General features: G+C 40.8%; 1 long non-coding RNA gene across 1 annotated transcript; it reads left to right on the forward strand.

Moving 5' to 3' along the window:
- The first annotated feature begins 5,327 nt into the window (after positions 1 to 5,327).
- LOC146789738 (uncharacterized) lies at positions 5,328 to 97,544 on the forward strand. The gene is made up of 3 exons (XR_014969858.1): positions 5,328 to 5,545; positions 84,417 to 84,532; positions 97,496 to 97,544. It is a non-coding gene; the product is annotated as an uncharacterized LOC146789738 (long non-coding RNA).
- Positions 97,545 to 144,179: the final 46,635 nt, after the last annotated feature.

Here is a 144,179-nt window from a genome sequence, read left to right on the forward strand (position 1 = left end):
TCAGTGAGGAGTTCTAACATTACCTCACCCCGGCTGCAGTAGCAGGCCTGTGGTGTCAGATTTAGTCTGCTTCCCAGGGGTGGCATAATACATGCTGCAGCCCCTGGTAGGCCTGTGAAGTGCCTATGCCCTAGGTACCTAAGTTACCATATACTAGGGGCTCATAAGGTACCACAGTATCCAATCACTAGTGCATCTAATATGCACGCCAAGTCATTTAGAGGGAACAGAGAGACTGGGGGCCTGATTAGCAGGGACCCAGCCAGACTATAGCCAGAAACCAGTGTATACATAAGAAAAAAAGTGGGGGCAACATAAGTGCAGATCCTACTCTCCTACAAAACCTGAGTGTGTATATGGACCCCTTGTGAGTGATACGTTGATTTGTGAAAAGTTTATCCTGGCCTTTCGCTGGATCACTATTATTTTAAAGTCCTATTTAGTATAACCTCTGGGTCTTTGCAGACTCTAAAAAAACAACAAAAGGTCAGTATTTTCTTTTTTGGAAAGCTGGCAACCCCAAGGTGCGCAATGTTCATTGTGATGCAATGTGTTTCTGTCTTTTATTGTGAGCTCTGCAAGATACCCTGCTTTTCATTCATGCAGGAGCAGGGCTCACTCAACGCCTAAGGGCACTTTAAATACCCACCTAATGGCTGTTTTCATGCACATGCAGCTATTAGATTACGGACGCCCTTTCGGACCAGCTGGAAGGCCCAGGGGAGGGGGCTCCCTCCCTTGGGCTTCACAGTACTATGAACAAATCCTGTGCACACGTGACAATTCGGTTAATTGGATCACGGAAAGAACAACAAAATTCAACAGAATGAAGAAATGTTGTTTTAATTCAAAAGATGAGTTTTCATCAGTACAAAAGGCGCCCGCCGACACGTGTTTCGTCAACAGTTAAAACACTGTGACTCTTCAGGGCTGTAAATATCGATGCGACGATGTGGTTTGAAATAAGTTGTTGCCGAAGTGCGGGAGCCTGTATGTTCGGCAGCGATTCCTTTCCAGTTAACAGCGCCACATACAGGCTCCCGCACTTCGGCAACAACTTATTTCAAACCACATCGTCGCATCGATATTTACAGCCCTGAAGAGTCACAGTGTTTTAACTGTTGACGAAACACGTGTCGGCTGGCGCCTTTTGTACTGATGAAAACTCATCTTTTGAATTAAAACAACATTTCTTCATTCTGTTGAATTTTGTTGTTCTTTCCGTGATCCAATTAACCGAATTGTCACGTGTGCACAGGATTTGTTCATAATTTTGTGGCATGGGCTCTTGCCCACACCTTACACAGGGGTTTTGGGTTTCCCCCTGACCTGTCGCACCGTAAAGCATTTGTTCTTTGTTCTTTCTACTTCATTTACTCATTTACCTGCTTGAGCGCCTTCTTATCCTGTTTCTTAAAACCCTCCCTGGTCTATAAAGGCTTCACAGTACTACACCACCATCATAGCAGAGTCTCTTTAAAGACACTGCCGCAAGGCCCCTCTTATATGTTAACAGGCATGGAGCCCTGGGCAGCTGCCCACACTACCCATGCCGAGCACCAGCCCTGAAACAACACACCACATACATCCAATCCACACCATAGAATTCCACATCATGCCACAAAATTCAACAGCACACCACATAATTAAACACCACTGCATACCACTCCACAACACAAAATACCATTCCACATAATTACACTCCATAACACACTCAAGGAGGCTGCCAGAAACGCCATGAGGCCACCCTGCGCAGCAGGGTGCGGGAGTCCACGGACATACCCGGTATATAGTTTAGGTTATTGTGAACATACATGAAGTTTGCGTGTGTAAACCATAGACACTCACTACAAGTACTTGGTGTGAAGTGTGTTAAGCCACTTGGAAAGACAGAACCAAAACTCCCAGAATGCACAGGTGTGTTGAGTGCATGCCCAGGACTGGGCACATCTGCACCACAGAGGGAAAGAAAAGTAGAGGTGCACACTCTGACTGACGCTCAATTTATCATGTATAAGGTGATGCTTTCACATGTAAAGATCACACATGTGTCCTCAGAGACCGGCCCCAGGCGTGAGACCAGATCTAGCTCCTGGGAAGCGGCACCTCCTGTACACATCCCCCTGGGCTTGTGCTGCCCCGGGCCCGGCTATCCTATCCTGCTGGAGTAGCGAGGCCTCCTCTTTCCTCCCTTCCTCCCTGCCTGCCCTTCTCCTGCCGTCCCTCCTCCCTGTCTCCTGACACCAGTCCATGCAACATTAAGCACACTTTTATCTCGCATGGTGAACCATGGTGGTGACGTCTATCTTGACGAACGGAACGAGGACGATTCGCAAAGATTTTGGAGTGAAAATGCTTGACTTACACTTGAAAACACATGAATTGATACATTTGTGAAGTATACGCGAGAGTACTAGCAAGCCTCACTGTACATGGTTATTTGCAATAGCTGCAAATAGAATTTACCGACCAACGATACTTACAAATCCTTAATATAAAATTAGATGCACCAAACAAAATGTGGGTACCTCCTGCACACGTAATTTCAATGGGGCTATGCACGAGTGAGCATTGCAATGGGAATGTCTGACAAGTGCCATGTTCACCATAGTAATTATCATAGTATTCACAAACATGTAAAAAATACTTGCTATACTTCTCGCCGTGGAAGGTACACCTTTCGGTCCATTTTTTTCTGGAAATGTGGAGGTGAGGATACCATTCATTATAAAGATATGTATGGACAGATACAAATCTGAACAATTGCTCAAAAGGAAAGTACAACTTTTCCAGATCCCCTGCATGGTCATTATTCACATTGGGTGCTCTACGCACACACATGGCACACATGGAGTCTAATAGTCATGTGGTGGAATATGCCAAGAACACTATGTAGACTGACACATCCTTTACAACATGTGCACCTTATGCGTGAGTTGCAAATTAATAAATGTGACCACCCAAAATGTAGCGAACTATTAACATACCTACGTTAAGTATAATGTATGAATTGCATAACTTATAGGCCTAAGAGAATATCTTTGACTCCATGTCTTACTGCAGAGCTACTTGACTCATACCATACTCATTACCTTTGAGGTTGTATGTCAGAAACATGAGAACATCATCCTGCTAAAACCGAGTATGGTTGCCAAAATGCCAACTACCACAGTATCATGACAGTAAGTTAATGTTTTTTTTTTTAAACAATTATTGGGTTTTCAAAAAAAAACTATACAAGCAGCCCCATGGGCATCATAGAAATATAGCTGGGAAGGGGACACAGAGTACAATTATACACATCAGTATCCATGCAGTTGTCCCGGAGCTGGCTGCAAGTCAAAAGTTCTCCAAGGAGTGCTTCACCAATTCCCCACCATCTTCCCATAGATCATGACAGTAAGTTAATATAGATAAGTAGAGATTGACTTGCCTTCATTAAGGTACAAACAGAAGGACAAGCGCCAAGAAGCAGCCGGCGCCTGTCAGCTCACAGGTTAGGACTCGAGTAGTCTGCCGGACACGTCATGAGGCCACCATGGGCAGTGGGGTGCTTGAGTCCACGGACATACCCAGGGTATTGTTTGTGTCAATGTGAACAAACAAGTTTGTGTGTGTAAACCATAGCCACTCTTTACAAGTCCTTGATAGGAAGTGCGTTAAGCCACTCGGAAAGACAGAACCACAACTTCCAGAATGCACCGGTGTGTTGAGTGCACGCTCAGGACTAGACACATCTGCACCACAGAGGGAACTCCGACTGACGCTCAACGTTTCATGTATAAGGTGATGCTTTTACATTTAAAGATTACAGGTGTGTCCTGAGGGACCAGCCCCAGGCTGAGACCAGATCCGTTTCCTGGGAGGCGCCTCCTGTGCAGAAACCCCTGGGCCTGCGCTGCCCCAGGCCCGGCTATCCTATTCAGCTAGAGAACCAGGCCGCCTATAGTATCGTCATTGGCATCCTTCTGTACACCCCTCCAACAATATATACATTTCCCAAGAATAAACACACAACACAGATTGCTTGTTTAGTTACAATTGCTGCAGGTTTATTACATACTCCGTTATGTAATAGGTGCGTTATCTTACAGGCGATCCAAGGGCAGGCAACCAACTGGGCCGCCTGCCCGCCTGATGAGCCAGGCAGCACTGGGGCGAACTCCGCCTTTGCTGCCCTTACTAGTGATCCTCTTCCCGGATCACTTGACCGTTGGTACCTTCTTACTCACACCCCTTCCAGGGCGGAGCGTCGCATAGCAAACCCCCCGGTTGTTCAGGCCCACAACCGCCCAAAGGATTAGCGGGGCACCAACATGGTTTCAAGAACCCTCCCATGAGGCTCCTCGGATTTGGCTCTGGCACCCCCTATGGTGCCGTGCAGAGGTACCCTTGGTACCGGCCTGCTTCCAGATCGCCCTGTAACTCCGCCTGCAACAAAAAAGAAAAACATGACAATATTCTCTGCCCCCCTCCTGCCTCCACCACGGTAGGGAGGGAGACGGCGTGCACGGCTATTTCCTCCCTCCTGCCACCAGTCCTTCCTTGCTACACATCCGCCTGTGAGAGGTTAGTTCCATGTTTGTTCCTTCTGCGTCTGCAGCTCCTGTACCTTCATATATTTCCCCAGCCTCCGGTACCTGTTGCTCCTCCTGTGGCGCTAACCTTCTGCACGTTGTTTCCATTCCATCTCCCACACTACGGACTGGAGTCCAGCCCCTTGTACCCTCCTTCTCCCCATTCTACTACTATTAGCTATGTTCATAACTATGGACACTCTGATTTCGGTTTAAAAGAATAAAATCATTGATTGTGATTGGGAAAACTCGAAATGTTCACAATTGCAACAAGCACAGTGCACCGGGGTGTCGTGGGTTCCGTGATACAGTTCAGATGCTCGTGGAACTATGGTAATAGCGCTTTGTAAATATCAACGCTCCACTTACAAGAAATTAATGTTCTCGTGTACTTATTTTTATTGGTGATGTAATATCATACCGTGTAGTGTACTTAGTTTTAAAGTTTTTCTGCAGTGATACGTTCGGAGGTGACCCTGACAAGCATACAGCAAGAAAACTCATTGAAACGTTTTATCCGAGAAATTCAGCGGGCGTTGCGTCCTTGGTGTTAAAGCCCTGTTAGCCCAATGAGCGTCAGTCCATCAATCAAGGAGCCACCAATGACAGTGTGAATGCTTGTAAATAGACTATACACCCTCATTGGTAGCGTCGGCTCGTCAGGTGTACGGAGTCGGATTTAAAGACCAGGGTATGGTCCCGCCCACGCCTAGTCAGAGTTGATTGAAGGACGATGCACGTCCACGCGCCGTGTGCGTCGGACAATAGAGATTCTAGCGTTCCGCCAGCAGGTCACTGCGAGAGCCTGAAAGAGGAAGTCTCTTCAGGTATCCGGCTGGTTGTACTAGAGGGCCTGCCTGACGTGAACGGATGAAGGGCTGCACTCGGGCACTGATGTGGCAACACACTAGTAAAAATAATATCTGCAGCTGTGGGCGAAGAAGGCTGACTACGCTAGTACACGACAGGTAGGGCATCTGTGCTGTTCATTACCAGCATAAGTCGTCTCGTGGCACGTTTCCCCAAATGCATTACACCTGCAGGCAGTGAGGATAAGCAGGGCTTTAGTGGGCTGGGTCATGCGTTCTAAAAATCAGGTGCTGAGATGTGAGTTTATCGGACTCTTCATTTTGCCCTCCGTGTAAAATAAATAAATAAATAAATCTTACATGGCAGGCAGTACCAGATATTATCGGCCTTCCAAGAGGCTCCTCTGTTGTTTGATAGTTAGTTGAAGTCCACAGGTGGCAGGAGGGGAGGAGGACCGAATTTAGGCCAGAATGTAGCACCGAATCAGCTATTTACTTGACTGCTGGCACGGTCACTGGTGAGTGGGAGAGGTGGGAGGCCGATGGAGACGCTGGTTGGGATTACACCCTGCGCAGACTGCTGAGGGAATTGAATAGGATTTGATTTTGCTCACATTGGTGGAAAGGCTGATGTAGAGACGGGGAAAAGAAGGCAATTTTGGATTTGAGGACTACATGGGCCATTTTAGGGATTGCCTGAAAACTGCACAGGTGACCACAAACACACCAGCAGCCCATCCCTGAACCCAGGCAGGCAACTAGAGCCAAATTTCGGGGGGGGCTGAAAAATATTTCGGGGGGGGCTAAGTCTTCCAGCCATAGGCAGAATGGCTGTAAGAAGGGGTGAAGACACAACAAAAGCCTCATTAACGAGTAAATGGTCTTTTAAAGACCCGTGAAGTACTCTGGTGCGGCTGCAATTAGACGGACGCCAGCCCGCGAGGCTGTCTCGGCCGGGCTGTCACACACGACGGGGGGGGGGGGGGGGGGGGCTGAAGCCCGGTGAGCCCAATGGGTGTTGCGCGCCTGCCTGAACCTCTTGCACCTCCAAAACCCCTCGTCTTTTGTTACTGTCTCAAGACTTGTGATGCTGTTGTGTGTGTGTATTTTTAAATGGTTTCTAACAAGCCTGCCCCACATTTATCCCTCTTTGCAGTGCTTTAAGTGGGAAAAAAAAACTGGGGGTGCTCTAAAAGGGGCGTGGTTAATGTCTTGAAGAGGCGTGGCCTATCCGAGTAGGGGCGTTGTCTAAATCAAAATAACTAACACTGTGTGCTTAAGAAAATCATGAAGTCGCATCCTCTGTCATTACACACTGTAAATAATGGGGGTTTTCTCTACCCAGTGTAATGACACCAAAGATGTCCTTTTAAAAAGCGCAGATCATTTAGCGTAACTGAGTGCATAATATCACACCAACAGTATGATTACTAAAGCAGTAATGGAAAAGCACTTTTTGAAAATGAATGCTGCAGCCACGCCAGGAGAAACACCATTGCCAAGTATCTATGATCATACTTAGATTTTCGCTGCCTAATGTTTCCAGTGGCCTCGGACATGGAATCTCCTACTATTTCGGGCCGCCCCTTTTCCACTGCAGGAAAAAACGGTTCAATGTTGTTGGCAAATTAACATTGCAAGTGTAAGCATATGAACAATGCCTGGCGCGGTACAGTCCTGGTCAGGAGGCATTGGCTTAATGTATATGTTCCTCAAATCGTTATGAGCTTTAGGTCAGAAGGTGACACAGCATATTTCTTTTGTAGAGAAGGGACCTGAGTGATTAGGCTGTTCATTATGGCTTCAGTAATCGCACGTCTTAATCTTTACCTGCCTGCATGGTGTGATCCTTGGCAAATGACGCTCAATTCTGTCTTCTACAGTCGTGTCATAAATGTAGAAAAAAGCACAAATGCTCCAGAACAGGTGTTTTTGTAACACCTTTTGTAAAGGGTGGTTCTACTTTAAAAAAGAATACGTACGGCCCAGTTATGCTGAAAGAGCCGCGGCTTCCTGCCTTTGTATTCATTGCTTCTTTGTGGTGGTGTGTAATGCTTGCATACAAAGCGATGACCACGTAGTTCCAAAAGTTTGTCAGCCGTGCACCATGCAAGGAGCATTTTCAGTCCTGTTTTCTTCATTGTGGGGCCGGTGTTCATCTGCTCGAGTCCCATCCCCCAGCTGACAGCTGGTGTAATCCTCGGCATGGGTTGGTGCTTACAAGCAGCCCCTGTGGCTGTAAAACCAATCCCTTAAAAATGACAGATACATTTAATTCTGGTGATTGTGCAGGAGGACGTTTGTTATGTGATCCCTAACAGTGCAGCAACAGTGGGCAGAGTCTGAGCACCGGCAGTTTTTTTTGGGGCCCTCAAAACGGGTCCGAAAAAAATAAAAAATAAAGAACGGACTACCTTTAGTAGCCACGAAAATAGAGCCTGATAGAGACCCGTTTCGAGGGCCCCAAAAAAAAACTGCCGGTGCTCAGACCCGGACAGACCCGGCCCACTTAAAGCCCTGCCTCTTTGTCTACTGTTAATGTATTAGGCAATTCGTTTTATTTTTTCTGACGGGGGTGCTCTTACATAGTACCTGAAATAAACACTCGGGCGGTTTGGTTTCTTCTGGGCTTGTGGTACACACAGCCCAATAAATAAATCCACCCCTCACCCCCAAAGCACAAGCTGGCGACCTGCTCTTTGTTTTATTATTAAATAACAGAGCCCCGTGCATACGTTTTCAATTACAAAGGTCAAGCGGAAAGAGTAGAAGATACTATTAAAAGGTAACAATCCTATAGTAGAAGTAGAGGTGGACCAGGCGACGAATGAGCGCGTTTTACATAAAGATAATGCGGGGCCCTTGAACCCTCGCAGCTTCCCGTGGGATGTTACACGCAGTGCTTAATTTGTGCCAGACCGGTGCTTAGCACTGGCACTTTTTTCCTCAGGGCCGTGTCTACCCTTCACATGGGTCTTTCCAGTGAATGCCTAATAGTACCCCCAGGGGCACCCCGCTTTCCCCCCTCCCCCAAATTAGGTTACCCAATGAAAACACAAGAAACAGTTGTAAGTGGGTAACAAATGCTGCAGGTTTTATTACATAATTCCAGGGTATGTAATAGGTGGGTTATCTTACGGGCGATCCAAGGGCAGGCGGCCATCTACTTCACCTGCCCGCCTGATGAGCCGGGCAGCACGGGAACGACCCGCAAGTGCTGCCCCCCAAGTGATTCTTTTTTCGATCACGTGCCGTTGAAATTCTACTCACACCCCCCCTCTCGGGGCGGAGCGTCGCATAGCAAGCCCCTGGTTGTTCAGGCCCACAACCGCCCGCAGGCCTAGCGGGGCGCCAACCGGCTTCCGGGACCTCTCTGGAGGCTCCTCGTTTTGGCTCAGGCACCACGTGGTGCCGCGCAGAGGTACCCTTTGTACCGGCCTGCTTCCAGATCGCCCTGTAACTCCGCCTGCAACGAAAAGGAAAACATTACAACGCTCAGCAAAAACCCCACCCCACCACGCCTACGCCGGGTAAGCGGTAGGGAGGGAAAAAGGCGAGGTGGGCGACAGAGGTCGCCAGTGAGGGTGGGGGAAGGCTAAATAGCCTCCCCCTCACACCCGGGCCCGGAAGTGACGCGCATTGCGCGTCACTTCCGGCCCTGACACGAAGGGGGGCACCAGTCGGAGTCCCTGCCCCCGCCCCCCCCGAAGGAGGGAGTGGGGAGGGGAGACCGGGGCCCCGGGGCCACTAAGGCGCCGACCGCCGAGTGGCCCCCTGCGGGGGCCGCGGTCAGTGGCATAGTACCCCCAGGGGCACCCCGCTTTTCCCCCTCCCCCAAATTAGGTTACCCAATGAAAACACAAGAAACAGTTGTAAGTGGGTAACAAATGCTGCAGGTTTTATTACATAATTCCAGGGTATGTAATAGGTGGGTTATCTTACGGGCGATCCAAGGGCAGGCGGCCATCTACTTCACCTGCCCGCCTGATGAGCCGGGCAGCACGGGAACGACCCGCAAGTGCTGCCCCCCAAGTGATTCTTTTTTCGATCACGTGCCGTTGAAATTCTACTCACACCCCCCCTCTCGGGGCGGAGCGTCGCATAGCAAGCCCCCGGTTGTTCAGGCCCACAACTGCCCGCAGGCCTAGCGGGGCGCCGACCGGCTTCCGGGACCTCTCTGGAGGCTCCTCGTTTTGGCTCAGGCACCACGTGGTGCCGCGCAGAGGTACCCTTTGTACCGGCCTGCTTCCAGATCGCCCTGTAACTCCGCCACAGCCCTGGAGGCGGCTAACCGTCGCAGCCAGGGCCCCCCACCAACCTAGCTCTTTACCTGCACCCTCTGTTCACCAATGCTTCGCTTAAATCCAATAAAACAGGTCCATGCCTATTTGGGAGAGGTGTACTCCATCTAAGTCGAAGTACCCCTTTACATTCCCCCGAATCATCTCATGGCGAAGAAAGCCCAAACCCCTTTGGGACGTGAACTTACGCATTGCTCCATTAATGCGCCTCCTGGAGTGCTCTACCGCTTCTAAGGATTTAGCCCCCCGCCAGGACCTGCGGGGGATGATCTCCGACCACACGATCTCACACTCGCCCAGACGCTTGCAGATTTCCCCTAAGTCTCTTTTCATGGCTAATAACAGCAATCGTCTCCCTAGGGTAACAAGGTCGTTCCCACCCAGGTGTATCACCAACAGGTGGGGCAAGGTGGATCCGTGTGCTCTTAGTCTCTGCTCGATCTTATTCCTGAGTTCGAACCATCTCATCCCCGGCACCCCCATCCATTCCACTTCAGTCTGAGAGAAGTGTCGCATCCAATTCCGGTGCGATGCCCATTGGGCAGCCCGGGCGACAAATGAATGCCCAATCACCCACACCACTTGTCCTAATAAAGAGGAGACATGGTGTACACACAAGTTATTTAATCAGAAAGGGTGATTCCAACGATACACACTACAAAATCACAAAACACATTAACTAAAGGCTGCCTCACGGGCGAACATATATCTTATAACAATCAGATTCCCAACGCCCCAATTTCTTCACCTGTGCGGCCTCTAATCCCGCCAGGTGAGCGGCGGTGGCTGCGCCAATGCGGAAGGAGTGGCTGGAATACCTTCTGTCCGGCCGGGCGAGCCCCGCCCTGGCTAAACTGGCCCTGATTACCTGCTCGAACTGGTATCTAGTTACGGGGGTACCATTTGAATGCAACAGAAGATAACCAGGGCCGGGCGGTCTGTACTCCAAAAACGCCTTTACCCATTGTACTGGGCAGAACCTGGGGTCACCTAGGGGCTGAAGAACCACCCTGATCCCCCGCCCCGCCTGATCAGTCTTGGACTTGCGTAAATGAATGGTCAGTGACCCGGAAATAGACACATCTGCGCGTCACTTCCGGCCCTGACACGAAGGGGGGCACCAGTCGGAGTCCCTGCCCCCGCCCCCCCCGAAGGAGGGAGTGGGGAGGGGAGACTGGGGCCCCGGGGCCACTAAGGCGCCGACCGCCGAGTGGCCCCCTGCGGGGGCCGCGGTCAGCGGCAAATATTTCAAATTGGATGCCGCATGCCTAATGAGGCACATTCCGCCTCTCTGGGGAGGGACTGTTCGAGAGTGCCTGCCCATGCTCCTGCCTAAGGCTGATGATGGAACATCGTTCTCCCCGGTTGTAATCTAGTTCCCCCTGCTTTAAAAGCTGCGTAGTCCCCAGGGCAGACTCAAGCATTCTGGAACAGGCACCTTCCCCCACTCTCTAACTTCCACCCGCCTCTCCGCTTCCTGGCCCTGACATCCCTCTAATAGCAGCAAAAGGCGGGTATTTTCCTTTCTAGCAGCATATTCTGTAAGAACATTTGAAAATAAAATAATACAGTGGCTCCCGGCCTGCTCCTCCCGAACCCTCTCTGCCACTTTCTTCCGAATCGGACACACACTTTTGAACTCATAAACCCTGGTATAATAAGAGACTTTCAATGCTCTCCATTTTGTATAAACTTGCCTGGTCTCTCTTTGGCTCTAGGGGTCTGTCTTTGAGAGTGCCCGGGGTTACCTGCCTGCGGGTATCTATTCTCCTGTTTTAGTTTGTCTCCCTGCGCCCAGTGTCAGCCTCAACCCTGAAGGCGGTCTCGGGAGATTCAGTGCTGTAAGGAGACTGGCCTTCGTCGTTTCTTTCACTTTCAACAAAACATGAGTTGTTTGTGGACTACAGGCCTGTCCTGTTTCCGATGTGCAGTGGGGGAACGCGGTCTAGTCGTGGGCATAGGGAATGTTCTCGAAGACTGAGGGGCAGTAATTGAAAGCGAAGCCCGAGAACCGGCTAGTTTGTGCTTGAATTCAATGTGTTTAAGCGTTAATGGTTCTAGGGAGTCCTTCTCCGTGGCTTTTGTGTGTGTGAGTAAAAGGGCAGGGGAGTGTGAAAAGCTAGGACTTTGAAAGACTTTGAATTCTAAAGGTGACAAGAATTCAAAGTGACATCTACTTCACATAGGGGAAGTCACTCTAAAGCAGATTGGCTGACATATGTAAACATTTGTTTGGTTTTAAATTGCTCTGAACACACCGTACATGGTGGTGTCACCTTGTTGTCCGGTGCTTCACAGCAGAGGACGTTTAAAGCATAATTACCTTGATAAACATCTCCTAGGAGGGCAGCATGAAAAAGAGTCCCCTTTGGAGGGGCAAGTCAATTGCGATGGGTTGTGTAGCCGGGCTCACTCGCAGAATGTGACGAAGGGGCCTTGAGATTCCCATATCAGGGGCATAGCTTCCGTTGGTGCAGCGGGCCCAGAGGCGCGAGGGGCCACTGCACTAAAATGAAATTATGTATTTTAAAATCCGAAGAGCAGCCAGAGTGCACTAGGGCCCATGACACACTGGCTACACTACTCTTTGGTATTTGATTTTATGGGAGGCCCGCTTAGAGACTCAACCCCCCCCCCCCTTCCCCCTCCCAATGCCCTTGCTTGTACAGGTGCAGGCTGAATTTGGGATGGAACTGGATGAATAAAGTGTAATGCTGCCATACTGGGCGGGGGGTGTTTGTGCTGTTTTTCACGTTGTAGTTGTGTTTCTTTATCATTCCTGTCTGCCCTGCATTAATTGTGGGAGTTCTATGCTTTCGTTACCAGAGTAAAGCAAGTTTACTGTTGAGGTGCATTAGCAGAGGAGGTGTGTGTCGGTGCCATGTTTTGCTGCTGGACACGATTGAAGTGCATTGTGCTCAATGCTTGTCTTGTAAACTATTAAGTGCCAGGGGTCTCAAGGATTTCTGGGGCCTGTCGGCACAGCCAGATGGCACGGTTGCTTTATTTCCCTCATTCCTCTTTCTGCACCTCGCTCCACTTCTGTTCATATTTCTCGCTCTTGCAGGTGCTCTATTCTTCATGTTCCTTTTTCCAATCATCTTGCCCCCCCCCTTATTTCTCCCTATTCTGCCCCTCTCTTGCTATATCTGAGGCCAACACTGCCCCTTACTCAGTAAAATTAATATTCCTTTACTTGATCTTGGAAGGTTAAATACGAACTTGTTTACAGTCCTCTCCCTGTATCACCTTTTTACAAGTCTGTTCTGTCTTTATTTGCGTTACTAATCATTTATGGATAGATGAGACGGTTCTAAAACAGATTTGAATTGTATTATTCCTGTGTGTATATGTATATTCATGTGTGTATATATATATATATATATATATTTTTTTTTTTTTTGTCATGAAAGGGAAAACGCCGGTTTTGGATTTCCTCAGTTGTTGTTTTTTTGTTTCCCTCTATTTTTATTTTTGTTTCCCTCTATTTTTATTTATCTTAAAATTAAAATCCCAACCGTGCCTGTAAAATTTTGCCCACAAGAGCACAATTGTGTTTAATAAGTCAGAATACATAAAATAGTCTGAATTGTATCACGGTTTAGGAATGTCACTGTCATTGGCAGCGCTGGCATGAGGAATGTGTGGTGCAGGCTGTCGTGATCTCCCGAAAAGGGCCCTGGCACTTATTTTTTTTTTATACAAATTAGGCACTGGGGTGGAGCAACTAGAGTAAGTGGGTGGAGCCATTGGTTGAAGTGGGTGGAGCCAAGGGAAGTGGGTGTGGCCTCCTAGAAATATTTGAGCACCTGCCCTTCATATTTTACAAATTAGGCACTGGTCACATGGGCATGTTAAGTTTCGGCCATGGGGAGACAATGTGACATCACGGCTTGTGCAACGACTTCTGAGTGGGGAAAACCAGATTCTAATCTCCACATCCTGTGATCAGGGGCGAATCCTGTTACCTGCCGTTGCCTACAAAAAAGCGAATTTGTCCTTGTGTAATGTAACTGCTGCCATGTAAGGCGTTCCAATAGCTTTGAGTTCAATTTGCGCTATATCAAACCTGCAAAAAAAAAAAAAGACTGCAAAAAAACAAGTGTGCAACAAGGTTCGTTCTGTTGTGCAGCGAACTGCAGTATAGTCAGGAAAACAGGAACGCTTCCAGACATGCATATTAGTTCTTTAGATGAGCGTTTGGGCCAGGGTAAGTCACATATCAGGCTGTCTCCATGGGGCTTCATGGGCTGTGGTGATGGCAGTCACATTATAAACCTCTATGCAGCTTCTGGGCTGGAGCACAATCGGACACAGGTCAGGTTGGTGTCTCTATGCGGCTTAATGGGCTGGTGAAAAGCCAGAACAACAAAGTAGGTGGGAGAGGCACTCCCTGAGATATAATTCGTGTTACAAAACAAAGTTTTACTCGTTTTACTGTCTTTTTAGATAGCGTGCTGTGGAGTGGCATCCAACAGTCATGGATTCCAAAAAATACAAAACTCCAATTATAGGACCAGTGGGGCCCTGATCTCCACGCACAATTGCGTTCAGGTAAAAACCTTGAAAAAATTCTCGAGATAGTAAACAGACTGTTTTTTGCTTAAACAAACTCAATCCAAACTTGTGGTGAATGAATAAAAAAAGTCAAATCAATGTGTCAATGATTGTAGCAATTTATTCATTGCAAAAATGTTAATTGGATCTCCATTCTTTTCTTCATACAAATCCAAATTCCAATCTTTCAAAAGTTAACTTTTGTGAATGCCCAATGCATTTCGAGCCTACTGGCTCTTCGTCGGGGGCTGAGTATCTAATAAAGAAAATAAATCAACAATATATATTTTCAGAATGAACGTCACAATGATGTCTAAACGTCAGTTTGCAAATACATGATCAAATTCCTGGTATAATGACAACATTTCATGCTGAAACACAACTAGGTGGGTGAACTAAGTGAACGGATAATGACCAGAAGTGACCAACATCAAGAAGTGTTTGAAATAAAGTTGTGTGAAAAGTGAAAGAAACGGAAAGAAATGAAGGGCTTACTAAAACTGTTACCTTATTGTTCAACGGAAAGGAAGCGCTCTTCAGAACGAAGAGTCCAATCTGAAAAGAAAACCCAAAATGATGTCGACTCTGAACAATGTGAACGAAAAAACTTACGGGGGCGATCAGGTGAACAATCTTACCAACAGAGTTCAATGTCGTCGAACAAATTTAGAAGCCAAAAAGGTGGAGAAAACCTGACGGACTGCTGGTTCAAAAACCAACAGGTGAGACTGATAACGGCAAGGTGGGAGCTTGCGCGTATATCAAAGCGTACTGAAAATAGACGAGGTGACTGAAAGCGTGAACCCAGAACAAGATGAGAGAAACTCTCGCGTGTGTTGATACTGTACTGAAAATGAACGAGGTGACTGAAAGCATGGGCTCTAATCAAGATAGAAGCTTACGCATATATCAAAAATAGACGAGGTGACTGAAAGCATGAACCCAAATCAGGATAAGAGAAATTCTCGCGTGTATCAATACTGTGCTCAAAATAGACGAGGTGACTGAAAACGGTGTGGAAGGTGCCGCCATCTTGAAAGAGAATGAACCTTGAATGGGAAATTACTATGTGGAAAAACAAGATGGAAATAGAAATTTACGAGAGATGGTGTAAAGCAAAATTCAATGTGTACCTGGGGAAATCAAAAAATGCATTGGTGAGGTCTCTGGTCATGGTAGTGAAACCCAAGGAAAGTGGGTGATCACATAAATATGAATATGCAGTACTATCCTGATACAAAGAGCTGTAACATGAATACATTATAAATAACAAGCATAGTCTATTTTATCATTGATGCCTTTGTCCATTAAGGTGTCCAAACGCTTAATCCAATAGGTCTCCCTCTGTAAGAGACTCCTAGTGAGATCTGTGTCTTGACATTGCTCAACTCTTTCTAACACAGAGAATTTGAGTTGGGTTATACTGTGCTTTTCTTCATTCCAGTGCATGGCCAAACTGCTGTTTATTTGATGTTCTGATTGTACTTTTGTGCTCAGATATCCGCACTTTAATTTTTCTTTCGGTTTTTCCCACATACAATTTGCCACATGGGCATTTAATGTAATAGATGAGTTTGTTTGAATTGCAATCAGAGGTATGGTGAAGTTGAATAGTTTCTCCAGTGAGTGGATGGTTTAGTGTGTTGCCAATGATAACATTATTACAATGGATGCAGTTATGACATTTACTCATTCCTTTGTAAGCGATGTTTCCTTGCTTAATCGGGGTATTGATGATTTCTTTGATATTTTTTGCACGTTTGTACGCAAACATAGGAGGATCTTTGAAGATGTTGTTAAAATCCGGCTCATTTTGTAACATTTCCCATCTCTTGGTAATGATATTTTTCACTTTACCAGATACTGTGCAGTATTTTGATACAAACACTTGTCTAGTTGTCTGTTTGCACGGTCGACTTAGTAAGAGACTGTCTCTATTGAATTTAGATGCGCGTTGTTTGGCTAATTCAATCACTTCTGCCGGGTATCCCCTGGCAAGATACATCTGCTGTTGGAGTAATAAATTCTTCTCAGTGTCTTCTGTGGTGGAACAGATCCGTTTTATCCGCAGGAATTGAGTCAGTGGTAAGTTTTGTTTTAAGCTGTTTGGATGAAAACTTTGAAAATGGAGCGCACTGTTCACATCTGTTTGTTTTTTGAAAACCTCCGTTTTTATATAACCCGCTTCTTTAGAAAGGATAACATCAAGGTAAGATATTCTTGTCGGGTCAATTACATGGGTAAACTGAATATGTTCATCAATTTGATTGAGTTGTTCAATTTTGCTTTCCAACATTTCCTGAGTATTGATCCAGAGTATAAATATGTCCTCAATAAATCTGCAATATAGCAATAAATTTCCAGTCCATCCAATGTCGTTGTAAATGTAGTCTGATTCATATTTAGCCATGAAAGTGTTTGCTTATGCCGGCGCCCCGGCAAAGCCCATAGATGTGCCTTGTTGCTGCAAATAAAAATCGTTATTCCAGTAAAAATAGCTGTGATGTAAACAAAAATGTAAAAGTTCCAGAATGAAAACTTTGTCTGCTCTGAGTGAAGATTGGCGCAGTAGAGCCCATTCTACCGCCTCCATGCCAGCTGAGTGAGGGATCAATGTATACAAAGACTTGACATCTATAGTACAAAAGATGATGTCTTCCATAAAAGTGATTTTCTGTAGTTTTAATAGAAAATCTGTCGTATCTCTGACATACGAGTGCCATTCTTGAACCAGAGGTTGTAAGAAGTAATCAATGTAGTGCCCCAGAGGCTCAAAGATGGTTCCACAACCCGTTACTATTGGTCGCATTGGTGGATTAAATAAATTCTTGTGGATCTTTGGCAGCATATACAAGGTGGGTTTCCTTGGATACTCCACTGTCAGGAATTTTTTGGTGGTTTCGCTTATCCATCCCATTTCCAAAGCATGATCTAAAATGCTTTCTAGCGTTTCTTTGAGCTCTATTACAGGATCTTGATCCAGTTTCAAGTATGTTTGAGTATCAGATACATGTTCTTGTACCGCGTTAATGTAAAAGGAGCGATCCATAAGGACAATGGCGCCTCCTTTATCCGCTTTTTGAATCTGTATTTCTGTGTTGTTCTGAATGGATTTTAATGTGTTTTTTTCTTGTTGAGTCAGATTCGATTTCTTTGTTTTTCTGAATTGCAGTTTTTGTAAATCTTTCCTCACTAAGTTGTCGAATGAATCTATGATTTTGTGCGAAACTGGTGCCTGATATGTAGATTTAGGTTTGAATTCAAGGAACTCTTTAGCTTGTATATCTTCTTTAGCTGGTACTACATTTGTAAAAAAATGTCGTAGTCGTAGTATTCTGGTGAATCTGTATAAAGCTAGTTCACATTCCAGTAAATTGGTGTCGTAGGTTGGGACATATCCAAGGCCTTTACTTAATGTTTGAATTTGTGTGGTGGTAATCTCCTTGGAAGAAATGTTGACTACTAAATTTACTTCTGGCTCCTTGTGCGTCCTTGCTTTGTGGTGGCTTCTCCTGGTTTTACGGTTTTCGATGGTCCCGGTGGTTGACTTGTATCCTGGTCCCTGGATAAAAATTGTGTGGAGCCAGATGCTACCAATTCTTCAGTGGTGTCTTTGGTGGTGTCTTTGGTTGAATCTGAACTAGATAGTTGACTTTTCGCTGTTGGTCTGATGGTTGTGGTGTCAGTATCTGTGGCTATACTTTCTTCTGATGAAGTGTTCGTTGTTGGTTTTCTAGTCTGTGGTCTTCTTTGTGCATAGACTTCTGCCCATGTATAAACTTCGTTGAGTTTATAATCCAACGTGTCACGTTTATATTTTCGTAATTTTCCTTCCTGTATTTCTTTTGTGTATTTATCCAATCTCATGTTGATGTCATCTAAAGCATTTTTAAATTCGTCATCTTTCATTCTTGTTGATAAGTTGTGTTTGATTTCTGAAATTTCCTTAGCAAGTTCATTGATGACTTTAGAAAGTTCTTCTACTAACAGTAGAATTAAGTCAAGTGAACATTTGTTCAGTATTGAATACCACCGTTCCATGAAATCTTTATTTAAATGAAACCTGTATAGCATGGGTTTAATGGACATCCTCAGTCCTCTTGGAATTCTTTTTGCTCTATGATATTGTATCAGGGTAGATGCATGAAGTCGTTGATTCATTTCTCTCTTAACAGAATACTCTAGTTGTTTTAGTTGTTGAATGACAGTGTTTCCTTGCAAATCTGATGTTTTTACATCCTGTATCAATGCATATATTTCTGATGCTTGTTCTGTTGTATAAGCTAGAGTGCTAGCTCTGTTATCTGTCAAACTTGAAATGGTGTCAAATGACATGATTGGGTGCTCTCGTACCGGTGGACTGTAAAGACTAGAACAACAAAGTAGGTGGTAGAGGCACTCCCTGAGATATAATTTGTGTTACAAAACAAAGTTTTACTCGTTTTACTGTCTTTTTAGATAGCGTGCTGTGGAGTAGCATCCAACAGTCATGGATTCCAAAAAATACAAAACTCCAATTATAGGACCAGTCCTTATGGATCGCTCCTTTTACATTAACGCGGTACAAGAACATGTATCAGATACTCAAACATACTTGAAACTGGATCAAGATCCTGTAATAGAGCTCAAAGAAACGCTAGAAAGCATTTTAGATCATGCTTTGGAAATGGGATGGATAAGTGAAACCACCAAAAAATTCCTGACAGTGGAGTATCCAAGGAAACCCACCTTGTATATGCTGCCAAAGATCCACAAGAATTTATTTAATCCACCAATGCGACCAATAGTAACGGGTTGTGGAACCATCTTTGAGCCTCTGGGGCACTACATTGATTACTTCTTACAACCTCTGGTTCAAGAATGGCACTCGTATGTCAGAGATACGACAGATTTTCTATTAAAACTACAGAAAATCACTTTTATGGAAGACATCATCTTTTGTACTATAGATGTCAAGTCTTTGTATACATCGATCCCTCACTCAGCTGGCATGGAGGCGGTAGAATGGGCTCTACTGCGCCAATCTTCACTCAGAGCAGACAAAGTTTTCATTCTGGAACTTTTACATTTTTGTTTACACCACAGCTATTTTTACTGGAATAACGATTTTTATTTGCAGCAACAAGGCACATCTATGGGCTTTGCCGGGGCGCCGGCATATGCCAACACTTTCATGGCTAAATATGAATCAGACTACATTTACAACGACATTGGATGGACTGGAAATTTATTGCTATATTGCAGATTTATTGATGACATATTTATACTCTGGATCAATACTCAGGAAATGTTGGAAAGCAAAATTGAATAACTCAATCAAATTGATGAACATATTCAGTTTACCCATGTAATTGACCCGACAAGAATATCTTACCTTGATGTTATCCTTACTAAAGAAGCGGGTTATATAAAAACGGAGGTTTTCAAAAAACAAACAGATGTGAACAGTGCGCTCCATTTTCAAAGTTTTCATCCAAACAGCTTAAAACAAAACTCACCACTGTCTCAATTCCTGCGGATAAAACGGATCTGTTCCACCACAGAAGACACTGAGAAGAATTTATTACTCCAACAGCAGATGTATCTTGCCAGGGGATACCCGGCAGAAGTGATTGAATTAGCCAAACAACGCGCATCTAAATTCAATAGAGACAGTCTCTTACTAATTCGACCACGCAAACAGACAACTAGACAAGTGTTTGTATCAAAATACTCCACAGTATCTGGTAAAGTGAAAAATATCATTACCAAGAGATGGGAAATGTTACAAAATGAGCCGGATTTTAACAACATCTTCAAAGATCCTCCTATGTTTGCGTACAAACGTGCAAAAAATATCAAAGGAATCATCAATACCCCGATTAAGCAAGGAAACATCGCTTACAAAGGAATGAGTAAATGTCATAACTGCATCCATTGTAATAATGTTATCATTGGCAACACACTAAACCATCCACTCACTGGAGAAACTATTCAACTTCACCATACCTCTGATTGCAATTCAAACAAACTCATCTATTACATTAAATGCCCATGTGGCAAATTGTATGTGGGAAAAACCGAAAGAAAAATTAAAGTGTGGATATCTGAGCACAAAAGTACAATCAGAACATCAAATAAACACAGCAGTTTGGCCATGCACTGGAATGAAGAAAAGCACAGTATAGCCCAACTCAAATTCTCTGTGTTAGAAAGAGTTGAGCAACGTCAAGACACAGATCTCACTAGGAGTCTCTTACAGAGGGAGACCTATTGGATTAAGCGTTTGGACACCTTAATGGACAAAGGCATCAATGATAAAATAGACTATGCGTGTTATTTATAATGTATTCATGTTACAGCTCTTTGTATCAGGATAGTACTGCATATTCATATTTATGTGATCACCCACTTTCCTTGGGTTTCACTACCATGACCAGAGACCTCACCAATGCATTTTTTGATTTCCCCAGGTACACATTGTATTTTGCTTTACACCATCTCTCGTAAATTTCTATTTCCATCTTGTTTTTCCACATAGTAATTTCCCATTCAAGGTTCATTCTCTTTCAAGATGGCGGCACCTTTCACACCGTTTTCAGTCACCTCGTCTATTTTGAGCACAGTATTGATACACGCGAGAATTTCTCTTATCCTGATTTGGGTTCATGCTTTCAGTCACCTCGTCTATTTTTGATATATGCGTAAGCTTCTATCTTGATTAGAGCCCATGCTTTCAGTCACCTCGTTCATTTTTAGTACAGTATCAACACACGCGAGAGTTTCTCTCATCTTGTTCTGGGTTCACGCTTTCAGTCACCTCGTCTATTTTCAGTACGCTTTGATATACGCGCAAGCTCCCACCTTGCCGTTATCAGTCTCACCTGTTGGTTTTTGAACCAGCAGTCCGTCAGGTTTTCTCCACCTTTTTGGCTTCTAAATTTGTTCGACGACATTGAACTCTGTTGGTAAGATTGTTCACCTGATCGCCCCCGTAAGTTTTTTCGTTCACATTGTTCAGAGTCGACATCATTTTGGGTTTTCTTTTCAGATTGGACTCTTCGTTCTGAAGAGCGCTTCCTTTCCGTTGAACAATAAGGTAACAGTTTTAGTAAGCCCTTCATTTCTTTCCGTTTCTTTCACTTTTCACACAACTTTATTTCAAACACTTCTTGGTGTTGGTCACTTCTGGTCATTATCCGTTCACTTAGTTCACCCACCTAGTTGTGTTTCAGCATGAAATGTTGTCATTATACCAGGAATTTGATCATGTATTTGCAAACTGACGTTTAGACATCATTGTGACGTTCATTCTGAAAATATATATTGTTGCTTTATTTTCTTTATTAGATACTCAGCCCCCGACGAAGAGCCAGTAGGCTCGAAATGCATTGGGCATTCACAAAAGTTAACTTTTGAAAGATTGGAATTTGGATTTGTATGAAGAAAAGAATGGAGATCCAATTAACATTTTTGCAATGAATAAATTGCTACAATCATTGACACATTGATTTGACATTTTTTTATTCATTCTCCACAAGTTTGGATTGAGTTTGTTTAAGCAAAAAACAGTCTGTTTACTATCTCGAGAATTTTTTCAAGGTTTTTACCTGAACGCAATTGTGCGTGGAGATCAGGGCCCCACTGGTCCTATAATTGGAGCTGGTGAAAAGCCAGTCACAGTTCTTGATGCTGAAGGGTTTCGTGGAGTTAAGTATTCTGCCGGAAGTAAAGTGCTACAATACCTCCTCAAGGGTAGTAAGTGCCATATAAGCGGTGCAATGCATTGAAGTGTTTATTTCTCAGTCTAATAACTTCAAAATTGGATAATTTTCAATATTATTTACAAGAGTCGTTGTTACTCGTTTATGCAGCGAACAACCATTGACAAAATTAATAATCCTGGCTTGTATCAGGTGTAACGTCAGTTTTTGATTTGTATATCTAGCTTTAATAACAGAAAGAAGTATCAAATTAGTGGGGGTGGCACACTGGTAAGCACAGGTTTTCAACGCACGTGTTTAAGCCACGCCCTTAATCACATTATACCATGCTCCTTTCAGAGACCCTCCCCACCCCCCTTTTTTTCCATTCCACTTAAAGCCCTGGAAATAAGAGCTTTAAATTGAAATTCTGAACCCCAGATACTCACTATACCAGAGTAATTATTTCTACTTAGAAAAGCTGGTACTCCCATTTAAGGTATTGCACCAACGCAGGTGCTCTTTCAAATTCAAGAGGTGAAGGTACTCCGTATCTGACAGTACCTGCCCATTGCAAGCACTGTATTAAAGTCACGCCCACTGAAATTATGCAGCAGGGGAGGACCAAATTATGTGGCAGGGTATACTAAATGATGTTGAAAGAAAAGGCAAATTATGGAGCATTAATGTGGCACATTTTGTAATATATTCATTTCTCATTTTCTAATATTTCTAATTTTTAGGTTTCACTTGCACTGTGCTTGTGAAATCTATTGTTATTAATATAAATCTTAAAAGGGGCTTACATCCTGCCCCCTCGCTTTTCATAGGCTCCTGTGCTTTCCACTTTTCCTCTCTTTCTATTGACTGTAGAATATTTTCCTGCACTTACCAATACTTGTTCCTCGTCTGCTTCTTTTACAGTTTCCCTTAGCCAAAATACTGTTAACATTGGCCTTGCTGGAACTAGTTTTAAAAAAATAAAGTTTTGCCTCTTCCTGCTTGCCTGATACTTTTAAATTAGCATATTTATGTAGGCCAATTTATACCCCAAAGAGATTGAGTGATTTGCCCAGAATCGCAGGCTGTTGCACTGCCAAGACTATAACTGGGATCCCCAGCTCTTGAGTCAGCAGCTCTGGCCGCTGCACCACATCCTCTCCACTCCTGTGATACTTGTCGGGGAGCTCTTTGCTTCGTTCCGGAGGGTGATTGATAAAAACAGCTTATTAGTCATCACATAGATGAAACCTAATCATTATGAATGCTGGTTAGGTTTCGCCTGCACAGCGCTTGCCCTATGCTTGTGAAATCTATTGTATTTGATACATTTTAAAAGGAGGGGCTCTTATCAGTTCTGTTGCGAAGTACTGTGTCCATCCACTTTTGTGTGGAACTTTTTTAGTTTACTTTTTGTGGCTGCATGCACTGAAACTGACACACATTTTGTATACTTTCCCTGGTTGTCTATTGGTGCTGCATTAGTTGTTGCTAATGGATAAAAACACTCCCACGCACAAACTATAAATTAATAAAGATATAATGTGGGCATATACTAACTTAAAGGGTCGCATGTGGCTTTTTTCAGACTCCCTAATCTCCCCTTGTGAGCACCATTTCAAGCATTTCAGCAATGCATGCCCATCTGCAGAGCCATCAGTAAGGCTTGTGAATTGCCTGTTAAATACTTCTGCCGTATTATGGTTCAGGCTCTAACACTTTTGCCTAAAAAGGACAAAGAGCACACAAAACCGTGTTTAGGTTCTGATTTTTATTTACTTTTTGAACATGCACGGAGTGCATATGTCTTCAGTCTCTCGCTTGCGTAGCCCCCATACACGCTCCTAAACACTAAAGGAAAGATTGCTAAACCTGGAGGCCGGGGATTAAATAGCATGCCTGTTACATTATTTCAGTGCAATTCTGTGTTCCATTCCGTTTTCATGTTGGTTTTATTTTCATTTGCTTGTTCCTCTACGTCTGTCCCAGTAGTTTCTTTTTTTCTGTGAGGCGTTGTTTGTTTCTGTATTATAAATTGTCTCTCTATACGTCTTGTGGTTCTGTGTGGGCCCCATCTCTGTGAATGCCTGTGCATGGCTCAGCTTGAACGATTTTTAATCTCTTGTTACATTCTGACTATAGTTCCTCCTGTGATTCAGTGCAAACAGCCTAGTGTATTCCCCCCCCCCCCAAACCACAGGAAATCTGTGGGGGCCTCAGAGCAGTCTGTGTGGCAGCCTGAGTGAGTGAGAGGCAGTTGCTTGTGAGTGAAGGGTGCAGGACACCTGCAGGCGCTGCATCGAGCTGATCCGCTGAACCCAGGCACACCTGAGTGCCCCCTCCACTGTTTGCATCTCATTGGAACCAGCTACCAAGACTTAATCACAAATCTGACCCCTGCCCATCGAACACCATCGGAGTACCGAACCCATCCCCTACCATGTTTACCCGAGCCATCGGCAGGCTGAGATGGCCTTCAGGTTAGACTGGGCGAGGGTAATCTCTTGGTGGTAACCCGGTGCCTGACTGCATCAAAGTTGGTGGGAGTTCTGCTGTAGGCTGACTGCAGTACACAGTGAGAGGCATTTCCTGATGGACACAGCAGACGTCTGGCTGCAAGGTAGCCCCGCGTAGCGAGATTGCACTTAGGAGCTCAGCTGATGTCTTGACTGTAAGACACCCTGGGAGAGGCAGTCACTACTGTAGGCATTCAGTTTGTCTGACTGAAGGACATGCTCTGCCTTCGCTCTCCTTCTCATTGTCATTTCTTTCTCTTCCTCCCTGCCACACAACTCTCTCCCATCTGTCTGCTCTTTTGCAGTACACTCACTTTTTTGCATGGTCGGTTTCTTTCTTTTAGTTAGTCTCTTTACTATTTAATTCCCACTTGCCCGCCTGCGCCCTCCCTTCCCTCTCAAGCTCTGATTCTGTTGAACTTTCTAAGCAACTTGGGCCACAACACTCAAAGTACAGTTAATGGAAAAATTGTCATGATTTCAATGGTACAGTGACACCAGACCAAACGCTCTAGTCGCCCCACTAAACACCTAATATTGCTATATTTTACTACTTAACAGACCGTCATATGTGCAGTTACCTTGCAGACAACAGGGCCATGATTTGAATGGTGCAACAGGTTCAGTGGCGCTGTGCCCAAAAGTTGTTAGAACTCCTCTAAACACCTAATATTGCTATATTTTGCTACTATACTGGCAGTCAAAATCGCAGTCACCTTACAGTTAAAAGGGACTTGATATGAATGGTGCAGCAGGTGCAATGGCACCGGGGCCAAAACCTCTAGAGACCTCTGTGAACATTACACTTTAACAGACTTTCTCTAACTTGTACTGTGCAAATACTCAGCAAGCTACGAATTGCAACAGAAAAGCTTATTAATCACATAGGAGAATTCTAATGCATTTACCAATGCTTGTTACACTTGTTAACACTGGGCATAAGTTGCATCTTATTAATACGGGTTTAACACCCAAGTATAGCAATAAAGGTAATGATTCAACCTTTGCAAAGGGCCTTCTACTGCACAGCAACGCGTGTTGCTGCATTTTAGTATTTTTGAAGCATTTGAGTTAGAAAGAAGTTTTGTCTCTTAAAATCTGAATATTATGCAGTAGATGTTGGATTATGTGGCAAATATGGCAAAATGTTAACCAAGCGTCAAACGCAGTGGCGCTATTAACACAATTCCACTGCCCGCAATTAAAATACTAAAGAGTCCCTTTTGGTTAGTGATAATAAAGATGTGTGTGTGTGTGTGTATAAATATATAGATAGATACAGATGTATTGTATTCACTGAAAAAAAACATAGGTTTTACAGACGTTATAGTTAGGAATTAGCATTTAAAAAAACATTTGAAATGCACTAAAAAACCATAGGTTGCTGATGACGTCACTCATGATGTCATCCAGTGAATGTGTTTCTATAAAGTTTAAATATTTTTCATATATATCTATGCCAAGGTTTATTGAAGAATGAGTGGATTTACAAGTGCCTGAAGGGGTTATCTAGTAGGTGCGTGACTGACTGTATAAGTGAGTGATTGAATGTGTCTTAATGAATGCATAGGTCAGTGACTAAACGGTGTGAAAGTCTGTATTAGTCTCTCAGTTGGTTTGTAAGCAACTGCATGAGTTGGTGAGTAGCTACATGAGTGTCTATGGGTTATTGATTTGTTGCCTGAGTGTCTGTGTGGGTGGGTGGGTGGGGGGTATGTGACTGTGCATAGATGTCTGAGTGGGTGATTCACTGGTTGTATGGATTCAAAAGTGTCTGGGAAGGGCTGTATGGGTGAGTTAGTGTGTGTATGGGTGTGTTGGTGAGTGAATGAATGTCTCAGTGGTATGTGTGTGTGACTAACTACATATGTTTTAAGGCAGTATCTGTGAGTGTTGGAGTATACAAATGACTATACGTGAGAGCAAGTTATTTGAAGAGGGGGTGTATAAATGAGTGTCTGCTTGTATCAGTGATTGTATAAGACAGTAAGTATGTGTTAGTATCTGCATAAGTGATGTGGTGTGTGTATAAATAACAGAGTTGGTGTCTATAACTGTATACATGAGTAAATGGGTATGTGATTGATTCTTTCCCTGACTGACTAGGTGTGTGAGCAATTATGGATGAGTGGTGGAGTGTGACTGTATGTACAGGTGTAGGAGTGCATATTATAGTACTGTATAGATGAGTAACTCCATGTAGAAGTGACTGGATGTGTGTAGACCTAGGAAATAGTCGGTGGTATGTAGTATCTGGCATTGTTGTGTATGGTTTCAAAAATAGTAGTCTGTATTTTAGAGTGGGTGTATCAAAATTTATATTAGGGCATCAGTATGTGCATCAGATTATCACGTGGATGATGTCATCAGTGATGTCACTGACATGTCATGAGTGATGTAATATGTGACGTCATCAGCAGTGCATTGCGGGCGAGCAAGTTATAGTTAGCTCAACCAACTATAACAGGGACATTTTTAGGGTTTTATAGGAGTCAAATGTCCAACTAACTATAACGTCCCTGAAACCTATGGTTTTATTCAGTGAATTTCAAAGGTTTTTTAAATGTTAATTTCATATTTTAATATTTATAAAACCAATTTTTTCCCCATTTTTTTGTAATAGTTTGGAACTCTATTATTTTTTTTTACTTTAAAAATTATGTAATGTTTTATATCTCCCCCCCCCCCCAATCTGTTTAAAAAAAAAAAAAAAAAATGTGTGGAAAACTGGAGTCCTGTACCGGAAGTGTACCAAGCTCCATCAGCATGCGAATCCTATCCGCCATATTGCTAAACTCGTAAAAGATGTGCATTTCGTATCCGACGTGTTCGTGGCACTGCGTAACATCTAATATGTAGGAGGTCACGCCAGCGGCTACTTTGTTATGCGATGGGTACGCAGTACCAAGCCGTGCATGACGTCATGTACGTATGGGGTCGCCATTCCCTCATTTTTTTTGTCTTAAAACTATATCTAAATAAGTTTAAAGTGTATATGAGAGCAAGCAATTTTCTAAAATATTTTAAACATTTATATATATATCTCTAACTGTAATAAACTTATATTATGGTAAATATATTCTCAAAATCGCATTGGGCGCAGCCTCCTTGCACGCTCGGTGCGCGATTGCCATGTGACCTTAAAAAAAAAAGCATTTGATTGGTTCATAACATTTTCCATTGTAACAGTTGGAGGACCCCACCCATTTTAGTTATTCTCTCTACAGTGTTTGATGAGACACCTCTTCTGCTTAGAGCTTTTTTGAAAAGTTTTTTGCTGTGTACACATCTTATACTACACACAACATGCAACGATCATCTTGATCAATACTCATGGTCTGTACAATAGCCTTTCAAGTGTGATGGCCATGCATCTTAAACGTTACATCAATAAACAAATGTGTGTTACTCGATGCCCCTGGTGTGTGTGCACATTATTGTGCTGCTTTTCGACCTGGGTATTGGTGGCTTGAAGGGGTATCATCAGCCATGGGCAGAGTGCACATCCCAGATAACATGTGACAAACAGTGAAGAGTAATGTGTAGATTTGTGTTGCAGTATGCTCTGTTGTCAGGCTTTACCAGTATAGTAGTGTCATATGTGAGACTTTCAGATTCACGTTTGACATGCATTGCTTGACTGTAATGAGCGTTATCACTGTGTATGACGTAGCTCACTGCTGATCCTCCCTCCATCCGAGCACATTCACATGTGTGCGCTTCGCGATAGCAACACTTTCAATAATACCGCACACCATTGACATGCATGTCTGCGTATATCCACAAGCATGACAATGACATGTGATGTTGGCCATTCAATGTTTTTGGACAGCATCTCATTAGCAATAGTTGCCGCCCTCCCGGTACATGCTAAATTAATGCAAATTGCCGATTGTGCAACGTCAAAACTGCAACAGGGGCACACACATAAGTACACTTCGTGGCCAGGCAGGAACTGAACGCCCAGGTCCCAGGAATAATTATTCACACCCCTACGCTGGCCTGGCGTACGCAAGCCCAGCCCACTTTGCGTACGTATAAATAGGATAACGACGCCACATGTCCCAGTTCTTCCACACTACCTCAGGTGATACGGCCGCATTCACCTCGCATATCACAATGCGCAATAAAAAAAAAAGGGATCCATGAGGTGTACACCATCCTCTCAATCAAAACTTGATTTGAATTGTGAACCCTGCTGGCCGTCGTGTTTGGACACACAACAATGACGGCAGGTGAGCAGTGGGGCCTGGGTGCGCAGGGGCTGCAATTGATCCCTGTGCTGCCAGTGAGGTGCATCAGCCTGGGTGCACAGGTGCAAACAAGCGATGTTGCCGTGCGTAATGATGTGATCTCTGACCTCATCCAGTCACATCTCTCTCATTTTAAGGACCTGCTGGACCGTACTGTAGGCCTGAGCTAGTGGGCAGCGCTGCCCTACAAACATGTGGCATTGGCTTTTGGGGCACTGTAGTGAGCTGATTACCAAGTGTACAGGCACACAGGTTTGCACCACTGCATTACACACGCACATTATGCTTCTAGCATATGCTCTGTTCCTTTGTATGTGAACGTTGGCATAACATTATTTAACCTTGTGTATTCTCGTACTCTCAAACTCCTCTTTGAACCACGATTACCACTAACAGTTGGTAGATCGTACTTCAAGAAGGCAGGATGCACTCAACTGGTGTTCTCGATTTAAGCTTGAAATAAACTTTTATTTACCTCAAGGCGTTTCCAGCATTAAATTATTTCTCCCTTTTCAGACACTGAGTTGGTTGCACCAAAATGGGTGGAGCAGGTGCTCAGCCCATGATGCCCTGGGCATTCTGACTCCTTCCATCATGGTATCAAGACACAGTTCTCGACTGGAGACCTGCTGTGCCACCCTGAGAGAGGCACCCCGGAGTCGGAGCCCGCACCGGCACGTCGTTGGACAAACAGGTGGTGGCAGGTGAGCAGTGGAGCCTCGGTTCGCAGGAGTTGCAATTGACCACCGTGCGGGGGAAGGGGCTGGGGTGCAGCAGCCTGGGTGCACAGGTGCAGGCAAGCGATGTTACCATAGATAATGTAATCTCTGGCCTCATTCATATCTGTTTCATTTTAAGGACTTGCTGGACTGCACTCTTTCTTGCCGCTGGGTGCAGTAGGCTGACGCTCTGTCTCCTCCTCCCTCTGTTCTTTTGACTCTCCCTCCCCTTCTCCCTTCCACCCACTCGCTCTCTGTTCCATTCTCACTTTCTTCCTTTCATTCTGACTACCTTTCTTTTTCTCTTGGACATGGCACACATACTTATGTTTCTTTTTTGTCTTGCAGGTTTTGCACGCTGCTTCCGGAGGAGTCCCACCCACTTATTTAATGTTATACTGTTGTTTCTTCGAATAAAGTTGCGTTTCCATTTATTTGTGTTGTGTTAATAAAGGTTTTTTTTTTTACCAATAAGTGAGTGTATGGGTCTTCTTTTTCTGACAATACTAGTCTGTAGTTTATTGTGAAAATCGGCGGTTGATAGGAGGTTATGAAGGACATTTGTAATTTTGCGGTGCACCTACCAAATATAAACCAACAGACTATTACATAAATGAAACCTGGGTAATTCTACAACTGCAAGGGTTCTATGAGTGTATCACTTTATAAAACCATGAGTACTGCCTTTGTGATTACAGAACCAATAAGGCACTGCCTAGGGCCACCGAGGCTTCAGGGACTGGCGAGGGCCCCCCGCCTGCATATTTAAGTAAAGCCCCGGAGGGTGGCAATCCCCGGACTTGAGTTGGCCTCGAAGCCCCCTGAACAATTGGTAAACAATACCTGGGGAGGTGGCGATTCCCCTAGGCTGCGAAACGTCTCTGTGCCCTGCCGTGCCTAATTTACATGTGAGATTAAGGTTCCCAGTGCTGCAGAGACCCCGCAATATAATATGATTGGCTCGAACATTACCCACCAAGGGGCTCATTTAAATGAACGGGTGAGACCCTGCTTCATTTTTTTTTTCTCTCTCCATTTTTACCATCCGGATCCGCTTTATTGAGCTATACGATGGTTTCCTCTCGCTTCAACGAGTCAAACAAGGAATTGCTACCACAGGGTGGAAGCCATGCTCCCGCCCTGTAATAGCAAACATACATGTCCTGCAGATGCACACCCCGGGACATTGTATGAGCTGCACCTGGGAGGTGGCGCTCCATAGGGCCATGATGCATTGGTTACTGCATAACTACAGAATTAGTATAAACGCATACTAACACTACTTGCACACATGTAGCACAGAGACCAGAGTGTAGTGAAGAGGCAGAGGGAGCCCAAAATGAAAAAATATAAATCCTACCAGAGGTCGGATGACTTAGTTCGATGAGCCGGCAACCCTGGGATGAGTAGAAACAGCTTCACGAAGAAAACTGGTCTTCAGCAGAATGCAAGGAAGCTCGAAATATTGGTGAGTGCTGCCATCTTTTTACCTTCTCCTGCTCGTCGCCAAATTTATGTAGTGAAGAAGCAGACAGCAGTGGATCCGATAAGTAGATTTATTGGAGGAAAAGAAGACAGCTTAAACAGCCACCAACAGGAGCAGATTGCAAGACAACCGTCTTCTCCAGCACCTTGTACAAACTCTCCAAGATTCCACTCATGACAGCCCTACATTCTAACATTACATGCTTACATTCTAGTAGCATTACATACTAACATTCTACTATGACTAATATTGGAATACTACACAGAGCACATGGCTTCACAGCAATGAGCTAATGGTTTCATTCACGAGTCTTGACACCGGTAGGGGTGAGTAGTTCGCCTCCCACTCCCGGTATTGTATAAACGCAAACTAACACGACTTCCACAGGTATGCTATAGCGCCCAGAGCACATCACTTTACAGCAATGAGCTCACGGTTTTGGCTCACGACTTAATCCCCCCCGAGTCTTCAGACCAGTAGGGGTGAGTAGTTTGCTTCCCCCTCACTGTATAGTATAAACGCATACTAACAGTTATACTACAGTGGCCAGAATGCTACAGCACCCAGAGCCCATTACTTTACAGCAATCAGCTCGGTTTGATCCCCGAGTCTTCACACCGGTAGGCGTGAGTACTTCGCTTCCCACTTACGGTATAGTGTAAACGCATGGTAGGGGTCAGTAGTTAGCTTCCCACTCCCTTTATGGTAGAAACGCCTACTAACACTACTTGCACAGGTATGCTACAAAGACCAGAGCCCATCACTTTACAGCAATGAGCTCATGGTTTAGGCTCGCGGTTTCATACCAGAGTGTAGCAGCGTCTCATCTCAGCACCATGTCACTCTGAGCAACAACTCACTATCGGACCGGTAGGAGTGAGTACTTCGCTCTCCCCCACAGAGGTTACAGTGCTCCTATCTTTCTGTTTCCTACTCTTTTCGCCCTTTTTTCCCCTTACTCGTATCAATGGAATCACAAAATGGCTGCCAACACTTCCTAGTTGCAACAGCTCACAGCCAATAAGCAGCAAGCTCGTGCTCGTAACGCCTCAGCCAATCAGAGGGCAGAATTCCCAAATATCAATATCTGTAAATTTCCATATTTCTCAAACTACTGAATGGATTGACACCAAATAAACAAAAGCGTACTTTCTAGACCCAGCCAAATTTGGGGTAATTCCGTTCACCCGTTCGACCTGTAGCCTTGTCTAAAGTTTCCTATGGAAATTGCATGGAGAAAACATGTTTTGGGACCCCATTTTTTATCGACCCCCCTCCTTGATGAATTCCCCCCCCAAACATTCGACATAGGAGCTGATATACACAAAGAATAAGTTTGGAAAAATTCATGAAGATTCATCAAATGACGCCAAAGTTATAAGCAAAACAAAAAATGCTCTTCCTATGGAAACTTGGTCCTAACTATAACTACCTATTGGCGATCGCCAGTGCTGGAGAAGACAGTTGCCTTACTGTCTGCTCCTGTTGATGGCTGTTTCAGCGGTCTTCTTCTTTTCCTGCAATAAATCTACTTATCGGATCCATTGCTGTCTGCCTCTTCACTACATAAATTTGGCGACAAGCGGGAGAAGGTAAAAAGAAGGCAGCACTCACCAATATTTCGAGCTCCCTTGCGTTCTGCTGAAGACCTGTTTTCTTCGTGAAGCTGTTTCTACTCATCCCAGGGTCGTCGGCTCATCGAACTATGTTATCTGACCTCTGGTAGGATTTATATTTTTTGATTTTGGGCTTTCTCTGCCTCTTCACTACACTCTGGTCTCTGTGCTACATGTGTGCAAGTAGTCTTAGTATGCGTTTATACTAATTCTGTAGTTATGCAGTAACCAATGCATCCTGGCCCTATGGAGCGCCACCTCCCAGGTGCAGCTCATACAATGTCCCAGGGTGTGCATCTGCGGGACATGTATGTTTACTATTATAGGGCGGGAGCATGGCTTCCACCCTGTGATAGCAAATCCTTGTTTGACTCGTTGAAGCGAGAGGAAACCCTCGTATCGCTTCAATAAAGCGTATCCAGATGGTAAAAATGGAGAGAGAAAAAAATGAAGCAGTGTCTCACCCGTTCATTTAAATGAGCCCCCTGGTGGGTAATGTTCCGGAGCCAATCATATTATTATATTGCGGGGTCTCTGCAGCACTGGGAACCTTAATCTCACAAGTAAATTAGGACGGCAGGGCACAGACATTTCGCAGCCAAGGGGAATCGTCACCTCCCTGGGTATTGTTTACTAATTGTTCAGGGGGCTTCGAGGCCAACTCAAGTCCGGGGATCGCCACCCTCCGGGGCTTTACTTAAATATGCAGGGGGGGCCTCTCCAGTCCCTGAAGCATCTGTGGCCCTAGGCAGTGCCTTATTGGTTCTGTAATCACTCAGGCAGTACTCATGGTGTTATAAAGTGATACTCATAGAACCCTTGCAGTTGTAGAATTACCCAGGCTTCATGTATGTAATAGTCTGTTGGTTTATATTTGGTAGGTGCACCGCAAAATTGCAAATGTTTTCCCTCCTAACCTCCTATCAACCTTTGATTTTCACAATAAACTACAGACAAGTGTTGTCAGAAAAAGAAGACCCATACACTCACTTATTGGTAAAAAAAAACAACCTTTATTAACACAACACAAATAAATGGAAACGCAACTTTATTAGAAGAAACAACAGTATAACATTAAATAAGTGGGTGGGACTCCTCCGGAAGCAGCGTGCAAAACCTGCAAGACAAAAAAAACATAAGTATGTGTGCCATGTCCAAGAGAAAAAGAAAGGTAGTCAGAATGAAAGGAAGAAAGTGAGAATGGAACAGAGAGCGAGTGGGTGGAAGGGAGAAGGGGAGGGAGAGTCAAAAGAACAGAGGGAGGAGGAGACAGAGCATCAGCCTACTGCACCCAGCCCTCACTATTCACCTCCCGTCACCCGTGTGTCTGGGATTCTGGGGTCCGTGAGAGAGTGCGGCCCAGCAAGTACTTAAAATGAAACACAGATATGAATGAGGCCAGAGATTACATTATCATCTACGGCAACATCGCTTGCCTGCACCTGTGCACCCAGGCTACTGAACCCTAGCCTCTTCCCCCGCACTGTACTCAATTGCAGCTCATGCACACCAAGGCTTCACTGCTCAGCAGCCACCACCGGTGTGTCCAACGACGTGCCGGTGTGAGCTCTGACCCCGGGGTACCTCTCTCAGGGTGGCACAGCTGGTCTCTGGTCAGGGACGGTGTCTTGATACCACGATGGAAGGCGTAAGAATGCCCAGGGCATCATCACGGGCTGAGCACCTGCTCCGCCCATTTTGGTGCAACCAACTTAGTGTCTGAAAAGGGAGAAATAATATAATGCTGGAAACGTCTTGAGGTAAATGAAGGTTTATTTCAAGCTTAATAGAGAACACCAGTTGAGTCCGACCTTCCTTCTTGAAGTACGATCTACCAACTGTTAGTGGTAATCGTGGTTCAAAGAGTTGGAGTGTACAAGAATACACAAGGTTAAATAATGTTATGCCAACGTTCACATACAAAGGAACAGAGCGTATGCTAGAAGGATAATGTGCGCGTGTAATGCAGTGGTGCAAGCCTGTGTGCATGTACACTTAGTAATCAGCTCACTACAGTGCGCCAAAAGCCAACGCCACGTGTCTCTAGGCCAGCGCTGCCCACTGGCTCAGGCCTACAGTACGGTCCAGCAGGTCCTTAAAATGAGAGAGATGTGACCGAATGATGTCAGATCACATCATTACGCACGGCAACATCGTTTGTTCGCACCTACGTACCCAGGCTGATGCACCCCACCCCTCCCACAGCACCACGCTCCATTGCAGCCCCTGTGCACCCAGGCCCCACTGATCACCTGCTGTCATTGCTGTGTGTCCAAACACGACGGCCAGCAGGGTTCACAATTCAAATCGAGTTTTGATTGTGAGGATGGTGTACACCTCGTGGATCTTTTTTTTTTTTTTCTATTGCGCATTGTGATATGCGAGGTGGATGCGACCATATCACCTGAGGCAGTGTGGAAGAACTGGGACATGTGGCGTCGTTATCCTATTTATAAGTACACAAAGTGGGCTGGGCTTGCGTATGCCAGGCCAGCGTAGGGGGTGTGAATAATTATTTCGGGGACCTGGGCGCCGTTCAGTTCCTGCCTGGCCAGGAAGTGTCCTTATGTGTGTGTCCCTGTTGCAATTTTGACATCGCACAATCCGCAATTTACATTAATGTAGCATGTACGGGGAGGGCGGCAACTATCGCTAATGAGATGCTGTCCAAAAACATTGAATGGCCAACATCACATGTCGTTGTCAAGCTTGTGGATATGCGCAGACACGCATGTCAATGGTGTGCGGTATTGAAAGAGTTGCTATCGCGAAGCGCACACATGTGAATGTGCTCGGATGGAGGGAGGATCAGCAGTGAGGCTACGTTAGACACAGTGATAACGCTCATTACAGTCAAGCAATGCATGTCAAACATGAATCTGAAAGTCTCGCATATGCCACTACTATACTGGTAAAGCCTGACAACAGAGCATACTGCAACACAAATCTACACATTACTCTTTACTGTTTGTCACATGTGATCTAGGATGTGCATTCTGCCTGTGGCTGCTGATACTGCTTCGAGCCACCAATACCTAGGCCGAAAGGCAGCACAATAATGCACACGCATACACACCCACACCCACCAGGGGCATCATGTAACCCACATTTGTTTTTTGATGTAACATTTCAGATGCATGGCCATCACACGTGGAAGGCTACTGTACAGACAATGAATATTGATCAAGATGATCGTTGCATGTTGTGTGTAGTATAAGATGTGTACACAGCAAAAAACTTTTCAAAAAAAGTCATAGTAAGTGACTGTTTCCTTTCTGGCTGCCTTATATTCTAACTGGAAGGAATGGTTCAACTCTACTGTGCTCTGTGAAGGCAGTTCTATAATTGTTGTTAAGCAGATGATTTATATAGAGGTTGGTGAAACAGGATCGTCATTCTATAGGTGCTTGCTCTCCCTCTTTGTATTGAGGTTCCCCTTTCATTTATCTTTCATTTTACATTTCACTATCTATCTCATTCCGCTGTCTGTTCTTGCTTAGAAGGGTAATGCAGTGGCAACAAGCAAATCTCGCAGCTGAGACCTAGGTGGAAGCGTTCAGTGAGTGTTTGATAGACTTTGCACATTATCGACAGTCAGCGAGGCAAAAGCATTTGAGTGAGGCGCACGTGAGGGGTGGGTGGAACAGGAAAAGTGAGGAACGACGGGGTAGGATAGACAGTGTGGTCCAAGAGAGGCGGAAAGCGTGGGAAGCAGTGGCGTAACAAAACTCAAGGAGGTATCCCTGCAAAGTTCATGGAGTGGGCCCCTGGCCTTAAAGCTTCTGACTGGGTCCCTCCATAGATTAAGAATATTTACTTCATCTGGACTCATGTTTTATTTATATATATGTATATGTATATATATATATATTTTCTCACAATGTGGCTTAATCCGGATCGCTCAACAGCGGGTGTTGGGCCAAGCCAAAGGCCAAAAGTCAATATTCAAAACAAAGGACGCCCGCACTCTGGAACCTTGTAAATATTTATTCGATTAGCAGAGCCCTAGTCTGTCACACCAACGCGTTTCAGCCTTTTCGGCCTTGCTCACGGTAGGTGGCATTACTTCCTGCAACTGTTATATAATTTCCTGTGTAAACAAAATAAGAAAGAAACCCATGGAATTCTGGGATTTGTAGTTCTAGTTACTGCTGAACAGAACACCTTGTGACAGTAAAAAACAAGTTACTCGTTTTAAATTCGTTTTCAACAATGACGTTCTAATGTCAACAACATTGGCAATTTTACTGGTATTAGTGACCAGACTCGAAAATAAGTGATTTGCTGGTATTAGTGACTAGACTTGAAATTAATCAAATGGCTGTTATCTATGTTATTTTTACTTTAATTATCTGGAATTTTCTAGATCTTTTAAAGTTGTGATGGTGGCTATGGCCGGTTTCTAAGCCTGGGGATTCTTATCCAGTTTTTATTCTATTTATTATATATTTTATTGAAAAATAATGCATTTCAATATTGGTGGCTGCTATATATATTTTTTTTTTTATACTCAGAGTATCTACAATGGTCTGTGACTTGTTTTAGGATCAAGTAAAGATTTACATCCCTGATTTTACTTGATTTTATTTGAGGTTTCCTCGAATGTTTTTAAGTTCCATGGGACTTTAACCGGCTAGCTTGTTTTTTCAAAACTAACTCTATTTAGTTTGAGACACTATGTTCTAATTGAGAAAATGATCGTTAGTTTGTAAATATCCATAAATCTTTCTATTTTTTCCTTTTTCTTGCCATTAGATACATCTGGGTATTGAACCTGAAGATTGGGACTTGACAACAAAGCATGATTGACTGAATATATTTATGATGAGGAGATTACTTAAGGGACATTGATTATCTGCTGCTATATCTATATGTTTACATCTTTTTGATTGAAATTCTAATATTATGCACTTTTGCACTAGATCACTTTTTTGCACAGTTTTGCACACTACAAATTACCATGTAAAGAGGAATTAGACTTATGTTAAAGGTATTATTTTATTAGGCCAGGGATCGTGGTTACGTACATTGTATCTGGTAATTTATACCATTTGAGACTCTTCACTATGAAGTATGTATGTAATCTTGGCTCTAATATTTGAAATTGATTTTTTTTGGACTGGTTATTGGAGATTCTACTCAGAACAATTTACAAGCACTATGTTTTTATTATTGTTCGATACATTATATGTTTTACATTCATGTTCAACATGTGTTACCCTTTTGGGGAATATCTGCTTAACCGGTTATATATGCTAATTTTCTGACTTCTGCAATTGGGTAAAATGTATCATGTGCTTAATTTGAATTTCACTATTTATACACACTGATAGGTCCAGCGCGTCATGTGATCAAGACTGCCTGTGTGCAGTCGAAACGCGTCATGCTGGGCACTTGCTCGTATTGAGATTTTTGCACTTGCATTTGCACTTTTTTGAATCTGCAACAATAAAATGAAGAATTAAACATCCACGTTGTGGTCCGTACCTGGTTGGTGTGATCGAGACTACGATTACTTCAGGATGGTGGTTTGAGTGTGTATATATATATATATATATATATTCAAAACAAAGGATGCCCATACTCTGGAACCTTGTAAATATTTATTCGATTAACAGAGCCCTAGTCTGTCACACCAACGCGTTTCAGCCTTTTCGGCCTTGCTCACGGTAGGTGGCATTACTTCCTGCAACTGTTATACATCATTTCCTGTGTAAACCAAATACGAAAGAAACCCATGGAATTCTGGGATTTGTAGTTTTAGTTACTGCTGAACAGAACACCTTGTGACAGTAAAAAACAAGTTACTCGTTTTCAATTCGTTTTCAACAATGACGTTCTAATGTCAACAACATTGGCAATTTTACTGGTATTAGTGACCAGACTCGAAAATAAGTGATTTGCTGGTATTAGTGATTAGACTTGAAATTAATAACCATTCAATTTTATAGTACAAAGGTGCAACGAATTTGTGCTAAAGAAAAAAAGGGGATCTAGACTTGTGAGATGAAAGCGTACCTGCCAAAATCATGATCAAAGTATACAGTCCCAAAAACAATAAGTAGTTAGTATCTATGGGGTTGAGTCTCTTAATGTGACCATATCATACAATGGATACAGTATGTTAATTCAATTGATTTCGAAATTACTGATATGCCCAGATATGTTCTTGTGCTTGATAGATGTGTGTCAAAGATGAACATAAAGTTCTTCGTCCAAATTCATCCCTCTCGGGTTCTTTGTTCGTAATCTGATGATGTACTTGGATTCAAGTTGTCGCAATTTTCTTTGTCGATCACCCATCCTTTCATTGCTTTCTATTGTATCGATGGCAAAGTATGACATATTTCTCCTATTTCCTTCCTGGCATGTTAATATATGTTTGGCGGTTGCATAGGTCAGGTCTTTGTTTTTCACTGCTCTAATGTGTTCTAAAATACGCTTTTTTAGCATGCAGATGGTGCTGCCTATGTACATCATGCCACAGTTGCATTGGATCACATATATTACAAACTTGGTTGTGCATGTAATTTTTTGGTCAATCTGGATGATTTTTCCTTCTGGATCTTTGATTGTTTTCGTGTTGGTCCCAATTTTACAAGCTTTGCAGTTGTTGCATTTCCTGAAGCCGTTTTGTTGTATTGCAAGCCAGTTTTTTTCTTAATTTTTCTTAGTTTGAAAATGACTCTGGTTAGTGATATCTCTGATGGAAGGTGCCTTTCTGTATGAGATTGATGGTTGTGTTCCGAGGATTTCCGCTAAGTCAAGATCTTGTTGTAAGACTGGCCAGTATTTTTGGATGATTTGTCTGATTTTAAAGGACTCTTTGCTATATGTCATAATTAATCGTGGTGTAGTTTGGTTGGTGATGATGTCCTTGTCTGAATTTGGATGTTTCTTGACGAGAATGTCTGTTCGATTCATGGTTTTAACTTTGTCCATGCTCTTGTTGAGATCTCTCTCTATATCCTCGTTTTTGTAGTCTAATGGCACAGTTAAGAATTTCTTTGTTTGCATCCTCGTTTTTTGAACAATTTCTTTTCATTCGAATAAATTCACCATAAGGGATGCTTCTCAGTAAAGCTTTTGGATGGAAGCTTTCTGCATGCAGAATGCTGTTTGTGGCAGTTTTTTTCCTGAAAAGTGTAGTTTCAACTTGACCATTCTCGATGTATACTGATATGTCAAGGAAATCAATTTTATGACGGCTTGTGTTGCAAGTGAAGGAAAGTCCAATGTCATTATCATTGAGTGTGTTAAAGTATTGCATGAATTCATCTTTATTCCCATTCCGAATTAGGAACAGATCATCGATGTAACGTGACCATAAAATGATTTTATCCAGGGACCCGTTGTTCTGTGGGCCCCAGGCTATTTCCTTCTCCCACCAACCCATTGTACGGTTGGCGTAGTTGGGTGAGAAGGAAATTCCCATAGCACAGCCACACAATTGATGATATAGTTCATGATTGAAAAGAAAGATATTGTTCTTTAAACATATTTCGATCATAGTGAGCAACATTGCTGAATGTTCTACTTCATGTATGCTTCTTTGTCTCAGAAACTATGCACAGGCATTTAATCCAATGGTATTTTCAATTGAAGTGTACAATGACACTACGTCTATAGTTACCATGAGGTATGCTGGATTCCATGATGTATTGGAAAGGATCCGTAGGAAGTCGCTTGTATCTTGGATGTAGGAGGATAGGGTTTTTACCAAGGGTGCAAGGTAGCAGTCTATGTATGATGAAATGTTTTCATACAGTGAGTCGCAGGATGATACGATTGGTCTTCCTGGTGGATTTATCAGTGTTTTGGGAATCTTTGGCAAGAAATATATGGTGGGAATTGTTGGATTTTCCTTCATTAGGAATTTTTTCTCCTCATTGTTGATTAAATTGTGTTCATGCCATTCATTCAGGTGTTTTTTTATGTCCTAAATCATTCTGTACATTGGATTGTTGGTCAGCTTGGTATATTTTTGGATATCAGTTTTAATTGTCGGTATGCTTCTTCCTTGTAATCGCTTGTGTTTAAAATTATGATGTTGCCGCCCTTGTCTGCGGGCTTGATAATTATCTTTGGATTTTTAGCCAGATTTCGAATTGCTTGATTTTCTTTCTTGGAGGTATATTCCCTGATTTTGTTATTTCTTACTTTTTCAAGTTTGTCAATTTCGTTCATAATTATTTCTGAGAAGAAGTCAATTTTGTTGCCTGGCGATAGCTGTGGACAGTATTTGGATTTTTGTTTTAGGCCACTTGGCTCATATTTCATTTTGATTCCCAGATGTTGTAGGGTTTCAATTTCTGTGGTTTGTCCATTTTCAAATTCATTTGCTAGATCGTATACGTTTTTTAAGTGTGGAATTTCCTCTATCGTCAATAATAGGTCACTTCGAGTCTGCTTAGTGGTGTCTTGTGCCTCTGTTTCGGTTACTTTGTTTCCTTAACGCATGGATTTTAGTTAGTTTTAGTTTGCGCACAAACTTATACATGTCAATTTTAGTGGTAGTATAATCGAAATGTTTTTGTGGGCAGAAAGAGAGGCCTTTGTTTAGGATTTGATATTCAGTATCTGTTGGCACGTAATCTGATAGGTTAATTATTAGATTGTCTAGTTCCTCTTCGTGCGATTCCTGAGTGAGTATGCTCTTTTTTCGTTTGGATCTGCGAGTTTTCCGGAGGCTTCTGAAAACTTTTTATTGCCTCTTCCAAACCCTCTGCCTCGTCCTCTGCCTCGCCCCTGGGTCCGGGATAGATCCTGGTCCAGGTTGACGAGGCGAATTTCCTCTAAAAAAGTAGTGTTAGTTGGTATATTTGCTCTGGGAGTTTTCATTTTCACTTCCGCTTACATCTGATTCAGTTTCAATTTCTCCCAAAGATTGTATGGGTTTTTTAGCTTGATTCATTTTTAGTATATCGAATCTTTTGGCAAATGTGAGTATTCTGTCTTGTTTATAGTCTGCTTCGTCGTGGGCAAACTTCCTCTTTTTCCGTTGCTCAATTTCGTCTTCATATTTCTCTAAACGATCTTCCATTTCTTTCCGTAAATTGTCGGTGTCTTCCTTGTTATTATTGTTGACTATAAACAAGGCAGAATACTCACATTTGCCAAAAGATTCGATATACTAAAAATGAATCAAGCTAAAAAACCCATACAATCTTTGGGAGAAATTGAAACTGAATCAGATGTAAGCGGAAGTGAAAATGAAACCACTCCCAGCGCAAATATACCAACTAACACTACTTTTTTAGAGGAAATGCGCCTCGTCAACCTGGACCAGAATCTATCCCGGACCCAGGGGCGAGGCAGAGGCAGAGGACGAGGCAGAGGGTTTGGAAGAGGCAATATAAAGTTTTCAGAAGCCTCAGGAAAACTCGCAGATCCAAACGAAAAAAGAGCATACTCACTCAGGAATCGCACGAAGAGGAACTAGACAATCTAATAATTAACCTATCAGATTACGTGCCAACAGATACTGAATATCGAATCCTAAACAAAGGCCTCTTTCTGCCCACAAAAACATTTCGATTATACTACCACTAAAATTGACATGTATACATTTGTGCGCAAACTAAAACTAACTAAAATCCATGCTTTAAGGAAACAAAGTAACCGAAACATAGAGGCACAAGACACCACGAAGCAGACTCGAAGTGACCTATTATTGACGATAGAGGAAATTCCACAATTAAAAAACTTATACGATCTAGCAAATGAATTTGAAAATGGACAAACCACAGAAATTGAAACACTACAATATCTGGGAATCGATACGAAACAACATGAGCCAAGTGGCCTAAAACAAAATTCCAAATACTGTCCACAGCTATCGCCAGGCAACAAAATTGACTTCTTCTCAGAAATAATTATGAACGAAATTGACAAACTTGAAAAAGTAAGAAATAACAATCAGGGAAAATACCTCCAAGAAAGAAAATCAAGCAATTCGAAATCTGGCTAAAAATCCAAAGATAATTATCAAGCCCGCAGACAAGGGCGGCAACATCATAATTTTAAACACAAGCGATTACAAGGAAGAAGCATACCGACAATTAAACGATATCAAAAATATACCAAGCTAACCAACAATCCAATGTACAGAATGATTGAGGACATAAAAAACCACCTGAATGAATGGCATGAACACAATTTAATCAACAATGAGGAGAAAAAATTCCTACTGAAGGAAAATCCAACAATTCCCACCATATATTTCTTGCCAAAGATTCCCAAAACACTGATAAATCCACCAGGAAGACCAATCGTATCATCCTGCGACTCACTGTATGAAAACATCTCATCATACATAGACTGCTACCTTGCACCCTTGGTAAAAACCCTATCCTCCTACATCCAAGATACAAGCGACTTCCTATGGATCCTTTCCAATACATCATGGAATCCAGCATACCTCATGGTAACTATAGACGTAGTGTCATTGTACACTTCAATTGAACATACCATTGGATTAAATGCCTGTGCATATTTTCTGAGACAAAGAAGCATACATGAACTAGAACATTCAGCAATGTTGCTCACTATGATCGAAATATGTTTAAAGAACAATCTTTCTTTTCAATCATGAACTATATCATCAATTGTGTGGCTGTGCTATGGGAATTTCCTTCTCACCCAACTACGCCAACCTTACAATGGGTTGGTGGGAGAAGGAAATAGCCTGGGGCCCACAGAACAACGGGGCCCTGGATAAAATCATTTTATGGTCACGTTACATCGATCTGTTCCTAATTTGGAATGGGAATAAAGATGAATTCATGCAATACTTTTAACACACTCAACGATAATGACATTGGACTTTCCTTCACTTGCAACACAAGCCGTCATAAAATTGATTTCCTTGACATATCAGTATACATCGAGAATTGTCAAATTGAAACTACACTTTTCAGGAAAAAAACTGCCACAAACAGCATTCTGCATGCAGAAAGCTTCCATCCAAAAGCTTTACTGAGAAGCATCCCTTATGGCGAATTTATTCGAATGAAAAGAAATTGTTCAAAAAAACGAGGATGCAAACAAAAATTCTTAACTGTGCCATTAGACTACAAAAACGAGGATATACAGTGAGAGATCTCAACAAGAGCATGGACAAAGTTAAAACCATGAATCGAACAGACATTCTCGTCAAGAAACATCTAAATTCAGACAATGAGGACATCATCCCCAACCAAACTACACCACGATTAATTATGACATATAGCAAAGAATCTTTTAAAATCAGACAAATCATCCAAAAATACTGGCCAGTCTTACAACAAGATCTTGACTTAGCGGAAATCATCGGAACACAACCATCAATCTCATACAGAAAGGCACCTTCCATCAGAGATCTCACTACCCAGAGTCATTTTCAAACTAAGAAAAATTAAGAAAAAAACTGGCTTGCAATACAACAAAACGACTTCAGGAAATGCAACAACTGCAAAGCTTGTAAAATTGGGACCAACACGAAAACAATCAAGGATCCAGAAGGAAAAATCATCCAGATTGACCAAAAAATTACATGCACAACCAAGTTTGTAATATATGTGATCCAATGCAACTGTGGCATGATGTACATAGGCAGCACCATCTGCATGCTAAAAAAGCGTATTTTAGAACACATTAGAGCAGTGAAAAACAAAGACCTGACCTATGCAACCGCCAAACATATATTAACATGCCAGGAAGGAAATTGGAGAAATATGTCATACTTTGCCATCGATACAATAGAAAGCAATGAAAGGATGGGTGATCGACAAAGAAAATTGCGACAACTTGAATCCAAGTACATCATCAGATTACGAACAAAGAACCCGAGAGGGATGAATTTGGACGAAGAACTTTATGTTCATCTTTGACACACACCTATCAAGCACAAGAACATATCTGGGCATATCAGTAATTTCGAAATCAATTGAATTAACATACTGTATCCATTGTATGATATGGTCACATTAAGAGACTCAACCCCATAGATACTAACTACTTATTGTTTTTGGGACTGTATACTTTGATCATGATTTTGGCAGGTACGCTTTCATCTCACAAGTCTAGATCCCCTTTTTTTCTTTAGCACAAATTCGTTGCACCTTTGTACTATAAAATTGAATGGTTATTAATTTCAAGTCTAATCACTAATACCAGCAAATCACTTATTTTCGAGTCTGGTCACTAATACCAGTAAAATTGCCAATGTTGTTGACATTAGAACGTCATTGTTGAAAACGAATTGAAAACAAGTAACTTGTTTTTTACTGTCACAAGGTGTTCTGTTCAGCAGTAACTATAACTACAAATCCCAGAATTCCATGGGTTTCTTTCGTATTTGGTTTACACAGGAAATGATGTATAACAGTTGCAGGAAGTAATGCCACCTACCGTGAGCAAGGCCGAAAAGGCTGAAACGCGTTGGTGTGACAGACTAGGGCTCTGTTAATCGAATAAATATTTACAAGGTTCCAGAGTATGGGCATCCTTTGTTTTGAAAATATATATATATATATATATATCCATGTGAGCAAGGGCCAAGTGGCTCGAAACGCGTCATGGACTAGGCACGAAATTCAAATCTAAGTAAATACCTTTTTCCAGCATTGGCGACTGAAGTTGTCCGTTCCTGTTGTTGTGCGTGACGGCAGAATCTGGGAAGTTTCGTTGATATATATATATATATACTCAAACCACCATCCTGAAGTAATCGTAGTCTCGATCACACCAACCAGGTACGGACCACAACGTGGATGTTTAATTCTTCATTTTATTGTTGCAAATTCAAAAAAGTGCAAATGCAAGTGCAAAAATCTCAATACGAGCAAGTGCCCAGCATGACGCGTTTCGACTGCACACAGGCAGTCTTGATCACATGACGCGCTGGACCTATCAGTGTGTATAAATAGTGAAATTCAAATTAAGCACATGATACATTTTACCCAATTGCAGAAGTCAGAAAATTAGCATATATAACCGGTTAAGCAGATATTCCCCAAAAGGGTAACACATGTTGAACATGAATGTAAAACATATAATGTATCGAACAATAATAAAAACATAGTGCTTGTAAATTGTTCTGAGTAGAATCTCCAATAACCAGTCCAAAATAAATCCATTTAAAATATTAGAGCCAAGATTACATACATACTTCATAGTGAAGAGTCTCAAATGGTATAAATTACCAGATACAATGTACGTAACCACGATCCCTGGCCTAATAAAATAATACCTTTAACATAAGTCTAATTCCTCTTTACATGGTAATTTGTAGTGTGCAAAATTGTGCAAAAAAGTGATCTAGTGCAAAAGTGCATACTATTAGAATTTCAATCAAAAAGATGTAAACATATAGATATAGCAGCAGATAATCAATGTCCCTTAAGTAATCTCCTCATCATAAATATATTCAGTCAATCATGCTTTGTTGTCAAGTCCCAATCTTCAGGTTCAATACCCAGATGTATCTAATGGCAAGAAAAAGGAAAAAATAGAAAGATTTATGGATATTTACAAACGAACGATCATTTTCTCAATTAGAACATAGTGTCTCAAACTAAATAGAGTTAGTTTTGAAAAAACAAGCTAGCCGGTTAAAGTCCCATGGAACTTAAAAACATTCGAGGAAACCTCAAATAAAATCAAGTAAAATCAGGGATGTAAATCTTTACTTGATCCTAAAACAAGTCACAGACCATTGTAGATACTCTGAGTATAAAAAAATATATATAAATAGCAGCCACCAATATTGAAATGCATTATTTTTCAATAAAATATATAATAAATAGAATAAAAACTGGATAAGAATCCCCAGGCTTAGAAACCGGCCATAGCCACCATCACAACTTTAAAAGATCTAGAAAATTCCAGATAATTAAAGTAAAAATAACATAGATAACAGCCATTTGATAGTAAATCTGGGATCTATCATAAGATTTTGAGTGATGTTAAAACCAGTTATTCATTAAAGAAAATTGTGCAAATCATCGCTGTTGTTAAGACCATTTGGCATTTTAGTGTCGAGTAGCATAATAAATTCCGATTCTACTTGTCTCAGTCTTTTTTCTCTGTTGCCTCCTCGAATATTTTTGGGTACTGCGCTAATGACAAAATATTTGAGATCATCAAGATTATTATTATGTACAAGTTGAAAATGTCGTGCTACAGGATAATTAGAATCAGAATTCACCACTGCTCTAAGATGTTGTAAAATCCAGTTAAAAACTTGCAATTTTGTGCTACCTACATAGAATAAATGACAGGCACATTCCAAAACATAAATGGCATAATCCGTTCTGCAAGAATAATGTCCTTGTATTTTGATAGGTTTACTACCAAAAGCCGTCATATATTCTGTAGTATTCTTGCCAAATTTGCATGCACGACATGAACTGCATTTAAAAAATCCTGATCTCAAAGTGAGCCAAGTATTGGAGAATGTCACTTCAGGACTGTTCCTAACTAATGCATCTCTCATAGATGGAGCTCTTCTAAAAGTTAGACTAGGAAGTTTGGGCAAGATTTGCGACATTGTTATGTCAGACCGAATAATTGGCCAATTTTTGTAAAGAATCTTGCAAATCTGTCTCTCCTGTCTGCAAAAGTTAGTAATCAATCTTATATTCTCTACAGATTCAATAGCGGTTGTATCAGTGACATTTTCAATCTGGATAATTATAGGAATTTCAGACTCTTCCAATGTATCACAATTTACCCCAATACTATTAGCCTTGTCTTTTGCTTTTGTTAAATCTGTGGCTTTATATCCTCTTTTTAGAAATCTATTGAAAGCCTCTTTCTGCCACTCTTCAAGATCCCCCTCATGGCTACAAATACGTTTTATTCTCAAAAATTCACCAAAGGGGATACTTTGTATCAGGTGTTGGGGATGTGAGCTGCTAGCATGTAATACAGAGTTTCCTGCCGTAGGTTCCCTATGTAATCTGGTGTGGATTCTATTTTCTTTTATGTAAATTTCCACATCCAGAAATTGTACTTTTTCATTGCTGATATCGGATATAAATTTCAAATTTAAGGCATTATTATTCAAATCATTGATAAAATCCATAGCAGTCTCAGGTGAACCTTTCCAGATTAAACATCATCAATGAACCTCCACCACTGGAGAACAGGTTGGTCAAATAAAGCTTTGAGTGCTTTTGAGGACATGCTCCTCCCACCAGCCCACGTGTAAACACGCGTAGCTCAGAGAGAAGCATGCCCCCATAGCCACTCCGCGTAGTTGTTGATAAACCTCCTTATTGAAAAGAAAGTAATTATGGGTTAAACAAATTTCTGGTTAAGAGAGAAAGCGCACTCTGTGGTTCAAACAAGGTAATCCAGTAAGACGGGGCATGGGTGCAGACGAGTAGATCCCCCTGAGTAGGGATGGAAATCAGACAAAAGCACGTTCTAACCAAGAGCGGGTCACTTGAATTGCACTCCAATGAAGAAATTAATCATGCGAGGGTAAATTCCATAGTTTTTGGTTTATTCATGTGAATAATCTGAGTAAATCCTTTTGGAAAAAATAATTTTCACAAAATTCAAGCATCACAAACGAGTGTATTAGAGTTCATAACTCGATGTAGCCCAAGGCATTTCGGGCCAGTGTGGCCCTTCGTCAGGGGCGGCACTATGATGGGAGGATACAAGTAAGCAGCTTTAATCAATACATTCATATGTCATAAATCGAAAAAATAATGAAAGAAAAACATCAAGTCAATTAGTTGAAAAAGTGTCTATGTGAATCTGGGTGACATAAGAATGAATAAAATAGTATAACAATAGTGCTGTTAAATGAAACTGTTAAATGAGAAATAGGTCCTGTTAGGAGTGTTTAACAGTAACAGAAAGTGACAAACAATATGAGAGTGGATGCTAAAAAGTAGGTAAGAGACGGTGAAGAGTAAATACATGCAAATAGAAATAGAAAGAAACTGCCGAAAGGCTGTCAAGATTTGGTTACGTAAATGCATGTAAAGAAACGTCGAAGGTATACGTGCTCAAAGAATGTATCAAAGAATCCGAAAGAACCGTGGGAAGTGATAGCGAGTAAACGTATGCATAAGATGTGAAGAGTGAAGTGTGTGATGAGAGATAAGTACCGGGTTAAAAAGAGAATCAGGAGAACATTAGTTTGCGGAGTGAACATGCAAACAAATTTGCAAGTCCGCGAGTACATGAAGGTACCTAATCTTGTACAGAACACTTACGTGATGTAGAGAACTCAAATCAGTCAAGGCTGTGAAGCGACAAAGTATCGGCGTTTCAGCGGGTAGGTCGAATGTTTAGCGCGCGTAGTATTTGAAGAGTGTCACGTGAGCATCGCGGCGAATCAGAATGGCTCAAAGCATATCAACCAGTCGTATGAGATTTAAGCTAGTAAATGTAACGTCAATACGTGTGAGAAACGGAAAGGATAGGTACATCATAGAACTGTAAAAACCAATCACGTGGTGAGAATACGAGTCGGAGGCGATGTGTCGGTGATTGTACGTGTGTATCTCTTGACGGCCTATAAAGTGAAAAAAACTTTATTGAGGGAACTACAGAGAAAGTAAATTCGTAGTTCAAAGAAAAACATAAGGATTGGTGAACAGACGGGTAAAGTGTAGCCTGGTAACAAAATATGTGTCAAAAAGGTGACCGTGAGAACATGAGAGGAGTATGTATGAAGGTGTCAACGTGCCAGAATGTTGGTAACGTAAAGGCATAGTACAATAGAACTGTAATAAAGATAACCAGAAGCGTCCATGTGCTGAAGCGCTAAAAAGTGTGTAACAAAAGCAACGAAAGTCTGTAAATGCATGTGATGTATAACGGTAACAGGACACATATATGGTGAAACCAAAGAGAGTGAGTAACAAACATGGTAAATAACAATAATGGTATATCTCAGTATCTGTGAAAAATGCATTTGTTAAACATCAGGAAACATAAAATTGTAGGGTCCCGGGTCTCTTGGGAATATGTCCTTAAAAATGTGAATGGATGTACTTGGGAAGCTGAAAATCGTGGAGGAATCAAAGAACATTACAAAAAACAACCTAGATCGTAGCGTTCATTAAGTCCTTTGGGGTGAATCGAATCTAATTTATTGATCCAGAAAACTTCACGTTGTAATAAAAATTGCGTGTTGCCTCCTTTGAGAGGAACTTGTTCAAGAATCGGGAAGCGCAATTGGCCAATGTTATGTTGTAAAAGATCAAAGTGATTTGCAATAGGAGATTTCGTCTGGTGAGTACGTATGTTACTTTTGTGCTCATTGAGTCTAATGCATATTTTTCTCTCTGTCTTCCCGACGTAGACAAGTCCACAAGGACATTTGAGCAAGTAAATTACATTTTGAGTGTTACACGTGGCTGTTACCATTAGTTTGATGGGAAAACCTTTATGGGGATGTGACATACTGTTGCCTTTGATAATAGAGTTGCAATTTCCACAATTCAAGTAGGGGATGGTACCTTTAAAGTCCGTAGTGATTTGATTTTTGGAGGTAGACAAAAGTTGTTTCAAGTTGCAAGATCTTTGATAAGCAAATCTGGGTTGTAAATCAAAAATGTGCTGAAAATCTTGTTCGTTACTAAGTATCGGCCAATACCTTAGAACGATCTTTTTGAGTTGATAACTTCTGGTTGAAAATTTTGAGATAAACACAGATCTGGTTTCCTGCTTAGTTGGCGGTTTAGGTTGAAGCAAATCCTGTCCTGGATAGACATTTGCAACCGTTAGTTCAATCCATGTCAACCTACATTAAGGATACTACCAACTTTCTTAACATCATTGAATCTATACAAAATCAAATCACCCCAGACATTACATTAGCCACTATTGATGTGAAGTCACTATATACATCTATCCCTCATGACAAAGGACTTGAGGCAATTGAATCTTTCTTACTCCTGACAGACAAATCCAACAACTTAAAAATCTTTCTCATGGAACTCATTCATTTTACACTCTACCACAGCTATTTTGAATGGTCTGGAACATATTACATCCAATGTTCGGGTACATCTATGGGCAATTGTGCCGCGCCCACATATGCCAATTTATACATGTACCGTTTTGAACAAGATCACATTCTCCGCAAACAAGACTGGATCAACAACCTGATCCTATACAAAAGATACATTGATGATATCTTCATCATTTGGAAAGGTTCACCCAGGTTATTGGAACAACTCATTGAAACACTCAACGCAGTTGATCATCGAATTTACCCATACCATCAGCCACGATTCAGTAACTTTTTTGGACACTTGTTACCAACACAGGAGATCATTTAACGACACAAGTTTACACCAAATCGACTGACCGGAATAACTTGTTACATTATGACAGCTTTCACCAGCCTTCTTTAAAAAAACACCTACCTTACTCTCAATTGCTAAGATTAAAAAGGATTGCCAGCTCAGATGACCTTTACGAATCTAGCGAAACGGTTTGCATTGAAAAATTCAAAAAACGCAATTACCCATCTTCCATTCTGGAAAATACCATCACCAAAGCAGACACCTTTACTCGACAGGATTTGCTTCAACCTAAACCGCCAACTAAGCAGGAAACCAGATCTGTGTTTATCTCAAAATTTTCAACCAGAAGTTATCAAATCAAAAAGATCGTTCTAAGGTATTGGCCGATACTTAGTAACGAACAAGATTTTCAACACATTTTTGATTTACAACCCAGATTTGCTTATCAAAGATCTTGCAACTTGAAACAACTTTTGTCTACCTCCAAAAATCAAATCACTACGGACTTTAAAGGTACCATCCCCTGCTTGAATTGTGGAAATTGCAACTCTATTAAAGGCAACAGTATCTCACATCCCCATAAAGGTTTTCCCATCAAACTAATGGTAACAGCCACGTGTAACACTCAAAATGTAATTTACTTGCTCAAATGTCCTTGTGGACTTGTCTACGTCGGGAAGACAGAGAGAAAAATACGCATTAGACTCAATGAGCACAAAAGTAACATACGTACTCACCAGACGAAATCTCCTATTGCAAATCACTTTGATCTTTTACAACATAACATTTGCCAATTGCGCTTCCTGATTCTTGAACAAGTTCCTCTCATCAAAGGACGCAACAACACGCAATTTTTATTACAACGTGAAGTTTTTTGGATCAATAAATTAGATTCGATTCACCCCAAAGGACTTAATGAACACTACGATCTAGGTTGTTTTTTGTAATGTTCTTTGATTCCTCCACGATTTTCAGCTTCCCAAGTCCATCCATTCACATTTTTAAGGGCATATTCCCAAGAGACCCGGGACCCTACAATTTTATGTTTCCTGATGTTTAACAAATGCATTTTTCACAGATACTGAGATATACCATTGTTATTTACCATGTTTGTTACTCACTCTCTTTGGTTTCACCATATATGTGTCCTGTTACCTTTATACATCACATGCATTTACAGACTTTCGTTGCTTTTGTTACACACTTTTTAGCGCTTCAGCACATGGATGCTTCTGGTTATCTTTATTACAGTTCTATTGTACTATGCCTTTACGTTACCAACATTCTGGCACGTTGACACCTTCATACATACTCCTCTCATGTTCTCACGGTCACCTTTTTGACACATATTTTTTTCCCAGGCTACACTTTACCCGGCTGTTCACCAATCCGTTTGTTTTTCTTTGAACTACGAATTTACTTTCTCTGTAGTTCCCTCAATAAAGTTTTTTTCACTTTATAGACCGTCAAGAGATACACACGTACAATCACCGACACATCGCATCCGACTCGTATTCTCACCCCGTGATTGGTTTTTACAGTTCTATGACGTACCTATCCTTTCCGTTTCTCACACGTATTGACGTTCCATTTACTAGCTTAAATCTCATACGACTGGTTGATAGGCTTTGAGCCATTCTGATTCGCCACGATGCTCACTTGACACTCTTCAAATACTACGCGCGCTAAACATTCGACCTACCCGCTGAAACGCCGATACTTTGTCGCTTCACAGCCTTGACTGATTTGAGTTCTCTACATCACGTAAGTGTTCTGTACAAGATTAGGTACCTTCATGTACTCGCGGACTTGCAAATTTGTTTGCATGTTCACTCCGCAAACTAATGTTCTCCTGATTCTCTTTTTAACCCGGTACTTATCTCTCATCACACACTTCACTCTTCACATCTTACGCATATGTTTACTCGCTATCACTTCCCACGGTTCTTTCTGATTCTTTGATACATTCTTTGAGCACGTATACCTTCGACGTTTCTTTACATGCATTTACGTAACCAAATCTTGACAGCCTTTCGGCAGTTTCTTTCTATTTCTATTTGCATGTATTTACTCTTCACCGTCTCTTACCTACTTTTTAGCATCCACTCTCATATTGTTTGTCACTTTCTGTTACTGTTAAACACATCTAACAGGACCTATTTCTCATTTAACAGTTTCATTTAACAGCACTATTGTTATACTATTTTATTCATTCTTATGTCACCCAGATTCACATAGACACTTTTTCAACTAATTGACTTGATGTTTTTCTTTCATTATTTTTTCGATTTATGACATATGAATGTATTGATTAAAGCTGCTTCCTTGTATCCTCCCATTATAGTGCCGCCCCTGACGAAGGGCCACAATGGCCCAAAATGCCTTGGGCTACATCGAGTTATGAACTCTAATACACTCGTTTGTGATGCTTGAATTTTGTGAAAATTAATTTTTTCAAAGGATTTACTCAAATTATTCACATGAATAAACCAAAAACTATGGAATTTACCCTCGCATGATTAATTTCTTCATTGGAGTGCAATTCAAGTGACACGCTCTTGGTTAGAACGTGCTTTTGTCTTAAACAAATTTCTACCATCTTGATCAACATCTTATTATGTTCATACATATGAATGCTTCTTTGAACTAAGAAATGGCGAATTGCGTTAATGCCATCCTCGAGATGAATACTAGTGTACAGTTAACTAATGTCCATCACAATCAGTAGATAATCCTCCTCCCATTTGACTGTTCTTAATTTGGTCAAAAAATGTCCGGTATCCCTAATAAATGAAGGTATATTTTCCACAAATTCATGTAGGAAGTGATCCACATACTTGGACATAGCCTCAAGTAAACTTTTTCGTGCCGAAATAATCGGTCTTCCAGGAACTGGTGTCAGATTTTTGTGAAACCTTAGGGATAAAATATAAGAAAGGAGTCAAAGGATGGTCGTTTTTAAAAAAACTGTGCTCATTTTTAGATAGTAGACCAACACGCTTCCACCGTGCCAGCTCACCAAAGACGTATTCTTTGTTTTGCCTGAGTTCTTGGGAAGTTTGCTTTCCTATAACAATTAGTATCATTTAAATGCAACCCTGCTTCTTCCATGTACATATCTCTTGGCCAGAGAACGATGTTACCGCCTTTATCGGCTTTGTTAATGATGACTTCAGTGTGCTTTTTAAGTTTGCAAATGAGTTTAGTATACTGAATTTCAGAGTGGTTTCTTCGAAAGTTTTGTTGTGTAACCTCCCCATTCAATTTTTTCAGATCTACCACTATGCAATCACTGAAAACATCTATCGCGTCTCTTGGCATCATTGGAATGAAGGTAGATGGAGGTTTAAATGGGCTGGTTGCTGGCATGTTGCATATGATACCTGCCTCTAAAAGATTCTCCTGAGTAGCACTTTCTTGTGAATTATTTGTTTCTGCCAATGTTTGAACTGCAAGAAGAGTATTAACATCCGCGGCCTGTAAATTTGAACAAAACCCCTGTACAGTGCTATTCTGTAAGGCAATATTAGCCGCTTTCTTTAGTTGAAAGTGTTTCCTTAATTTCAGCTTTCAGGTGAATTTAAAAACATCAACTCTTGTTCGGGTATATTTAAAGCAATTAGTTGGACAAAATGACAAACCCAAAGCCAAAAGTTGTTTTTCTGCGACTGACAACGTAATTTCTGATAAGTTGATTACTGTATTATCGCCCATTTCATTTGGTACCTGATTTATTTCCTTCTGATGTAATTCTTCCTGCCTCTTCCTCTGAAGTTTGAGTTTCCGCCTCTGTTTCCTCCGTTGGTTCCTTCTGGTCCTTGTTGCTGCGCTTGATTGCGCGGTCTTAGAGTTTGCCGGCGGTCCTCCACTAAAAAAGAAAGCTCCTCCCCCGGTGCGAAATTGGTTGGTATTTGAGGCGTTTTATGTGCCATACTCTCATCCGATTCATTACTACTGTCAACACTGCTCATTTCAATAGAAGAGAAGTTATCATTTGATAGTGCACTACATGTAGCCGTGTTATTTGTATTGCTATCATTTGTTATCGCTCGTCGTTTTAGATTATCAAATTTCCTTGAACGTGAAGACGCGACCAGTCTCATAATCGCGCTTGTCTCTAGCAAATTTAAAAACTTTTCTTTCCTTTATGGATTCTTCATGTTTTTTAATCCTTGCTGTGATTTCTTCCCTTCCTTTTTTGATTTGATCTTTCTGTTCGTTTTTTTCCAATAGTATGTTTACATCTATCTCTTTAAGGATTCCAATCCGGTCGATCTCAGCATACTTTATTAGTATCGATACCATGTTTATCGACGCATCCAAATTATTCGTAGCCCACTCCTTTAACATTAAGGGATTTGGATTTTCAAAGGAAGGTGCAATCATAACTCTGAGACCCCGTGGAACCCTTCCCACCTCTTTATATTTTTCCAAAGATTTCTTCTCCCACCATTTTGTCATTTCTACGCGATGTAATTTCTCGAGCTTTTTCAACAGAGTTTTAGCATCGTTGTTTGTATTGGAGTTAGGGTCATTTATTTCATCTGTTCATGTTACAACTTCAATAATGTTACCAAAAAGGGCATCCGCTGCCTCTTCACGGTCTTTAAGCGCGTCTGCTGTTGAAAGCATAACTGAATGAATCTTCTTTTTATAAATAACCAATCGGTACTTTTAAGATTGGTCTGTTGAATATAATCCACAATCCCTAGTACTCGTAGTATTTAACTGAATACGTCGATAGAGCAGCTCACCGTGAGGAACACAGTTCCGGTGCCTTTAGCGTCCTCCGACTCCTTAGGACCGTCCGGTGAATCCTCCTGGTCCCGCTTAACTCCAAACTTCGACTTTCAGAAATGATCTACGAGGGGCTGGCTTCCAAGATACCCTTTCCGGGTTACAACACAATCACTTCCGTGATACCGGCTGTTTTGCCGGCCAGCCGCTGCAGTCAGGGAGGGTCCGTAAGACGAAGACAGCCGTCCTCCGTTTAAATCATACGCAAACCACCATCCTGAAGTAATCGTAGTCTCGATCACACCAACCAGGTACGGACCACAACGTGGATATTTAATTCTTCATTTTATTGTTGCAGATTCAAAAAAGTGCAAATGCAAGAATCTCAATACGAGCAAGTGCATATACAACAGATATATTGGTACTGTTCTGTGGGGGTTCTCATTTGTTTTTAATATTTTATTTATTTGTGGATTTTATGTTGCGCACGCATCTTTGGAGGTTAAGCAGTGTATTGCTTTTTTGATTTATGTAATATCTTTATTTTATTTTTTAGCGACAGTGATGTATGACATTTGCTACGTGCTCCTTGTTGATATAATGTAAATGTTGGTGTGTATACACAACATTAAAGCTTTGTGTAACTTTTTACCTCAGTGGTTCTTGTTGAAGCTATGTGGTGAAATGGTCTGTGCAATGAGTCTGTGTTTAAAACAGACCCTCCAGGATATTGCGGCATAGAAAAAGCAATTTTGTGACACAATATGTGAAATTTTAGGGCACAATATTTATCTTTTTAGTAGCGTTTTTGCACCACTGTATTTAGTTCCTGCTTTATTAATTTTACATAGTTTGTTTTGTATTTTATGTTTAAAGTAGGAGTCATTTAATTAAAGATGTATTACTGTTCCCGAATCTATCTTTAGGCCTGTGGGAATGCACATTCCACATATTTATATATTTACACAGACATGTACATCTATGTCCTCAGCAACCATTGCAATAAGTGTCCACCCCCACTTGCTAACTAGTTTTATGTATTACCACACAACTTGAATGTGGTCATACGCAATACAATCACTTTTCAATGGGTGACCCTACACAATGAAAACACTTTATAATCTTTGTGACAGTGTACACTGTTCTTTGCTGTAGGGATATTGGAATGGGCAGTTGGCCAGCACCATAACTGATGCAGCAAAAGAAAATTATCGCCCAGTAGCTATTGAAGAACATATATAGTGGGGGAGGCAGAAGGGTTTAAAAAGGCCCATATCATCTAAGAATTAGGAAATCTATTTGTGTCAACAGAGATGAGGCCTATTTGCGAAACAAAAGCGACCAGATCCTTATGATTTGTTCCTGTTCTAGAAACCCAGCTGACAGCCACGAGGAGGCTTTAAAAGGTCGATTGGAGTTGAGGAGTGTGCACAATCCTCTACACCCATCGGAACCAGACTTTTTACCTCGGGTGTCGACTACTACTTGTTGCTATACATATTACACTGTGATCTAATAGGATCCAATCACTATTTATATATCCTCCACATCTGGTAGACCTAGATGTATTTTGTTTAGTTTGGCAGGCTAACAAAGTAATAAGTAGCCAATCCAGGGTTCTGGCATGGCTCTAGGAACCCATATATGAACCCAGCCACGGACTTGTTTTACTGCTTGACATGTAAATCATGCAGCAAACCTCATGTAAAAATAAGATCAGCTTTTCAAAATTAATACAACTATTTTTTTAACATACGGAAGCGTCTCACCTTAGTATTTCACATTGTATCACTGAATTGAGAAGCATCTATGTAAAGTGATAGGTTTTTAAATATGACCTTGCTGCCCTATTTCCGCCACTATGATGACAATACCACTAGGGAACTAAGAGGCAAGTTAGTTGTAATGAGTACCTTCTATGTGGCCTAGATTATTTTAAAACATGGAACAACGTTAATGTCTATTAAAACACACAAGGTTTTTTTACAGTGGTATTTAAAGTTGCTGCTGTTTGTGGTAATGAAGAAAACGGGGGCTTGCTGAAATAAAATATTTGTGTTAGATCACACAATTTCATCATACAGGGAAGCAGGGATTGGCCACAGATTTTGAGATTTGGTATGTGTTCAGTCAGTACATGGGTATCCCTCTCTCCTGTTTTGCATCAAAGAATGTGTTGTCATTTAATTCTTGGCACAGGAATTTAGATTGTATAATATACACACTTTCTTTTATTGGTAGTTCGAAATACTACATTTAATCAAATAAAAATACATCCATAACAAATGGAAAACGATTGCGATCTGAAACAATTCGGATATAAATATCTAAATTTGCATAACATTTTTATCAAGCAATTACAATCACATAAAATCAGAAAGGACACCTGGAGCATAGCTTGTACAATGTCTAGCACTGTACATCTAAGCTAGCTATATGCAAAAAATTAGAAACCTCCACAACCACTGTTGAGTGTTGCTTTAAATAACCTTTATGCTTCGCCTCTGGTTTATAGGCGAAGAGCTCTGCACCTGGGACCAATGCATTTGGACCTTGGTTTTGCATAGAGGGGACAGAAAGCAGAACATGCTCATCACTTTCACATGCATTTTTGCCATAAAATCAGCAGTCAGATTCCTGAGTTTTCTTCCTCCAGTTGACGGTAAAGGCTGCTACAGGAAGTAACCCATACTTAAAAGGCGTGACCGAGCACGCACCGGGCGGATAGAATCCAGGAGTTCCTCTGCCTTTCACACGTTTATTATGAAGAAAGGCCCATGCCAAACTCCCTTGTGAGGATGAATGGTCCCTACACCTAAAATGTCTTTCTTTCACCATTGTTTTTGACTAGGGTGACAAATCCCCTCTGGATAGATTGTGGCTCACCCTGGAATTACCCTAAAATCACATTGAACGATACTTTCTTGAACGCCCATAACCATCTGATTTTCCTTGCCCCATTGGCCAAAAATGGAATCCTGCAAACCGTCCTTGAGATGATGCAATCCCATCAGTGCTCCAGATTAGATTCCAGTACAGTAAGGGTCTTCACGCCATCAGTGATCATATCACATGGATCCCCAGATCCAAGCGTGACAGATCCAGTGGTGTGACCTTCCTTAGACCAACAGAGTTTCTAAGAAAATTATTTTCTGCTGTGCTCAGGGCACTGGTTTTGCAATGGCCGCATATTACCACCCTGTACAGGGCAGCCCACCTAGCTTGGGCTTTATAGATTTCCACTGCTGACCATACTGCTTTTTTAGCAAACCTTTGTATGGCTCCAGCCTGCTGCTTCACAATTAGGGTGCTCTTTAAGATCTGCGAGTCCCAGGATCCAGACTAGTCTCACCTGATGCCAAAGTCATTGAACTCCTGGACTCTTTCCAGTACTTCAAGTCCCACCTTAATAACTACTCTCACCCTGCATGTAGGAAAGTAGGATTTGCTTCTGATGGTTACCTCAGCTTTTTTGCTTGATGTGATGTTTTTGTGTAGTCTGACTGGGATCCTGCTAATCAGGACCCCAGTCTATCTGCTTTCTCTCTAAACTACTATGTTCTGCACTTGGGCACACTCTAGATTGAATACTGGGGTACCCTTGACAGTCCCTACTATATGGTACCCAGGGCACGGGTTACCCCAGAGGCCTCTCAAGAGCTGATGCATGTATTATGCCACCCATGAGAGGCCATGCAAAATGGAACTACAGGCCCGCCATTGCAGCCTTTGTAAGTTGGTGCACGTGTCACTTACCAAAGATATAGGTTTACTATATCTAAGGGTCACTGCACTAAAAATCTTTAAGTCACCCCTATAGCAGGCCTTTACAATCCTGAAGGCAGGATGCTTGGTTCTAAGTGAGAGGGTGCCCCTGCATGAGCTGGACACACCTGCAGCCTACAGAGTCCATTCCCCCGGGTTGTCAGTGAAGCAGCCATATACTAATCTAGATGGGCATTACGTGACCACGATATGACCATCTCGAAAATGGCTGCAGCAAACCCTATCGTGTTGAAGGCCCTTCGTGGGGCTCTCGGTGTTCCCGGTACCAGCCTTCCAGCTCATGACAGCACAAAATGGTTGCTGCCGACCAGAGACACATTTCTGCCCTCCTGCTGCTGAGCCAAGCTCGAGCAGGGGAAGGCAGAACAATAGGCGTCCTGTCACAGGGAGGTGTGGCCACCTCCCAGACAGGATTTGGTGTATTAGGACTGGGTGGAAGTCTGCATGAGGGACACATTTGGTGTCCCTGTGCATAGTCTAGTTCAAGCTCTGGAGCAAAAGTGGACCAAGGACATGGGTGAAGATGACCCCAACCCCCCCCCCCCCCCCCCCCCTGTTCTGACCCTACCCCCCGGGAGGGTCCCCTGGATCTTTCCAACCCTCTCCTGTGGGTACATAAGGGTTTACCTTGCTGTAAGACCCTAGAGTCATTGTGGACAAGATTCCGAATTGAAACCACTGCACATCTGGGCACTCTGGACTTCGTTTGGATCTGACTTCGTCATCTTCCATCTGCTGCCTCGTCTGTGCCTGTGCACCATAAAGAATCCATGCAGGACCTGTGGAGCATCCAAGACACCTGAAGATAATCTCCCTTGGAGTGAAGGAGTCACTGCCCTGCATTCGCAGGCATCGGAACACTGCTAACCGGTCTGCTGATCCCGAGCTCCTACAGACTCAGAAGGGTTTAGCAACGCAGGAGGTGGGATCCAACGTCCCTCATGGCCTAGCTGCCCCCTCACACAGTTTGAGGCAAGGCCAGAATCCCTTGTGGGGGCTGCAATACCTGAATCCCTGTGCACCGCATACTTTTGAAAGTGCAATGCTTGTTGGCAATTCTGCAGCAAGTGCATTGGGCTCTCAGTAGCCCCAACCTCTGGCAACTTCTACAAAGATCTTAAACCACATCGCACCGTGTGCTCTGGGGCCAGTCGTTTTGCATGGGTTGCCATTGCCAAGGCTTGTTGGTGCTCCAGCCAGACACCGACCCCTCAGCTCTCAACATCCTTTGTGGGATAGCTCGTATCCGGCTCCTGGTCATCCTCACCATCTCCTTGTCTCCGCAGCTGTAGTCAAGGTCACCAACTATCCTGAAGCACCCAACATCGGAAGGCATTTGTTTTCCAACTCCCGAGTGACATAGACATTGTCCCCTCTGCTTTCAGGTACTCCTCTTCAAAAATGCATTTTTGGATTCTGACAGACACTTTCTCCTCTTCCAGCAGTGGCACTTTCCTGAAGTTCTCCATTGGGTTTGACGACTGTTTCCGACACCACTTCACACCTATGCAGCCGGCTTCCCAGGGATAGATAACATGGGTACTTTAGTATCCACGGGTGGAGTGGCTCTCCAACCTTCTGTCTTCCACGGGGTCCCTTCAGAGTCCTCTGGTAAGGGTCCCCAATCTTTAAAATTCCAACAGCGACTTGCACATAGACTTGTACGAAGCACGTGGTCGTGTTCACGCGCTGCGCTCGCACTCCGTGTGGTCCCAATCTACTCACCGTGGGTGGTTCCATGGGGTCCCAGCTATTTTACATCCTCTCAACATTGTCCTGACTCAAGCCGTGGTTCTTATACCACTTTCTTATACCACGTTCTTAGTATATGGTTTGGTCCCCCCCTGGGGCCCACTGTGTACTAGTGCTATTTACTGTGATTTCCTTGCTAAAGTAGTGTGTGCTTTGTCTATCTCCGTGTGGGAGATACTGTAACGTACTATATAGTGTTAAATAATACATATTGTATAGCTACTGTGGTTTTCCTTTCATTTAATCTATACTATAACATTACATTCTGGAAAAACAAGCTGCTATACACTCCAAGACTAAGCCCGAAGGCTGCTCTCCACAGCTACCACTTGGATAGCTTTCTAAGGTTCTCTGAGACCTCTTAAATCACTATAAGGGTTGTCTGGACTGGTACAAGGTACCCACTTAGATTAGTGGACCTCGTATACCAGGCCAGCTTCTCACATTTAGGATAGTCTCTGTACTTGTAAATCCATCTCACTTTCAAACAGAGCCCAGTGCTTTCAATGATTCAGAATGCTTCTTACACCTAATACTTGTCTTGCAGGCATAATTGCAGATAGTGACGTAGTGCGTAATTGCTGATGTCTTGATTTTCAAATAAACAATTCAAACAAAGAGATAATAATGGTACAGCTGTGCATTGATTGTGATTGATAATGATTTCAGATCCAAGTATATACATTTGTCAAAAAGAAAAAAAGGGCAACACAAGAAAGAACAATCATTGAGGATGAGCATCCTGGATGTCAGGGGAGAATGGAAGTGGAGTATATATATCGATATCGCATCACCATCCACCCAGCGATGGTTGTGTACCCCAGTTTGCCCCAGAACTGAGAGGAGAGTGCTGCCGCTCAGGCTGTGTGACCCCAGAATCTTGTGTGGCTAACAGATATGCATGAAATGACTGCCATATGTCATAACAGCTGCTGCAATTGCTGTGGCCGGGGGCAGAACTAGTAAGCCCGTGCAATCCAACAAAGGCTCATCCAGTGTCGGAGTGGTCTGTGCAGGTTGTAGTATTCCTGCACAGCAAAACAGTAGTGTCATTACAGCTAACGAGCAGCAGGGCGTAACTGGCAACTCAAAAATACTGCCCACAGGAGACACTTTTAATACCATTCCAGTAACACCATTACGCTCTAATGATATTCTTTCAAAACCCCCGACTATTTATGCTCTGGGGAATAAGCCGAAGACTACCGAAAGGGGGAAGTTTAACAATAGTGGCCTCTCCCAACCGAACCTCCCACCGGACTGCGCACCATATGTTGCAGTCCTGACTAATGTTACACCGATTTAGAGAGGATGGGATTTATAGCTCTATAGAATCACATGACTCCCTTAAAAATAAAACTGTAGCATGGCTCAATCGGGAGTGTGGCTTCCCAGTGGCTATGGCGGACCAAATTTTGGCTACCACCAGAACTAACTGGATTGGCACGTCCCCGAAAAACATTTCAGGGGACTGTTATTATTAATTTTAGTAAGCCCCACCTTGCCACGACAGCCCTGATTCGAGCCTCGTCTCGTCCCTGTAACGATCAGGGCATTTCACTCCGTCCCTTGGGCTTTTTCTATAGTCATTACATTAGCCATCATTCTAGTAACCGCGGGGGGGGGGGGGGGGAGTATGAGAGGAAAAGCCTTGCAAACAGTTTCCAGGTGAATATCGCTAATCGTTTCCAATGCCTTAGTGGGTTGGATCAAAACGACTGACTGAAGTTGTGTTCGGTATCCCTTGAAACTCCGGTGAGACAGGCTCTGTCTGATATGGGACAAAGTGTTTGTATATCAGGGCCGATGGGTAGTACTTCTGGGACAACTGCATATTGTCCACCTATGGGCAAGGAGGGCAACCTAGCAGGTTGCTCGGCATCATCTATGGAGTTGGGTATGGCACCCCCAGAAACTTCGGTGTGTCAGGTTTTGCCTGGTACGGGTCAAAGTGTTTGTATCTCAGGGCCTACGGATAACATTTCCGGGACAACTGTAGATTGTACTCCTACGGGTAAGGAGGGTGATCCTGCAGGTCGCCCAGAGTTACTTTCGGACACTTCTAATGCTGCTATTCTACAACCGGGTAAAAACTGTTTTTCCATGGGGTTAGGTGCCCCTGGTTTTTCCAGCTGTTATATTGCCAGTTGGAATATTGCGGGTATTAGGTCCAAATCAGATTGTTTGGGTTGGACGGAATTTCTAGCTCTTTTTGATATTATCTGTTTGCAGGAAACCTGGTGTAGGGACTTTAAAGGATATAATGGTTTTGTCTCATACCAGTTACCTGCAACCGGTTCATTATCGGGCAGAGCCAAGGGGGGCCTTCTAATCTTGATTTCTGTTCAAACCCCTCTGCTGGTTAAAAAATATGTACAAGTTGGGATCCATTCTCAGATTTTATGGCTGCATATATCAGGAGGTAGGAACATTCTTTTAATACATTTTTATAATAATCTCTTCGATGATACCAGGGACCAGGTGGTTAGAGCACTTTCTAGTGCACTGGATGACATTATTAAGGATTCTAATGTTATCTTTGATTTGTTCATGGCAGGGGATTTTAACGCCACCACCTGCTCATTCTCAGATGTCAATGTATGTGGGATGGTGGACTGTCATGGAGACGGAATCCACCACTTTCAACATAACCACTATGGTGATGCCTTAAACAGCCTCCTTGCTTCACATAATATGTATATTATGGTCAACGAGAAAAATGACCAGGAGGAGATCTGTCCAACTTTTACAGGTCGGGGAGCGAACTCAGTTATTGATTTTATATGTATCTCCTCGAGTCTTGTGGCCTGGATTACGGCACCTAAAGTCGTAGACATCCAGCTTAGTGACCATAATTGCTTGACAGTAAAGGCCATGCTATGGGAGAACAAAGGGTGCCGTATTCCGGCTTGTATTGTTAACAGCATTCAGCCTGTACGCCCTAATGGCACCAGACTCAGGTGGAAGGGGGATAAGGCTGATATTATGTCTGATTCAATTATCACCAGTTGTCTAGCAGGCATTATAGGGATTTTAGAAGATAATCAAGGCACTATTGACTCTATTGAGCATTTTATTGGCATTAACTCGGTCATTGACTCTAAGTTTATTAGCACATTGAAATATAAAGAGGATCGTCCGCAGGGGTGGTTTAATTCAGCCTGTACCCTGGCCCTAAAGGAGCTAAAATCAGCCTTATCAGCAACGCCAAGAGATAAGGGTTTGGTTGTAGATCGAAGAGCGAGATATAAAGAAACCCTTAAATGGAGGAAATTGGAACTCCAACAGGAGGCGTGGGACAATTTGACCCTGGCTGCTGAATTGAATAATTGTACCCTGTTCTGGAAAACAGTTAATTCCCCTTTCCTCAAAAATGACAGAATCCCTGAATTAACCTCTGTCAATAAGGAAGAGTGGGTCTCTCACTTCTAAAAAATCTTTGATTCAGACAGTGCATCTAGGGCTTTAGGGGATGGGTGGCCACACACGCCACTGAATATCACCGTCCAAGAGGTCTTAGATAGCATAAGGGTCAGTAAAGGAGGAAAAGCACAGGGTCCAGACGGGGTACCAATTGATGTTTATAAATTGGTCCCTGAAGTATGGGGGCCTTTGTTAACTATCATTTTCAACGCAGCAGTCTGTAATGAGGTGCCCCCTACTTGGGAAGAATACATTTTAATCCCAATTTATAAGAAAGGCAACCGAGGGGATGTCAAGAATTATCCTCCAATCTCTCTGTTGGACTCCTCCGTAAAGGTAATGAGTAGAGTGCTTTTAGTAAGGTTGGAAGAATGGGCGGATGACAATGGCATTTTAGCTGAGAGCCAGTTTGGGTTCAGGAAGGGCCGTGGTACGATTGAGCAATGTCTAAATTTAAACCTGCTCATTGGTAAATATACCCTGGCAAAGACCGGCACTATTTATCTCTGCTTTGCGGATTTGAGTAGTGCCTTCGATCTGGTGGACCATGGCATTCTCTGGGCAAAGTTATTGAAATGGGGGCTCCCGAGGGCATTGTGTTCTTTCTAGCACGTCTTTATACCAAATTACGAGCCTGTGTCCGTTATGGTTCCAATGGGGAATGTACAACTAAGTTTAAGATTGGGCATGGAATTAGACAGTGATGTGTGCTGGCTCCACTGCTTTTTACTCTTTTCATTAATGAGATCGATTCATTCCTCAAATCTCTGGCAGTGGATGCCCCCAAAATTAATAAGGACTACGTCCCTGTGCTACTATACGCGGATGACGCGGTTCTTATTTCACGCACCCCAAACGGCCTTCAACAGCTGATGGATGGCTTTTTGCAATTTATCAATAGCAGAAAGTTAGTGTTAAACAAATCTAAAACTTATGTTATGGAATGCGGGCGTAGGAATAGAAAGAAACAGTTCTCATTTTTCATGGAGGGCCAGAAGGTCCAGGCTGTCTACCATTTTTCGTACTTGGGGGTCACTTTTTCGAATAAACACTTGGGCCAATGAACACAAAAATGTCCGGGCCAAGATGGCGAGGAGTGCTCATGGAATTTTTACTATGGCTACGAAACTGGGAGACAGGCGGGTCCACGACATGCTGAAGATTTTTCAGTCCCGTTGTGTTTCGATTGCCTTGTATGGTGCTGGCATTTGGGGCTATGCCACGGCAGGGTCACTTCAGGTTGAGGAGAACGTATTCCTGAAAAGACTTTTGTGCCTACCAAGCTCTGCTTCTAATGCTTTAGTACATAATGAATTGGGTATTCACCATCTTGCCGACTAGATCCTTCTCAGGCCACTGATGCTATGGCGCTCCATTTGGATAAAAGAAGAGACTTCATTGTGCAGAGCCATTATTTCTGATTGTCTCTCTTTGGACCATCATTTAAAGATCCCATGGTTAAAGTACATTGTGGATAATGTTCGTGAGTTCTTTAACATTAACATCATCGAGGATCAATGTGGGGCTACTGAGCTGTCTAAAATTGAACTTAGGCAGTGTTTTCTACAACAGCTTTCCACCAGGAGGCATCAAAATAGCTCTGATCTTTCATCCTGTGTTTTTTACCATGATCTAAATGAATTTGTGGGTTTTCAACCTTATTTGTCACAAGTGACCTGGAAGGCACATCGGTTTGTGTTGGCTAGACTTAGAATGGGTGTAGCACACAACCTTGTTGCTTTCCCCTCTGCATCTGCATCCCGCTGGCCCATGTCCCTGTGACAATATTACCTCCCAAAGCACTGTGCACTTTCTTTTGCTCTGTCGGCTGTACAAAAACTTGCGGACTGTATATCTGAAACACCTGTTTTTTAAATTTGGAGTCAGGTCAATACGAGACTGTATGAGTTTGCTTTTTAATCTGCATCATCCTGATGTCTGTTTTTATACGGCCATCTTTCTCCTTAAATCAATCAATGCAAGGAAAAGTATGCTTTTTTAACTGTTTTAACATGTTATATCTCCTGCTTCTGTATTTTACATTGTTGCTTTTTAATGTTGTGCTTTTATGGACTTGATTTTTGTTCGAATAAAGCCTTATGAAATGAAATGACTGCCATGTCAAGCGGCCTGGAAGTGGGCGGTTGCATCAGTGCGTATGCATCGCTGTTCGTGTTGCAATATGTCATACTGTGTAGCCATGCTTTAGTTGTGGGCGAGAAGTTGTTACCCCAGTTAATGGCCTCTTTCCTTTTGGCAATGAGGAGTGCAATTGCAACAAAGTCTTAGATTTAGGGAGTGACATCTAGGACATGCGTGTCGGCGAGAGGGTTCCATACGATGTATCCTACTAGGTGTCATATTTGTCCGCCATAGAAACATGAAGTGCAGCAACTTGTGCCTATGATTAGGGGATACTCTCCATATTTGTACACAGCAATGATGCCACTGTGAGTCAGATGGGTTGGCCCAAATCCAGCTCCCAGGCAGCACGCACCCAACATCCCAGCTCTGGAGAAGGGAGATGGCGGCTTTATACAATATGGACATGAGATGATACCCACTTGTGTCCTTGATTACTCCCGCCAGCAGGGAAACGGGAGGGGAGGGGGGGCTTAAGCAGGTATCTAGGAATTCTGTCCCTCAGTGCCCCCTGCAAATGACGCAATATAAAATGGTCCATGACTGTGGCATCTCCAAAACAAGTATCCTCTGTGCGTTAAAATACGTGATCGTTGGGAAATGGTTCATCGAATGTCGCCAAATGGAACTTTGCCAGGGTGAGCTTTACCAGCGTCTCCTGCTGTATTGGGACACAGCTATTTCCCGCCAGTGGCAATGAGGAGGAGTAGAGATTTGCCCCAGTCACTCTAATCAGATGACCCCAGCTTGTTGTGGACAGCGTCTGAATGTCTTGCGTGTCACATGGCATGCCTGCCGGTAAGAGTGTATTCAGAGGTGCTGAATATACCAGGTCCACTTCTGCCCTGTGATAGGGGATCCTTGTATCAGCATGGTACCAAGGCTGCACAAAGCTGGCCTGAGCGACCAGGTAATATATGTGGAAATCTGGAACCTCACCGTTCATACGGCAACGTCCGGGTATCCCAGCCAATCTTGGGTCATCTGCCTCCCCATACCAGTGAAATTAGGTGGGATAGTACATTAGCGAAGAAACTGTTATATAATGGAATAGGAATGTTTTGAAATAAATACAGAGATTGCGGGAGGATGACCATCTTAATGATGGCAATTCGCCCCGCCATTGTCAAGGGTATCTTTAGCCAGTGCTCCACGTTACGCCCCAGCTTCTCAATCACGGGACCGTAGTTGAACTGCAGGATGCGATTGGTATCCCGATGAATATGGATACCAAGATATTTAAGAGTCTTCGCACCACACCAATGGATATTTTGTAGATCTGTCACATGGCGCATCAGTAAGCGGAAAGTCCTCTGGCTTACCCCAATTGATATTGTGGCCCGAGAGCGCACCATACCTATTGATTTTGTGAAGAATTGGAATAAGATTGTCCTTGGGGTGCCCCACATACATTACAATATCAGCGGCATACAGTGTGAGGAGCAGAAGGCCGGTTTTAAACTGTAAACCCCGGTGTAGATGTTTTTCCTGTAGGTGCCGTACCAGAGGGTCCAGTGGCATAAGAGGCGAGAGCGGGCAGCCATGTCGCATCCCTCTCACTGTAGGCTATTCATATAGCAGCTTGATGACTGCCAGGAACCATTCCAATACCCCAATTCGACCAAGTGTGGCGTACATGAAGGGCCATTTGAGGGAATCTAAGGCATTCTCCGCATCAATCAGCACAGCTGCCGCGGGCTGTGAAGGAGCCATTCTGTGCAGAGTGGCAAATAGGGTACGGAGATTTAAGGCCGTTGACTTGTGTGAGGTAAACCCAGATTGTGCGAGAGAGATCATTTGATCAATAATTAATGCAAGCAGAGTTGCAAGTATCTTGGCCAGAATCTTATCGAAATTCAACAGGAAGAGAGGTCTATAGGAGACACATTTCAATGGGTCCTTTCCCAGCTTGGGAAGGAGTATTATAACCGCCTCCCATAGCGTGACTGGAAGCTCTCCCGATTCCACCGCTTCCTGATAGACGTCAATGAGGTGTGGGGTCAGGATTGACTTATACTTTTTATAGAAACTGCCAGTAAACCCATCAAGCCCTAGATCCATCCTGTGTATTTATGGCGTCTGAGACTTCGTCTTCCGTAAAGGGTTCCATCAAAAAGTCACGCTGTGCCCTATCAAACCAGACCAGTGTGATCTCATCCAGATATTCCCTGTGAGCTGTTGTGCTCGATGCGTCTCTGGATGTATATAAGCCTGTAAAGTAAGTAAGGACCTCCTCGAGTACGCCCACATTGCCGGTTATGCGTGGCCCATCCTGCCCCTGTAACTTGGCGTTATAGGTCTGCTTACATGTTTTTTCCATTAATCTGGCAAGAGTCCTGCCCGCCTCTCTCCCTCTCCATATAGCCTGGCTACCGTATACTTTCCCAGATAATGTGCTTCCCGCTCAGCCCCCTCATGAAATTCCACCATTAGGGCAGCGCGCTGTTGTAAGTTAGACGGATGAGGTGTATTCGCATCGCTGCTATCTATCTCCGCTAGCTGTGTTTCCAACTGTGACAATGTGTGCCGCAAATCCATAAGCACCCCAGCGCTTTTTGAGATACATATCCCCCCTGGCATAGGCCTTAAAAGCCTCCCACAGCGTAGCCTTGGTGGCCATAGTGCCACCGTTAAGCGCAAAATCGATTCTATCCCGCAGCTCAAACTCAGTGCATCGCGCAGCACCATGTCATGGAATCTCCACTGTACAAGTACAAATAACTTTATTCGATTGTAAACCTTACAATCATAAAAGCACAATTCATAAACATACAGTTAAAATCAAACCATCCATTTCATTTGTAAGACAAAAATTTACATAAACAATATAAAACAAGAGTAACAGGCAGAATAAACATGTTAAGAATATAAATAATTATAACAAGGTAAAAAAGTTAAAAATACCTGACGGCAATAGCAGCATAATTATCCCTCCCACTTTTCCTAAAAGTAATTGCTAATTTCAGAAAACTGCATACAAATAAGGTGCAGTCACATTTCAGGAGTTGAAGGTAGTAAAGTGCTGGTTTGATCTGTGGAAATTTCAGTTCTTTCAGGCATGGTATTAGATATAGCTTCCGAGGTACTATGTAATAGGGACAAATAAATAAAAAGTGTGCCAGATCTTGCGGAGACTTCCCGTCGCAGCCGCAAGCTGGCAACACTTGACATCGATGGGCCCCACTCGGTACCGCCAGTAAGAGATGAAACAGATCAAAACGGAACCTTGTTAATAGGTAACGTTCGTAGCCAGTCATAGGCCATGATAGATATGGTTCCATTTGTAGACAGGTTTTAAGTAGAACATGTTTCTTAACACTGTCTTTCTGGAGCTCAACTTCCTCCCGGGCAAAATACCTATTTGTCATGAATGTATTTTTCACAAAAGTGACATCTGATTTAGTAATAAAATTTGGGGTTAAAAACAGATCAGGCCGTCCTATTTCAATAAGACGATCGTTAATATACTTCAGCCACGGGACCTTGAACCTACCATCCCATGTTAAAGCTTCTTTTAGTATATCATGGGTGAGAGGTATGTCGTTATTTAGCCAACAGTTCATCCAACACAATAGGGGATTTGCTGCTATTCTATCACTAAGGTAGGGCACACCTAGCTCCTCGTGTACCGAGAAGTTTCCGGTTCCCCTTGGCAGCCTCAATTATTTTCTACAACCTCCAGGTCCCGCGTCTGGCTGTAGCCCCAGAGCTCGCTTCCGTAGCAAGCAACGGCGACGCTCTTGGCCTGGTATAATTTAAGCAAGGCAGCCACCGGGCTAGTGCCCATTTTTCTCGCGAAGCCAAGTATGGCTGCGTTAACGCGGATTACCTCACCCTTCTTCTTAAGAACAGCGGGGCCCCAAGATAATTGATGATCAAAAAGGACCCCGAGATATGAAAAGGTTTTGGTGGTTGGAATTTTTTCCCCATTTATGTTAAAAAGATTAGATTTTCGTGACCCTAGGCCTGTCTTCATAACATAGGACTTAGAATTGTTAATGCTTAGGCCTCGAGACTCCATGAAATCAAAGGAGTTTAAAAGTGTCTGGAGGCCGATTGCTGTCCTTGAAATAAGGACAGCGTCGTCCGCGTAGAGCAGAACTGGAACGCCTTTTCGGCCTACATAGGGGTAATCCGCTCCAGTTCTTAGCAAGTATTCCTCCAACTCGTTAATATACAAGTTGAAGAGGAATGGAGCCAGGATACACCCCTGTCGAACACCCCGGTTAATTCTGATATCCCCCGTCACTTTCAGGTCTTGGGTGTATCGAACGTTAGCTCTTGTATCGGAGTGCAGGTCAGCCAGTAAGTTAATCAAATTCTGCTCGACGCCCATCTTTAACATGGTGTCCCATAGTTTGCCTCTGTCCACACAATCAAATGCGGCCGATAAGTCCATAAAAGCCATGTGGATGGTTCCCTGCCGGGCAAAGGTGTATTTACCTATAATCAGATATAGGTTCAGACATTGAGTTACTGTCGAGTGGCCAGGTCTGAAGCCGTATTGTATTGGGGATATAACATTGTTCTCATTTGCCCATGCAGTTAACCTGTTCAGGATTACACCCCCTACCACTTTGGCTACAGAATTAATTAAAGATATTGGCCTGTAGCATAACGGGCTACTACGATCGCCCTTTTTAAACACGGGCACTATAGTCGATAGCCCCCACGACTTTGGACATCCAAAGGCCGCAGCTGCATTTACTACAGCAGTAAGGACGGGGGCCCATAATGGGAATCTCCACTGCCTTTCCACTCCCCCAGCTCTAGGGATCTACAACTGCAGCAGGACCAGGGAATGGTTGGAGAGTGTACGAGGAAGGTGTTGGACTGAACCAGCACAACCCCCTGGGATAGGAGCCAGTAATTCCACGCCGAAACCCCAATTCTGTCGGATCAATGATACCTGTAAGGGTTAGGTTCAAACAGCCATGGGCTGCAACAGTCCCTGAAATAGCATACAAAGAAAAGGTTAAATGAATGCAAAGAAACCAGCAGGGCCGTCAATGGGGGTCAAAACAGCAAGCCATGGGAATGGAGACGTCTGGCTAGCTGGCCGAGAAAAGTTCAGTGCTGGCACCAGATACCTGGACAGACTGGAGAGTCATGTGGAGAGGGAGACCCCGCTGTCTCCCCGACTCTTGGATAAGGCAAGGCATAATTCCTGGGTGGTATGCGGAGCGTCGACTATATGGGAGAGGCCATCAACATCCACCTTTAAGTGGGCAGGGTAGACCATCCCATAGCATAGTCCTAGCTTGCGAAGTTTCGCCTTGACTCCTGCATTTTTCCATCTGGTTTTCTGTACTATTGCGGTGAAGTGCGGGTAGATGGAGACAGATGACCCTGCCATTCAAATGAGCCTGCCTAAAGGGCCATTTGCAGTGCAGTGTCTCTGTCCTTAAATTAGGAAGATGGGCAATTATCGGTCATGGAGGACAGCCAGGGTTAGGACGTGGACCAAGCGTGCGATATGCTCATTCCACTACAAATGTGGAGGTGAAGGAGTCCCTTCTGAACAGATCTGTTAACAGCGTCTCCATGAAGCTCTTCATCTGCCTAGTGTTGGTGGATTTGGGAATGCCCATTACATGGATATTGTTGCGCCACCACACACACACCTCCAAATCCTCATTTTTGATGACTATCATTTTAAGTAGTTTTTCCATGTGGTCCACCTTTTTTGTGTTTTGAGCAGTTCCATCCTCCAGGTCGGAAATCCTGCCCTGTGCAGCAGTTGTCAAGTGCCCTTCTTGCTGGTCAAGCCTGATGCCCATAGTATCCAGGCGCTTATCAAGGAAATCAAAGCGTGTGTCCAGGGCCTTAAATCCTGCCTTGAGTTCTACCATCATGGCCTCTGCTCTGGCGGCGGCCGCTGCGGGCACACTGCCCCCCTCCACAATGCCAGGCCCCTGGAGGTTTACACCATGACTGGACTTCTCATATGTTAATTTCCTTTGTTTCAGGTTACCCCGGACCTTGCCCAGGCCAGTGGAGCCATGTCACAACCCAAGAGCGGTATGTCAACGGCCCACAGCGCAGTGCCATAAGAGCAGTCTGTTTCACATGCCAGAGTCTATAGGTTGGCCGTTCTGACTGTTATGGGGGCCAATGGAAGTGCCCTTGGCCTTAGAGCAGTTCAATTGGGGTAAGCCTAAGATGTGAGGGCGAGAGGGGGCGAGGGCCACGCATCGGCTAGCCCCCATCCCAGGGGTACCGCAGCACAGGGACCGTGAGGTACCTAAGATGGCCGGGGCAGTACGTCTCGATGGCCGGCCCCCAGGCTTACCCATGGACCCAGTCTCCACGGGGCCTCTGGGAGAGTGCCAGCATGTCCCACAGAATCCAAGGAGGAATATGGGAAGCCTCCACTACCACCGCTCACCCCCAACACCGTGTCACCCCCCCACCTGGACATCCGGTTCTTCATTCTACGCAGCCCCTCCTTCGGTACACCGTGCACAGGGGTTAGATCACGCAAGCTCACGGCTCCATAGACACCAGTAGGCCTTGTTGCGTCGTCGTCCACAAGCCAAAGAGCGTGTCCCCAGCGGCGGATCTTTAAGGGGAAAGCAAGCGCCGATCACCTCCGCAACCAACACGATTCCGCTGTCTTCCTCACTGCCATAACTGCCACCCGGACACAAGGATCTCTGGGTGAACGGCGGAGCTCCAAGCTCAAGTGACCATCTCAGTCGGCAGCTTGGTCACACCCCTAGCAGGAATTAATCTGACCTGATGGCCAATCAGTTGTCCAGAAAGCAATAGGATACATTTATCATGGTATTGAAATGGGTAGCAGGGTAGACAGGACGCCCAGCTGAAGACTAAGAGGGTGAAATGAAAGAAATCAGGGCAATATTTGAGACTTATAAATATGTTTGAAGGTGTGCTTGATCATAATAATTGCGACGTCACGATTGCTTGACTGATAGGGATGTGCTACATGGAAGATGTTAGAATATGTTGTTCATAATGTTTATTATTCTAACTGCAGAATGAACCTTCCTCCCTCAACTTATCAGATTACTTAATTGCTATTGGTGTACCATAAACTAAAAGATTTGCAGTGAGAAGGGTACACTGCCACTTGACTGGCAACAGATCTTTTTATCTACGTCCTAATATAGGTGCTAGAGTTGTGTAGAGAGTGGTAGCAAATGAGGCATTGGATTGCGGGATGTATGCTATGTTGCTATGTTTGAAATAAAATTTGAGCTTTGAATATTTAGAGCACTGTGATTTTCACAATATTACAGACAGCATAGTATTGACTATTAATGCTTTATAAAAATAATTTTGTTGCTGTATTGCCTTACTTTGAAAATATTCAAGTTCTAATAATGGACCAAAAGTGGACTTTTCCATCTGCAGAATATACTAAATGACCAGCAGTGGCTGTGTGCCAGACAAGAATTTATCTGCGTTCTTGAGACAAAAAAAGAAAACATCAGCAGCATTCTGCATTCCAGTATACATTTATATGGGAAGTCAAACTTGCATTTAATCATTTTTGCTTGTCATTAAAAGAAGTTCATAGCATTTGATGGTCCTCAGTACCTTATGATGGGGTCTTCTACATAAATATGATTACTGTTAAGACAGTAACAATATAGATCACATTATGGTGCGCATGACAGTCAATCAAACACTTAGACTGTCTCAAAAGCGGACAAAGCCTGCTTTAGATACCTGTGTTAGCAATGTGTCAGCAGAGGAAATTACTACCTTTGAGGCTGGAATGAGTTTTCTTAAGCTAGAGCGATTGATTTAGTTTTTTATGGAGGGAAGCTGATTTCACCTGTTTCCCTGTACTCTGTATGTGGGACTCTGATACTCCAGAAGAGTTGCTGTTTTGGATAGTCTATTTTCTTGTAATTCCATCTGTCTTTCAACGATTCAGAATACATTCCCCTTCCACCTCCTACTTGCCTTGCAGTCATAAATACAGATATTAGGAGGGTGCATAATTGCTGATCTCATCCTCCAGTGTCTCATCTGCACTCAGGACAATTAGTCAAGTGGTATCCTGACATCATAAAACTACAGCAGGATGTCATCTTACATGAGGGCCAATCAATTGACAAGCGAACAATAAAATATATTTATCTTGCTATTGAGATGAGTAGCAGGATAGACAGGATGCCCAACTGAAAACTAGGATGGTAAGATCAAAGAAATCCGGGCATTTTTTGAGACATAAATTTGTATGACTGTGTGGTTGAGCATAATAGTCTCGACTTCACTATTGCTTAACTGGTAGGAATTGCCTAAAATGAAGATGTTAAAATGTGTTATTCATACATTTCATTATTATTCCCACTAACTGTAGCATTACACTTCCTCCCTCAACTTATCAGCTGACTTAGTTGCTACTGGTGTACCATAACCTAAAACAAATGCAGAAAGAAGGGTACTCTGTCACTTGGCTGGCAATAAGATCTATTTATCTATGTCCTGCTATAGGTGCTACAGTTGTTTAGAGAGTGTTGGCAATGAGGCATGGGATTTAGATAAGTATGCTAGGTTTTGAAACCATTTGAGATTTGACTGTCTAATGAGATGGGGATTTTCACAATAATGCAGAATCCATATTACAGATATGTTAAATCTTTACAGCAATCGGTTGTTGGCGTATTGGATATAGTAAATGTACGAACAGTGGACTTTTCCATCTGCATATTATACTGAATGACCAGCAGTGGTGGTGTTGCTCCACAGATTTTCTCTGCATTGGCGAGACTAAAAAGAAAAGTCTACTTCAAGCATACTGGATCATTTGACCTATTTTTATTTTGTTTGTGTTTTGAGTTTGCAATTTAACAGGCCTTATCATTCATTACAGGAGTAAAGCTTTTAATACAGTTGACTTACATAGTGAATATATGCATGCCAATGTGTTTGTGTGTAAGCGCGTAAAGAAATCTGCAACTGATTCATCGGCTCTCTGCTTACACGAGGCTAGCATATTCCAGTCAATCTTTTTAGGGGGAATGATGGTCTTCAACTTAGTCAAAATAGCAGCGGGGAGATCTAAAATAATCTGAGGTGGTTTCTGCGCGGGCTTTCTCTCCCTATCCTCATCCTCAAGTTCAGACCATCGAGCCTTAAAAGTGGCAACATCATCTACCTTCCGCACGGATCGCCACATATCTGGTGGTAGAATAAGCCCAAAGAACAAATCTATATCCGCTAAGGTCATAATACAAGAATTCAAGGCCCCCTCGACTTCTTCGTAAAAGGCCGCTGGATTCTTGCGGGGATCAGGCAACGCATTCTTTAATGCCATGACGTCAGCCCTGTGCCAGGGAGTATAAACCCAATTATACACAAAATATCCCTTAGCATCGGCAGAGGTAATATCCGAGCTGGTCCCCGCTCCTTTAGGAGGAACATACAAAGGCGCCGCCTCGCGCATTGGTTTAGCATGCACTGGATCGCTCTTATCTGATTGAGAGATGGATGAATGGCCGCCTCCAGTACGCGAATCCGACCGCCTTTCCTCCTCAAGATGTTGGCGCGCTTTCTCTTTAAGGTCTGCTGCCGCATCCCGCAACGCAAACAGTCGCCGAACTGCTTCAGGCGCCTTAGAGGGAGAGAAAACACCATTACGCAATGCTTTAGCATCCAATACCACATCGTCCGGTTCAAAGACGCTGGAATATTTCCGAAAGGCACCAATCACTTCATCAGAAAAGTGTCCCAAAAAATACAACCTTTCTCTATCCTGCCACGACTCCCAAGAAGCCAACAGTTCATCAAGGGATAACTTGCCCTTACATGCACGATAAGAAACCTGCCGAAGCTCACCCATTCGCTCAGCCGATAACATGGACCGCGTGTCTACCTTACTCGAACCCGATCCAGAATCTTGTGGCCTCGGGGCAGACGCGCCGACATAAGGAGGCGGAGAACGATCTAATAAATAAAAATCATCGTCATGATTATTAAGGACAGGATAGAGTGGCTGACGAACAGCATATTGACCCGAGACTTGTAACCTATGTTCTTTCTCTTGTTTCTCCGTCTGTTCTCTTTCCTCCCGACGCTTTGCTTCCTGCGCTCTCACATGATCATTCTTTCGTTGCTCTTTATCAAACAGCGCTTTCTCACGTTTCTCTCGCTCACGCACTTCCTTCACCCATAGTCGCACACATTCAAACATGTCTTGCCGCGCACGCTGTTTACACATACACTGTTCCACATACTCAATCTTACGTATATCAAACGACCCATACAACGGCCACCGTAACTCAGGATCCTTCTTGGTATATTTCCTCCATACTGTGCTGTACATTATGGAGGAAAGACCATGCTTCACATACATATCCCTATTAGGAGTCCCCTCTGGGGGAGCTGGAGTAGATTCCTCGAGGTTTAACCGGTTTCCAAAACAGCAGCACCACTTACGGAGTGCGCTAAAAGCAGGCATGCTCAAAAATAATGCAGAATATGCAGTATTATCAAAAAAATGGCACTTAAACGTTGTGCTGGTCAAAGTTACACAGTTCCGGAGAAATATCTCCACATTACCTGCCTATATGTGTTGCAACGCATATATTCTCATAATAATCAATACAAGATATGACCGGTCATCGCAAATCAAACTCAAATAGCCAACCCAGGCTTCAAAAACTCGGAGCAAGTACCGTACAACGGTTCTTACCAATCAAGAGTCCAGATTCCAACTGCCAAGCTCCGAAATTCGCCCAAACGGCTGTCACGGCAGAACCGACAGAAGAGGTCTCAGTCGAGGACCGGCGCCACCCAGATGGTCAGCTCGGAAGGGAAGGAAGAAAAACCTCGGGATGCCAGGACTAAAGTGCCTCTGGCAGTGATCACATCCCCGGCCAAATTCCTCACCTTCGTCGCGACCACTCCTTCGAGCATCCGAGTCGCCGATGAGCCCCACGTGACGGGCGCCAATTGATGAGTACAGGCCCCAGCTAGGCCCGCAGGACACAAGGGTTCGCTCTCCTGCAATGAAATCTATAAGGAAGTTGGCACGGAAACTGCAAAGTACAAAGACAAGGTTTATTAACCCTTAAGGGTGGTCCTACAATCCATACAATACCCTTCAGTATTGCATAGAGTAGCACACAGAACTTGCATACACGGTCCCCTTTTATACACAACAGAGGGGCTCATAAGTGGGAGGGCACGACATGAGACGAGGAATGTTACCTTTTATGGACATTTGCAATACAAGATCAATATGTGGGCGGAGCTGACATACTCCTTAAGCCCGCGAAAACATGGTCAAGCAAGGACTAACTGATAACAGATGTGGTCAAGTCTGGGCATGCGCCAGACGGACAAAGGAACTATTTATAGACTGTTACTAGGCAGATTACAAGAGCAACTAACACAAAGATAAGACTCTCCTCGTGTTGAGCACGTGGAGACATGACAGTACAAAATGGAGTCCAGACTTCAGTCAACATAACAAAAGGAACATGTGTAAGGGAGGAGAATTCATGTCTTTAGTAAATGCTTAATCACATCGAAGTTGCAATTTACAACATATGTGTTTACACGAAGGCTAGGTTGCAAAGGAAGAGGTACACGTATGTAGAGCCCGGTACTCTGCAGTCTTCAATTGGCATCTGGAAACATTCCAGAATGCCAGCTAACGCGTGACCACACAGGTGCTACAGTGTCCTAAGGTAGACACAAGACAAGTACAGTAAATTACAACACATCTCCCCTCTTACAACAAGGTAGCAGAAAAGAGAAGTGCACACATATAAATAAATAATGAAGCAACATATAGACTGTACATGTACAAAAAAACAAGAAATAGATGTTGTATAAGTGAAGATAAAGCTGAAAATAAACACTATGGGTATAAACAATGCAGTCTTCAGTTGTGTGCAGAAGAGTACCCACATCAGGAATTGTAAGCAAGAAAATGCAACTTACCAAGCTAAATCACTTAAAGTGAAACACTTACTCACAAATATAATCCGATAACTTCTTCAGCAACACAACTGGCCACCCTGCTCTATTGGTGTTGGAGTATGGACACTCCAGTCATGTAGAGATTGCAGACTGACCAATATGCTCACACTCCTCTTCCCACCACCAACTTTTGTTCAGCGAGACTGGACTTCCACCATTAGCATTGGCAGAAGCTTCTGCACGTACTTTGTGTTTGCACAAGGCCATTGATGAGGAATGCCACACTTTGCCATCAGTCAGCAAGGTAGAACTGCAAAATACCTTGCTGATGGAAAGTGCTGGGGAGAACCTGTTGCCCTTACCAACATGACCATTTATTTTTTTAACTCTTATGTTTCCAACCCTAAGTTGAACAGGTCTGCAATTATTTTTGGTGTCTTACATTTTCTTTGTAAGACTCTGGGCTTTCTCTAAATTGCTCTTGATACCTGACGCAGACCAATTCACTCTTTTGGCAGCATTTAACAACCCCACATTATCCTTTGACAGGGCGGTTCTTACTCTCTTAAGATCAATAGGGCACAAACCGGTACTGCTGCAAGGTGTGATTCAGAATGTCCACAATGTTTTGAAGACTTCAGCTCTCCATGCAAGGTTATTATTACACGCCAGCTGAACAATACCTTTGTTGACACGGTTAATCTATTCAACTGCACCGTTTCCAGCAGGGTGATAGACAGCAGTGGTCTTGTGCGATATACCATTCCTGTCTAGGTAGGATTTGAATGTTTCTGAAATGAACTGGGGACCATTATCAATAACAAAATACTTTGGTAAACCTTCCCTGAAGAACACTTAATCGACACAACTTACAATGTTGTTGGCATCAGTTTTCTGAAAACAGTCCTACCTCGGGCCATTTTGAGAAATGGTCAATAAGAACTAGGACAAGAACTTGTTTAACACCCTCCTGGATGGGACCCATGATGCCAATGCCCACCCTCTGCCATGGCATATTAGGAGACGATAAGGGCTAAAGGGGTGGGCCTAAATGTGACCTGAGTCTTGTCAGCATTATCGCACAGCACACCATCTATGACCATTCTCTCAATCTCAGTGGTTATTCCAGGCCACCAATACCAACTCTTCAATCTACTCTTGGTCTTGTTGATACCCACGTGCCCCTCATGGAAAATCTTTTTAATTTTTGGTTATCAACAGTCCAGCTTCAAGAGATGGGTCTTGCTTTGCCTCCCAAAATGGATGTTACTCCTTTGGGGTGACACTTCACAGGCCACATACTAGCAACCATCTCTATAACCCTGCATACCAAAGCGTCTGTGCTTCGTTCCAGTTTCCACTCTTCAGCGGAAATCCCATGCAACTCCTTGTGTATGCTAGTCACACAGAAATCGTCATCCAATGCGCCATTGCAGTCACTGACCAGGACCGGTATGCGGCTTAGCAAATCGGCTACCACATTCCTGACACCAGGCACATACTGTACTTCTTAATGAAAATCAAATATGCGAACAGACATCCATGCCAGTCTAGGAGACGCGGCATACAGCCCTTTGATAGTCATAACTTTGGTCATTGGTTTGTGATCGTTGCGTAAAACAACCCTTTTGCCCCAGATAATCTGACGGAAATGCTCAAGCCCCCATACATATGCTAAGGTTTCCCGCTGTAGAACAGAGCAACATTCTTCAGTTGGTGTAAAAGAGCGGGAAGCAAAATCAATGGTATGCTCCTTGCCAAAATCACCCTTCTGGGAAAGAACCGCTCCAAGGCCTTTACCTCTATCATCAGTTGTGACAATATTGCATAAAGTAGGATCAAAACCTTGCAAAGGTGGTGGGGCTGTGCATTAATTATCCTTCAATTTGCAGAATGCATTGCGACATGACTCGGACCCTACAAACTTACTCTTAAGCAATTGTCTTAAATAATAAGTCTTGCAAGAAAAGTTTTTGATGAATTTGGCAAAAAACTCTACTGAACCCAGAAAAGAACGTAGCTCCTCCATATTCAGGGGTTCGGGAGCATTGCTAATGGCATCACAAAGATCTTTTTTTAGGCAAAATGCCTTCAGTAATGAATGACCCAAATAAGTCACCTCCTGACATGCAAACTTGTACTTGCTATGTTTAGCCATTAGCCCTTGCCTTCGAGAATACTTAGCACCTGAAACAGTTTTCTGCCATGGTCATTCCTGGTTTTACCCATAATCAAGATGTCGTCCTGAAACAAAAGTATGTTTTCAACACCCTTGAAAATCTTGTGCATCAGTCTCTGAAACATAGCAGCAGCCGGAGCAAGGCCAAACAGGACTCTTCAAAATCTATAACACCCAAACCGAGTGATAAATGTGGTCAAATGCCTACTAGAGTGATTTAAGGGCACCTGATGGTAAGCATATGGGAGGTTGATGGTAGGAAACCATTTGATGCCCCTGGTGAGAGCTAACATCTCACTGATTTGTGGCAAGGGAAGCTGGTCTACAATAATATTATTGTTAAGATCATGTAAGTCAACACAAAGTCTCAACTTGCCATTGGGTTGTTTAACTACTAGCAAGAGAGCCACCCACTCAGAAGACTCCATGTTCTATAATCCCTTCGCTGAGCAGATTAACCAACTGTTCTTTGACATCATTCCTGATGGCAAAAGGAAGGTTCCTGACTTTGTGAATGGATGGAATGGCACCCTGTTTAACGCACATTTTATGCTGGAACCCATTCAACTTGTCAATTGATCCGGAAAACACTTTGGGAAATTCTGTCAAAATCTGCTCCGCAAACCCCATCTCAGGCTGAACTATAAGAACAGGATCAGGACTGTCTGGGTCCAAAATGATACCGAGACTTCCCTGATCAATCCAACCCAAAACAGAAGGTCCTGTTTTAGACGCATGCAACTTCCCTTTTGTTTCTCTGTCCTTGAAATTGAACAAAAGCTTCCTGTAACCACACAAATCAATGGATTAATCAGTGAAGCTTTTGATCAGACATATATGGGTTTTTCGATTGACTTCCCAATATCTGTGCAAACTTGACATCTCGTACATGTTTGTTAACAATTGTGTATGGAGAGCCGGAATCGGCTACAATTGAAATACCAACACCACCTATAAACATTTCACACACAAGTTCCATCTTCTTGAGTCTGTAAAATGTCCACTTGTAGCAACACATCTTCCACACTAAGCACACACATTCAAATCATCCTCGTCAGATGTGTTAAGGGCATTAGCGGCTTCCACCTCAATCTTGATGGAACTGGATGATTTCTTTTTACATACTTTATGAAAATGCCCCACCACTCCACAAAATTATTACTTTTGTTTTCTAGCAGGGCACAACTTCTTATTCGCTAAATGGTTCAGACTGTAGCACCTACGACATCGTCTTTTGGAAATAGCAAAACTTCTCTCGCTCGATGAGGCGAGACACTGCACCTTATTCCTTGGTTTCGACGAAGACTTGTTGTATCCAATTTCAGCTACAATACCCTTCTGTCTCTTATCTTTACCTTCTATAAGAACAGCCTTGGCCCATCTCCCAATCATCTCAGCTCTCTTCACAATATCGATAACAGTCTGCAAGGGACTTTATCCTTTAGCCCGCAACTGCTCCTGAATGCTTGAATTAAATGCCTGCATTACAATTTGGTCTCTAATGATTTGCCGTAAGGATTGCCAAACCGACAAGAGAGCAAGGTTCTTCAGTGCCAAAATGCAATCTTCAATAGGCTCCTTCTTCCTCTGCTTTCTGTGAAAGATCTTGTATCTGTCTACAGCAGCACAAACAATGGGTTTGTAATACGCAGTTAAATTCTTCAAAGTATTTGTATAACCGTCACCCTGATCAGCTACCCTAGGCTTTTTGTTAATTCGGTTATAAATTCTAAGGCCACCAGCACCAAGACAATGTAAAAGGATCCTTCGTTTTATTTTCTTGTGTAAAATCTTCACCTCCCTCAAAGTTTGCTGTGTAATTAGAGAAATGCTCTCTCATTGCTCCCATTTGAGCAAAGGCTCACCACCTGCAGGAAAGAGAGGCTGAGGTGGAGAAAGGTTCATTAGATACACAGAGGCCATAGCACTGAATGAGTGCATACAAAAACATAGTAGAACGGTGACTGAATAGTATGGATAGCTGTGAGAGGAGCAAAAACGCAAAGTATCAGATGAAAGAAGTTTTTTTTATTAACTTAAACATGCACACTTAAGAGCTGTGCCTGTCAGCGTGGGAATAAAGACAGGCAGGTGCTAACAAAATATACCATGCAAAACATACGATTCCTCTAGGAACAATAAAAATTACTTAACGAAGATTGGCAGAATAATCTGTGCTGATCAGCGAAGGTTCCCACGTTTAACGGATAAAATCCTGAAGAATTGAGTAAGCCGTTCAAGAAACAGGATGAGGGCAAGAAAAATTCTTATTCAATACCAAAGCGCATACCCATGTGAGTATCACTACCACTCCGTTGAAGTGCTTGCTGGCAACGCCAACTGAAAGATGGAGGTGCACGTAGGCAAGTGATTGCATCGAAAAATGAGCAGCGTGCAGCATGTAGAACTTCACAAGGCGCTGACGTAATAGAAGAAGATCCAGGGTACCCTGCAAGCAAGATCGGCAGGAGAGATCGCACGGCCAAGCAGATGATCTAGTCCTAAACAGAATACTGTGACAAGCAGGATTCAATTGCAGGCCCGTCAGCGCACGACTGTAGACAGTTAAACTGTCCCAGACTTTGCTTCAAATGGGCACTCAACGTCTGTCAGAACATAGCAAAGCGGTACTAACCTCACCGTCCCTTATGTAGATGCAGCAAGCTGTTGATTTCAAAATAAGTTCTGTCCAAGTGAAATCACACCACAAACTGGGATCCATCAAGCAGTGGTCAAAATGGCACAAATGGGTCAGTTCGAATGTGTTGGAACTAGTCATTACTGTGTAAAGACACTTCACACAGTTGAAGTAGGTCTCTTTATTAAAGTATCCAACACATAATTTACATGAAGGCCAGGTCGCAAAGGAAGAGATGCACTTCCGTAGAGCCCGGTACTCTGCTGGCATTTGGCAACTTTCCAGAATACCAGCTGATAACGCGCGACGACACAGGTGCTACAGTGTCCTACGGTGGACACAAGACAAGTACAGTAAATTACAACAGTGCATAATTGCTGAGATCTCATCCTCCAGTGTGTCCTCTTCCCCCAAGACAATTGCTCCAGTGGTGCTCTGACATCATAATGCTAAAGCAAGATGTCATCTGACATGAGGGCCACGCAGTTGCCTAGCAAGCAATAGGATACATTTATCTTGGTATTGAAATGAGTAGCAGGGTAGACGGGATGATCAACTGTAAACTAAGATGGTAACATGAAATTAATTAGGGCATTTTCTGGAACTTCTAAATTTGTATGAACGTAAGTTTGAGCATAGGAGTCTCAACTTCACTATTGCTGAACCGGTAGGAATTGGTTAAAATGAAGATGGTAAATAGGCTATTCATAGTTTTGATTATTCTCACTAACTGCAACATAACCCTTCTGCTCTCAACTTTTCAGCTGCCTTAATTGCTACTGGTGTACCATATCCTAAAAGAAATGAAGTGAGAAGGGTACCCTACCACTTGGCTGGCTAAAAGATCCATTTATCGATGTCCTAATGTACATGCTACAGCAGTTTAGAGAGTGTTAGCACATGAGGCATGGGATTCAGAGAAGCATGCAAGGTTAAAAACACAAATTGAGATATGAATTTCTAATGAGCTGTTGATTTCCACATTAATACAGACTCCATAGTACTGATCTGTTTATGCTTTCTAAAAAATTTGTTGTATTGCATATAGTAAATGCACTAACAGTGCACTCTTCCATCTGCAGATTATACTGAATGACCAGAAGGGGCAGTGTTTCACGACAGATTTTCCCTGCATTGCCGAGACGAAAGAAAAAAAAGACGTCTTCCGGCATACTGCTCCATTTTACCAAGTTATATGGTAAGTAAAATTCACAATCTTTCCTTTGGTCATTAAACAGAGGTTCACAGCATCTGAATGTCCTCACTAACTTATAGTGGGGGCCTGATGTTTGAATATAATTTCTGTCAAGACTGAAGTACTATGGATCATATTGTGTTGGTCATGATAGTCGATAATACTGTCTGCCTTCAAGACTACCAAAGCCTGCTTTAGATCCTGGTGCTAGCAATATTCCATCCAAGGAAATTGCTGCCTTTGAGGCTTGAATGTACAATCTTACTTTAGAGCGATGGTCTTACTTTGTGACGAAAGGAAGCTCATTTAACCTCTTCCCCAGCACTCTGTATGTTGGACTCTGATACTCAAAATGGATTATTAAGGATAATCTCTGTTTTTGTATCTCATCACACTTTTAAAAATGCCCCAGTGCTTTCACTGGTTCAGACTGCTTTACTATTCCACCTCCTACTTGCCTTGCAGTAATTAATACAGATAGTAACCTAGGGCATAATTGCTGATATCCCATCCTCCTGTGTGTTTTCTTCAACCAGGACATTTGGTCCAGCGGTGCTCTGACCTCCTAATACTAAAGCAAGATGTTGTCTGACATGAGGGCCACTCTGTTGCCTAGCAAGCAATAGAATAGATTTATCTTGGTATTGAAATGAGTAGCAGGGAGGACAGTATGTCCAACTGAAAATAAGATGGTAAGATGAAAGAAATTAGGGCATTTTCTGGGACTTCTATGTTTGTATGAACGCAAGGTTGAGCATAGTAGTCTCGACTTCACTTTTGCTGAACTGGTATCTATTGGCTAAAATAAAGATGGTAAATATGCTATTCATAGTTTTGATTATTCTCACTAACTGCAGCATAACCCTTCCGCTAGACCTTAGAAGGCCCCACTAGACCTTAGAAGGCTTGATGTCTTAGCACAAGCAGGTGTACCCTAGTTGTGTCAATTGTGGGTTAACCTTGAAGACCTGTCCACCACAATCCATACTGAAGTTCATCTCCAGTCTTGCGGGCAGGTCTACGAAGCAGCACACCCTAGAGCAACAGTGATCCAGTCACTGTGACTCTGTCACTGAGGTCACATGAACCTTGAGCAGGTTAGGGCGGTGCGAACGGTGTGACCGCACTGGGTACCTATTTCGGGTGGGTGCATAGTGTTTGCAAGTATATTATGGTTTAAAAAAAACTTGCTGCCTCCTTCCTGGCCTCCAGCAATTTTCAGAAACAATAAAAATGTCATGATATCTTTGGTGATTAATGTTCTTCCTAGAGAAAGATCCGAGTTTTGTCTAGTGGAAGGGTTGACTCCTAGAAAGGTAGCACAGGGGGTTAATGTGCCTGCTGCAAAGAACATGTGCCCTGCAGATCACAAAGTGCACTGCTTTAATGAGGGGACCATGATGAATGGTCATTTAATGTCAGCTGTAGATGATGGATCCCTGAACAGTGTCATGTATGTGCATGTTTGCATTGTGCTGAGGGGATTACCAGGTAATTGTTCACGCAGCTCTCTGGTGGATGTCACATGCGGTTTTTCTGAGTCCCCAGATAGATTATGCAGTCTGTGTGTTCTCTTTTGTACTGCCAGTCACCGGTGTATTCAACTGTGTAGCCTTGGACCGTGTCATGTATGTGCATGTAACATGCATGATCGAGGTAACTGTTAGCGGCGATACTACGTGTCTCTCGGTCCTCTTTCAAGTGTTTGTCGTCCTTTTTCCCCAGCAACCCTCTGACCCCCCCAGGGGCGGCAATCTGAGGGATAGCCCCGGGCACCACAAGCTATAGCTATGCCTCTGCTTGTCAGCTGCCTTAATTGCTACTGGTGTACCATAACCTAAAAGAAATAAAGTGAGAAGGGTGCGCTGCCACTTGGCTGGCAAAAAGATCCATTTATCTATGTCCTAATGTACGTGCTACAGTTGTTTAGAGAGTGTTAGCAAGTGAGGCATGGGATTCAGAGAAGTATGCGAGGTTAAAAACACAAATTGAGATGTACATTTCTAATGAGCTGTTGATTTTCACATTAATACAGACTCCATAGTACTGTTTTTTAAAATGCTATATATGAATTATTAGTCACAGATAACAAACAAAAAAAGCATACATAGCACAGAGAAGAAAAAGAGGGAAAAGGAGAGAAGAGCAGAAATAAAGAGAGAAAAGTGAAGAGAATATCGAGCATCAAAACAATAAAAAATAGCATATACAAAATCATGAACATAGTATTTGTCCAATCCCAATTGGGAATACTTATGGGTGGGTTTAACAATAATCCATGACAAGAATAAAAACCGAAACAGTGAAGCAGTTAGTTCCACTGAAGTCTTGACCAGACCCTCCCAAATTTCACCCTTGAGCGTAGACCCCGAGCTTTAGCTACCGCCAACTCCATTTCATAAACCCCCCTCAATAATAACCAAAAATCAGTAATCTTGGGACACAATGCGTTAATCCAAGCCCTAGCAATACACAGTCGGGCAGTGATAATAATGACTGAGACTAAGGAAATGGATAAATAGCCTGGGTCTGCTATTCGCCCCAAGACTATTTCTTTCTCAGTCAATAGAATCTCCTTGCCGGCTAGCCTACTCAACACACATGACATCGTAGCAAAACGTAGTTAATCGAGGACACGTGACAAACATGTGTCTGAGATCAGCAGCATACTCCTTACATTTAGGGCAGTATGACTTCAATGAGACCTGCAAAGTAGTCCATTTCAAGATGATCTGTGGGCTATAATATAGCATGAACATGGTACGATGTTGCAACTTTAAATTAATTGCGGTAACAGCAGAGTTAATTATAGCCATTGAGTCAACAACTTCTTCTATATTGATTTCCATTGTAAACATGCGAGTAAGTTTAGCTGCAATCTGCGATCCGTCATTTCCACTTACAGACCGAAAACTCAGGTAAATTTTCCCAATCTGACCCTGGCCAGAAGTCTTGAAGATAGCCCGCAGTAGCTCTGAAGTACAAGGGAGGGCAGATAGGCCCTTCCCTTGTATAAAATAGTCCCTGGCGTGCAGGTACTTAAAAAAAAGAATTGTGGGATAGCCCAAATTCCTCTTTTAAAGAGGAAAATGACCTAAAACCATGTTCATCATACAGCTGCCCTAACCATGTTATTCCACACTGTTGCCAGATCCTACATACCGAATCCGAGAATATGCCCGGAAACCTAGGATTGTCCCACAAAGAAATAAAGTCATGTAAATCTGGTACAACAAACATTTTACCAATATCTTGCCAGATACGATAAATGTGTCTAACTATCCTAAAACAGACTCTCTTAAAGTAATTAGGGTCCGACATATGGTGTAAAAGAAACCCAGTATTTGGACCATATGCGAGCTGGTACGGAAGCCATGTTTTGACCACATTAGGTCCCAAGAGTAGACTCTGAATAAGATTCAGAAAGGCTGACCAGAAATAAGTATTAAAATCAGAGGAGGAAGCCGCCTTGCTTGTATGTCAGCTTTATATATTTAAGAGCTCTTCTGGCTCTTCGATAGCTCCAAATAAAACTTCCGATAACAGAATCAAGCCGTTTAAAAAAAGACATTGGAACTCGTAAAGGAATAGAACGGAACAAATAAAGAAATTTAGGCAGAATGTTCATTTTCACTATATTGCATCTCCCAATGATAGTCAGAGGCAGCCTATGCCATCTACGCAGGTCAGCTGTGATTTATTTTTTATTTTTTACGCAATGGTTCATAATTCAAGGCCATAAAGTCCTCAGTGCGACCACTAATAGACACCGAGATAGATAGTGGAGGTAGTTAAACCTAGATGGGGTACTGCGAGTGCTGGCACGTACTTAAGGATATACTGCCTTTTATTTATATTAAGCTTATAGCCAGAAAAGGAACCAAAAAGTTGTGCCGCATGTGTTAATACGACTATGGCCACCTTGTGCCGGGTAGTAAATACAGCAATATAATCTGCATAGGCAGTGACTTTTAACGTCATACCATTGAGAGATACTGGCGAGATAGAAACATTCTGAAGGAGATGTCTAATGAAAGGCTCAATATAGAGAGCGAATAGTAAGGGGGAGAGCTGGCACCCCTGACGCGTACCCCGTTGGATACTAACCGCACTAGATGTACAACCGTTAAGTTTAATAACAGCAGAAGGATTATGATAGTCGCTGAACCGCAGAGACAAACCTCTGACCGAGGCCTAGAGATAGCATAGTACACCATAGAAACACCCAAGCTACTCGGTCGAAGGCCTTCTTGGCATCCATCATTAGCATGCCGATCCGCTGACCCAAGTGACCAGCGACATCAAAAGCTGCAAAGGCAGTATTTGTGTTACCGTGCCCCTTCCGGGGACAAAGCAATGCCGTTCTTCTGAGACCAATAGATGTATAAATGGGACTAGACGAGAGGCAAGAAGCTTTGAAAATATTTTTGCATCCGTGTTAGAGATATCGGTCGGTATGACCCTAAGTCTTCTACAGGTTTGCCCTTTTTGGGGAAAACCACAATATTAGTTCCATTCCATTAAGGAGGCGTGTCCCCTCCCTGTATTATGTCATTAATCAACTCAAGGAGAGCTGGCATCAACAAGTCCCTGAAAGTTTTATAGAACTCGAGCGGGATAGTGTCCTCACCCGCCGCCTTGCCGCTGGGCAAAGCCCCGATTGCTAAGTTCAATTCCTCCAGGTCAGCAATGCTCTCTAATCTCAAGTATGAGACACATCCAAAGAAGATAGAACGCTCTCTCGTAAATAATTCATGGCCACCTGTTGGTTATAGCTACTGGATTCCTTATATAGGCTAGCATAATTTTTTTAAATTGCTCGGCTATATCCTCAGACTTCGTATTGGTAACACCATCTACCCCGTTGATTATCTTAATGCGTGATTTAGCCTTCTGGTCAGCAAGTTGGTAAGCCAGTACCCTTCCCACCCTCTCCCCATACTCATACTGCAAAGATCTAAACTTAAGGAAATTGTTGGTGACTTTATCCTTCAACCCTCTGCTGAGTTTTGCTCTGACTTCAATAATTTGGACGTAAATGAGTGGCTCACTAATAGCTTTTGAGGCAATTGCCAGGGCATGTTGCTGCTCTAACTCTATATACTGCCGATGTTCGTTACCCAGCTGAATACTATTAAGTCTATTCTGCTTAACTATAAACTGTACAGTAGCCCCTCTCACACATGCTTTTAAACAATCCCATACCAAAGCGAGGGATGAGGTGTACAGTTTGTTAGCAATATATTCCTTCAGGACCAGATGCATGTGGGCGATAAAAGCAGAATTATTTAGAAGATGCCGAGGGAACGAAAATTCCCTATCTTGACATTGTCTGGACGAACCAAAATGTCCAAAGAGCATGATAGAATTATGGTCCGATGTTACCTTTGGGCATACAACCATTGATGCGTTGGCCAAGAGCCTATTAGTAAAAATCATGTCAATCCTAGAGTATTGTTTATGGAGATGAGGAAACAATTAAACCCAGATATTGTAGGAAACTATGTCCTCCAAGCATCATCCAGTTGGTGGATATGTAATAGATCTCGTATTGCAGCCCTAACCCGGACCATTCTAGCTCTTGCAAGCGTGTTTGTGGTATAAATTTTGTTTATCTAAAATGCAGTTAAAGTCTCACATTACAATGAGATCACCAGCCCAATCTAAAAGTTCAGAATTCAGATGAGAAATAACCTCAGGACAATCCATATTAGGGCCATAGACCATACATACTGTGACCTTCTTGCCAAAGATAAAAAGTTGCACAATTGCCCACCTACCCCGACTATCAGCGAGAGTTCGCAATACAGCTATTTTAGAAAATGTATCCTTCAATAAAGCGACCCTCCCTTATAGAAGCCGTCTGAAGTACAGACAATCAAGTCCTATCCAAGCTGTTTAAAGAAGTTTCTATCTTTATAGGCCAGATGAGTTTATGCCAGTCCGACTATTTGAGGCTTGAATCCTTTAAGCTCTTCAACTACCAATTGCCTTTTACTGGCCAGGATCTGCCCACAAACATTCCAGCTCATAAATTTGAATCTTGACAATTCCAAAATTTGAGAATACTAATTAATTTCTCCTCCTCCCATTGCTCATTACAAATTTTGAATATTTTCTGTGCTACTTTAACAATGCCATGACTATTTGACCCCGCCAAACCCCCATCCCCCTCTGTCCATCCCCCACCCTGTTTCTTGAAAAAGGAATCACCCCCCTTAAAGCTGTCCTCACCCGACAGCAAATGAAGGACGCCACGACCGCCCCCCCCAAGAGACCCCCGTCATGCCCACATACCATACCCCCATCCACACCCACGCAGTACATAAACCACAGGAGAAAAAAGAAAGAAACAGCCCTTTTGCAAGACAATGAAAGAAAATAATTTTTTCATCTTTACATTAGTGCAACCCGGGTGACCATTCCAACCCCCCTACGCTAACAAAAAAGACATCAAGCCGAGACATTCTATTAATCAAGGATTGGGGGTGATTTACCAATTAGCCAATGCCTTTTTAGCCTCCTGCTCACTTAAAAAAAAGTATGAGCGACCATCCTTGAGCACTTTAAGCCGAGCAGGCTCCTGCAAAAAACCTCAGAGCAAACAGACTTGAGTCCATGAGCTGACGAAACTGCCATCTTTTATCCATAGATGATTTGCACAAATCAGATCTCACGAAGATTGACCTAGTCGACTTGGACAGGAGCTGTTGGTCGGGCATTAAAGAAAATGGCCTGACGGAGTAGGAAGTTACCCAGAAATACCAGAATGGGCCTGGAGAATTTTGTTTTGACTTGAGAGTTTGATGACGGGAATAATGGGAGGTGATGTGCTCTTGGAACCAGCGTTTCCATATCCCAGTCCCCCAAGTCCGGGAAAGCTTTCTGTAATAAGTCCATGACGAATGCACGAGGGTTAGAGCCATCCCTCCCTTCCGGTACCCCAAAAATCCTCAGGTTATGTCGCCGCTGTCTATTTTCAAGATCATCGATCTTTAGCTGCATGGAAACCAGCTGTGACTCCTGTGAGGTAACTACCTTGACTGTTTGAGTATTGACTTCACCCACGCTTGCCACCCTCTGTTGTAGTTCAGTAATGTCAGCTGTTAAGTGATAAACCTTGGTAGTGACCTCCGATAGTGCCTTTTTGATTTTGATACTGTCCACCCTCACCTGTTGGTAATAGGCTTGTGCTTCTGCTCTCTGAGTAATTAAAGCCTGCATAATATTGGAAAGTGAGGGCTCGTCACCCCCTCCATTTCTTCCATCCAGATGATTCTGCTCGGGAATATATCTTGACACAACTTCTGCAGTGACCAAAGGACCTTGGGGGAGAGGGAGGGAGGGAGAGGTGAGAGTCAGATACTGCAGGTGGAATGTTAAGCTCAGCTGGTGTTGATCCCTTAGAGTAGTGGAGGGCCCCATCAGCAGTGCTTTGACCGTAATCAGTGCCGGCACCCGCAGCCGAAGCTTGTGCATAGTCTATATTGTATGCGCTAGTAACAGCCACGGTAGAGTTATTAGATGGTAAATGGGCAGGAGGGCGTGAGACCTGCCGTAAAAAACAGCGAGGTAGCCAGCGAGTCTGAACGATTCAGCGGAGTAGGGGCCAATATATCACCCTGTAAGGCTGAGTTGGATAATCTGGAGACCATATTTCTCACTTCGCCCTTTGATGATACCCATTTCCGTAGCGGGCTTACCCCCAGACCAGTCTTGGTAGAGCTTGCTGCACCCTTCAATCGACCAAGTGCATCTGTAATCTGAACCTTACTTCCAGTACCCCCTCGGCCTCTACTACCTTTACCAGTCTGACCTGATTTAAGGCCCTTGTCTTTAGGGGTTCTTCCCCCCCTCTGGATTATTGCCCCCTGGGCTATGCACAGCATTTTTATTGACCCCGATACGGACATCACCATGACCAGATGAAGCAGGGTTCACAAGAGAGTCCAAATCCTTCCCAGATTCCACAACTACGTTTGCCTGCTCCTTATTGCCTCCAGTTTAATCACCAGTAATGTCTGTCAAGCAGTAGCCATCGATACGTGGACTAATCTCCTACACAGTTCCATTGGAATAACCATACCCTTCATTATTTAGACCCTCGAATTGGGGGACACATCCCAGAACTGGAGAGATGATCCCAGTCTCATCAAATGGCAGAGAGGGAGATCAAGAATCAACCGGGACTGGATCCACTAAGCTCGCCCCCACAGAAGGAGCCTCCATTCTTGGATTACTAATGGATTCCTCCACACCCCCCCAGCCCTCATTGACTGCAGCATTAAAAACTTCGGCCATCTGAGCAAGGGGGGCAGCAGATTCGGAACCACAGGACCGGAGAAGTGCTGTAGCTTTCCCTGAGCGTAGAAGCTTAAGAATAGGCTTCCCCACTTGAGGGTCTATTAAACTGGCTGGAGCATTATTACCTATCAAAACTCTCCGGGGCATTTTTACATTGTCAGTAACAGTCTGTTTCAAAAACAGTCTGACCTTCCAAACAGTCCATTGCTACAGGAGGGCCACCGCTTTCTGCTTGAACCTCTATCCGCCCTCGACGAGTTGTCCGTGGGGGAGCCATCACTCACAGCTTCTCCCTCAGCAGAGATTCAGATCCAAGCATCCATCTATCACAACCATCGCTTCTACTCCTGCATTTGTTACCGATCACCCAACCGCCAGCAGGATCACCACAAGCAAAACCAGGAGCATGGGAATCCAGCAATAGGAGCCGCACCAGTGCTTAGAACGGCCTCCTAGCTGTAAACCACCTCACGGCGCGAGCGCCGTGAATCGCACAGCTGATGTGAGTAAGCCGGCACATCTGTCAGCTCACAGGCCGGAGAAGGGGTAGGTCAGCAACGTTGAAACCGCCACAGCCCACGTTACCGAAAAGAGAAAGCCGTAGGTAGCTATTGTCTTCGTCTCAGCAGTATTTCTTTCAGTGTTCATTCCCCATTTTAATCGTAAAGAAATAATCAGCTGCTCACGTTGCCGTCCTGAGGATATAACTATTAAGTCACCACCGGGTGGTGGGTGGAGGGAGAGGCATCACGGCAGGCACCCGAAGACCTCGGGAGAGAGCAGATGTACGTACTTCAGCGGCAGATGTAATCCGCCATCTTCCTTTTTCCCAAGATAATCGACTCCATAGTACTGATCTGTTTATGCTTTCTAAAAATTATTTGTTGTATTGCATATAGTAAATGCACGAACAGTGCACTTTTCCATCTGCAAATTATACTGAATGAACAGCAGGGGCAGTGTTTCACAACAGATTTTCTCTGCATTGCCAAGACAAAAGAAAAAAAAAGATGTCTTCCCAATTTATATGGTAAGAAAAATTCACAATCATTCCTTTGGTCATTAAAAAGACGTTCACAGCATCTGAATGTCCTCACTACCTTATAGTGGGGGCCTGTGCTTGAATATAATTTCTGTAAAGATGGAAGTAATATGGATCACTTTGTGTTGGTCATGATAGTTGATAAGAGACTGTCTGCCTCCAAGACTACCAAAGCCTGCTTTAGATCCTGGGGCTAGCAATATTCCATCCAAGGAAATTGCTGCCTTTGAGCCTTGAATGTACCATCTTACTTTAGAGCGATGGTCTTACTTTGTGGGACGAAAGGAAGCTCATTTAACCTCTTCCCCTGCACTCAGTATGTTGGATTTTGATACTCCAGATGGATTGTTAAGGATAATCTCTGTTTTTGTATCTCCATCCCACTTTTAAAAAGGCTCCAGTGCTTTGACTGGTTCAGAGTCCTTTAACATTCCACCTCCTACTTGCCTTGCAGTCATGAATACAGATAGTAACCTAGGGCATAATTGCTGATATCCCATCCTCCTGTTTTTCACCTTCAATCAAGACATTTGGTCCAGCGGTGCTCTGACCTCTTAATGCTAAAGCAAGATGTCATCTGACATGACTGCCGCTCTGTTGCCTAGCAAGCAATAGGATACATTTATCTTGGTATTGAAATGAGTAGCAGGGTAGACGGGATGATCAACTGTAAACTAAGATGGTAATATGAAATTAATTAGGGCATTTTCTGGAACTTCTAAATTTGTATGAACGCAAGTTTGAGCATAGGAGTCTTGACTTCACTATTGCTGAACTGGTACAAATTGGTTAAAATGAAGATGGTAAATATGCTATTCATAGTTTTGATTATTCTCACTAACTGCAACATAACCCTTCCGATCTCAACTTGTCAGCAGTGGCGTAGCTAGGTGGGGGGCGGTCCGCCCCAGGCGGCACTATTTTGGGGGCGGAAAAAGGCATTCAGATGAGGCTCGGCTTGCTTTCGTGAACGTTCGGGGACGGGCAGAAAAGGAATAGGACTCTGGCAATGCCCTCTTCTTTTTTGTGCTGGCAGCTGTCTCCCCCCCCCCCGACCCCCCCCTCTCGTCCTATTATTCCCTCTCTTTCTGTCTTGCTCCTCACTTACTGAAAACCGTGACTTGAAGAAACGGTTCACAACCTCTTTCCTTCTTTCATTTAGTTGCTTCCCGGTGAAATGGATCCAAAAGAGAATAACACTCTTTCCGGAAATGCCCTTTTTCTGACATTTTTCTCTTCCAAAGTGCAGCGGGATGGAGAGAAATAGAAGGTTATTAGAATGTTCGCTACAGGGCTTCCAGCCCGGCATTTGACTTCGCCGCTGTACTCGTATACTCACGATGTGTCGTATTGTTTGTTTCTATGCATTGCAATAATAATAAAAACATTCTAAACCTAAATATGAAAAATAAATACATAACTAAATAAAGCAAGACAGAGTGGCTGCAAAGTGGCCAGATTGGTTTTATTTACATCCAAATACATCAGCCTCACTTTACAGAGTTTGCCAGTGAAGCGCTACTTTTGTTTTCTCGTCTTTCTTTGAACAGCATTGTTGTCCCCAGGTGGGGAAGTGCACCATTCCTGGAGGTACTGCAATACCTGGTTGATGGGTGGATTGGGAAACTAAATGTGTACCATGGCTCTGTGTTTATGGATGTGGTCTTTTTAAACCATACTGCTTACGTTTATTAAGGATATAAGCAATGGACATTGAAACGGTTCCCTTCAGGGCCCTCTAGTCATGCCCTTAACTTTTCGGGTAAAACTACTCGCTGATTTCTGAATAGTGAGTGAGAGATCGTTAAGGTAACCATGTTTCTGCTTACATTTCACATCCTTTCCTTAATCTTGCATTCCCTAAGAGTCCGATTCATCAAGTCCCATTGTACTCGCACTTTCCAAGTTCTTGTTAGCTATGTGGTTGAAGAGGCGCCAATTAATTGACATTGAATGTCAATGATTAAATACACTTAAATGTATCTTTTTATAAAGACATTCAATGTTCCTATGAATTATATCTTTTAAAATGTAAATGGTTTTTAATCATGCTTTTATTATACTTTACCTTGTATTTTGTTATGGCCAACATGGCCGAAATAAAGAACCTTTTCATTTGATTTGTTTGCTTTTACTTTTTTTTTTTTAGGCAGCATATTACTCTCATTAAGTGCATAATTTGAATTGAGCCACATCCAAGTGTTTATAGCGGGCACAATTAGGTTGTAGCTGAAGGCAGTGCGAGTTTCTCTCAGTGGGGCAGTATGGTGTTCAGTGGGGGAGAGGATGTGGCACTATGGCCAGAGCTGTCGAATTTGGAACTGGGGAACTGGGTTCAGCCTTCATGACCAGTCTAATCTACTGAGGGAGCATATTCCCATGCTAGACCTTAGAAGGCCCCACTAGACCTTAGAAGGCTTGATGTCTTAGCACAAGCAGGTGTACCCTAGTGGTGTCAATTGTGGGTTAACCTTGAAGACCTGTCCACCACAATCCATACTGAAGTTCATCTCCAGTCTTGCGGGCAGGCCTACGAAGCAGCACACCCTAGAGCAACAGTGATCCAGTGACTGTCACTGAGGTCACATGAACCTTGAGCAGGTTAGGGCGGTGAGACCGGTGTGACCGCACTGGGAACCTATTTCAGGTGGGTGGGTAGTGTTTGCAAGTATATTATGGTTTAAAAAAAACTTGCTGCCTCCTTCCTGGCCTCCAGAAATCTTCAGAAACAATAAAAATGTCATGATAACTTCGGCGATTAATGTTCTTCCTAGAGAGAGATCAGAGTTTTGTCTAGTGGAATGGTTGACTCCTAGAAAGGTAGCACAGAGGGTTAATGTACCTGCTGCAAAGAACATGTACCCTGCAGATCACAAAGTGCACTGCTTTAATGGGGGGACCATGATGAATGGTCATTTAATGTTCGCTGTAGATGATGGATCCCTGAACAGTGTCATGTATGTGCATGTTTGCACTGAGCTGAGGGGATTACCAGGTAATTGTTCAAGCAGCTCTCTGATGGATGTCACATGCAGTTTTTCTGAGTCCCCAGATAGATTATGCAGTCTGTGTGTTCTCTTTTGTACTGCCAGTCACCGGTGTATTCAACTGTGTAGCCTTGGACCGTGTCATGTATGTGCATGTAACATGCATGATCGAGGTAACTATTAGCGGCGATACTATGTGTCTCTCGGTCCTCTTTCAAGTGCTGCTTGTCCTTTTTCCCCAGCAACCCTCTGACCCCCCCAGGTGCGGCAATCTGAGGGATAGCCCCGGGCACCACAAGCTATAGCTATGCCTCTGCTTGTCAGCTGCCTTAATTGCTACTGGTGTACCATGCCCTAAAAGAAATGAAGTGAGAAGGGTACGCTGCCACTTGACTGGCAAAAAGATCCATTTATCTATGTCCTCATGTACGTGCTACAGTTGTTTAGAGTTAGCAAGTGAGGGATTCAGAGAAGTATGCGAGGTTAAAAACACAAATTGAGATATGTATTTCTAATGAGCTGTTGATTTTCACATTAATACAGACTCCATAGTACTGATCTGTTTATGCTTTCTAAAAAATGTGTTGTATTGCATATAGTAAATACACTAACAGTGCAATTTTCAATCTGCAGATTATACTGAATGGCCAGCAGAGGCAGTGTTGCAGAGGAGAATCTCTCTGCGTTGCTGAGACAAAAAAAAAAGAAATCCAATTCTTCAGCCTTCTCCATGCCTCTATCAATTTATATGGTAAGTCAAACTCGCTTTTAATCGTTTTGCTCTCATTTAACGTATTTCATAGCATCTGATGGCTCTCAGGACCTTTCAGTGGGGTCTTCTGCATAAATATAACTTTTTAAGATGGTAGCAATATTGATTAACTGATAGGGATGTGCTAAAATGAAGAGGTTAGAATCTGTTTCTCATAGTTTTTATTATTTCCACTAACTGTAGCATAAACCTTCCTCCCTTAACTTATCAGATCACTGACTTGATATTGGTGTACCATAACCTAAAAACTCCAGTGAGAAGGGTACGCTGTCACTTGGCTGCTAAAGAGATCTTTCTATCTACGTCCTCATATAGGTGCTAGAGTTGTGTAGAGAGTGGTAGCAAATGAGGCATAGGATTTAGAGAAGTGTGCTAGGTTGAAATTAAAATGGAGAATAGAATTTTTAGTGAACGTTGAATTTTCACAATATTACAGACACTATTGTACTAAGTATGAACGCTTTATGAAAATAATTTTATTTGGTAGTGTTGTCTTTACTTTGGAAATATTCAAGTTCTAATAATGGACTAAGGGTGGACTTTTCCATCTGCAGGTTATATTGAATGGCCAGCAGAGGCAGTGTTGCAGAGGAGAAGCTCTCTGCGTTGCTGAGACAAAAAAAAAAAGAAATCCAATTCTTCAGCCTTCTCCATGCCTCTATCAATTTATATGGTAAGTCAAACTCTCGTTTAATCGTTTTGCTCTCATTAAAAGTAGTTCATAACATCTGATGGCTCTCAGGACCTTTTAGTGGGGTCTTCTGCATAAATATAACTTTTTAAGATGGTAGCAATATTGATTAACTGATAGGGATGTGCTAAAATGAAGAGGTTAGAATCTGTTTCTCATAGTAAGATGGTAGCAATATTGATTAACTGATAGGGATGTGCTAAAATGAAGAGGTTAGAATCTGATTCTCATAGTCTTTATTATTTCCACTAACTGTAGCATAAACCTTCCTCCCTTAACTTATCAGATCACTGAATTGCTATTGGTGTACCATAACCTAAAAGAACTCCAGTGAGAAGGGTACGCTGTCACTTGGCTGCTAAAGAGATCTTTCTATCTACGTCCTCATATAGGTGCTAGAGTTGTGTAGAGAGTGGTAGCAAATGAGGCATAGGATTTAGAGAAGTGTGCTAGGTTGAAATTAAAATGGAGAATAAAATTTTTAGTGAACTTTGAATTTTCACAATATTACAGACACTATTGTACTAAGTATGAACGCTTTATGAAAATAATTTCATTTGGTAGTGTTGTCTTTACTTTGGAAATATTCAAGTTCTAATAATGGACTAAGGGTGGACTTTTCCATCTGCAGGTTATATTGAATGGCCAGCAGAGGCAGTGTTGCAGAGGAGAATCTCTCTGCGTTGCTGAGACAAAAAAAAAAAGAAATCCAATTCTTCAGCCTTCTCCATGCCTCTATCAATTTATATGGTAAGTCAAACTCGCGTTTAATCGTTTTGCTCTCATTAAAAGTAGTTCATAACATCTGATGGCTCTCAGGACCTTTTAGTGGGGTCTTCTGCATAAATATAACTTTTTAAGATGGTAGCAATATTGATTAACTGATAGGGATGTGCTAAAATGAAGAGGTTAGAATCTGTTACTCATAGTTTTTAGAAATTTCCACTAACTGCAGCATAAACCTTCCTCCCTTAACTTATCAGATCACTGAATTGCTATTGGTGTACCATAACCTAAAAGAACTCCAGTGAGAAGGGTACGCTGTCACTTGGCTGCTAAAGAGATCTTTCTATCTACGTCCTCATATAGTTGCTAGAGTTGTGTAGAGAGTGGTAGCAAATGAGGCATAGGATTTAGAGAAGTGTGCTAGGTTGAAATTAAAATGGAGAATTGAATTTTTAGTGAACGTTGAATTTTCACAATATTACAGACACTATTGTACTAAGTATGAACGCTTTATGAAAATAATTTTATTTCGTAGTGTTTTCTTTACTTTGGAAATATTCAAGTTCTAATAATGGACTAAGGGTGGATTTTTCCATCTGCAGGTTATATTGAATGGCCAGCAGAGGCAGTGTTGCAGAGGAGAAGCTCTCTGCGTTGCTGAGACAAAAAAACAACGAAATCCAATTCTTCAGCCTTCTCCATGCCTCTATCAATTTATATGGTAAGTCAAACTCTCGTTTAATCGTTTTGCTCTCATTAAAAGTATTTCATAGCATCTGATGGCTCTCAGGACCTTTTAGTGGGGTCTTCTGCATAAATATAACTTTTTAAGATGGTAGCAATATTGATTAACTGATAGGGATGTGCTAAAATGTAGAGGTTAGAATCTGTTTCTCATAGTAAGATGGTAGCAATATTGATTAACTGATAGGGATGTGCTAAAATGAAGAGGTTAGAATCTGTTGCTCATAGTTTTTATAATTTCCACTAACTGCAGCATAAACCTTCCTCCCTTAACTTATCAGATCACTGAATTGCTATTGGTGTACCATAACCTAAAAGAACTCCAGTGAGAAGGGTACGCTGTCACTTGGCTGCTAAAGAGATCTTTCTATCTACGTCCTCATATAGGTGCTAGAGTTGTGTAGAGAGTGGTAGAAAATGAGGCATAGGATTTAGAGAAGTGTGCTAGGTTGAAATTAAAATGGAGAATAGCATATTTAGTGAACGTTGAATTTTCACAATATTACACACACTATTGTACTAAGTATGAACGCTTTATGAAAATAATTTTATTTCGTAGTGTCTTTACTTTGGAAATATTCAAGTTCTAATAATGGACTAAGGGTGGACTTTTCCATCTGCAGGTTATATTGAATGGCCAGCAGAGGCAGTGTTGCAGAGGAGAAGCTCTCTGCGTTGCTGAGACAAAAAAAAAAGAAATCCAATTCTTCAGCCTTCTCCATGCCTCTATCAATTTATATGGTAAGTCAAACTCGCGTTTAATCGTTTTGCTCTCATTAAAAGTACTTCATAGCATCTGATGGCTCTCAGGACCTTTTAGTGGGGTCTTCTGCATAAATATAACTTTTTAAGATGGTAGCAATATTGATTAACTGATAGGGATGTGCTAAAATGAAGAGGTTAGAATCTGTTACTCATAGTTTTTATAATTTCCACTAACTGTAGCATAAACCTTACTCCCTTAACTTATCAGATCACTGACTTGATATTGGTGTACCATAACCTAAAAACTCCAGTGAGAAGGCTACGCTGTCACTTGGCTGCTAAAGAGATCTTTCTATCTACGTCCTCATATAGGTGCTAGAGTTGTGTAGAGAGTGGTAGAAAATGAGGCATAGGATTTAGAGAAGTGTGCTAGGTTGAAATTAAAATGGAGAATAGCATATTTAGTGAACGTTGAATTTTCACAATATTACACACACTATTGTACTAAGTATGAACGCTTTATGAAAATAATTTTATTTCGTAGTGTCTTTACTTTGGAAATATTCAAGTTCTAATAATGGACTAAGGGTGGACTTTTCCATCTGCAGGTTATATTGAATGGCCAGCAGAGGCAGTGTTGCAGAGGAGAATCTCTCTGCGTTGCTGAGACAAAAAAAAAGAAATCCAATTCTTCAGCCTTCTCCATGCCTCTATCAATTTATATGGTAAGTCAAACTCGCGTTTAATCGTTTTGCTCTCATTAAAAGTATTTCATAGCATCTGATGGCTCTCAGGACCTTTTAGTGGGGTCTTCTGCATAAATATAACTTTTTAAGATGGTAGCAATATTGATTAACTGATAGGGATGTGCTAAAATGAAGAGGTTAGAATCTGTTTCTCATAGTTTTTATTATTTCCACTAACTGTAGCATAAACCTTCCTCCCTTAACTTATCAGATCACTGAATTGCTATTGGTGTACCATAACCTAAAAGAACTCCAGTGAGAAGGGTACGCTGTCACTTGGCTGCTAAAGAGATCTTTCTATCTACGTCCTCATATAGGTGCTAGAGTTGTGTAGAGAGTGGTAGCAAATGAGGCATAGGATTTAGAGAAGTGTGCTAGGTTGAAATTCAAATGGAGAATAGAATTTTTAGTGAACGTTGAATTTTCACAATATTACAGACACTATTGTACTAAGTATGAACGCTTTATGAAAATAATTTTATTTCGTAGTGTTGTCTTTACTTTGGAAATATTCAAGTTCTAATAATGGACTAAGGGTGGACTTTTCCATCTGCAGGTTATATTGATTGGCCAGCAGAGGCAGTGTTGCAGAGGAGAATCTCTCTGCGTTGCTGAGACAAAAAAAAAAAGAAATCCAATTCTTCAGCCTTCTCCATGCTTCTATCAATTTATATGGTAAGTCAAACTCGCGTTTAATCGTTTTGCTCTCATTAAAAGTAGTTCATAACATCTGATGGCTCTCAGGACATTTTAGTGGGGTCTTCTGCATAAATATAACTTGTTAAGATGGTAGCAATATTGATTAACTGATAGGGATGTGCTAAAATGAAGAGGTTAGAATCTGTTTCTCATAGTTTTTATTATTTCCACTAACTGTTGCATAAACCTTCCTCCCTTAACTTATCAGATCACTGAATTGCTATTGGTGTACCATAACCTAAAAGAACTCCAGTGAGAAGGGTACGCTGTCACTTGGCTGCTAAAGAGATCTTTCTATCTACGTCCTCATATAGGTGCTAGAGTTGTGTAGAGAGTGGTAGAAAATGAGGCATAGGATTTAGAGAAGTGTGCTAGGTTGAAATTCAAATGGAGAATAGAATTTTTAGTGAACGTTGAATTTTCACAATATTACAGACACTATTGTACTAAGTATGAACGCTTTATGAAAATAATTTTATTTCGTAGTGTCTTTACTTTGGAAATATTCAAGTTCTAATAATGGACTAAGGGTGGACTTTTCCATCTGCAGGTTATATTGAATGGCCAGCAGAGGCAGTGTTGCAGAGGAGAATCTCTCTGCGTTGCTGAGACAAAAAAAAAGAAATCCAATTCTTCAGCCTTCTCCATGCCTCTATCAATTTATATGGTAAGTCAAACTCGCGTTTAATCGTTTTGCTCTCATTAAAATTATTTCATAGCATCTGATGGCTCTCAGGACCTATTAGTGGGGTCTTCTGCATAAATATAACTTTTTAAGATGGTAGCAATATTGATTAACTGAAAGGGATGTGCTAAAATGAAGAGGTTAGAATCTGTTACTCATAGTTTTTATAATTTCCACTAACTGCAGCATAAACCTTCCTCCCTTAACTTATGAGATCACTGAATTGCTATTGGTGTACCATAACCTAAAAGAACTCCAGTGAGAAGGGTACGCTGTCACTTGGCTGCTAAAGAGGTCTTTCTATCTACGTCCTCATATAGGTGCTAGAGTTGTGTAGAGAGTGGTAGCAAATGAGGCATAGGATTTAGAGAAGTGTGCTAGGTTGAAATTAAAATGGAGAATAGAATTTTTAGTGAACGTTGAATTTTCACAATATTACAGACACTATTGTACTAAGTATGAACGCTTTATGAAAATAATTTTATTTGGTAGTGTTGTCTTTACTTTGGAAATATTCAAGTTCTAATAATGGACTAAGGGTGGACTTTTCCATCTGCAGGTTATATTGATTGGCCAGCAGAGGCAGTGTTGCAGAGGAGAATCTCTCTGCGTTGCTGAGACAAAAAAAAAAAGAAATCCAATTCTTCAGCCTTCTCCATGCCTCTATCAATTTATATGGTAAGTCAAACTCGCGTTTAATCGTTTTGCTCTCATTAAAAGTATTTCATAGCATCTGATGGCTCTCAGGACCTTTTAGTGGGGTCTTCTGCATAAATATAACTTTTTAAGATGGTAGCAATATTGATTAACTGAAAGGGATGTGCTAAAATGAAGAGGTTAGAATCTGTTACTCATAGTTTTTATAATTTCCACTAACTGCAGCATAAACCTTCCTCCCTTAACTTATGAGATCACTGAATTGCTATTGGTGTACCATAACCTAAAAGAACTCCAGTGAGAAGGGTACGCTGTCACTTGGCTGCTAAAGAGGTCTTTCTATCTACGTCCTCATATAGGTGCTAGAGTTGTGTAGAGAGTGGTAGCAAATGAGGCATAGGATTTAGAGAAGTGTGCTAGGTTGAAATTAAAATGGAGAATAGAATTTTTAGTGAACGTTGAATTTTCACAATATTACAGACACTATTGTACTAAGTATGAACGCTTTATGAAAATAATTTTATTTGGTAGTGTTGTCTTTACTTTGGAAATATTCAAGTTCTAATAATGGACTAAGGGTGGACTTTTCCATCTGCAGGTTATATTGATTGGCCAGCAGAGGCAGTGTTGCAGAGGAGAATCTCTCTGCGTTGCTGAGACAAAAAAAAAGAAATCCAATTCTTCAGCCTTCCCCATGCCTCTATCAATTTATATGGTAAGTCAAACTCGCGTTTAATCGTTTTGCTCTCATTAAAAGTAGTTCATAACATCTGATGGCTCTCAGGACCTTTTAGTGGGGTCTTCTGCATAAATATAACTTTTTAAGATGGTAGCAATATTGATTAACTGATAGGGATGTGCTAAAATGAAGAGGTTGGAATCTGATTCTCATAGTTTTTATTATTTCCACTAACTGTAGCATAAACCTTACTCCCTTAACTTATCAGATCACTGACTTGATATTGGTGTACCATAACCTAAAAACTCCAGTGAGAAGGCTACGCTGTCACTTGGCTGCTAAAGAGATCTTTCTATCTACGTCCTCATATAGGTGCTAGAGTTGTGTAGAGAGTGGTAGAAAATGAGGCATAGAATTTAGAGAAGTGTGCTAGGTTGAAATTAAAATGGAGAATAGCATATTTAGTGAACGTTGAATTTTCACAATATTACAGACACTATTGTACTAAGTATGAACGCTTTATGAAAATAATTTTATTTGGTAGTGTTGTCTTTACTTTGGAAATATTCAAGTTCTAATAATGGACTAAGGGTGGACTTTTCCATCTGCAGGTTATATTGAATGGCCAGCAGAGGCAGTGTTGCAGAGGAGAATCTCTCTGCGTTGCTGAGACAAAAAAAAAACGAAATCCAATTCTTCAGCCTTCTCCATGCCTTTATCAATTTATATGGTAAGTCAAACTCGCGTTTAATCGTTTTGCTCTCATTAAAAGTAGTTCATAGCATCTGATGGCTCTCAGGATCTTTTAGTGGGGTCTTCTGCATAAATGTAACTTTTTAAGATGGTAGCAATATTGATTAACTGATAGGGATGTGCTAAAATGAAGAGGTTGGAATCTGATTCTCATAGTTCTTATTATTTCCACTAACTGTAGCATAAACCTTCCTCCCTTAACTTATCAGATCACTGACTTGATATTGGTGTACCATAACCTAAAAACTCCAGTGTGAAGGGTACGCTGTCACTTGGCTGCTAAAGAGATCTTTCTATCTACGTCCTCATATAGGTGCTAGAGTTGTGTAGAGAGTGGTAGCAAATGAGGCATAGGATTTAGAGAAGTGTGCTAGGTTGAAATTAAAATGGAGAATAGCATATTTAGTGAATGTTGAATTTTCACAATATTACAGACACTATTGTACTAAGTATGAACGCTTTATGAAAATAATTTTATTTCGTAGTGTCTTTACTTTGGAAATATTCAAGTTCTAATAATGGACTAAGGGTGGACTTTTCCATCTGCAGGTTATATTGATTGGCCAGCAGAGGCACTGTTGCAGAGGAGAATCTCTCTGCGTTGCTGAGACAAAAAAAAAAGAAATCCAATTCTTCAGCCTTCTCCATGCCTCTATCAATTTATATGGTAAGTCAAACTCGCGTTTAATCGTTTTGCTCTCATTAAAAGTATTTCATAGCATCTGATGGCTCTCAGGACCTTTTAGTGGGGTCTTCTGCATAAATATAACTTTTTAAGATGGTAGCAATATTGATTAACTGATAGGGATGTGCTAAAATGAAGAGGTTAGAATCTGTTTCTCATAGTTTTTATTATTTCCACTAACTGTAGCATAAACCTTCCTCCCTTAACTTATCAGATCACTGAATTGCTATTGGTGTACCATAACCTAAAAGAACTCCAGTGAGAAGGGTACGCTGTCACTTGGCTGCTAAAGAGATCTTTCTATCTACGTCCTCATATAGGTGCTAGAGTTGTGTAGAGAGTGGTAGCAAATGAGGCATAGGATTTAGAGAAGTGTGCTAGGTTGAAATTAAAATGGAGAATAGAATTTTTAGTGAACTTTGAATTTTCACAATATTACAGACACTATTGTACTAAGTATGAACGCTTTATGAAAATAATTTTATTTGGTAGTGTTGTCTTTACTTTGGAAATATTCAAGTTCTAATAATGGACTAAGGGTGGACTTTTCCATCTGCAGGTTATATTGAATGGCCAGCAGAGGCAGTGTTGCAGAGGAGAATCTCTCTGCGTTGCTGAGACAAAAAAAAAACGAAATCCAATTCTTCAGCCTTCTCCATGCCTTTATCAATTTATATGGTAAGTCAAACTGGCGTTTAATCGTTTTGCTCTCATTAAAAGTAGTTCATAGCATCTGATGGCTCTCAGGATCTTTTAGTGGGGTCTTCTGCATAAATGTAACTTTTTAAGATGGTAGCAATATTGATTAACTGATAGGGATGTGCTAAAATGAAGAGGTTGGAATCTGATTCTCATAGTTCTTATTATTTCCACTAACTGTAGCATAAACCTTCCTCCCTTAACTTATCAGATCACTGACTTGATATTGGTGTACCATAACCTAAAAACTCCAGTGAGAAGGGTACGCTGTCACTTGGCTGCTAAAGAGATCTTTCTATCTACGTCCTCATATAGGTGCTAGAGTTGTGTAGAGAGTGGTAGCAAATGAGGCATAGGATTTAGAGAAGTGTGCTAGGTTGAAATTAAAATGGAGAATAGCATATTTAGTGAACGTTGAATTTTCACAATATTACAGACACTATTGTACTAAGTATGAACACTTTATGAAAATAATTTTATTTGGTAGTGTTTTCTTTACTTTGGAAATATTCAAGTTCTAATAATGGACTAAGGGTGGACTTTTCCATCTGCAGGTTATATTGAATGGCCAGCAGAGGCAGTGTTGCAGAGGAGAATCTCTCTGCATTGCTGAGACAAAAAAAAAAGAAATCCAATTCTTCAGCCTTCTCCATGCCTCTATCAATTTACATGGTAAGTCAAACTCGCGTTTAATCGTTTTGCTCTCATTAAAAGTATTTCATAGCATCTGATGGCTCTCAGGACCTTTTAGTGGGGTCTTCTGCATAAATATAACTTTTTAAGATGGTAGCAATATTGATTAACTGAAAGGGATGTGCTAAAATGAAGAGGTTAGAATCTGTTACTCATAGTTTTTATAATTTCCACTAACTGCAGCATAAACCTTCCTCCCTTAACTTATGAGATCACTGAATTGCTATTGGTGTACCATAACCTAAAAGAACTCCAGTGAGAAGGGTACGCTGTCACTTGGCTGCTAAAGAGGTCTTTCTATCTACGTCCTCATATAGGTGCTAGAGTTGTGTAGAGAGTGGTAGCAAATGAGGCATAGGATTTAGAGAAGTGTGCTAGGTTGAAATTAAAATGGAGAATAGAATTTTTAGTGAACGTTGAATTTTCACAATATTACAGACACTATTGTACTAAGTATGAACGCTTTATGAAAATAATTTTATTTGGTAGTGTTGTCTTTACTTTGGAAATATTCAAGTTCTAATAATGGACTAAGGGTGGACTTTTCCATCTGCAGGTTATATTGATTGGCCAGCAGAGGCAGTGTTGCAGAGGAGAATCTCTCTGCGTTGCTGAGACAAAAAAAAAGAAATCCAATTCTTCAGCCTTCCCCATGCCTCTATCAATTTATATGGTAAGTCAAACTCGCGTTTAATCGTTTTGCTCTCATTAAAAGTAGTTCATAACATCTGATGGCTCTCAGGACCTTTTAGTGGGGTCTTCTGCATAAATATAACTTTTTAAGATGGTAGCAATATTGATTAACTGATAGGGATGTGCTAAAATGAAGAGGTTGGAATCTGATTCTCATAGTTTTTATTATTTCCACTAACTGTAGCATAAACCTTACTCCCTTAACTTATCAGATCACTGACTTGATATTGGTGTACCATAACCTAAAAACTCCAGTGAGAAGGCTACGCTGTCACTTGGCTGCTAAAGAGATCTTTCTATCTACGTCCTCATATAGGTGCTAGAGTTGTGTAGAGAGTGGTAGAAAATGAGGCATAGAATTTAGAGAAGTGTGCTAGGTTGAAATTAAAATGGAGAATAGCATATTTAGTGAACGTTGAATTTTCACAATATTACAGACACTATTGTACTAAGTATGAACGCTTTATGAAAATAATTTTATTTGGTAGTGTTGTCTTTACTTTGGAAATATTCAAGTTCTAATAATGGACTAAGGGTGGACTTTTCCATCTGCAGGTTATATTGAATGGCCAGCAGAGGCAGTGTTGCAGAGGAGAATCTCTCTGCGTTGCTGAGACAAAAAAAAAACGAAATCCAATTCTTCAGCCTTCTCCATGCCTTTATCAATTTATATGGTAAGTCAAACTCGCGTTTAATCGTTTTGCTCTCATTAAAAGTAGTTCATAGCATCTGATGGCTCTCAGGATCTTTTAGTGGGGTCTTCTGCATAAATGTAACTTTTTAAGATGGTAGCAATATTGATTAACTGATAGGGATGTGCTAAAAGGAAGAGGTTGGAATCTGATTCTCATAGTTCTTATTATTTCCACTAACTGTAGCATAAACCTTCCTCCCTTAACTTATCAGATCACTGACTTGATATTGGTGTACCATAACCTAAAAACTCCAGTGAGAAGGGTACGCTGTCACTTGGCTGCTAAAGAGATCTTTCTATCTACGTCCTCATATAGGTGCTAGAGTTGTGTAGAGAGTGGTAGCAAATGAGGCATAGGATTTAGAGAAGTGTGCTAGGTTGAAATTAAAATGGAGAATAGCATATTTAGTGAATGTTGAATTTTCACAATATTACAGACACTATTGTACTAAGTATGAACGCTTTATGAAAATAATTTTATTTCGTAGTGTCTTTACTTTGGAAATATTCAAGTTCTAATAATGGACTAAGGGTGGACTTTTCCATCTGCAGGTTATATTGATTGGCCAGCAGAGGCAGTGTTGCAGAGGAGAATCTCTCTGCGTTGCTGAGACAAAAAAAAAAGAAATCCAATTCTTCAGCCTTCTCCATGCCTCTATCAATTTATATGGTAAGTCAAACTCGCGTTTAATCGTTTTGCTCTCATTAAAAGTATTTCTTAGCATCTGATGGCTCTCAGGACCTTTTAGTGGGGTCTTCTGCATAAATATAACTTTTTAAGATGGTAGCAATATTGATTAACTGATAGGGATGTGCTAAAATGAAGAGGTTAGAATCTGTTTCTCATAGTTTTTATTATTTCCACTAACTGTAGCATAAACCTTCCTCCCTTAACTTATCGGATCACTGAATTGCTATTGGTGTACCATAACCTAAAAGAACTCCAGTGAGAAGGGTACGCTGTCACTTGGCTGCTAAAGAGATCTTTCTATATACGTCCTCATATAGGTGCTAGAGTTGTGTAGAGAGTGGTAGCAAATGAGGCATAGGATTTAGAGAAGTGTGCTAGGTTGAAATTAAAATGGAGAATAGAATTTTTAGTGAACTTTGAATTTTCACAATATTACAGACACTATTGTACTAAGTATGAACGCTTTATGAAAATAATTTTATTTGGTAGTGTTGTCTTTACTTTGGAAATATTCAAGTTCTAATAATGGACTAAGGGTGGACTTTTCCATCTGCAGGTTATATTGAATGGCCAGCAGAGGCAGTGTTGCAGAGGAGAATCTCTCTGCGTTGCTGAGACAAAAAAAAAACGAAATCCAATTCTTCAGCCTTCTCCATGCCTTTATCAATTTATATGGTAAGTCAAACTGGCGTTTAATCGTTTTGCTCTCATTAAAAGTAGTTCATAGCATCTGATGGCTCTCAGGATCTTTTAGTGGGGTCTTCTGCATAAATGTAACTTTTTAAGATGGTAGCAATATTGATTAACTGATAGGGATGTGCTAAAATGAAGAGGTTGGAATCTGATTCTCATAGTTCTTATTATTTCCACTAACTGTAGCATAAACCTTCCTCCCTTAACTTATCAGATCACTGACTTGATATTGGTGTACCATAACCTAAAAACTCCAGTGAGAAGGGTACGCTGTCACTTGGCTGCTAAAGAGATCTTTCTATCTACGTCCTCATATAGGTGCTAGAGTTGTGTAGAGAGTGGTAGCAAATGAGGCATAGGATTTAGAGAAGTGTGCTAGGTTGAAATTAAAATGGAGAATAGCATATTTAGTGAACGTTGAATTTTCACAATATTACAGACACTATTGTACTAAGTATGAACACTTTATGAAAATAATTTTATTTGGTAGTGTTTTCTTTACTTTGGAAATATTCAAGTTCTAATAATGGACTAAGGGTGGACTTTTCCATCTGCAGGTTATATTGAATGGCCAGCAGAGGCAGTGTTGCAGAGGAGAATCTCTCTGCATTGCTGAGACAAAAAAAAAAGAAATCGAATTCTTCAGCCTTCTCCATGCCTCTATCAATTTATATGGTAAGTCAAACTCGCGTTTAATCATTTTGCTCTCATTAAAAGTACTTCATAGCATCTGATGGCTCTCAGGACCTTTTAGTGGGGTCTTCTGCATAAATATAACTTTTTAAGATGGTAGCAATATTGATTAACTGATAGGGATGTGCTAAAATGAAGAGGTTAGAATCTGTTACTCATAGTTTTTATAATTTCCACTAACTGTAGCATAAACCTTACTCCCTTAACTTATCAGATCACTGACTTGATATTGGTGTACCATAACCTAAAAACTCCAGTGAGAAGGCTACGCTGTCACTTGGCTGCTAAAGAGATCTTTCTATCTACGTCCTCATATAGGTGCTAGAGTTGTGTAGAGAGTGGTAGAAAATGAGGCATAGGATTTAGAGAAGTGTGCTAGGTTGAAATTAAAATGGAGAATAGCATATTTAGTGAACGTTGAATTTTCACAATATTACACACACTATTGTACTAAGTATGAACGCTTTATGAAAATAATTTTATTTCGTAGTGTCTTTACTTTGGAAATATTCAAGTTCTAATAATGGACTAAGGGTGGACTTTTCCATCTGCAGGTTATATTGAATGGCCAGCAGAGGCAGTGTTGCAGAGGAGAATCTCTCTGCGTTGCTGAGACAAAAAAAAAGAAATCCAATTCTTCAGCCTTCTCCATGCCTCTATCAATTTATATGGTAAGTCAAACTCGCGTTTAATCGTTTTGCTCTCATTAAAAGTATTTCATAGCATCTGATGGCTCTCAGGACCTTTTAGTGGGGTCTTCTGCATAAATATAACTTTTTAAGATGGTAGCAATATTGATTAACTGATAGGGATGTGCTAAAATGAAGAGGTTAGAATCTGTTTCTCATAGTTTTTATTATTTCCACTAACTGTAGCATAAACCTTCCTCCCTTAACTTATCAGATCACTGAATTGCTATTGGTGTACCATAACCTAAAAGAACTCCAGTGAGAAGGGTACGCTGTCACTTGGCTGCTAAAGAGATCTTTCTATCTACGTCCTCATATAGGTGCTAGAGTTGTGTAGAGAGTGGTAGCAAATGAGGCATAGGATTTAGAGAAGTGTGCTAGGTTGAAATTCAAATGGAGAATAGAATTTTTAGTGAACGTTGAATTTTCACAATATTACAGACACTATTGTACTAAGTATGAACGCTTTATGAAAATAATTTTATTTCGTAGTGTTGTCTTTACTTTGGAAATATTCAAGTTCTAATAATGGACTAAGGGTGGACTTTTCCATCTGCAGGTTATATTGATTGGCCAGCAGAGGCAGTGTTGCAGAGGAGAATCTCTCTGCGTTGCTGAGACAAAAAAAAAAAGAAATCCAATTCTTCAGCCTTCTCCATGCTTCTATCAATTTATATGGTAAGTCAAACTCGCGTTTAATCGTTTTGCTCTCATTAAAAGTAGTTCATAACATCTGATGGCTCTCAGGACATTTTAGTGGGGTCTTCTGCATAAATATAACTTGTTAAGATGGTAGCAATATTGATTAACTGATAGGGATGTGCTAAAATGAAGAGGTTAGAATCTGTTTCTCATAGTTTTTATTATTTCCACTAACTGTTGCATAAACCTTCCTCCCTTAACTTATCAGATCACTGAATTGCTATTGGTGTACCATAACCTAAAAGAACTCCAGTGAGAAGGGTACGCTGTCACTTGGCTGCTAAAGAGATCTTTCTATCTACGTCCTCATATAGGTGCTAGAGTTGTGTAGAGAGTGGTAGAAAATGAGGCATAGGATTTAGAGAAGTGTGCTAGGTTGAAATTCAAATGGAGAATAGAATTTTTAGTGAACGTTGAATTTTCACAATATTACAGACACTATTGTACTAAGTATGAACGCTTTATGAAAATAATTTTATTTCGTAGTGTCTTTACTTTGGAAATATTCAAGTTCTAATAATGGACTAAGGGTGGACTTTTCCATCTGCAGGTTATATTGAATGGCCAGCAGAGGCAGTGTTGCAGAGGAGAATCTCTCTGCGTTGCTGAGACAAAAAAAAAGAAATCCAATTCTTCAGCCTTCTCCATGCCTCTATCAATTTATATGGTAAGTCAAACTCGCGTTTAATCGTTTTGCTCTCATTAAAATTATTTCATAGCATCTGATGGCTCTCAGGACCTATTAGTGGGGTCTTCTGCATAAATATAACTTTTTAAGATGGTAGCAATATTGATTAACTGAAAGGGATGTGCTAAAATGAAGAGGTTAGAATCTGTTACTCATAGTTTTTATAATTTCCACTAACTGCAGCATAAACCTTCCTCCCTTAACTTATGAGATCACTGAATTGCTATTGGTGTACCATAACCTAAAAGAACTCCAGTGAGAAGGGTACGCTGTCACTTGGCTGCTAAAGAGGTCTTTCTATCTACGTCCTCATATAGGTGCTAGAGTTGTGTAGAGAGTGGTAGCAAATGAGGCATAGGATTTAGAGAAGTGTGCTAGGTTGAAATTAAAATGGAGAATAGAATTTTTAGTGAACGTTGAATTTTCACAATATTACAGACACTATTGTACTAAGTATGAACGCTTTATGAAAATAATTTTATTTGGTAGTGTTGTCTTTACTTTGGAAATATTCAAGTTCTAATAATGGACTAAGGGTGGACTTTTCCATCTGCAGGTTATATTGATTGGCCAGCAGAGGCAGTGTTGCAGAGGAGAATCTCTCTGCGTTGCTGAGACAAAAAAAAAAAGAAATCCAATTCTTCAGCCTTCTCCATGCCTCTATCAATTTATATGGTAAGTCAAACTCGCGTTTAATCGTTTTGCTCTCATTAAAAGTATTTCATAGCATCTGATGGCTCTCAGGACCTTTTAGTGGGGTCTTCTGCATAAATATAACTTTTTAAGATGGTAGCAATATTGATTAACTGAAAGGGATGTGCTAAAATGAAGAGGTTAGAATCTGTTACTCATAGTTTTTATAATTTCCACTAACTGCAGCATAAACCTTCCTCCCTTAACTTATGAGATCACTGAATTGCTATTGGTGTACCATAACCTAAAAGAACTCCAGTGAGAAGGGTACGCTGTCACTTGGCTGCTAAAGAGGTCTTTCTATCTACGTCCTCATATAGGTGCTAGAGTTGTGTAGAGAGTGGTAGCAAATGAGGCATAGGATTTAGAGAAGTGTGCTAGGTTGAAATTAAAATGGAGAATAGAATTTTTAGTGAACGTTGAATTTTCACAATATTACAGACACTATTGTACTAAGTATGAACGCTTTATGAAAATAATTTTATTTGGTAGTGTTGTCTTTACTTTGGAAATATTCAAGTTCTAATAATGGACTAAGGGTGGACTTTTCCATCTGCAGGTTATATTGATTGGCCAGCAGAGGCAGTGTTGCAGAGGAGAATCTCTCTGCGTTGCTGAGACAAAAAAAAAGAAATCCAATTCTTCAGCCTTCCCCATGCCTCTATCAATTTATATGGTAAGTCAAACTCGCGTTTAATCGTTTTGCTCTCATTAAAAGTAGTTCATAACATCTGATGGCTCTCAGGACCTTTTAGTGGGGTCTTCTGCATAAATATAACTTTTTAAGATGGTAGCAATATTGATTAACTGATAGGGATGTGCTAAAATGAAGAGGTTGGAATCTGATTCTCATAGTTTTTATTATTTCCACTAACTGTAGCATAAACCTTACTCCCTTAACTTATCAGATCACTGACTTGATATTGGTGTACCATAACCTAAAAACTCCAGTGAGAAGGCTACGCTGTCACTTGGCTGCTAAAGAGATCTTTCTATCTACGTCCTCATATAGGTGCTAGAGTTGTGTAGAGAGTGGTAGAAAATGAGGCATAGAATTTAGAGAAGTGTGCTAGGTTGAAATTAAAATGGAGAATAGCATATTTAGTGAACGTTGAATTTTCACAATATTACAGACACTATTGTACTAAGTATGAACGCTTTATGAAAATAATTTTATTTGGTAGTGTTGTCTTTACTTTGGAAATATTCAAGTTCTAATAATGGACTAAGGGTGGACTTTTCCATCTGCAGGTTATATTGAATGGCCAGCAGAGGCAGTGTTGCAGAGGAGAATCTCTCTGCGTTGCTGAGACAAAAAAAAAACGAAATCCAATTCTTCAGCCTTCTCCATGCCTTTATCAATTTATATGGTAAGTCAAACTCGCGTTTAATCGTTTTGCTCTCATTAAAAGTAGTTCATAGCATCTGATGGCTCTCAGGATCTTTTAGTGGGGTCTTCTGCATAAATGTAACTTTTTAAGATGGTAGCAATATTGATTAACTGATAGGGATGTGCTAAAATGAAGAGGTTGGAATCTGATTCTCATAGTTCTTATTATTTCCACTAACTGTAGCATAAACCTTCCTCCCTTAACTTATCAGATCACTGACTTGATATTGGTGTACCATAACCTAAAAACTCCAGTGTGAAGGGTACGCTGTCACTTGGCTGCTAAAGAGATCTTTCTATCTACGTCCTCATATAGGTGCTAGAGTTGTGTAGAGAGTGGTAGCAAATGAGGCATAGGATTTAGAGAAGTGTGCTAGGTTGAAATTAAAATGGAGAATAGCATATTTAGTGAATGTTGAATTTTCACAATATTACAGACACTATTGTACTAAGTATGAACGCTTTATGAAAATAATTTTATTTCGTAGTGTCTTTACTTTGGAAATATTCAAGTTCTAATAATGGACTAAGGGTGGACTTTTCCATCTGCAGGTTATATTGATTGGCCAGCAGAGGCACTGTTGCAGAGGAGAATCTCTCTGCGTTGCTGAGACAAAAAAAAAAGAAATCCAATTCTTCAGCCTTCTCCATGCCTCTATCAATTTATATGGTAAGTCAAACTCGCGTTTAATCGTTTTGCTCTCATTAAAAGTATTTCATAGCATCTGATGGCTCTCAGGACCTTTTAGTGGGGTCTTCTGCATAAATATAACTTTTTAAGATGGTAGCAATATTGATTAACTGATAGGGATGTGCTAAAATGAAGAGGTTAGAATCTGTTTCTCATAGTTTTTATTATTTCCACTAACTGTAGCATAAACCTTCCTCCCTTAACTTATCAGATCACTGAATTGCTATTGGTGTACCATAACCTAAAAGAACTCCAGTGAGAAGGGTACGCTGTCACTTGGCTGCTAAAGAGATCTTTCTATCTACGTCCTCATATAGGTGCTAGAGTTGTGTAGAGAGTGGTAGCAAATGAGGCATAGGATTTAGAGAAGTGTGCTAGGTTGAAATTAAAATGGAGAATAGAATTTTTAGTGAACTTTGAATTTTCACAATATTACAGACACTATTGTACTAAGTATGAACGCTTTATGAAAATAATTTTATTTGGTAGTGTTGTCTTTACTTTGGAAATATTCAAGTTCTAATAATGGACTAAGGGTGGACTTTTCCATCTGCAGGTTATATTGAATGGCCAGCAGAGGCAGTGTTGCAGAGGAGAATCTCTCTGCGTTGCTGAGACAAAAAAAAAACGAAATCCAATTCTTCAGCCTTCTCCATGCCTTTATCAATTTATATGGTAAGTCAAACTGGCGTTTAATCGTTTTGCTCTCATTAAAAGTAGTTCATAGCATCTGATGGCTCTCAGGATCTTTTAGTGGGGTCTTCTGCATAAATGTAACTTTTTAAGATGGTAGCAATATTGATTAACTGATAGGGATGTGCTAAAATGAAGAGGTTGGAATCTGATTCTCATAGTTCTTATTATTTCCACTAACTGTAGCATAAACCTTCCTCCCTTAACTTATCAGATCACTGACTTGATATTGGTGTACCATAACCTAAAAACTCCAGTGAGAAGGGTACGCTGTCACTTGGCTGCTAAAGAGATCTTTCTATCTACGTCCTCATATAGGTGCTAGAGTTGTGTAGAGAGTGGTAGCAAATGAGGCATAGGATTTAGAGAAGTGTGCTAGGTTGAAATTAAAATGGAGAATAGCATATTTAGTGAACGTTGAATTTTCACAATATTACAGACACTATTGTACTAAGTATGAACACTTTATGAAAATAATTTTATTTGGTAGTGTTTTCTTTACTTTGGAAATATTCAAGTTCTAATAATGGACTAAGGGTGGACTTTTCCATCTGCAGGTTATATTGAATGGCCAGCAGAGGCAGTGTTGCAGAGGAGAATCTCTCTGCATTGCTGAGACAAAAAAAAAAGAAATCCAATTCTTCAGCCTTCTCCATGCCTCTATCAATTTACATGGTAAGTCAAACTCGCGTTTAATCGTTTTGCTCTCATTAAAAGTATTTCATAGCATCTGATGGCTCTCAGGACCTTTTAGTGGGGTCTTCTGCATAAATATAACTTTTTAAGATGGTAGCAATATTGATTAACTGAAAGGGATGTGCTAAAATGAAGAGGTTAGAATCTGTTACTCATAGTTTTTATAATTTCCACTAACTGCAGCATAAACCTTCCTCCCTTAACTTATGAGATCACTGAATTGCTATTGGTGTACCATAACCTAAAAGAACTCCAGTGAGAAGGGTACGCTGTCACTTGGCTGCTAAAGAGGTCTTTCTATCTACGTCCTCATATAGGTGCTAGAGTTGTGTAGAGAGTGGTAGCAAATGAGGCATAGGATTTAGAGAAGTGTGCTAGGTTGAAATTAAAATGGAGAATAGAATTTTTAGTGAACGTTGAATTTTCACAATATTACAGACACTATTGTACTAAGTATGAACGCTTTATGAAAATAATTTTATTTGGTAGTGTTGTCTTTACTTTGGAAATATTCAAGTTCTAATAATGGACTAAGGGTGGACTTTTCCATCTGCAGGTTATATTGATTGGCCAGCAGAGGCAGTGTTGCAGAGGAGAATCTCTCTGCGTTGCTGAGACAAAAAAAAAGAAATCCAATTCTTCAGCCTTCCCCATGCCTCTATCAATTTATATGGTAAGTCAAACTCGCGTTTAATCGTTTTGCTCTCATTAAAAGTAGTTCATAACATCTGATGGCTCTCAGGACCTTTTAGTGGGGTCTTCTGCATAAATATAACTTTTTAAGATGGTAGCAATATTGATTAACTGATAGGGATGTGCTAAAATGAAGAGGTTGGAATCTGATTCTCATAGTTTTTATTATTTCCACTAACTGTAGCATAAACCTTACTCCCTTAACTTATCAGATCACTGACTTGATATTGGTGTACCATAACCTAAAAACTCCAGTGAGAAGGGTACGCTGTCACTTGGCTGCTAAAGAGATCTTTCTATCTACGTCCTCATATAGGTGCTAGAGTTGTGTAGAGAGTGGTAGCAAATGAGGCATAGGATTTAGAGAAGTGTGCTAGGTTGAAATTAAAATGGAGAATAGCATATTTAGTGAATGTTGAATTTTCACAATATTACAGACACTATTGTACTAAGTATGAACGCTTTATGAAAATAATTTTATTTCGTAGTGTCTTTACTTTGGAAATATTCAAGTTCTAATAATGGACTAAGGGTGGACTTTTCCATCTGCAGGTTATATTGATTGGCCAGCAGAGGCAGTGTTGCAGAGGAGAATCTCTCTGCGTTGCTGAGACAAAAAAAAAAGAAATCCAATTCTTCAGCCTTCTCCATGCCTCTATCAATTTATATGGTAAGTCAAACTCGCGTTTAATCGTTTTGCTCTCATTAAAAGTATTTCTTAGCATCTGATGGCTCTCAGGACCTTTTAGTGGGGTCTTCTGCATAAATATAACTTTTTAAGATGGTAGCAATATTGATTAACTGATAGGGATGTGCTAAAATGAAGAGGTTAGAATCTGTTTCTCATAGTTTTTATTATTTCCACTAACTGTAGCATAAACCTTCCTCCCTTAACTTATCGGATCACTGAATTGCTATTGGTGTACCATAACCTAAAAGAACTCCAGTGAGAAGGGTACGCTGTCACTTGGCTGCTAAAGAGATCTTTCTATATACGTCCTCATATAGGTGCTAGAGTTGTGTAGAGAGTGGTAGCAAATGAGGCATAGGATTTAGAGAAGTGTGCTAGGTTGAAATTAAAATGGAGAATAGAATTTTTAGTGAACTTTGAATTTTCACAATATTACAGACACTATTGTACTAAGTATGAACGCTTTATGAAAATAATTTTATTTGGTAGTGTTGTCTTTACTTTGGAAATATTCAAGTTCTAATAATGGACTAAGGGTGGACTTTTCCATCTGCAGGTTATATTGAATGGCCAGCAGAGGCAGTGTTGCAGAGGAGAATCTCTCTGCGTTGCTGAGACAAAAAAAAAACGAAATCCAATTCTTCAGCCTTCTCCATGCCTTTATCAATTTATATGGTAAGTCAAACTGGCGTTTAATCGTTTTGCTCTCATTAAAAGTAGTTCATAGCATCTGATGGCTCTCAGGATCTTTTAGTGGGGTCTTCTGCATAAATGTAACTTTTTAAGATGGTAGCAATATTGATTAACTGATAGGGATGTGCTAAAATGAAGAGGTTGGAATCTGATTCTCATAGTTCTTATTATTTCCACTAACTGTAGCATAAACCTTCCTCCCTTAACTTATCAGATCACTGACTTGATATTGGTGTACCATAACCTAAAAACTCCAGTGAGAAGGGTACGCTGTCACTTGGCTGCTAAAGAGATCTTTCTATCTACGTCCTCATATAGGTGCTAGAGTTGTGTAGAGAGTGGTAGCAAATGAGGCATAGGATTTAGAGAAGTGTGCTAGGTTGAAATTAAAATGGAGAATAGCATATTTAGTGAACGTTGAATTTTCACAATATTACAGACACTATTGTACTAAGTATGAACACTTTATGAAAATAATTTTATTTGGTAGTGTTTTCTTTACTTTGGAAATATTCAAGTTCTAATAATGGACTAAGGGTGGACTTTTCCATCTGCAGGTTATATTGAATGGCCAGCAGAGGCAGTGTTGCAGAGGAGAATCTCTCTGCATTGCTGAGACAAAAAAAAAAGAAATCCAATTCTTCAGCCTTCTCCATGCCTCTATCAATTTATATGGTAAGTCAAACTCGCGTTTAATCATTTTGCTCTCATTAAAAGTATTTCATAGCATCTGATGGCTCTCAGGACCTTTTAGTGGGGTCTTCTGCATAAATATAACTTTTTAAGATGGTAGCAATATTGATTAACTGAAAGGGATGTGCTAAAATGAAGAGGTTAGAATCTGTTACTCATAGTTTTTATAATTTCCACTAACTGCAGCATAAACCTTCCTCCCTTAACTTATGAGATCACTGAATTGCTATTGGTGTACCATAACCTAAAAGAACTCCAGTGAGAAGGGTACGCTGTCACTTGGCTGCTAAAGAGGTCTTTCTATCTACGTCCTCATATAGGTGCTAGAGTTGTGTAGAGAGTGGTAGCAAATGAGGCATAGGATTTAGAGAAGTGTGCTAGGTTGAAATTAAAATGGAGAATAGAATTTTTAGTGAACGTTGAATTTTCACAATATTACAGACACTATTGTACTAAGTATGAACGCTTTATGAAAATAATTTTATTTGGTAGTGTTGTCTTTACTTTGGAAATATTCAAGTATTAATAATGGACTAAGGGTGGACTTTTCCATCTGCAGGTTATATTGAATGGCCAGCAGAGGCAGTGTTGCAGAGGAGAATCTCTCTGCGTTGCTGAGACAAAAAAAAAGAAATCCAATTCTTCAGCCTTCTCCATGCCTCTATCAATTTATATGGTAAGTCAAACTCGCGTTTAATCGTTTTGCTCTCATTAAAAGTAGTTCATAACATCTGATGGCTCTCAGGACCTTTTAGTGGGGTCTTCTGCATACATATACATTTTTAAGATGGTAGCAATATTGATTCACTGATAGGGATGTGCTAAAATGAAGAGGTTAGAATCTGTTTCTCATAGTTTTTATAATTTCCACTAACTGCAGCATAAACCTTCCTCCCTTAACTTATCAGATCACTGAATTGCTATTGGTGTACCATAACCTAAAAGAACTCCAGTGAGAAGGGTACGCTGTCACTTGGCTGCTAAAGAGATCTTTCTATCTACGTCCTCATATAGGTGCTAGAGTTGTGTAGAGAGTGGTAGCAAATGAGGCATAGGATTTAGAGAAGTGTGCTAGGTTGAAATTAAAATGGAGAATAGAATTTTTAGTGAACGTTGAATTTTCACAATATTACAGACACTATTGTACTAAGTATGAACGCTTTATGAAAAGAATTTTATTTCGTAGTGTTGTCTTTACTTTGGAAATATTCAAGTTCTAATAATGGACTAAGGGTGGACTTTTCCATCTGCAGGTTATATTGATTGGCCAGCAGAGGCAGTGTTGCAGAGGAGAATCTCTCTGCGTTGCTGAGACAAAAAAAAAGAAATCCAATTCTTCAGCCTTCTCCATGCCTCTATCAATTTATATGGTAAGTCAAACTCGCGTTTAATCGTTTTGCTCTCATTAAAAGTAGTTCATAACATCTGATGCCTCTCAGGACCTTTTAGTGGGGTCTTCTGCATAAATATAACTTTTTAAGATGGTAGCAATATTGATTAACTGATAGGAATGTGCTAAAATGAAGAGGTTGGAATCTGATTCTCATAGTTTTTATTATTTCCACTAACTGTAGCATAAACCTTACTCCCTTAACTTATCAGATCACTGACTTGATATTGGTGTACCATAACCTAAAAACTCCAGTGAGAAGGCTACGCTGTCACTTGGCTGCTAAAGAGATCTTTCTATCTACGTCCTCATATAGGTGCTAGAGTTGTGTAGAGAGTGGTAGAAAATGAGGCATAGAATTTAGAGAAGTGTGCTAGGTTGAAATTAAAATGGAGAATAGCATATTTAGTGAACGTTGAATTTTCACAATATTACAGACACTATTGTACTAAGTATGAACGCTTTATGAAAATAATTTTATTTGGTAGTGTTGTCTTTACTTTGGAAATATTCAAGTTCTAATAATGGACTAAGGGTGGACTTTTCCATCTGCAGGTTATATTGAATGGCCAGCAGAGGCAGTGTTGCAGAGGAGAATCTCTCTGCGTTGCTGAGACAAAAAAAAAACTAAATCCAATTCTTCAGCCTTCTCCATGCCTTTATCAATTTATATGGTAAGTCAAACTCGCGTTTAATCGTTTTGCTCTCATTAAAAGTAGTTCATAGCATCTGATGGCTCTCAGGATCTTTTAGTGGGGTCTTCTGCATAAATGTAACTTTTTAAGATGGTAGCAATATTGATTAACTGATAGGGATGTGCTAAAATGAAGAGGTTGGAATCTGATTCTCATAGTTCTTATTATTTCCACTAACTGTAGCATAAACCTTCCTCCCTTAACTTATCAGATCACTGACTTGATATTGGTGTACCATAACCTAAAAACTCCAGTGAGAAGGCTACGCTGTCACTTGGCTGCTAAAGAGATCTTTCTATCTACGTCCTCATATAGGTGCTAGAGTTGTGTAGAGAGTGGTAGAAAATGAGGCATAGAATTTAGAGAAGTGTGCTAGGTTGAAATTAAAATGGAGAATAGCATATTTAGTGAACGTTGAATTTTCACAATATTACAGACACTATTGTACTAAGTATGAACGCTTTATGAAAATAATTTTATTTGGTAGTGTTGTCTTTACTTTGGAAATATTCAAGTTCTAATAATGGACTAAGGGTGGACTTTTCCATCTGCAGGTTATATTGAATGGCCAGCAGAGGCAGTGTTGCAGAGGAGAATCTCTCTGCGTTGCTGAGACAAAAAAAAAACGAAATCCAATTCTTCAGCCTTCTCCATGCCTTTATCAATTTATATGGTAAGTCAAACTCGCGTTTAATCGTTTTGCTCTCATTAAAAGTAGTTCATAGCATCTGATGGCTCTCAGGATCTTTTAGTGGGGTCTTCTGCATAAATGTAACTTTTTAAGATGGTAGCAATATTGATTAACTGATAGGGATGTGCTAAAATGAAGAGGTTGGAATCTGATTCTCATAGTTCTTATTATTTCCACTAACTGTAGCATAAACCTTCCTCCCTTAACTTATCAGATCACTGACTTGATATTGGTGTACCATAACCTAAAAACTCCAGTGAGAAGGGTACGCTGTCACTTGGCTGCTAAAGAGATCTTTCTATCTACGTCCTCATATAGGTGCTAGAGTTGTGTAGAGAGTGGTAGCAAATGAGGCATAGGATTTAGAGAAGTGTGCTAGGTTGAAATTAAAATGGAGAATAGCATATTTAGTGAACGTTGAATTTTCACAATATTACAGACACTATTGTACTAAGTATGAACGCTTTATGAAAATAATTTTATTTGGTAGTGTTTTCTTTACTTTGGAAATATTCAAGTTCTAATAATGGACTAAGGGTGGACTTTTCCATCTGCAGGTTATATTGAATGGCCAGCAGAGGCAGTGTTGCAGAGGAGAATCTCTCTGTGTTGCTGAGACAAAAAAAAAAGAAATCCAATTCTTCAGCCTTCTCCATGCCTCTATCAATTTATATGGTAAGTCAAACTCGCGTTTAATCGTTTTGCTCTCATTAAAACTATTTCATAGCATCTGATGGCTCTCAGGACCTTTTAGTGGGGTCTTCTGCATAAATATAACTTTTTAAGATGGTAGCAATATTGATTAACTGATAGGGATGTGCTAAAATGAAGAGGTTAGAATCTGTTACTCATAGTTTTTATAATTTCCACTAACTGCAGCATAAACCTTCCTCCCTTAACTTATCAGATCACTGAATTGCTATTGGTGTACCATAACCTAAAAGAACTCCAGTGAGAAGGGTACGCTGTCACTTGGCTGCTAAAGAGATCTTTCTATCTACGTCCTCATATAGGTGCTAGAGTTGTGTAGAGAGTGGTAGCAAATGAGGCATAGGATTTAGAGAAGTGTGCTAGGTTGAAATTAAAATGGAGAATAGAATTTTTAGTGAACTTTGAATTTTCACAATATTACAGACACTATTGTACTAAGTATGAACGCTTTATGAAAATAATTTTATTTGGTAGTGTTGTCTTTACTTTGGAAATATTCAAGTTCTAATAATGGACTAAGGGTGGACTTTTCCATCTGCAGGTTATATTGAATGGCCAGCAGAGGCAGTGTTGCAGAGGAGAATCTCTCTGCGTTGCTGAGACAAAAAAAAAACGAAATCCAATTCTTCAGCCTTCTCCATGCCTTTATCAATTTATATGGTAAGTCAAACTGGCGTTTAATCGTTTTGCTCTCATTAAAAGTAGTTCATAGCATCTGATGGCTCTCAGGATCTTTTAGTGGGGTCTTCTGCATAAATGTAACTTTTTAAGATGGTAGCAATATTGATTAACTGATAGGGATGTGCTAAAATGAAGAGGTTGGAATCTGATTCTCATAGTTCTTATTATTTCCACTAACTGTAGCATAAACCTTCCTCCCTTAACTTATCAGATCACTGACTTGATATTGGTGTACCATAACCTAAAAACTCCAGTGAGAAGGGTACGCTGTCACTTGGCTGCTAAAGAGATCTTTCTATCTACGTCCTCATATAGGTGCTAGAGTTGTGTAGAGAGTGGTAGCAAATGAGGCATAGGATTTAGAGAAGTGTGCTAGGTTGAAATTAAAATGGAGAATAGCATATTTAGTGAACGTTGAATTTTCACAATATTACAGACACTATTGTACTAAGTATGAACACTTTATGAAAATAATTTTATTTGGTAGTGTTTTCTTTACTTTGGAAATATTCAAGTTCTAATAATGGACTAAGGGTGGACTTTTTCATCTGCAGGTTATATTGAATGGCCAGCAGAGGCAGTGTTGCAGAGGAGAATCTCTCTCCATTGCTGAGACAAAAAAAAAGAAATCCAATTCTTCAGCCTTCTCCATGCCTCTATCAATTTATATGGTAAGTCAAACTCGCGTTTAATCGTTTTGCTCTCATTAAAAGTATTTCATAGCATCTGATGGCTCTCAGGACCTTTTAGTGGGGTCTTCTGCATAAATATAACTTTTTAAGATGGTAGCAATATTGATTAACTGAAAGGGATGTGCTAAAATGAAGAGGTTAGAATCTGTTACTCCTAGTTTTTATAATTTCCACTAACTGCAGCATAAACCTTCCTCCCTTAACTTATCAGATCACTGAATTGCTATTGGTGTACCATAACCTAAAAGAACTCCAGTGAGAAGGGTACGCTGTCACTTGGCTGCTAAAGAGATCTTTCTATCTACGTCCTCATATAGGTGCTAGAGTTGTGTAGAGAGTGGTAGCAAATGAGGCATAGGATTTAGAGAAGTGTGCTAGGTTGAAATTAAAATGGAGAATAGAATTTTTAGTGAACGTTGAATTTTCACAATATTACAGACACTATTGTACTAAGTATGAACGCTTTATGAAAAGAATTTTATTTCGTAGTGTTGTCTTTACTTTGGAAATATTCAAGTTCTAATAATGGACTAAGGGTGGACTTTTCCATCTGCAGGTTATATTGATTGGCCAGCAGAGGCAGTGTTGCAGAGGAGAATCTCTCTGCGTTGCTGAGACAAAAAAAAAGAAATCCAATTCTTCAGCCTTCTCCATGCCTCTATCAATTTATATGGTAAGTCAAACTCGCGTTTAATCGTTTTGCTCTCATTAAAAGTAGTTCATAACATCTGATGCCTCTCAGGACCTTTTAGTGGGGGTCTTCTGCATAAATGTAACTTTTTAAGATGGTAGCAATATTGATTAACTGATAGGAATGTGCTAAAATGAAGAGGTTGGAATCTGATTCTCATAGTTTTTATTATTTCCACTAACTGTAGCATAAACCTTCCTCCCTTAACTTATCAGATCACTGACTTGATATTGGTGTACCATAACCTAAAAACTCCAGTGAGAAGGGTACGCTGTCACTTGGCTGCTAAAGAGATCTTTCTATCTACGTCCTCATATAGGTGCTAGAGTTGTGTAGAGAGTGGTAGCAAATGAGGCATAGGATTTAGAGAAGTGTGCTAGGTTGAAATTAAAATGGAGAATAGAATTTTTAGTGAACTTTGAATTTTCACAATATTACAGACACTATTGTACTAAGTATGAACGCTTTATGAAAATAATTTTATTTGGTAGTGTTGTCTTTACTTTGGAAATATTCAAGTTCTAATAATGGACTAAGGGTGGACTTTTCCATCTGCAGGTTATATTGAATGGCCAGCAGAGGCAGTGTTGCAGAGGAGAATCTCTCTGCGTTGCTGAGACAAAAAAAAAACGAAATCCAATTCTTCAGCCTTCTCCATGCCTTTATCAATTTATATGGTAAGTCAAACTCGCGTTTAATCGTTTTGCTCTCATTAAAAGTAGTTCATAGCATCTGATGGCTCTCAGGATCTTTTAGTGGGGTCTTCTGCATAAATGTAACTTTTTAAGATGGTAGCAATATTGATTAACTGATAGGGATGTGCTAAAATGAAGAGGTTGGAATCTGATTCTCATAGTTCTTATTATTTCCACTAACTGTAGCATAAACCTTCCTCCCTTAACTTATCAGATCACTGACTTGATATTGGTGTACCATAACCTAAAAACTCCAGTGAGAAGGGTACGCTGTCACTTGGCTGCTAAAGAGATCTTTCTATCTACGTCCTCATATAGGTGCTAGAGTTGTGTAGAGAGTGGTAGCAAATGAGGCATAGGATTTAGAGAAGTGTGCTAGGTTGAAATTAAAATGGAGAATAGCATATTTAGTGAACGTTGAATTTTCACAATATTACAGACACTATTGTACTAAGTATGAACACTTTATGAAAATAATTTTATTTGGTAGTGTTTTCTTTACTTTGGAAATATTCAAGTTCTAATAATGGACTAAGGGTGGACTTTTCCATCTGCAGGTTATATTGAATGGCCAGCAGAGGCAGTGTTGCAGAGGAGAATCTCTCTGCATTGCTGAGACAAAAAAAAAAGAAATCCAATTCTTCAGCCTTCTCCATGCCTCTATCAATTTATATGGTAAGTCAAACTCGCGTTTAATCGTTTTGCTCTCATTAAAAGTATTTCATAGCATCTGATGGCTCTCAGGACCTTTTAGTGGGGTCTTCTGCATAAATATAACTTTTTAAGATGGTAGCAATATTGATTAACTGAAAGGGATGTGCTAAAATGAAGAGGTTAGAATCTGTTACTCATAGTTTTTATAATTTCCACTAACTGCAGCATAAACCTTCCTCCCTTAACTTATGAGATCACTGAATTGCTATTGGTGTACCATAACCTAAAAGAACTCCAGTGAGAAGGGTACGCTGTCACTTGGCTGCTAAAGAGGTCTTTCTATCTACGTCCTCATATAGGTGCTAGAGTTGTGTAGAGAGTGGTAGCAAATGAGGCATAGGATTTAGAGAAGTGTGCTAGGTTGAAATTAAAATGGAGAATAGAATTTTTAGTGAACGTTGAATTTTCACAATATTACAGACACTATTGTACTAAGTATGAACGCTTTATGAAAATAATTTTATTTGGTAGTGTTGTCTTTACTTTGGAAATATTCAAGTTCTAATAATGGACTAAGGGTGGACTTTTCCATCTGCAGGTTATATTGAATGGCCAGCAGAGGCAGTGTTGCAGAGGAGAATCTCTCTGCGTTGCTGAGACAAAAAAAAAGAAATCCAATTCTTCAGCCTTCTCCATGCCTCTATCAATTTATATGGTAAGTCAAACTCGCGTTTAATCGTTTTGCTCTCATTAAAAGTAGTTCATAACATCTGATGGCTCTCAGGACCTTTTAGTGGGGTCTTCTGCATACATATACATTTTTAAGATGGTAGCAATATTGATTCACTGATAGGGATGTGCTAAAATGAAGAGGTTAGAATCTGTTTCTCATAGTTTTTATAATTTCCACTAACTGCAGCATAAACCTTCCTCCCTTAACTTATCAGATCACTGAATTGCTATTGGTGTACCATAACCTAAAAGAACTCCAGTGAGAAGGGTACGCTGTCACTTGGCTGCTAAAGAGATCTTTCTATCTACGTCCTCATATAGGTGCTAGAGTTGTGTAGAGAGTGGTAGAAAATGAGGCATAGAATTTAGAGAAGTGTGCTAGGTTGAAATTAAAATGGAGAATAGCATATTTAGTGAACGTTGAATTTTCACAATATTACAGACACTATTGTACTAAGTATGAACGCTTTATGAAAAGAATTTTATTTCGTAGTGTTGTCTTTACTTTGGAAATATTCAAGTTCTAATAATGGACTAAGGGTGGACTTTTCCATCTGCAGGTTATATTGATTGGCCAGCAGAGGCAGTGTTGCAGAGGAGAATCTCTCTGCGTTGCTGAGACAAAAAAAAAGAAATCCAATTCTTCAGCCTTCTCCATGCCTCTATCAATTTATATGGTAAGTCAAACTCGCGTTTAATCGTTTTGCTCTCATTAAAAGTAGTTCATAACATCTGATGCCTCTCAGGACCTTTTAGTGGGGTCTTCTGCATAAATATAACTTTTTAAGATGGTAGCAATATTGATTAACTGATAGGGATGTGCTAAAATGAAGAGGTTGGAATCTGATTCTCATAGTTCTTATTATTTCCACTAACTGTAGCATAAACCTTCCTCCCTTAACTTATCAGATCACTGACTTGATATTGGTGTACCATAACCTTAAAACTCCAGTGAGAAGGGTACGCTGTCACTTGGCTGCTAAAGAGATCTTTCTATCTACGTCCTCATATAGGTGCTAGAGTTGTGTAGAGAGTGGTAGCAAATGAGGCATAGGATTTAGAGAAGTGTGCTAGGTTGAAATTAAAATGGAGAATAGCATATTTAGTGAACGTTGAATTTTCACAATATTACAGACACTATTGTACTAAGTATGAACGCTTTATGAAAATAATTTTATTTGGTAGTGTTTTCTTTACTTTGGAAATATTCAAGTTCTAATAATGGACTAAGGGTGGACTTTTCCATCTGCAGGTTATATTGAATGGCCAGCAGAGGCAGTGTTGCAGAGGAGAATCTCTCTGTGTTGCTGAGACAAAAAAAAAAGAAATCCAATTCTTCAGCCTTCTCCATGCCTCTATCAATTTATATGGTAAGTCAAACTCGCGTTTAATCGTTTTGCTCTCATTAAAACTATTTCATAGCATCTGATGGCTCTCAGGACCTTTTAGTGGGGTCTTCTGCATAAATATAACTTTTTAAGATGGTAGCAATATTGATTAACTGATAGGGATGTGCTAAAATGAAGAGGTTAGAATCTGTTACTCATAGTTTTTATAATTTCCACTAACTGCAGCATAAACCTTCCTCCCTTAACTTATCAGATCACTGAATTGCTATTGGTGTACCCAGTGAGAAGGGTACGCTGTCACTTGGCTGCTAAAGAGATCTTTCTATCTACGTCCTCATATAGGTGCTAGAGTTGTGTAGAGAGTGGTAGAAAATGAGGCATAGGATTTAGAGAAGTGTGCTAGGTTGAAATTAAAATGGAGAATAGCATATTTAGTGAATGTTGAATTTTCACAATATTACAGACACTATTGTACTAAGTATGAACGCTTTATGAAAATAATTTTATTTCGTAGTGTCTTTACTTTGGAAATATTCAAGTTCTAATAATGGACTAAGGGTGGACTTTTCCATCTGCAGGTTATATTGATTGGCCAGCAGAGGCAGTGTTGCAGAGGAGAATCTCTCTGCGTTGCTGAGACAAAAAAAAAAGAAATCCAATTCTTCAGCCTTCTCCATGCCTCTATCAATTTATATGGTAAGTCAAACTCGCGTTTAATCGTTTTGCTCTCATTAAAAGTATTTCATAGCATCTGATGGCTCTCAGGACCTTTTAGTGGGGTCTTCTGCATAAATATAACTTTTTAAGATGGTAGCAATATTGATTAACTGATAGGGATGTGCTAAAATGAAGAGGTTAGAATCTGTTTCTCATAGTTTTTATTATTTCCACTAACTGTAGCATAAACCTTCCTCCCTTAACTTATCAGATCACTGAATTGCTATTGGTGTACCATAACCTAAAAGAACTCCAGTGAGAAGGGTACGCTGTCACTTGGCTGCTAAAGAGATCTTTCTATCTACGTCCTCATATAGGTGCTAGAGTTGTGTAGAGAGTGGTAGCAAATGAGGCATAGGATTTAGAGAAGTGTGCTAGGTTGAAATTAAAATGGAGAATAGAATTTTTAGTGAACTTTGAATTTTCACAATATTACAGACACTATTGTACTAAGTATGAACGCTTTATGAAAATAATTTTATTTGGTAGTGTTGTCTTTACTTTGGAAATATTCAAGTTCTAATAATGGACTAAGGGTGGACTTTTCCATCTGCAGGTTATATTGAATGGCCAGCAGAGGCAGTGTTGCAGAGGAGAATCTCTCTGCGTTGCTGAGACAAAAAAAAAACGAAATCCAATTCTTCAGCCTTCTCCATGCCTTTATCAATTTATATGGTAAGTCAAACTGGCGTTTAATCGTTTTGCTCTCATTAAAAGTAGTTCATAGCATCTGATGGCTCTCAGGATCTTTTAGTGGGGTCTTCTGCATAAATGTAACTTTTTAAGATGGTAGCAATATTGATTAACTGATAGGGATGTGCTAAAATGAAGAGGTTGGAATCTGATTCTCATAGTTCTTATTATTTCCACTAACTGTAGCATAAACCTTCCTCCCTTAACTTATCAGATCACTGACTTGATATTGGTGTACCATAACCTAAAAACTCCAGTGAGAAGGGTACGCTGTCACTTGGCTGCTAAAGAGATCTTTCTATCTACGTCCTCATATAGGTGCCGGAGTTGTGTAGAGAGTGGTAGCAAATGAGGCATAGGATTTAGAGAAGTGTGCTAGGTTGAAATTAAAATGGAGAATAGCATATTTAGTGAACGTTGAATTTTCACAATATTACAGACACTATTGTACTAAGTATGAACACTTTATGAAAATAATTTTATTTGGTAGTGTTTTCTTTACTTTGGAAATATTCAAGTTCTAATAATGGACTAAGGGTGGACTTTTCCATCTGCAGGTTATATTGAATGGCCAGCAGAGGCAGTGTTGCAGAGGAGAATCTCTCTGCATTGCTGAGACAAAAAAAAAAGAAATCCAATTCTTCAGCCTTCTCCATGCCTCTATCAATTTATATGGTAAGTCAAACTCGCGTTTAATCGTTTTGCTCTCATTAAAAGTATTTCATAGCATCTGATGGCTCTCAGGACCTTTTAGTGGGGTCTTCTGCATAAATATAACTTTTTAAGATGGTAGCAATATTGATTAACTGATAGGGATGTGCTAAAATGAAGAGGTTAGAATCTGTTTCTCATAGTTTTTATTATTTCCACTAACTGTAGCATAAACCTTCCTCCCTTAACTTATGAGATCACTGAATTGCTATTGGTGTACCATAACCTAAAAGAACTCCAGTGAGAAGGGTACGCTGTCACTTGGCTGCTAAAGAGGTCTTTCTATCTACGTCCTCATATAGGTGCTAGAGTTGTGTAGAGAGTGGTAGCAAATGAGGCATAGGATTTAGAGAAGTGTGCTAGGTTGAAATTAAAATGGAGAATAGAATTTTTAGTGAACGTTGAATTTTCACAATATTACAGACACTATTGTACTAAGTATGAACGCTTTATGAAAATAATTTTATTTGGTAGTGTTGTCTTTACTTTGGAAATATTCAAGTTCTAATAATGGACTAAGGGTGGACTTTTCCATCTGCAGGTTATATTGAATGGCCAGCAGAGGCAGTGTTGCAGAGGAGAATCTCTCTGCGTTGCTGAGACAAAAAAAAAGAAATCCAATTCTTCAGCCTTCTCCATGCCTCTATCAATTTATATGGTAAGTCAAACTCGCGTTTAATCGTTTTGCTCTCATTAAAAGTAGTTCATAACATCTGATGGCTCTCAGGACCTTTTAGTGGGGTCTTCTGCATAAATATAACTTTTTAAGATGGTAGCAATATTGATTAACTGATAGGGATGTGCTAAAATGAAGAGGTTGGAATCTGATTCTCATAGTTTTTATTATTTCCACTAACTGTAGCATAAACCTTCCTCCCTTAACTTATCAGATCACTGACTTGATATTGGTGTACCATAACCTAAAAACTCCAGTGAGAAGGCTACGCTGTCACTTGGCTGCTAAAGAGATCTTTCTATCTACGTCCTCATATAGGTGCTAGAGTTGTGTAGAGAGTGGTAGCAAATGAGGCATAGAATTTAGAGAAGTGTGCTAGGTTGAAATTAAAATGGAGAATAGCATATTTAGTGAACGTTGAATTTTCACAATATTACAGACACTATTGTACTAAGTATGAACGCTTTATGAAAATAATTTTATTTCGTAGTGTCTTTACTTTGGAAATATTCAAGTTCTAATAATGGACTAAGGGTGGACTTTTCCATCTGCAGGTTATATTGATTGGCCAGCAGAGGCAGTGTTGCAGAGGAGAATCTCTCTGCGTTGCTGAGACAAAAAAAAAAGAAATCCAATTCTTCAGCCTTCTCCATGCCTCTATCAATTTATATGGTAAGTCAAACTCGCGTTTAATCGTTTTGCTCTCATTAAAAGTATTTCATAGCATCTGATGGCTCTCAGGACCTTTTAGTGGGGTCTTCTGCATAAATATAACTTTTTAAGATGGTAGCAATATTGATTAACTGATAGGGATGTGCTAAAATGAAGAGGTTAGAATCTGTTTCTCATAGTTTTTATTATTTCCACTAACTGTAGCATAAACCTTCCTCCCTTAACTTATCAGATCACTGAATTGCTATTGGTGTACCATAACCTAAAAGAACTCCAGTGAGAAGGGTACGCTGTCACTTGGCTGCTAAAGAGATCTTTCTATCTACGTCCTCATATAGGTGCTAGAGTTGTGTAGAGAGTGGTAGCAAATGAGGCATAGGATTTAGAGAAGTGTGCTAGGTTGAAATTAAAATGGAGAATAGAATTTTTAGTGAACTTTGAATTTTCACAATATTACAGACACTATTGTACTAAGTATGAACGCTTTATGAAAATAATTTTATTTGGTAGTGTTGTCTTTACTTTGGAAATATTCAAGTTCTAATAATGGACTAAGGGTGGACTTTTCCATCTGCAGGTTATATTGAATGGCCAGCAGAGGCAGTGTTGCAGAGGAGAATCTCTCTGCGTTGCTGAGACAAAAAAAAAACGAAATCCAATTCTTCAGCCTTCTCCATGCCTTTATCAATTTATATGGTAAGTCAAACTGGCGTTTAATCGTTTTGCTCTCATTAAAAGTAGTTCATAGCATCTGATGGCTCTCAGGATCTTTTAGTGGGGTCTTCTGCATAAATGTAACTTTTTAAGATGGTAGCAATATTGCTTAACTGATAGGGATGTGCTAAAATGAAGAGGTTGGAATCTGATTCTCATAGTTCTTATTATTTCCACTAACTGTAGCATAAACCTTCCTCCCTTAACTTATCAGATCACTGACTTGATATTGGTGTACCATAACCTAAAAACTCCAGTGAGAAGGGTACGCTGTCACTTGGCTGCTAAAGAGATCTTTCTATCTACGTCCTCATATAGGTGCTAGAGTTGTGTAGAGAGTGGTAGCAAATGAGGCATAGGATTTAGAGAAGTGTGCTAGGTTGAAATTAAAATGGAGAATAGCATATTTAGTGAACGTTGAATTTTCACAATATTACAGACACTATTGTACTAAGTATGAACACTTTATGAAAATAATTTTATTTGGTAGTGTTTTCTTTACTTTGGAAATATTCAAGTTCTAATAATGGACTAAGGGTGGACTTTTCCATCTGCAGGTTATATTGAATGGCCAGCAGAGGCAGTGTTGCAGAGGAGAATCTCTCTGCGTTGCTGAGACAAAAAAAAAGAAATCCAATTCTTCAGCCTTCTCCATGCCTCTATCAATTTATATGGTAAGTCAAACTCGCGTTTAATCGTTTTGCTCTCATTAAAAGTAGTTCATAACATCTGATGGCTCTCAGGACCTTTTAGTGGGGTCTTCTGCATAAATATAACTTTTTAAGATGGTAGCAATATTGATTAACTGAAAGGGATGTGCTAAAATGAAGAGGTTAGAATCTGTTACTCATAGTTTTTATAATTTCCACTAACTGCAGCATAAACCTTCCTCCCTTAACTTATGAGATCACTGAATTGCTATTGGTGTACCATAACCTAAAAGAACTCCAGTGAGAAGGGTACGCTGTCACTTGGCTGCTAAAGAGGTCTTTCTATCTACGTCCTCATATAGGTGCTAGAGTTGTGTAGAGAGTGGTAGCAAATGAGGCATAGGATTTAGAGAAGTGTGCTAGGTTGAAATTCAAATGGAGAATAGAATTTTTAGTGAACGTTGAATTTTCACAATATTACAGACACTATTGTACTAAGTATGAACGCTTTATGAAAATAATGTTATTTGGTAGTGTTGTCTTTACTTTGGAAATATTCAAGTTCTAATAATGGACTAAGGGTGGACTTTTCCATCTGCAGGTTATATTGAATGGCCAGCAGAGGCAGTGTTGCAGAGGAGAATCTCTGCGTTGCTGAGACAAAAAAAAAGAAATCCAATTCTTCAGCCTTCTCCATGCCTCTATCAATTTATATGGTAAGTCAAACTCGCGTTTAATCGTTTTGCTCTCATTAAAAGTATTTCATAGCATCTGATGGCTCTCAGGACCTTTTAGTGGGGTCTTCTGCATAAATATAACTTTTTAAGATGGTAGCAATATTGATTAACTGATAGGGATGTGCTAAAATGAAGAGGTTAGAATCTGTTTCTCATAGTTTTTATTATTTCCACTAACTGTAGCATAAACCTTCCTCCCTTAACTTATCAGATCACTGAATTGCTATTGGTGTACCATAACCTAAAAGAACTCCAGTGAGAAGGGTACGCTGTCACTTGGCTGCTAAAGAGATCTTTCTATCTACGTCCTCATATAGGTGCTAGAGTTGTGTAGAGAGTGGTAGCAAATGAGGCATAGGATTTAGAGAAGTGTGCTAGGTTGAAATTAAAATGGAGAATAGAATTTTTAGTGAACTTTGAATTTTCACAATATTACAGACACTATTGTACTAAGTATGAACGCTTTATGAAAATAATTTTATTTGGTAGTGTTTTCTTTACTTTGGAAATATTCAAGTTCTAATAATGGACTAAGGGTGGACTTTTCCATCTGCAGGTTATATTGAATGGCCAGCAGAGGCAGTGTTGCAGAGGAGAATCTCTCTGCGTTGCTGAGACAAAAAAAAAGAAATCCAATTCTTCAGCCTTCTCCATGCCTCTATCAATTTATATGGTAAGTCAAACTCGCGTTTAATCGTTTTGCTCTCATTAAAAGTAGTTCATAACGTCTGATGGCTCTCAGGACCTTTTAGTGGGGTCTTCTGCTTAAATGTAACTTTTAAAGATGGTAGCAATATTGATTAACTGATAGGGATGTGCTAAAATGAAGAGGTTAGAATCTGATTCTCAAAGTTTTTATTATTTCCACTAACTGTAGCATAAACCTTCCTCCCTTAACTTATCAGATCACTGAATTGCTATTGGTGTACCATAACCTAAAAGAACTCCAGTGAGAAGGGTACGCTGTCACTTGGCTGCTAAAGAGATCTTTCTATCTACCTCCTCATATAGGTGCTAGAGTTGTGTAGAGAGTGGTAGCAAATGAGGCATAGGATTTAGAGAAGTGTGCTAGGTTGAAATTAAAATGGAGAATAGAATTTTTAGTGAACTTTGAATTTTCACAATATTACAGACACTATTGTACTAAGTATGAACGCTTTATGAAAATAATTTTATTTGGTAGTGTTTTCTTTACTTTGGAAATATTCAAGTTCTAATAATGGACTAAGGGTGGACTTTTCCATCTGCAGGTTATATTGAATGGCCAGCAGAGGCAGTGTTGCAGAGGAGAATCTCTCTGCGTTGCTGAGACAAAAAAAAAAGAAATCCAATTCTTCAGCCTTCTCCATGCCTCTATCAATTTATATGGTAAGTCAAACTCGCGTTTAATCGTTTTGCTCTCATTAAAACTATTTCATAGCATCTGATGGCTCTCAGGACCTTTTAGTGGGGTCTTCTGCATAAATATAACTTTTTAAGATGGTAGCAATATTGATTAACTGATAGGGATGTGCTAAAATGAAGAGGTTAGAATCTGTTACTCATAGTTTTTATAATTTCCACTAACTGCAGCATAAACCTTCCTCCCTTAACTTATCAGATCACTGAATTGCTATTGGTGTACCATAACCTAAAAGAACTCCAGTGACAAGGGTACGCTGTCACTTGGCTGCTAAAGAGATCTTTCTATCTACGTCCTCATATAGGTGCTAGAGTTGTGTAGAGAGTGGTAGAAAATGAGGCATAGGATTTAGAGAAGTGTGCTAGGTTGAAATTAAAATGGAGAATAGCATATTTAGTGAATGTTGAATTTTCACAATATTACAGACACTATTGTACTAAGTATGAACGCTTTATGAAAATAATTTTATTTCGTAGTGTCTTTACTTTGGAAATATTCAAGTTCTAATAATGGACTAAGGGTGGACTTTTCCATCTGCAGGTTATATTGAATGGCCAGCAGAGGCAGTGTTGCAGAGGAGAATCTCTCTGCGTTGCTGAGACAAAAAAAAAAGAAATCCAATTCTTCAGCCTTCTCCATGCCTCTATCAATTTATATGGTAAGTCAAACTCGCGTTTAATCGTTTTGCTCTCATTAAAAGTATTTCATAGCATCTGATGGCTCTCAGGACCTTTTAGTGGGGTCTTCTGCATAAATATAACTTTTTAAGATGGTAGCAATATTGATTAACTGATAGGGATGTGCTAAAATGAAGAGGTTAGAATCTGTTTCTCATAGTTTTTATTATTTCCACTAACTGTAGCATAAACCTTCCTCCCTTAACTTATCAGATCACTGAATTGCTATTGGTGTACCATAACCTAAAAGAACTCCAGTGAGAAGGGTACGCTGTCACTTGGCTGCTAAAGAGATCTTTCTATCTACGTCCTCATATAGGTGCTAGTGTTGTGTAGAGAGTGGTAGCAAGTGAGGCATAGGATTTAGAGAAGTGTGCTAGGTTGAAATTCAAATGGAGAATAGAATTTTTAGTGAACGTTGAATTTTCACAATATTACAGACACTATTGTACTAAGTATGAACGCTTTATGAAAATAATTTTATTTCGTAGTGTTGTCTTTACTTTGGAAATATTCAAGTTCTAATAATGGACTAAGGGTGGACTTTTCCATCTGCAGGTTATATTGAATGGCCAGCAGAGGCAGTGTTGCAGAGGAGAATCTCTCTGCGTTGCTGAGACAAAAAAAAAAGAAATCCAATTCTTAAGCCTTCTCCATGCCTCTATCAATTTATATGGTAAGTCAAACTCGCGTTTAATCGTTTTGCTCTCATTAAAACTATTTCATAGCATCTGATGGCTCTCAGGACATTTTAGTGGGGTCTTCTGCATAAATATAACTTTTTAAGATGGTAGCAATATTGATTAACTGATAGGGATGTGCTAAAATGAAGAGGTTAGAATATGTTACTCATAGTTTTTATAATTTCCACTAACTGCAGCATAAACCTTCCTCCCTTAACTTATCAGATCACTGAATTGCTATTGGTGTACCATAACCTAAAAGAACTCCAGTGAGAAGGGTACGCTGTCACTTGGCTGCTAAAGAGATCTTTCTATCTACGTCCTCATATAGGTGCTAGAGTTGTGTAGAGAGTGGTAGAAAATGAGGCATAGGATTTAGAGAAGTGTGCTAGGTTGAAATTAAAATGGAGAATAGCATATTTAGTGAACGTTGAATTTTCACAATATTACAGACACTATTGTACTAAGTATGAACGCTTTATGAAAATAATTTTATTTCGTAGTGTCTTTACTTTGGAAATATTCAAGTTCTAATAATGGACTAAGGGTGGACTTTTCCATCTGCAGGTTATATTGATTGGCCAGCAGAGGCAGTGTTGCAGAGGAGAATCTCTCAGCGTTGCTGAGACAAAAAAAAAGAAATCCAATTCTTCAGCCTTCTCCATGCCTCTATCAATTTATATGGTAAGTCAAACTCGCGTTTAATCGTTTTGCTCTCATTAAAAGTATTTCATAGCATCTGATGGCTCTCAGGACCTTTTAGTGGGGTCTTCTGCATAAATATAACTTTTTAAGATGGTAGCAATATTGATTAACTGATAGGGATGTGCTAAAATGAAGAGGTTAGAATCTGTTACTCATAATTTTTATAATTTCCACTAACTGCAGCATAAACCTTCCTCCCTTAACTTATCAGATCACTGAATTGCTATTGGTGTACCATAACCTAAAAGAACTCCAGTGAGAAGGGTACGCTGTCACTTGGCTGCTAAAGAGATCTTTCTATCTACGTCCTCATATAGGTGCTAGTTGTGTAGAGAGTGGTAGCAAATGAGGCATAGAATTTAGAGAAGTGTGCTAGGTTGAAATTAAAATGGAGAATAGAATTTTTAGTGAACGTTGAATTTTCACAATATTACAGACACTATTGTACTAAGTATGAACGCTTTATGAAAATAATTTTATTTCGTAGTGTTGTCTTTACTTTGGAAATATTCAAGTTCTAATAATGGACTAAGGGTGGACTTTTCCATCTGCAGGTTATATTGAATGGCCAGCAGAGGCAGTGTTGCAGAGGAGAATCTCTCTGCGTTGCTGAGACAAAAAAAAAAGAAATCCAATTCTTCAGCCTTCTCCATGCCTCTATCAATTTATATGGTAAGTCAAACTCGCGTTTAATCGTTTTGCTCTCATTAAAAGTATTTCATAGCATCTGATGGCTCTCAGGACCTTTTAGTGGGGTCTTCTGCATAAATATAACTTTTTAAGATGGTAGCAATATTGATTAACTGATAGGGATGTGCTAAAATGAAGAGGTTAGAATCTGTTTCTCATAGTTTTTATTATTTCCACTAACTGTAGCATAAACCTTCCTCCCTTAACTTATCAGATCACTGAATTGCTATTGGTGTACCATAACCTAAAAGAACTCCAGTGAGAAGGGTACGCTGTCACTTGGCTGCTAAAGAGATCTTTCTATCTACGTCCTCATATAGGTGCTAGAGTTGTGTAGAGAGTGGTAGCAAATGAGGCATAGGATTTAGAGAAGTGTGCTAGGTTGAAATTAAAATGGAGAATAGAATTTTTAGTGAACTTTGAATTTTCACAATATTACAGACACTATTGTACTAAGTATGAACGCTTTATGAAAATAATTTTATTTGGTAGTGTTGTCTTTACTTTGGAAATATTCAAGTTCTAATAATGGACTAAGGGTGGACTTTTCCATCTGCAGGTTATATTGAATGGCCAGCAGAGGCAGTGTTGCAGAGGAGAATCTCTCTGCGTTGCTGAGACAAAAAAAAAACGAAATCCAATTCTTCAGCCTTCTCCATGCCTTTATCAATTTATATGGTAAGTCAAACTGGCGTTTAATCGTTTTGCTCTCATTAAAAGTAGTTCATAGCATCTGATGGCTCTCAGGATCTTTTAGTGGGGTCTTCTGCATAAATGTAACTTTTTAAGATGGTAGCAATATTGCTTAACTGATAGGGATGTGCTAAAATGAAGAGGTTGGAATCTGATTCTCATAGTTCTTATTATTTCCACTAACTGTAGCATAAACCTTCCTCCCTTAACTTATCAGATCACTGACTTGATATTGGTGTACCATAACCTAAAAACTCCAGTGAGAAGGGTACGCTGTCACTTGGCTGCTAAAGAGATCTTTCTATCTACGTCCTCATATAGGTGCTAGAGTTGTGTAGAGAGTGGTAGCAAATGAGGCATAGGATTTAGAGAAGTGTGCTAGGTTGAAATTAAAATGGAGAATAGCATATTTAGTGAACGTTGAATTTTCACAATATTACAGACACTATTGTACTAAGTATGAACACTTTATGAAAATAATTTTATTTGGTAGTGTTTTCTTTACTTTGGAAATATTCAAGTTCTAATAATGGACTAAGGGTGGACTTTTCCATCTGCAGGTTATATTGAATGGCCAGCAGAGGCAGTGTTGCAGAGGAGAATCTCTCTGCGTTGCTGAGACAAAAAAAAAGAAATCCAATTCTTCAGCCTTCTCCATGCCTCTATCAATTTATATGGTAAGTCAAACTCGCGTTTAATCGTTTTGCTCTCATTAAAAGTAGTTCATAACATCTGATGGCTCTCAGGACCTTTTAGTGGGGTCTTCTGCATAAATATAACTTTTTAAGATGGTAGCAATATTGATTAACTGAAAGGGATGTGCTAAAATGAAGAGGTTAGAATCTGTTACTCATAGTTTTTATAATTTCCACTAACTGCAGCATAAACCTTCCTCCCTTAACTTATGAGATCACTGAATTGCTATTGGTGTACCATAACCTAAAAGAACTCCAGTGAGAAGGGTACGCTGTCACTTGGCTGCTAAAGAGGTCTTTCTATCTACGTCCTCATATAGGTGCTAGAGTTGTGTAGAGAGTGGTAGCAAATGAGGCATAGGATTTAGAGAAGTGTGCTAGGTTGAAATTCAAATGGAGAATAGAATTTTTAGTGAACGTTGAATTTTCACAATATTACAGACACTATTGTACTAAGTATGAACGCTTTATGAAAATAATGTTATTTGGTAGTGTTGTCTTTACTTTGGAAATATTCAAGTTCTAATAATGGACTAAGGGTGGACTTTTCCATCTGCAGGTTATATTGAATGGCCAGCAGAGGCAGTGTTGCAGAGGAGAATCTCTGCGTTGCTGAGACAAAAAAAAAGAAATCCAATTCTTCAGCCTTCTCCATGCCTCTATCAATTTATATGGTAAGTCAAACTCGCGTTTAATCGTTTTGCTCTCATTAAAAGTATTTCATAGCATCTGATGGCTCTCAGGACCTTTTAGTGGGGTCTTCTGCATAAATATAACTTTTTAAGATGGTAGCAATATTGATTAACTGATAGGGATGTGCTAAAATGAAGAGGTTAGAATCTGTTTCTCATAGTTTTTATTATTTCCACTAACTGTAGCATAAACCTTCCTCCCTTAACTTATCAGATCACTGAATTGCTATTGGTGTACCATAACCTAAAAGAACTCCAGTGAGAAGGGTACGCTGTCACTTGGCTGCTAAAGAGATCTTTCTATCTACGTCCTCATATAGGTGCTAGAGTTGTGTAGAGAGTGGTAGCAAATGAGGCATAGGATTTAGAGAAGTGTGCTAGGTTGAAATTAAAATGGAGAATAGAATTTTTAGTGAACTTTGAATTTTCACAATATTACAGACACTATTGTACTAAGTATGAACGCTTTATGAAAATAATTTTATTTGGTAGTGTTTTCTTTACTTTGGAAATATTCAAGTTCTAATAATGGACTAAGGGTGGACTTTTCCATCTGCAGGTTATATTGAATGGCCAGCAGAGGCAGTGTTGCAGAGGAGAATCTCTCTGCGTTGCTGAGACAAAAAAAAAGAAATCCAATTCTTCAGCCTTCTCCATGCCTCTATCAATTTATATGGTAAGTCAAACTCGCGTTTAATCGTTTTGCTCTCATTAAAAGTAGTTCATAACGTCTGATGGCTCTCAGGACCTTTTAGTGGGGTCTTCTGCTTAAATGTAACTTTTAAAGATGGTAGCAATATTGATTAACTGATAGGGATGTGCTAAAATGAAGAGGTTAGAATCTGATTCTCAAAGTTTTTATTATTTCCACTAACTGTAGCATAAACCTTCCTCCCTTAACTTATCAGATCACTGAATTGCTATTGGTGTACCATAACCTAAAAGAACTCCAGTGAGAAGGGTACGCTGTCACTTGGCTGCTAAAGAGATCTTTCTATCTACCTCCTCATATAGGTGCTAGAGTTGTGTAGAGAGTGGTAGCAAATGAGGCATAGGATTTAGAGAAGTGTGCTAGGTTGAAATTAAAATGGAGAATAGAATTTTTAGTGAACTTTGAATTTTCACAATATTACAGACACTATTGTACTAAGTATGAACGCTTTATGAAAATAATTTTATTTGGTAGTGTTTTCTTTACTTTGGAAATATTCAAGTTCTAATAATGGACTAAGGGTGGACTTTTCCATCTGCAGGTTATATTGAATGGCCAGCAGAGGCAGTGTTGCAGAGGAGAATCTCTCTGCGTTGCTGAGACAAAAAAAAAAGAAATCCAATTCTTCAGCCTTCTCCATGCCTCTATCAATTTATATGGTAAGTCAAACTCGCGTTTAATCGTTTTGCTCTCATTAAAACTATTTCATAGCATCTGATGGCTCTCAGGACCTTTTAGTGGGGTCTTCTGCATAAATATAACTTTTTAAGATGGTAGCAATATTGATTAACTGATAGGGATGTGCTAAAATGAAGAGGTTAGAATCTGTTACTCATAGTTTTTATAATTTCCACTAACTGCAGCATAAACCTTCCTCCCTTAACTTATCAGATCACTGAATTGCTATTGGTGTACCATAACCTAAAAGAACTCCAGTGAGAAGGGTACGCTGTCACTTGGCTGCTAAAGAGATCTTTCTATCTACGTCCTCATATAGGTGCTAGAGTTGTGTAGAGAGTGGTAGAAAATGAGGCATAGGATTTAGAGAAGTGTGCTAGGTTGAAATTAAAATGGAGAATAGCATATTTAGTGAATGTTGAATTTTCACAATATTACAGACACTATTGTACTAAGTATGAACGCTTTATGAAAATAATTTTATTTCGTAGTGTCTTTACTTTGGAAATATTCAAGTTCTAATAATGGACTAAGGGTGGACTTTTCCATCTGCAGGTTATATTGAATGGCCAGCAGAGGCAGTGTTGCAGAGGAGAATCTCTCTGCGTTGCTGAGACAAAAAAAAAAGAAATCCAATTCTTCAGCCTTCTCCATGCCTCTATCAATTTATATGGTAAGTCAAACTCGCGTTTAATCGTTTTGCTCTCATTAAAAGTATTTCATAGCATCTGATGGCTCTCAGGACCTTTTAGTGGGGTCTTCTGCATAAATATAACTTTTTAAGATGGTAGCAATATTGATTAACTGATAGGGATGTGCTAAAATGAAGAGGTTAGAATCTGTTTCTCATAGTTTTTATTATTTCCACTAACTGTAGCATAAACCTTCCTCCCTTAACTTATCAGATCACTGAATTGCTATTGGTGTACCATAACCTAAAAGAACTCCAGTGAGAAGGGTACGCTGTCACTTGGCTGCTAAAGAGATCTTTCTATCTACGTCCTCATATAGGTGCTAGTGTTGTGTAGAGAGTGGTAGCAAGTGAGGCATAGGATTTAGAGAAGTGTGCTAGGTTGAAATTCAAATGGAGAATAGAATTTTTAGTGAACGTTGAATTTTCACAATATTACAGACACTATTGTACTAAGTATGAACGCTTTATGAAAATAATTTTATTTCGTAGTGTTGTCTTTACTTTGGAAATATTCAAGTTCTAATAATGGACTAAGGGTGGACTTTTCCATCTGCAGGTTATATTGAATGGCCAGCAGAGGCAGTGTTGCAGAGGAGAATCTCTCTGCGTTGCTGAGACAAAAAAAAAAGAAATCCAATTCTTAAGCCTTCTCCATGCCTCTATCAATTTATATGGTAAGTCAAACTCGCGTTTAATCGTTTTGCTCTCATTAAAACTATTTCATAGCATCTGATGGCTCTCAGGACATTTTAGTGGGGTCTTCTGCATAAATATAACTTTTTAAGATGGTAGCAATATTGATTAACTGATAGGGATGTGCTAAAATGAAGAGGTTAGAATATGTTACTCATAGTTTTTATAATTTCCACTAACTGCAGCATAAACCTTCCTCCCTTAACTTATCAGATCACTGAATTGCTATTGGTGTACCATAACCTAAAAGAACTCCAGTGAGAAGGGTACGCTGTCACTTGGCTGCTAAAGAGATCTTTCTATCTACGTCCTCATATAGGTGCTAGAGTTGTGTAGAGAGTGGTAGAAAATGAGGCATAGGATTTAGAGAAGTGTGCTAGGTTGAAATTAAAATGGAGAATAGCATATTTAGTGAACGTTGAATTTTCACAATATTACAGACACTATTGTACTAAGTATGAACGCTTTATGAAAATAATTTTATTTCGTAGTGTCTTTACTTTGGAAATATTCAAGTTCTAATAATGGACTAAGGGTGGACTTTTCCATCTGCAGGTTATATTGATTGGCCAGCAGAGGCAGTGTTGCAGAGGAGAATCTCTCAGCGTTGCTGAGACAAAAAAAAAGAAATCCAATTCTTCAGCCTTCTCCATGCCTCTATCAATTTATATGGTAAGTCAAACTCGCGTTTAATCGTTTTGCTCTCATTAAAAGTATTTCATAGCATCTGATGGCTCTCAGGACCTTTTAGTGGGGTCTTCTGCATAAATATAACTTTTTAAGATGGTAGCAATATTGATTAACTGATAGGGATGTGCTAAAATGAAGAGGTTAGAATCTGTTACTCATAATTTTTATAATTTCCACTAACTGCAGCATAAACCTTCCTCCCTTAACTTATCAGATCACTGAATTGCTATTGGTGTACCATAACCTAAAAGAACTCCAGTGAGAAGGGTACGCTGTCACTTGGCTGCTAAAGAGATCTTTCTATCTACGTCCTCATATAGGTGCTAGTTGTGTAGAGAGTGGTAGCAAATGAGGCATAGAATTTAGAGAAGTGTGCTAGGTTGAAATTAAAATGGAGAATAGAATTTTTAGTGAACGTTGAATTTTCACAATATTACAGACACTATTGTACTAAGTATGAACGCTTTATGAAAATAATTTTATTTCGTAGTGTTGTCTTTACTTTGGAAATATTCAAGTTCTAATAATGGACTAAGGGTGGACTTTTCCATCTGCAGGTTATATTGAATGGCCAGCAGAGGCAGTGTTGCAGAGGAGAATCTCTCTGCGTTGCTGAGACAAAAAAAAAAGAAATCCAATTCTTCAGCCTTCT

Source organism: Triturus cristatus, chromosome 10 (assembly GCF_964204655.1).
Source record: "Triturus cristatus chromosome 10, aTriCri1.1, whole genome shotgun sequence".
Lineage (NCBI taxonomy): Eukaryota > Metazoa > Chordata > Amphibia > Caudata > Salamandridae > Triturus > Triturus cristatus.